The following is a 112,255-nucleotide window of genomic DNA, read 5'->3' as shown; positions in this document are numbered from 1 at the left end:
CTGGACTTGGAATGTTGCTTGCTCAAGCTCAACTGGGACAACTGCCTCCGTACCAAAGGCAAGTGAAAATGGGGTTTCTCCTGTTGATGTCCGATACGAAGTACAGTATGACCAAATAACTTGGGGTACAAATTCTGGCCAACAACCTTTAGCCTTGTCCAAGCTGGTTTTCAAAGTTCGCTTGATTATTTTGTTGATGGCTTCAACTTGTCCATTAGACTGAGGATGAGCTGGGGAAGCAAAACATAAGTTGATGTTGAACTTAGAGTAGAACATCATGAACTTATTGTTATCGAACTGTCGCCCGTTGTCAGTGATTATCGCATTGGGAATGACGAATATGCAAATGATGTTCTTCCATACGAAGTCTTCTATTTTTGCCTCAGTAATGGTTGCCAAGGGTTCTACTTCGGCCTACTTTGTGAAGTAGTCAACTGCAACGATTACATAGCGGACATTGTCATTCCCTGTAGGCATTGGGTCGATCAAATCAAGTCCCCATTGGGCAAAGGGCCAAGGGCTGATTATAGGAGTGAGCGGCTCGGGAGGGGAGTGATGAATAGTTGCGTAGCGTTGACACTTATCACATAAGCGGGATACTCTGATGGTATCTTGGTAGAGTGTTGGCCAATAATATCCTTAGCGAAAAGCCTTGTGTGCTAGGGATCGAGATCCAACATGATCTCCGCAGGCTCCTTCATGTATTTTCCGAAGGACAGTTTTTGCCTCTGCTGGCGTAAGGCATCTTAGGTATAGTAGGTTAAAACCCTGTTTATAGAGTTGGTCATTAATGATCAAGTAACGGGTAGCCTTGTATCGAATCTGTTTAGCTTGGACTTTGTCATTTGGAAGGGTGCCATGAGTAAGGAATCTATAAATCGGGGTAATCCAACTATCCCCCTGTTATAAGTTGCACACTTCTGCAGCCATGGTGCTTGGTGCTGCCAACAATTCGACCTGAATTTTTCTCCCAATCTTGTCTTCCACTTCTGAGGCGAGGCGAGCCAAAGCATCTACATGACTGTTTGCCGCTCGAGAAATTTGGGTGATCTGGTAGTGGAAGTGCTTGAGCAACAATTGTATTTGTGCCAGATAGGCTGCCATGGAGCTATCCTTAGCGTCAAAGTTATTGGTGACCTGGTTAACCCTAAGGTGTTTGTCCAAACGTAAGCCTGCTATGAGGGCTTCATATTCGACCTCATTGTTCGACGCTTTGAATTTGAAACGAAGAGCATACTCCATCGCCACTTTGTCAAGGGTCGTAAAAACTAGTCATGCTCCATAACCCTGTTGGTTAGACGAGCCATCAACATATAGACTCCAAGCTGGGGCTATTGGTTCTATTTTATGAGATTTCGAGGGTAATGAAACCATTTTTTTAGCCGTAAAAAAATGTCAACATGATATGTGAAGTCGGCGATGAAGTCTGCCACTGCTTGGCCCTTCTCAGCTGGCTTTGGTTGGTAAAAGATGTCAAACTCACCCAATGTTATCGCCCATTTGATTATTCACCTGGAAGTGTCAGGACTTTGGAGTATCTGTCGAAGATGATGATTGGTAAGCACGATGATGGAGTGTGCTTGGAAGTAAGGGCGAAGTTTTCGAGCAGACATGACCAATGCTAGAGCCAATTTCTCAATGTTGGAGTATCGTGTATCCACATCTTGTAAGGCCTTGCTAACGTAGTAGATAGGCCGTTCGACATTGTCATCCTTTCGAATGAGAACGGAACTTACTGCTGAAGCCGATACCGACATATAGATAATGAAAGTGTCACCAACCTCAGGTTTGGAGAACAGGGGGGCTTCACTCATGTAGTCTTTGAGGTTCTTGAATGCCTCAACACATTCATCAGTCCATGTAATGTACTTCTTACTTCCCTTAAATGCTTTGAAGAAAGGAGCACATCTGTCTGTAGCCTTAGAGATGAACCTAGTTAAGGCTGCCACCTTGCCAGTAAGGCTTTGGATGTCTTTTGAAGTTAACGGTTCCTTCATGTCGAGGATTGCTTTGATCTTCTCGGGATTAGCCTCAATGCCTCGTTGGCTTGTCATGAAGCCTAAGAATTTTCCAAAACCTACGCCGAAGGCACATTTGTTGGGGTTCAACCTCATTCGATATCTCTTCAGAATGGTGAAAGTTTCAGATAGGTTGGTGATGTGTTGGTCAGCATGTTTGCTCTTGACTAGCATATCATCAACGTAAACTTCTATGCTCTTCCCAATCTGTTCAGCGAACATTGAATTGACCAGTCTTTAATAAGTTGCTCCTGCATTCTTTAAGCCGAAGGGCATGACTTTATAGCAATATAGTCCCCTGTCGGTAGTGAAAGCTGTGTATTCTTGGTCCGGAGGGTTCATGAGGATTTGGTTGTATCCTGAGTAAGCATCCATGAAGCTCAAAAATTCACACCCTGCCGTAGAGTCTATAAGTCTGTCTATGAGAGGAAGATGAAAGCTATCATTTGGTCATCCTTTGTTTAGGTCGGTGTAATCGACACACATTATCCACAAGACCTTTTGGAGCAGGAAAATTTCCTTGGTTGGATTCTTCTTAACAAGGACAACATTTAGTACCCACGTTGGATAATTGACTTTGCGGACGAAGCCTATGCCTTTGAGTTTTTCAACTTCTGCCTTCATTGCCTCGTACCGTTTAGCGTCATAAGATCTTCGCTTCTGTCTCACTGGCTTGGTCTTAGGGCCAATACTTAAGCGATGACAGATGATATAGGGGAAAGATGCCTGGCATGTCCTCGTATGACCAGGCGAATACCTCAGTGTTCTTTTGCAAAAACGAAATCAATGCCAACCGAATGAGTGGTGACAAGGTGGTGCCAATCTTCACCATGCGATTCGGATAATCTTTTGAGATAAAGACCTTCTCCAACTCTTTAGCGGGTTGTGCTTGCTAGGTGAAAGAATCATCTCGAGGATCGTCAGGTTGAATGTTGCCACCGTGAAGATCCAAGTTGGCTTCGTCTGGACTGGTCTTTATGACTTGGTCATGTATAGAAAGGGTTTCCTTGGGCACAGACAGATGATGTTGCTTGACCGAAGTGTTGTAACATGATCGTGCACTAAGTTGATCTCTTCTGATGTAACCATTGCCATAGGGGGTTGGAAATTTCATCAACAACATATGTGTGGATACCATGGCCTTGAGATCATTGATGTATGTGCGTCCGAAGATGACATTGTATGCCGTTGGGCAATCAACCACCAGGAAGTTAGTGGTAATGGTAGCTGTGTAAGGGTCTGTACCAATGGTGAAAGGTAAGTGTATGCTCCCCAAAGGTTGCACGATATCACCAAAGAAGCTTATCATAGGGGAAATCGAGCAATCGAGCAAGTGTTCAGCTACATTAAGTGCCCTGAAAGCTTCAGCAAACATGATATTGACCGAAGCCCCTGTGTCTACCAGGATACGTCATACTTCAAAGTTGGCTATATGAGCTTCCACAATCAGTGGGTCGTTGTGAGGATAGATGATACCTTTTTCTTCCTCAGGGTAGAAACATATTGGATCCCAGTTAGGCTTTTGATACTTACCTCCCATGATGTCTTCCACATGAAACACTTGGTGGCCAGACCTTAAAACTCGTTCACTATTTTTCATGGCCCTGTTGGAAGATTTAGATATGGGTGTGCCACCACTTATGGAATATATCATATTCACCTGGCGTTGGTTACGGTTACCCTTTGGAAGGTGAAGAAGGAATTGATCAATTTTTCCTTCACGTGCCAAAGCTTCAATATGATCACGAAGGGTGATACACTTCTCGCCGTCATGCCCGTTATGCTCGTGGTAGCAGCAAAACGTGCCCATGTTTTTCGTAGGCTTGTAATCCAGGTGCCTCAGCTTTGGCTTCAGTATTAAGTGTGCTATGCTGGGATAAATGGCCACGCATGTGGTGTTCAAAGGTGTGTATGCCTCATACCTCGGGGTAGGAGCTGTCCTGACACGTGCTTGACCCACTGTGTTGACTGCCTGGGGTCTGAGATTATCATGGCGACACCCTTGGTTATCGCGGTAGTGTCCCTTACTCCTTTTACTAAAATGAGACTGGTAAGGATGAAAATCTTTCCTTTTGCCCTGAGATTGATATGTCTATTGACTTGGCAAAGTATTAAGTAAGGCAGGGGGAGACACCGCTGCCGTTTGGAAGGTCGAGGTCTTCTCATTTGGTTGGATCTGGCTTCCACTCCTTACTTGCTGATAAGGGGTGGTTGTGGGGGTTTCCCTTGATATGTCCTTACCTCGGCGGATGCATGGTTGTAAGCCTGTGCCATCACCTCAGAGTAAGTCTTCCAAGTATTGGCATTGATCATGTACTTGAAGAAACAATCACGTAGTTCTACCATGAAGGTCTTGAGGGCGGTCTTGTCATCTGCCTCAGCGCAGAGAGAATACTCATGGCTGAAACGATCGGCATACTCTCGTAGTGACTCGTCCAGCTTCTGGTGAATAGTGTACAAGTCATCTGCAGAATGCAAGCGATCGATCTGGAAGATGTGTTGAGAGACAAATAGTTTCATCAGTTCCTCAAATGAGTCTACTGTCTCAGATGGAAGACGGCAATACCAGTTTAGAGCTCCGCCAGAGAGGGTGGAAGGGAAGAAAAGACATCGCTCTTCGTCGGTGTGTATCTGATATGCCATGGTGGACTCAAAGAGGTTAAGATGTTCAATTGGGTCTTCTCTTCCAGTATAGAGTTGTAAACCAAGCTTTTGTTTTGTCTTTGCTTGAATGGGGTGTTGAGGATCCTCCTTGTGAGAGGGCCAGCCCTGGGTTGGTTCCAGTCAGGTATCTCGACCTGACGTTCGGCCTTTAACTTGTTTACTTCCTCAATGAGCTGTAGGACAAGGGGGTCCTGAATGGAGTCATGTACCACTGGGATTTTCTTCCGTAAGTCTCCATCACCTCTTGGAAGTAGGAAAGTTTGAGCAAAGGCGTGTGATTTTTCCTTGGACTCGCCGTACTGACTTCTAGGGTGAGTCTGTCAGAATACCTCAGAGTCTCATGTACCTTCATGTTCCTCTGGGCCCTGTCGTTCCTTCCCTAGATTGGCAGCTGGCCTAGGTCGTGGGAGGGGACCGAGTCTTTCAGAAACCCTTGGGTCATTGATCTTCGAGCATATGTGGAGGGGATTCTCTCGACATTACTTTAGGAAGTCTTGGCAGTCACAATAAACGGCTTTCGATCCTTCCAACCTTTCTGCAAAGAGGTGTCTTCCTCAACTTCTCCTGCTTCGAGTCGAAGCAGCTGGGTTGAGAGATGTCTCATGTTAATCAATGTTTTGATGATTAGCTCGCTCTTCATCAGGGATACCCATGTCGAAGGAAGGTGACCCTCCGTGTTAGAGGGTTTCCAGATGATGGTTGATGTCCACAGGGGCAACGAGCTCACGGGTTTAAGTATGCCTAGTTTCGTGAAACGTCTCAAATAGCTTCTCATATTGCTATTGGAGGACCTCCTTCTGCATTGCTGTCTTGTTGTTCTGAGCTTCTAGCTCATCGACTTTAACTTGAAGAGCAACCCTCTTTCCTTCCTTCTTTCATTGTTTTGCACTAAGTGCAAGAGGGGTGTCATTCTATGTGTTGTGGCTTCGTTCGCTCCCCATGTTGGAGAGGGATGCCTGGTCAAAAGAAAGTGTACGAATGGTGGAAACCAGCTTGACAAAGCTGAAGAGAGTGGGAATAAGTGTCGTTCCCACAGACGGCGCCCAATGTTGATGCATAAAATCAGTGAGGACTTTGGTACAACAGAAAGTGTCAAGTTTGTGACCTTCGCTAGATTGCTTCAATCACTAGTGTGGATAAGTATATAAATGGATAGAGACAGGGAAGCAAACACAAGATGTATGTGGTTCACCCATATTGGTTACGTCCACGGAGTGGACGAGTTCTCATTAATTGTGAAGGGTTTACATAAGTGCATAGGTTCAAGCTCTCCTTTAGTGAGTACAAGTGAATGATTTAGTACAAATGACATTAGGAAATATTGTGAGAGAATGATCTCTATTTATAGAAGAGAGTTTCTAGTTTCATTCTGACATTGACATGTGTCGTGTTGTGATTGGCTTCTGATGTTGACACCTGTCGCGCTATGATTGGCTTCTGATTTCGACACGTGTCGCACTGTGATTGACCTCCTGGTTAGAGGGAAACTCTTCTGGGTCCTTGACGGTATAACGTTGACCGGTGCTCAGTAGTTTCGGGATTGGTCAAGTATGGTACAAACACATTCCATTATACTGTCTATATTTAGTTATAATAATTTCATTTGCATACAATTGATTCCAACCCAAATAGAATATTAGTTTGACTTAGAAACGATTGTAATGATTCAACACACAAATACCTAATTATCCTACCTGTAATATTTTTTGGAAAACCAAGGTTGGCGATATTTCTTCTTCATTGTGAACAATCAGGTAAATTCCACACTCAAAACATTACAGTATTCACTTATGTATCAGAGGTCGATATGATGCTAATTACTTTCTTTCCAAAATCAGGTTTGAGTGGCACTTTGAATGCAACAAAACTAAAATAAGGATCTTCAGTTGTTCTTTTTGGACTTGGTTCCATTGGCATTGCTGTAAGTGTGGACAAACTTTGTTGATCCGAAATCATTTATTATGTATACTTATACATGGCTTTGCCTAGGCTGCTAAAGATGTAAGTAATTTAATGGGAAAAATTAGAAATAGATTTATGCTTACAACATTATTTCTCTAGATTTAACAGAAATTTGGAGTGAAAGTTGCCGTTTATATCAACGTAGATACTCAACTTTTATATACAACCTTATAATTTATTAATTTGATCTGTAAAATCAACATGTTATTGCTGAGATGACCAATGACGAAGTTGACAAGAGGATAGCAAATCCCAAAGTTGTGTACATGCAATCCTCTAAATCAGGTTCAAATGTGCCTCAAATATGCAATCTTCTAAGAGTTAATATCACTGATAAATTGTGTTGTATATTATTATATAATAATGCATGTTTTATTTAAGAGTTACCTATAAAATTCAGTTTGGAAATGAGAAATTGGAGTTGTTTTCTATGTCGGTTATGGGATTGACAATTTTTGACTTAGTTTTGGCTAAGAAAGAATTAGACTGTTACTTATTAAGTTGAGTTAGGAGGATTGCGGTGTTGAAAATTAAGAAGGGTTAGTGCTATTGTAATGGCATTTGCATTTGTTTTGAACCTAAAAAATATTTGGCCCTTTTCTGTACTGAGATCTGAAGACATGAGAGTATCGAAAAGGATCCATTTATTAAAGTAACAACGCAATGGTGGTGAGAATAAGCGTTCTCAGGTACCTATGGATGTGATATGAATTAGGTGGATGATGTTGAAGCATCAGTAAAAAAAAACAAATAGGATCTCATATATTTTACATTAATCCATAGATTAGTGCTTGAATGATTAGCTTCTGAAACAAGAACAACACAATTTTTTTGCTTTTTTGTTTAGCTGTTAAAACACGTGCCTAGCCCGCAAGACATATTTTGCCATCTTAACTTGAAGGGCAATATAAGTGTTAATTGCATGTTGCTTCTGTTTCTCAAGAAATAGAGCATTTTCTTGCAACTGTATCTTTTGTAATCAGCTCGGTTGAATGTATATAGAAGCCGAATTGCTCATCTTACCGACACATTTCACTCATCTATCCCTTTTGTTCGTTCATGATTATGTTGATTTTTTTTCTTCAGGTTAAATGTCTTATTCATGTGGTTAAGGCTGGTGCATTCAAGTCCCGCAGCAATGCACTGACAATTTTGCTAGTTACCTCTAAACTCAAATTCAAAACGTCTTTTTTTGGACTATGATTCCAGAAACCATTACTTGTGATTAACAAAGCATATAACGAAAGTTTTAATTAGGGAAACAATTAACAATTCCTGCCGACCCTAATCTCAACAAGTTTCTCTTTTTGTTCTTCTTGTATGATGTATCAAGCTATAAAACGACACAAAGTTTACTTCGAAGATCTCCCTATTTTTTGGGTCAAATGATAAAGATGATACGTAGCTATCGAACTTAAATATTAATTTCAATACCTTTTTTTGCCTTTTTAGCGTGGTATATATGTGTGTACATATTTATATAAGTTCAATGGAGAAAGATTGGGTGAGACTAATTTTTCGACAATCGTTGCGTGCGAGACAATTACCCTTTCTTGTAGTGGCGGATCATTACACCAAAATCTCTCTGTCTATCCCTCCTCCACCATTTTTTTTTAAGAAATATAAAATAAATTAAATGAAAAAAAAATAAAACCGAAGGAACTAAGCCAATACCAAATATCAACGAAACGATAATATAAACAAAATGATGTGTGTGTGTGTATGCATTTATAAATAGTAAATACTGAATACCAATAAGCAAAATGCTTTGTAACACATATGTGTATCATCTGATATAACAAAGAACATGTACACGTCAATGTATAAATTTATCTCACTAAATATTAATTGTATGTAACAGTTGCCGCATACAATAGTATACAATTGTCTTGTATGATGGTATACAATATGATACAAAAGTATAATCTCTCCAACATTGCTGCTTACGAACCCTGTTGCACATAGCACAATGGAAAAGGTTCGCAAGTGATTTTTTTGGTACTCGTGCACATGCTAATTAATTAATAAGCCTTTTCAACTCATTTTTCTTTGTGTTCACATTATTAGTAAATAATAATAATATACATGAAGTATAATCAAAAGTTGTGGAATAAATTGAAATCCTAACGGAAAAAGGAAAAACAAACAAAAGTTGGGTGAATATACATAAGATTACTTTAGCTTGTAAAAAATTAAAAAATGAATTATGAGACGGGATCGATGTAGATTGTAATCTTATGAAAAGTTTAAAGTTCAATATTCCCGCACCAATATTGACGTACAAGCATAACTAAAGTTACAAGCCGGATTCCACACGGCACTGTCTTGCCTTCAATTTATGGTATTGGTAAATCATATGATGGTAGTTAAGGAAATGTTGAAATGTTTCTTGGAATCTTCTTGACCTCTCAAAAGGTAGAATGCTATAGCGAAACTACCAGTCGATCTCTTTAAAGAAAAATCCTAAAATACTAGATGCCCTATGTGAATATACCATGAACTTCAGGGTTTTTCCAACAACCTTCCAAAATGATGTTCATTGTTCATTGTAAATATCGTGGAATTTGATAGTTCATTGCCTGTAAATTTGTTTGTTCATGAAGTTAACATCTAATATTCGACATAAATAAATGCCAATGGCGTCTCTATCACTTCTATTTTATCAATATAATTAATACATTAAACTTAAACTTCATATTTTCCCAATATCCAACATAAAAAATAAATACAACTTCAATTTTACACAAATACACTATTAGCACACAAAATATCCATAGGAAAACCGAACTCCAGGGTGGTACATTCATTTTTTCTTGTTTTGATAGAACGATATATTTACATTAAATTATTTCAAACTCGTCATCCACAAGATTTCAACTTAAGATCTCTCATTTACAAGTATAAAAAAATACAAAAAGACCGTATTATACTTGGTTACATCCATTTACTAGTAAAAAATTACCGCTTAGAAAAAAAAGGAAAAATATTTCGCACATAATAATCTCGCGTGTTATGTTAAAGGCGATCGACACCAATTTAAGTAAATTCATACGTAAATAACCATAAATGTCGTCGAAAACGATAATCGAATACCATACCATGAAAATAAGCCACATTCTCAAAATGTAATTCCGCACATTGTAAAAGAAATCATGTATACTAACTTCCTTAACGACAAAGTATCATCTCACTATCACTACACCACAAATCCATGGACAATGGCTGTGTTCATCTAGTCCCCATCAGTCTCTTTCTCCTTTCTCAGGCCACCAAATTTAATTTGTTTTAAATATTATTTAGTTTTATTATACATAAGAACAATTAAATTGTTAAATACAAAAATAAATATATGAAAAATTAGGGTAAAGTTCATAGCAGTTTCGTAGCGGGACCGGGCTTCCATGCACAATCCTCCCGCGATACCTTCATCGCAACGCTTTGTAAATTATCCATAATACCCCTACGATCACTCAAAATCACTTCTCCTACCCAAACGCGCTCGGTTCAGGCACCACTTATTACATACGAATAGTGGTACTTTCGTAATTATGTGGCATTAAATACCCCTGTTAATTTCTCGGACGCGGTATTACGTGGAATTTAAACGAGGGTTGGTAGACTCGGTAAATATATATATAAACTGTGTGTGTCTCTCTCTCCTCTCTCAGTAGTCTCTCACTTTTCTTCTTTACTCTGCTGAAAGAAAAGAAATCTAGAGAGAGAGAAAGATGGTCCACATCTGATATCAGAACACCAAAATCTCCATTTCGAATTCGATAATCTATCCGATTCCTCGGATTTTCTTTTGGGTTTCTGGAAAAAAGTTTTGGGTTCTTGGAAAAAGCTAGATTTTTTGGTTTTTCTTCAGTCTCTCTGTCTCTCAGTTTCTCTCTCTAGAGTTACGGTGAATGCTGGTGGCGGATATGGAGACGCTGTCAATGGATAGTCTGCCACTGGGGTTCAGATTTCGGCCGACGGACGAGGAGTTGATTGATTATTATTTGAGGTCGAAAATCAATGGCAATCATGGACAAGTGGCTGTTATTCGTGAGATTGATGTTTGCAAATGGGAGCCCTGGGATTTGCCTGGTATTAAATTTTATTTCTTCATCTCTTAGCTTTCACATTTTCCTGATAATCTCTTAGCTTTCCATTAGTGTGTTATTTAGTTGTTAAATTCACTATTTAGTTTCCATTTCGTTGTAATTAAGCTGGGATTTTGTTGGATTATTGAAACTTTGGGAAAGTTATGAACTTTTTGTAGCAGCAAGTTCTTGATATTCTCACCAATTATCTAACTTGAGGGTCTTCAATTTCTGGGTTTTGTTTCTGCTCAATGTTTACGCTTATTTATGCTGCAGATTTATCAGTGACTTTTTAACAATATGTACTTTTTCTGTTGGGGTTTTTTGATAGAAAGTGGTAAAAAATGCTTAAACTTTGCTTATGATTATCGGCTTATCATAAAAACAATCCATTAATGTCTTATTGAGTTGTAATTAGGCAGGGAATTTGATGAATTGTTGTAACTTAGGGAAAATTATCAACTTTTGGTGCAACAACTTGTTTTTCTCACCAATTACATATTTTTCGGGTTTTCAGTTTTGTATATTTTTGCTCAATGTTATGTTTATGCTGCGCTGCAGATTTATCAGTGATACAGACAACCGATCCACAGTGGTTCTTCTTCTGTCCACAGGACAGGAAGTACCCAAATGGGCACAGGTTGAACAGGGCTACAATTAAAGGGTATTGGAAGGCCACCGGAAAAGATCGTCAAATCAAGTCGGACAAAATCTTGATTGGAATGAAAAAGACATTGGTCTTCCATACCGGGCGTGCTCCCAAGGGTAAGAGGACGAATTGGGTTATGCACGAGTATCGTACGACACAGAAGGAGCTTGATGGCACAAATCCTGGTCAGGTTGGTTTTCTCTTCAACTTTTGTTTTGCTTCTTACTTCTTAGTTGTCTGATTACTTAGTTTATGATATTTAATTGATTCTATGAGCACATTTGGACACCAAAGTCTTGAAAATTCGTAGTTTGTGCAATCAGTTTAAGTGTGTGCTTTGTATAATTTAGTCAAAATCTATTACTTAGTGGGGTTTTAGTTTTGGTGAAATATTGTATAACCGGTTTGAGTAAAACGGATGGATTGGATGTCTTATCATAACTGATAGAAAAAAAGATGTTCATTTCTTGGTAATTAGGAAAGTAATTTTTTTTGTATGTATGACCTAGTTACTAAGTGTTATTGAGAAAGTGATAAATCTCAATCTTCAATAGAGTCTCTTTGCATGGAAATAAGTTATGTTTTTCAATTGAAGTTATTTAATTGGTCTGTGTGTGCGTTTGTATATTGCATTTTCGTAGGTCTCCAAAGCACATATGCTCAGATCACTGACTGGCAATGTAAAATGACTAAACTTTCAATTACTAATCAGATGTTATGTCCATGTTATTATGCAGAGTTCCTTTGTCCTTTGTCGCTTGTTTAAAAAACAAGATGAGACTATCGAAGATTTAAACTTTGATGAAGCGGAACCTACTGTTTCATCCTCCACCGCTGCCCTATCTTCTCCTCAAGACGTACAGTCTGATCATGCACCGCTTCCAACATCACCATCTCTTGAAAGGCAAGATGAAAGGCCTCTTACCAAAGTCGAATGCACCTCTGCTGATAATTGTAATGCGATGGGATCAGACACTCTACCGCCTCTACCACCTATTGAGTTCCCTAGCAACAACTGTAATGGTTATGATGCAGAAGATGAACTGAATATGCCGCTGGGGGGATTAGACATGTTTTATGATCCCCCACAAGAGCCACTTTTTTCCCCATTGCACTCGCAGATGCACGCAGAGCTCGGTTACTATGGCAGGAATGACTTTAGCGATGGTCATCAGGGGGTGAAGTTTCCATATGGAACCAATGAGCAAGAAACATATGTATCTGAGTTCTTGAGCTCAATTTTCAACAGTTCAGGGGAGCAGATTGATGTCGATGGAAGAGCAGCTGAATTACCGGTGAGTAGAAGATTTCATGTTACTTTATAACTTCAAGTAAAAATCGTCTTCTTAAGGCTTGCCTCCCAACTTGCAGTTGTACATATCTGCAGCATTCATGTTCTTTTAAATATTTGTCTCTAGAAAATTAAGGTTTCACTGATCTCATTTCATACAGTTCGAGACAGAGCTTCAAAATCCTGTTCAGCCTGAGGGGAATATTGACAGAAATGGTCCATTGATGTCAATTCCAGAAAATTATGGTAAGTCTTTTTTAGTATTAACATGGATGAGTGTAAGAGATATGTGGATGGTGTTCTAGATGAATGTTATTAACGGAATGCTTCTCCATTTGGTTTTTGCTGCAGGCCAATCCTCAAGGTCTGAGGTAACAAGCAATCATTTGAATGCAATTATCAGTTGCGATGCTGCTCATTTGAATGCAATTATCAGTCGCGATGCTGGACCTGGAATCAGGCTTAGGGCTCGCCAAACACAAAATCCGACTAGCGCAGAGAGCTTTGTGACACAAGGTGATGCGAATAGAAGATTAATACTTGAGACTACATTTCTGCAACTCCAATGCAGCAGTAGACCAGAAGACAATGAAATAAAACCAATAGCCATGGAGGTGAGAAGTTTGTGAAGCACAAATAATGTCAAAATTTGATGACATATGTTCAGGGGTTGGTAATGAGTTTAACGCTGTTTGCAGGAGATAAGCAATAACAAAAAGAAACCTATTGGTGCTGTTGCCACTGATGGTATTAGTGCTGACATTGATCTACCAGAAAAAGGAGCCGTGCCCACAAGACCAAACTTGACTACGGTGGGCAGAATTGTTACCGGCAAAAGGGTGCCTTCTCTGTTGTTGAAGGCCTCTCCTGCCGGTCAATCTATGTGGTCCTTTGCCTTTCTCTTTAGGGTAGTTGTGGTTGCATGCTGCTTCATAATCTTGCTAGCTTATAGGGATTTCATTAGTTTTGAAGCCGTCGGAAGACCTTTCGCGGCCTAGCATACTGCCTAAACACCACTTTTAGGGGGTTGTTTAATTTTTGTGAGGCTAAACACAGCATAGATTTTACAGGTTGAGAGCCCTCGTGTGATTATGTACAGCAGCTAACAATTTTGAGGGTTTTCCATAAATAAAACTATGAACTTTTAGTTGAGCTGCAATTCTTTATCAGAAATTGTTCTTTTTTCTGTTAACTTAATACCCTTCGTGCAATCGATATTATGCAATTCATCGAGAGAAACTAACTTATTAGAGATTTTTCAGTGTGATCGTCACACAAGATGGTACATCACGTGTTCTTATATAACAACACATGATGTACCATCAACGTTCTTATCACAAGTAAAAATTTCTCCTAACTTACGTTGAAATGTGACTCTGAAGGTATATCACATCTACCATACACAGTCAAACCCTTTTAACTCCACATCAATCACGATGTGTCGTACATTTTAACTTCCTTGGGTGCGTTTGGTACGCAGACGGGACGGAACGGGACGGGACGGGATGGAACGGAATGGGACGGGACGGAACGAAGGTGTAATTTTTGAAAAATACATGGGGTATATTTGTCTTAAAATGGTAAAACAGTGTGTTCCACATACGTGGAACAAACCCGTTCCAGGGGGGAGGTGAGACGCAAAAACACCCAAAATCTGTCCCGTGGAACAGCCCGTTCCACCCATTTTAGCGTACCAAACGCGGGACGGAACGCCTCGTCCCGTTCCGTCCCGTCCCGTCCCAAGTACCAAACGCACCCTATATGACTGTGTACATTTTTAACTTCCTCCTACGACCGTTTGTATTTGTTTGGATACCGCGCGCCACACTTTACAAGTTAGTATATAAATTGCTGGTTGTACCCGTCCTTCCCTTATCGTCAACCCCTTCTGGTACTGCAACTGTTGACTTGCATCTCCGCAATTCCGTCAAACAAACAGAGATGCGTTCTTGTTCGATTGCCAATTTTCTCTTCGTTTTAGTACTCTTACTCACTTCTCTTTCTCTTGGTATCCCCCATGGCGCTCCTGATCAAACCCACTACGCAAAAGAGCTTCTGAGCGCAGCCCAGCAGGATAAAAACTGGTTAATCTCCATAAGAAGGCAAATCCATGAAAACCCAGAACTCAAATTCCAAGAGCACAACACCAGCGCTCTTCTGCGCAGAGAACTGGATCGGCTCGGCATCCCTTACAACTACCCAATTGCCCAAACCGGAATTGTTGCAGAAATCGGGTCCGGTTCGAGCCCCGTTGTTGCTCTTCGAGCCGACATGGACGCCCTGCCGTTGCAAGTAATATCCGGGAACTTGTTGTTTTTTTGTTTTGATTCTCTGAGGAAGTTGTCTTTAATTTATTGTGAATTTTAAGGTTTAGCTTTTGGTGGATTTTGTGGTGGTGGTGATGTGCAGGAGCTTGTGGAGTGGGAGCACAAGAGTAAGGTTGATGGGAAAATGCACGGCTGTGGACATGATGCTCACACCACCATGCTTCTTGGCGCTGCTAAGTTGCTTAATCAACGAAAAGATAAACTTAAGGTCAGTTTTACGTTTTAGCAGATGCGAGTTAGGTCAGTTTAACGTTTTGACTCAAGGTCGAATCTTCCTTTCCGTACATTGTTTAGAATATAAAAAATGGTCAGTTACGTTTTATGTTTTGCAGCAAAGTGAATGTGCATTTTGAGGTTCTGAGTTAAAAGTTTCAATTTTTCTGTTGAGAGCATAACTTTTTGAACATGGGTTATGCCGATTGGCTAGGGCAGTGTTCTCGCCCCGTTGCACATAAGTTCGAATCCTCTTTCCTGTTAATTAGGGTAGTGTAGAATATATATCTTGTAAAAGCAATTCAGTGAGGTTTTATGTCGTGCAACAAGGTGAATTCGAATTTGAGATTCTGAGTTCAAAGTTTCAATCTTTCTGTTGAGACCATAATTTTCAGCAATAAAAAAATTGCAAATTGTGATACAATGAGAAAATTTTGCGCAAAACTTCCTTACATATGTTGGTGTTGAAGGGAACTGTGAGACTTATTTTTCAACCTGGTGAGGAGGGAGGTGCTGGTGCCTCCAAAATGATAAAAGGAGGTGCTCTTGGTGAAGCTGAAGCGATATTTGGGATGCACGTTGATTATACAATACCCACAGGAACTGTAGCATCGATTGCAGGACCGCTCTTAGCTGCTGTTTCCATGTTTGAAGCCAAAATAGTCGGGATAGGCGGGCATGCTGCAGAACCCCACAATACTGCTGATCCAGTACTTGCTGCCTCATTTGCAATTTTGGCGTTGCAACAGCTCATCTCAAGAGAAACTGATCCCCTCCATAGCCAAGTACGTGCCTTTAAAAGAAGATGAGAATTCTTTTTTTGGTGATATCGTAGCTTTAGTTTCATTGCAATTTCCATTGTTTGTCAAACTGATCCCTCATTGTTTTATCAATTTGGTAAACTTTAAACGTGTTTTGGATATGAAAGAACTAGGCATATAGAAGGAAAAATAACAATCCACTGCAGCATATTGCTAACAGTTGGTTTTCTGCGCTGAAGGTCCTATCTGTTACTTATGTTAGAGGTGGGACTGCATCGAATGTAATTCCATCGTATGTTGTATTTGGGGGCACTTTGAGGAGTCTTACAACTGAAGGCTTGTACTTACTCAGGAGGCGATTGAAAGAGGTAAACGACATACATTGTTCTTTAACCTCGTTCCATCAGACAGTTAGACTTAGTAGAAATAATGCCGGATGTTTCTTTCATCACTCATCAGTAAATAGGGAGACTAGCAACTAGCTTGTTTTGAAAGAACAAAGAAATAAACGAGTGAAGCATTCGGTTCATAAATTGGGATTTCTTGCAGGTTATTGAAGGACAGGCAGCCGTGCATAGATGTAACGCATATGTTGACACGAAAGATGAAGAATACCCACCATTGCCTGCTGTTGTCAACGATGAAAGCTTGCATATGCAGGCACAGAGGGTTGGAAAACTTTTGCTTGGTCCCGAGAATGTGAAGTTGTGCAAGAAAGTGATGGCAGGTGAAGACTTTGCCTTCTATCAGCAGTTTATTCCTGGAATCATGCTTAGCATTGGAATTGGAAATGAGGAAGTGGGTTCAGTTCACTCGCCGCACTCGCCTTACTTCTTTCTTGATGAGGATGTGCTTCCGATTGGGGCAGCATTACACGCTGCCTTGGCGGAGAGTTATTTGGACGAGCACCAACATTCTGTACACGGTGAAATTTAAGAGCGATTGGAGAGGCCTTGATGGTTGCATACTGTCATGGAGAAATTTATAAATAACATAAAAGAAATAACTTTTGTGAAATGTGAATTTGCAAATAGTTTGTAACTTGTTTAGTTAAGAATTTGACCTTGCATCCGAAGTCCTGGTTCAAATCTCCTTCCCAGGAATTTGCCCTTGCATTCGAAGTCCTGGGTTCGAATCTCCTTCCCATTCTTTGAGCCCATGTAGATGGATTTTGTATGGTGGACCAGGCTTAACAAACCATTCCTAAGTCCATGTAAACTCCCAAAGTATCCCCATAAACAGTTGCCATGGATCCATGATTATAAGTTTGATTTATTTTAAAGATGTTGTTTGGTTTAATCAAGTTTGCTGACTTTTAGGTCTTTTGTGGGTGGTTGTAGAAGGAAGACACTGCATTTGTACACTAATCTGCACTAGGGAAGGGGGAGGGTTTGACCCAAGATGTACTGGGTTGGATAGGAGGCCTTAATCATCGGGGCAATTCGTAATTGCATACTGAATCTTTTTAAAGCTTAAAATACATTATGAAATCTCTCAAAATCCAGTAACATTCATATCTTTTAAAAAAATTTAAAATCAAATTCTGATTTATTACACCTGCACTTTTATAGACATTTAAAATTCTAAATAAATTCTCCCAAATTTTTATTTTCTTTAAAATTCTAATTGAACATCGAATTTTAGCACTCTTTCAAAATCTCTATTAAATATACAACTAAAAATAATGATAATGCTCTAATATTTATATGTTTATGGGATCATTAGATTAGGTGAATTTTGTACTAGAAACAACTCAATCCAAAAATAATTGGATGGTTTTGACATTAAAAAAAAACATAATTGCGTGGTTGATTGTGATTACTTTACTAACTAAGCCAAGCAATCATCTAGATTCTTCTAACTGCCCATCGATCGTGCATTGGACCGCACTTAATTTTGTGCTTTGATTAAACAGAATCTCTTCCCTAATTGATGCATAAACTTTTTTAGAGGACAAATCATTCTCCCCTACGTAACCTAATATTTCCAATTTTTATTGATAATGGATAAAAGATAATCATAGAGGTCAACCTGAATTCGATTTGGTCTGCCTTCTTTTTGGCTGATTAAACTTTAATTAGGGAGCTGCATGAGGCCGTAGACTGGAAAGATTATGTTGTTGGTTGCGGTGAATTATGTCTTTGATTATTTTTAGTGGTTGTGAAATCAGTCACCAAACTTTTCCGCTGGGAAGGGACTTCTGTTGCTGTTACTGATGCTGTTGCTGTTGCTGACTCGCTCCCACGTGTCACCACCATGCATGCATGGTAAGTTGGGTCTCCTCTTTCTGAATGTTGGTACGAAAGAAAAGATTGATATCTTCTTTTTCTTCAAAGTTTCTGTATTTAAAACCTAACAAAGGAATGGAGAATCAGCAGTTTTCAGCTTTCCTTTCAAAAGCTTGGTTGGCATTTGATTTGATAGAAGTAGGTATATGAACCAAAATGGATAATTATATGCACCAAACTCATATATATATATATATACACACATACTTAATCTACCATAAGGCTATAATTATATCCATTTAGTTGCAGTTTGGTAAAGTTGTATGGTGAAATAGGTGTAATGTTTTAGATTGTTGTGATCTTGTCATGTGATATTATAAATTTACTCATGTAATTGTATATTATTCATCAATATTATACTCCAAGTTGATAACATATCAACTGTCTTATTTATCATCGTAATTTAATAAGTTGCTAGGTGAAATAGGAGTAATGTTGTTTTCAGGCTTCCAAATATTACATGTTCACTCATATGCGTCAACAATCTGTATTTCATATAATAATAGAGTGTCACACTCAAAAGTTTGTCGTGAAATAACCATGCCCGTCACTCTCTTGGTGCATGGAAGTGAGAACTTTTTGAATATTCAGCAAAGAGAAAGAGAGAAAGAAGCGTTTTCAATAACCTGAAGAAACATCGATCAAAAGAAAGAAAAATTGACAAAGATTAAAAGGAGGACTAAGCTTTGTGATATGGAGGAAGCAACCCATGTGAGATCAACTTTACTATAGCTGGCTCGTATGTATATATATTTTTTATTTGGAAATAACACGAAAACTTAGAATGCAAAATTTCGCATCCCCACGCTTCATACATCCCAACTCAGTTATGTATGATTCATGAAAATTGGAACTCTCTTTGCTTAATTAGGAGGTTTGTTTAAGAGTTTAAAACACTTTGATTAGTTTAAAATTAAATCATCGTTTCCTCTATCTGCACGTAGCTTAATTTATTCTTATTTCTTCCTACAGTTAATGGCTAAATTAATTAGGACCACCATGAAAGTTGGTCATCATATATGGTCTAAATACAGTAATGAAACATGCTGAACAGCTGATACCCAGAATAGTGTACATACATTTACTTGTTTAATTTGATCGTCCCAAGTAAGGCATGATCATCGAGTCTTATGTTAGGTCTGGAGGGTTGTCTCTAATCAGAAAGTTAAGCGATTTTTATGTCCAAGCATGTTTAAGTGTCGTAATATGTGAGGGGCATGTGTAGGTGTGGAGCAACGTCTCTCATTGAAAATTTAAGTGACTTTGCATATTCTTATAAGAACCACAACTTGCTTTAGATTATCAGCGAAGTGGCACATAAATAGATGATCAAACGGTGATAACGAATGGTTTATCATGCTCTACCAGATTACCTATAACTGAAATGTTCCAAGAAAATTACGTTATGTCATGTGTTAATTTTTTTCAAAATAGTACTACATAATTAGTTTGTAAAAACTTACGTTATATCATGTGTTAATTTTTTTTCAAAATAGTACTGCATAATTAGTTTGTAATAAAAAATTCTCCTTGTGAGAAATTTACTCAGTTCTTTGAATAATTTGCTTAAGGACCAAAGGTATCCAGGTTGTCCAAATAAGAATAAAATGGTTACACATGTGTGACACTTCACCACCTTTGTCATGAAAAATCCACCAATCGGTGGGTCATGGAATTATTATCCTTTTGTTTTTTTCAAGTGGTTATCTTTTCCTCTCATTCTTTTTCTTTCCATCTCCTCTCTATCTATTCACCTCTCCCTGCTGCTCTATAAATCTGCCAAATCTGCTCCACTGTTATCTCCTCTCTCTTTTTCTACCTTCTCTGCCATGGAGATTGGAACAAGAGTTCAAAAAGAAACATTATATTAAGAGCTCCCTTTTGTATAATTTAGTGGCTTTGCATGTGCTGTAGAGTAACACACTCACTTTATATTCTAATATCCCAACTGGAACCGTCCATCCATCATACTCTCTCGTCAGTCTCTCACTCCTCTCACCTGCATATAAATTAACACCCTCTTCTCTTCTAGGCTTCTCCCCTTCTTTCTCTCTATCTTCTGCTCTTACATTTTTCTGTCCAATTTCGGGGAACTCAAAGTTCATACTCATAATTCAGTAAGATAACAAATGGGTGAAGACGCTAAGCAGGTTAGTGGATTGCATTAATGTTTTCTAATTGGCTTGTATGGATCTGCATGAGTTTGTTGTAACAACACTGTTTGGCTTCGTTACGAAAGACGCCATTTCTCGTTTCTGCAAATAACAATTTGATATAAGTTAAGTCATCAAAAACACAAAACAAATATTTTGACACACACGTAAAACTGTGAAATGTAATGCTTATCAACTCTTTGTTGTTGGATAGGAACAAGCTAAGGCAGAGCCTAAGCCAGAGGAGAAGGCCGAGGCGAAAGTAGAGGAAAAGAAAGAAGAAGAGGCGAAAAAGGAAGAGCCAAAGCCTCCTTCTCCCTTCGTGTTGTTTGTAAACTTGCACTGTGTGGGATGTGCAAAGAAGATTGAGAGGTCCATCATGAGAATTAGAGGTAGTTCCTCTCATTCTCCCACCTCTTTTCTCTCTCACTGTTTTTTTTTTACAAGGGGAAATTATTTAAGACAGATATAGCACTCTGGCGGTTTCTTAAGCGTATTACACAGTCTCACCCCGTTGGAAAATTCTTTTTTTTGCTCTGTATGTTTATAGTTGGTGTGCATGGTTATTACAATTTGTTTTTTTAAATGCAGGAGTGGAGGGGGTTGTGATAGATATGGCTAAAAATGAAGTGACCATAAAGGGAATAGTGGAGCCTCAGGCAGTGTGCAACGAAATCTTGAAGAAAACCAAGAGAAAAGCAAAAGTCTTGTCCCCATTACCATCTGCTGAGGGTGAACCCATTCCAGAAGTTGTTGCCTCACAGGTCCAACCGAAACCTTATTAATCAAAATTAATCAAATCACATTGAAGAAAATTAAACTACATTTGTTAAAACAGTGAACTTATAAGGGTGGTTTCTTATTGCTTCAGGTTAGTGGACTTGTAACTGTAGAACTCGAAGTTAACATGCACTGTGAGGCCTGTGCAGAGCAACTCAAGAAAAAGATACTCAAACTCAGAGGTATATATCCTCTTTTTTTCTTCTCTTTATATTTGAGTTAAACCGAATTATAAACGGTACCCTTTGTATTAATTACAACTAATGTGGGTTAAATTCGTGGTACGACTATCACACCTTCACGCGACAGTGTTAATCACACTGAAAAATAACTCAAAAAATTACTACGGCGTAGAGTGTAGTTTACAATGTCATAGCACATGGTGCCATTTTCTGAAATGGCAAATAAAAATGGGAAGTGCCAAAATATTACTTCAAATAAGGGAGAGATTTTTCAATGTGATCGGTACACGAAATGGTACACCACACATCACTATACAAATGATGAGATATGTGTGCTAAAAAGTTAACAACTTAAAAAATAAAAATTTCCACCGTTCCAATTAAAACATGTGGTGTACCACTTGTGTTCCCGTCACAATTAAATTTTTTTCCAAATAAGGGTGCATTCTGACCTAAAACTACAAAATTTTGGGTCCTGTCTGACGTGGTCCAATAGGTTAGATGCGACTTAAACAAAAAATTGCACAAAACTCCTTTTCTATGTTTCCAATAATTGGGGCTATCTATCCAGCTCATTTTGTATGTAAAATCCACTAGCCCTCAACATATATATAGTTTTTGGTCGATAGCTTTCAATATATACATGATTGCTTGAGATAAAAGAAATTATCTTTGCACGGTGTCTTGTCTGTTAAACTAATTGATAAATTAACTGCAGGAGTGCAAAGTGCTGTGACTGATCATAGTAGCGGGAAGGTAATGGTGACAGGGACCATGGACGGGGACAAGCTAGTAGAGTATGTGTATAGACGAACCAAGAAGCAAGCCCGAATAGTCCCACAACCCGAGCCCGAACCCGAGAAGAAAGAAGATGAGAAGCCAGCTGCAGAAGAAGCAAAACCCGAAGAGGAGAAGAAAGAAGAAAATGCAGGGAAAAAAGAAGAGGATAAACCGGCAGAAGGGGAGGGAAAGAAAGAAGAGGGCGGAGCTGACGGGGGAGAAAGTAATAATAAGGAGGAGGAGAAAGGTGGCCAGGAGAACAAAGAAGAGGGGAAGAAGGTGGGAGAGATGATGAGTGGCAGTTACGTAAATAGTGGCATGGATGAGGAACAGATGAAAAGAATGATGCAGTACTATTATCAACCTCTTTTCGTGATTGAGAGAATCCCACCTCCTCAGCTGTTCAGTGATGAGAATCCCAATGCGTGTTGCATTTCATGAACAACTTGATCACGATCAATAATCCTTCAATATTCCATAATAACAGTGTATTAAAATGTTATTATGTTACTTAATTATGTAATATATAAAGTGCCACCACTCGTGACCAGAATTTTAGACAAGTTTTGAGTTAATTTGGTGGATATGGTATATGAAGTGGAATAAATATAATATACGTTTCCTACAAATTGATCAATAAGATAGTTAATCATTTTGTTATGAGTAAATTGTAGCAATGGTCTCTAAACTTTAATCAAATTGGAGCAATGGTCATTCAATAAAAAATCAATTACCATTGGTCCATCAACTTATCAAAATGTGTAGCTATAGTTATTTTCATCAATTTCTTCAAAATTTTGTCAAAATAAGTTATGTTGGAATAACCATTTATATAATTAGGGTCTCTCAACTCATCAAAGTGAGTAATTATGGTAATTATGGTCCTTTTCATTAACTACGTCAAAAATTTTGTCAAAACGAGTTATGTTGGAAGGACCATTGCTACAATTGTGTTAAAGTTAAGAGACAATTTCTCCAGTTGAATTAAAGTTGAGGGATCAAAGGTAATGAATTTTTAGTTGAGGGACCATAGCTGCATGTTTTGATGAGTTGAATGACCAATGGTAATGGATTTTTAGTTGAAGGACCATTGCTCCAATTGAGTTAAAGTTAAGGGACCATAGCTACAATTTACTCTTTTATTATCATATTACATAGCTACTTATTCACGTTTTATAAAATGTAAATGAATTATATAAATACATAATAAAATAGGTACACATGCATATTGTAGGAAGAATAAATTTCTGGTATTTGTAAACATGCAAGGCGGCACAGAGGGTTAGCTTTAGTTACGTAAAAGTTGGCTTTTTAAGCTATTTTAATTTTAAAAAAAGTTAAATATGACGTCACATGGTCTGTTTCATATACATCACAAATCACTCGCTCAAAAAATTGAACCAGGTCAAGCAAATGCTGGAACAACCAAAGCAAGTGAACAAGAATTACACAAGATTTGTGTGCTATTTTTTCATGCATGCAGCGCATGTTAATATCATACGGTTAGATCATGTCTCATGAGATGCCCACTTAAGTGAAAACTACACGAAATGGATTAGAGGAACATAAACACTAAGCAAACTCTCTCAAAGTGAGATTCTTCATTGATTTTCTGCAACCTTACAACTTAACGTTCATATATGTGCCAACATTATAAAATGTATATTAAAACATGAAATGACAGATAATCAGTCTTACTTTTAAGTCTCCTTACCATTTTTCTTAAAGGAAATAGTTTCTGACTCGTGAATATTCAGTTCATGATGACTAACAAATGTTTTTTGTTGCAATCATTTGTCTTTGGTTTACAAATTAATCAAGGACGTAATGCCAACATATTATCTAATCTTTTTATCCATTAATTAACGTAATTAAATCCAAAAATTAGGTTTTGTGTTTGTGCATGTCACATGTAATATGGATAAGTCGTTAACAGGAAACAAATCTGATTGGGGCCGTCGAGATTCCCTGAGATAAAAACAGAGGTGTGGTGTGGGTTTCACATGGTGGCCTCCAACTGTTAGTACTTGAAATCCGAGTCATCTGAATAAGCCAAAACAGTGCCACCAGGGCAAAACGTCAAAAGAGAGTCATGGGCGGGACCCACAATCAAATACTCTAGCGTGGCAGAGACGGTGATGCCATCGCACCTGTCTATTTGTCGCATTAACAAAACAAGCCTAACAAGGCAGGCCGACCGATGCATGTCATTTGCTTCTCAAAAGTGGAAGACATACAATGTGAGCTCGGTCGGGTAACCAAAAGGCCAAAGGAGGAGGAAATGTTGTGATTACAAAACTCAAAGCAATCGTCCCCTCTGTGTGAGAGGAGTAGGATTTTTCTCTACTTCAAATGCTCCCTTTTCTGATTTCTCTCACCCTTTTTTTCTTTTTTTTTGTTTATAAAAAATTCAATACAAGATGTTGGTTTAATCGTAACCGTTCAAATAAAAAGAAAAGAAAGAGGAGGTGAATTTGGAGTGAGAGAATCTTAATTCGAAATACTATGCTTGACTAACAATATGTCTTAGTTAATATCAAATGTTAGTTATGTAAGACATAGACGATTATATAGATACATTGTGTAATCTTACCAAACAAAATACTTCTCCTTTTATAATTCATGTAGGTATCGTTTGGTATACAGACTGGACGGGACGGAACGGGACGGGATGGGACAGGACGGGAAGGAACGGAGAGGGAGTAAAGATGCCTTCAGATGGAAACAATGAGGAAGAAGAAGGAGACGAATATGTTATAATTTTGTGTTCCACGGATGTGGAACGAGTCGTTCCAAGGGCGAAAATTCACCCAAAATTCGTCCCGTGAAACAGCGCATTCCACCCGTTTTAGAAGCAACAAACGTGGGACAGAACACCTCATCCCACTTCGTTCTGTCTCGTCCCATGTACCAAACAGTACCATAGTGGAAAATTAAGTCCCAATGCAAAATATAACAAATCCCCAAAGTAGCTACAAAACCACTTTTACTGTGGGACTAGCCTAGCTAGTATAGTTATATCCAGTGTTTTTCAATATTGGTACTTTCTAGACTTTTAGGCATTTGAGGGATGTTAGGGTTCATCTGTTATGGTACGATCAAGAAATTTAAAAAAAAAAAAAAACTTGCATGCATGTGCATGGCGGCATAACCAATAAGAGCGCAAAATGATGACATGGTGCCGTGAGTACGAATGCTTTATCTCGAGAGGAATTACATGATCGAGAGATATATTATTAAAGTTAATCAGGATTAAGATAATTAATAATTAAAAGTAGTATTGTTGAAAGTTCCAAAGTCTGAAAGCCAAACTTGGTTGATAAGGAAAACAAGCCACATGGGAGTCATAATCTGAAAACTATATAAAACTGAACGACCTGCAGATATGCATGCATGCATGAAAGGGAGAATACATATATATATACACACACAGTGCACTTTTTTTGTATATCCAAGCGCTGCTGACACATCCTTCCAATATTCAAACCAAGATTTTCTCTAATCAAAGTATCTTTAATCAACTTTAATCAGGAATATTATTGCTTAATAATCTTTAATCATACGAATTGGTCAGCAGCCGTGCATGGTAAAGCTTAAACATAACCATGATAAAAAAAAAAACCACACTCGATCAGCCTAGCTATACCCTTTCTTTTGTAAAGATGTCCAGGAATACTTAGCGGAGGACGTCGACCTCCTACAATGTCTAGTAACTTAATCCTATATAAAGCCTTGAAAATGTGATACATAGAGATAAACAATAAGGGAAACATCTCAAAAAACCATGCAAGAACAACAGCAACAACAATCTCTTGCATGCATGCATACATCTTGAAGATTTATATAATTAAATTAGAGTTTGGATTTGGATATGGCCGATATGCAAATTGTTCCTGCCTGCAAAAACGTAGAGGCGCAGTATGTGGAGATGATGGTTCCTCTCTATTCTCATGGATGTGAGAAGAAAATAAAGAAGACCCTCTCCCATCTCAAAGGTAAACTATACCTCTCTATAAGTACATATTATGATATATTGCTAAGCGCCACCATTGTCGATATTTTTCTCAGGTATTTCAGTTGGAAGTCATAGCACATATAAATCTAAAGTACTAATAGTTTCTAACATTTTCTTCAACCTAACAATGCAACATTGCAAGGTGGTCAATCCCCTCAAGTTTCATGTTTTAATTTGTTGTGTTGTGTGTGCCCGCCTAGGTCATGAGTGAGACATTATAGTAGCAGTCGTTTAGTTTGACTATGTCTGATATCCTAGGCCCTTCTCAAAATTGCAGCCTGAAATTAGATAATTTTTGTGGGCCTGTGGCTATACATTAGGGTTTTCACTCATTTTACAGTCTGGGTTGGTCCAGTTGGGGTATTAAGCAGCAGTAAACGTGTGAACTAAAACTTAACTAATGTTGTGTTGTAACAATGTTTATACGTACGTGCAGGGATATACTCAGTGAAGGTGAATTATAACGAACAAAAGGTGACGGTATGGGGAATATGCAACAAATACGATGTGCTTGCAACTGTAAGGAGCAAGAGAAAACACGCATCTTTTTGGAACCCTGAAGACAACATTGCCTTAGAAGATCAATCACCAGAACCACCGGCGGTGACAACACCACCACCTTCCTCTCCTCCTTCTCCTATTCATAAGACTTCAAGTGGTAAATACACAAAGCCTTCTTTGGCTCTGATTAGGGTTCGATCTTTGAGCTGGAAAGCATGGACTCCATGGAAGAAAGTCTTCAATAGGTCCTATTCATTACCCTCAAGGCTGAAGCTCAACGTTAATTGATTATATACAACGATCGATAAGAAAATGTAAAGGAAGATAATGCTTGCTGCCTTCCTCTTGTTGTAATTTGGATTAGATAACTACTATGTACTTTAGTTATGTGGAATTTAATCATCTGCCAAATGCCAATAGAAGCAGGTATTGTTTAATTACTGCTAAAACTTAGCTATCCCTCTACTTGAGAGAGAGTTAAAATAAGTATATACTCGTGATAACACACCCAAAATAAGAAGACCGAGTCAAATCGATATGTAAAAATCTCACCGTAGTGGTTTGTAAACCAGACTTCCTCCATTGATCAATATCCTCTCACTTTGGTAGTCAAAAGAAATTGGGTACTGGTCTTATCTATCCCCTCTTTCTCTTTATATTCAAAATTATTTGGCAGGATTTGACAAGTTTATTCCTTGTTAACTCTTTGGTAGGGTCAGCATGATGATCATGTGCCCATATAGTTACCAATTTACTGCAATTCAGAATTGTAATACTACCTAAATAAAATGACATATGCATGCATGTACAAATGCACGAAAATCACATATGTTAAGTTAGATAGATACTTGTGGGGAAGCAACATAAAGCAGAACCACATGGCATTTTCCTCATTTTCCCCTGTTGATTTGATGCGAATTCTCAAGCATAACAATATGGTTAGTACGCAAAACTTTTCTAACTTTTAAGCCACTTCACGCACATCCATCCAAAACCCTCCACTGGGTTCTTGCCACATCAGCCAACAAAAAGTGGTGAGGTGAGTACAAACACAAGTCTTATAACCAGGCAAACAAAACGTGATTAATACCACTTTAATCATTACAATTTACGCCTAAGCTGACCAGAAATGTGATTACCGTGTACGTAATCTGGGTGAAGAAGTCTCTCCATATGGTAATTTTCGTCCACAATCCTCATTACGCCTAACTCGATCGGAAAATAAATAGAAGATACTAGAAAGTTGAAAAAATCCAACCAGAGATAAAATATAATCTGTATGCATAATCTACATGGATTTATATGCACTTTTTGCCGTCACCTCACCTGATATCCATTACCTTTAAAATCAAATTTGGCTAAATAAACCCACACGTTACAACAACTAAAAGGTATATGTAAAGTCACCAACCATCTACGACTTTGAAACAAAGCTTTGAAGGCGCGGTAATTGCTAACTATATAGCTACCTACCAATCAACACCTCTCTCTACCTCTCCCTCAGTAGCCGCTCTCGCTCTCTTGAACGGAGGCTCTACAATTTGTGGGGGTGAGAAAATTAATCATAAAAGAAGGGATGATAAGGGTAGGCATTGTTGCAGAGCTGCTAGGGTTGTACACAGCAGCGCTTGCGAGGATGACAGAGCAGCTCGTACCGCCAAGGCGGCACAGTACCAGTTTTCGTGGTCTCGTGAATAATCTTCGTCAAGCTTCTCGGCCGGCCTCCACTCACGACGCTGCTTCTTCCTTTTATCTATATTTTTAAGCTAGTGTACATCACTGATGGATACACTCCTGAGATTGATTGGGCGGCTTTCTTTCTCTAATTGGTTGCTTAATTTGCACGTCTTTCATTGATATCTTCTTTATTTGGTTACTTTATCCGTATTCATTTTTGGATGCTGCAGTATGCTTCCATGAAAACGGTGTATGTATATGAAATTCTGTTTTCTGCAGTAATCTTCTATTAGTTTAATTTATCGCGTAATTAGTCATACATGCATATGTAATCTTGGATCATATATTATGCAAGTTTTATATTGCAGGCAGCAGGTTTTTGTTGATTAATTAGTCTCTTTTGTATCCGTAAAAGAGATCAAATGATGATTAACTAATTAATTGCCTGATTTAAGATTATTAATATTCTATTGATTGCAGATCAAGGCTCAAGCTGAGTCAATGGAATATAGCCCGTTATCAGTAAAAATGCTTTGAGACAAATATCGTTTAAATTATAATAAAATTGGTAAACAAATAAACTAATGCAAGAAAACAATTTGATAAAATTAGACATAAATCTAAGTTCTTTAGCAATTATTAGGTATAGTTGCTTCACTGCATCAATATCTTAACTGACAAATGACATATAACCTATAATATAAAACAAAAAACTTATCCCATTAAATGCGATCGGCCGTACAAATACTAGAACTCCACAGCGTTTGAATTTGCGTCATATCTTTCGTTAGCTCCAAATACTATATATTTTCTTAAAGTTTCTAACCAAGTGTTCCTAGGTCTTCTTTTATCTTTTTTGTCCTGGACCTCCGTCTCATAGTCACATTTTTTAATCGGGACATTTGTGAGTCTTCAGTTTAATTGTTCAAACTTATAATATAAAAAAATAAAATTAAAAATTAAAAAAAAACCCTGATGATGGGACGGAACAAAAGGTGACAAATTTTATGATTGATGATCCATGTTCAAGATGATATTCCTTGGTGTATGCTTTTCGCAAACGATATAGTGTTGATAGATGAAACTCAGGAGGGGTAAATGCGAAGCTTAGCCTTTGGAGAGAAGTGTTGGAATCTAAAGGTCTTTGCCTAAGCCGATTAAAGACAGAATATATGGAGTGCAAGTTCAGTGCAAATGGAGGCCAAAATGAGTTAGGGGTGAGGATCGGAGATCAGGAAATACCAAAGAGCGACCGTTTTCGCTACCTAGGATCTATATCTTGCAAAAGAGCGGAGAATTAGATGGAGATCTCAACCATAGAATACAAGTTGGATGGATGAAGTGGAAGAGTGCATCCGGCGTGTTGGGTGACCGTCGTAGGCCACTAAAGCTCAAGGGAAAATTTTATAGGACGGCAATAAGGCCGGCGATGCTGTATGGCACAGAATGTTGGGCGGTGAAGCACCAACACGTACACAAAAGGGGTTTGGACATGTGCAAAGAAGGCATACTGACGCTTCAGTTCGAAGATGTGACTACGGGATAGAGGTTCAGGGCCGAAGGGGTAGAGGAAGACCTAAGAAAACTTTGGAAGAGACCCTAAGAAAAGACTGAGTACTTGGATCTAACGGAGGACATGACACAAAACCGAGTGCAATGGCGTTCTAGGATTCATATAGCCGACCCCACTTAGTGGGAAAAGACTTTGTTGTTGTTGTTGTTGTATTATTGTATATATGTTATGTGAAGAACAAAACCACAAACACTCCATGCCTCCGACTGCTTGCTTGGTCGGTCTAACCATTCACAAGTTTGAATCATAAAAAATAATAGAGAAAGCTGTCGGTGTGGACATTTAATCTTGAAGATTTTCCAACGACTTGACTAAAACAGTAGTTAATTAAATAATTATAAATAGAGTTGAAATTTTGAGAAGACAAATTATATTTTGTGACATGTTCAAATTTGGTTTTGTAGCTAATTAGTTTGAGCTATCTTTAAACTTTTTCTCACTCGACAATTAGTTACAAACGATAGAAACAAGTCATGATAGATGGTTGAAGAAGATGCACTGCATTTTCTCTGAGAGTTGTCCCACCCAATAACTCACACTCTCAGACCCTCTTTTGGTTCATTTACAACTCCTTTGCTCGTGATAATAAAGTTTATCACTGAAAATGATTGCATGATTATGACAACTCACATATCGTACTAGAGAAATATAAAACTGGTGCAAAATTAAAATATAATGAGTCTCATGGTTTTAAAAGTATTTTGACCAACCATGCGGTTAAGTTTTTTCCTTATTTATAACTGTTTAAACTAGGGTCTCATGCATTAATATTCTTCGTAATGAAAATTTGTTATATGATATTATTAATTTACATGTTATGATATGAGTAAACCAAAAATTTATAAGGTGTATAAAAAAAATTAAAGAAAAATACATGCATTATAATATAAGTATGAATTGATTTGTCGACAAAACAATATTAGGATCTTCATTAAAGAATTACTTCAATTTTAAGACCTAGATTCATACATACAAGTCCATAATCTTTCTTTTATGATTCACAATTTGCAAACATAAAAGTTGAACATTGTACTTTGTTTATACAAACAATATTGAGAGTAGAATAATCAAACTTAAGATGTGAAACGCAGAAGGTTAATGTTAAATCTTTAGCCAGATTTAGAAAAAAAAAATGGAGGGAATACTTTTGCCCACCTCCTAAAGTAAGGGGTAAGCATCACCCCTACTGATTATCGTTAAATTATTTTAAATTTTAATATTCATATATTAGATCGATTAAAACAAATTAATTTAACGATAACAAACAAAGAGAGTGAGCATCACCTCACTTTTAGGATGTGAGAAAAAATACACTCAAGATGAATACAAGTTGAGGGGAAGAGAAATGAATTGTCAAAAGTAGGGGGAGGTAAATCATTTCTTCGAAATGAGAGGGGTTTCTTTGTAGATAAGCGTAAATCAAAGGCCAAAACCAAAGAGAGTGACTTTTGAACCCAAAATTCTCCTTTTCCTGGCTTCTCTTGGACGGTGAAGACCCGGAGGACACTCTGCCACCAATCTCTGCCTCTCTCTCTGTCTCTCTCTCCTCCCTCACTCGTCACTCCTCTGGTATGAATTTCTCCCCAATTGATTCAAAATCTCAGATTTCTTGAATAATTTCCAGATTGGTTTATGATTTTGCTGTTCTTGCCATATTCTGTAATCTGGGTTTTCTTATTGATGTAGCTGTAGGATATAGTTAAGCAAGAGAACTATATATATACATATTCAAGGGAATACTACTGTTTTGTAAATTTTACAGCTTTTGTGCTTTTATTTCCTCCTTGTTTTACCCAGTTAATTGGGCGATTGCTGAAAACGGATGCTCTGATCGTCATCATATTGTAAGCAGCATCACCAATTCTTTCATTTTTTTCGCACGATTCTCAAAGATCATAATAATTTCGTTGTTATTTGATAATCTTTATGGTGTTTGACAAATGGGTTCTTCATAAAGTTTTGATTTTTGTCGTGAGTGTTCATGTTTTAGGAAATTTTAGCTCTGGTTGACCTTTTTATTTCAGTATTTCTTAGTTGATGTTAATTTTAGCGGGTCTTGATCAATTTACTTTAATTTGTGTGTTAGAACCAAAGTCTAAGAATGGCGGGATTTGTTCCTTATGGAATTGGAGGATCTTATCCATATTCATCATCATCGCCTTCAAGTTTATCGGCTTTAGCGCCACCTTTTACTGTCGATCGGCCTGTGCCAAAACCCATGTCAAGCTCACTTGATGTGACTGAGCCACCTTATGTTGCCCCCATGAATTCTTCTTTGCACAATTGGCTTCCTTCTCACCCGACCACTACCCCTTCTAATTTCTTTGCCAATCCCACCCCAGATCTCAATTCAATTCCTCCATCGAATGCGTATGGATATGCAGGCCTGCAGACTGTTGAACCATCCAATACAAACTTGCCTCCTTTGAACACTATTACCACCACTTCACCCAGTACGTTTAAGTACGATCAATCCTTCGATGCTGCTGCAACTAGTTTTGTTGAGGCCAAACCTTATTATCCCTCTTATCTAACCTCAACAGTTCCGAGTGTTCCCCCCATGGTGGTTCCTCGTCAGCCTAGTTATGATTGGCTGTCTAGTACTCATTTTGCTCCCTTGGATAGCTCCTCTCACAAGGATTACACTCAAAACCCTTCTGATCCAAAGTATACTACCCAGTGGGGTGGCTTGTGGGAGTGGGAGCGGGAGCAGGGTAAACAGGGAGACTTTAATGGAAATTTCTGCTCAAAGAAGACTGATGTTTCCGGCTCATCACTTTACAAGAATTACATGAACCAAGGTATGTCTTCCCCAAGTTATGCGCCTATGGAATTTTTCCAGTGCAACTACTTTTGTTTTCATTTTTTTGGTTCACTTCCTGTTTGTTATGCAACCCTACTCTATTTTCCCCTAACTATCTGTATAATGTGCAGACCCCTCATGTGAAGAAGCATCACATGGCATCAATATTCAGGGTTGGGAAAAGCTTGGTGGATCTGTAAGTGCAGAGCACTTAGGTGATAAATCCTTTGTGGCGAAAAATTCCAAATTCATCCCTGCTGACTTTTCAAAATCTGTCACGGGATCCTTTTCAGCAGTTCCAGAAACCCATCCTAAGGCATCATCCTCACAATTTATCACGAACACCACAAACTGTAAAACACCGTACAGTGTGTTCTCTGAGCAACAACAGCATGATGCTAGTATGGATGATATTTCGTCCACTTCAAAGTCTTCTTCTGCCTTTGCCACTAGAATACCAGCTATTGGCACTAAATCTTCAGAACCAGAGATAGGTCTGTTCAAAAGGTTGAATTTCAGAAGTGATGCTGCTGAGACAGATCGTGATGATTATTATCCCTCTAGTGTACAAGAGTCTCGTCTGCCACAAGTTTCTGAAGGCAACTGTCGTTTCAGTTCAAGCCAATTTGACAGTCTTCTTGGAATAAATGATAGCTTCTTTGCAAAAAGAAATGAAGAGCTGTTAAATAATAGAAGTCTCAACAAGAGTCCATGGGATCATGTGTTTAAAGCGAAGTCTGGACTTGAAAATCCTCATGTTAGTCCTGGTGGTTTTAATGTGTCAGTTAATACAAATGAAACCGTCAATTGTTTTCCGAGTTCATCTGACAATGTAGATCCTAATAATCCAGCTGTGGACTCGCCTTGCTGGAAAGGAGTTCCTGGTAGTCGGTTTTCTCCATTTGAATCCTCTGAAGAAGGGGTTCCAGAACAGTTAAAGAAACTAGAGGACTACAATGGTTTGCATTTTCCAATGCCACTGATGTTTCCACTAAAGGCTGCGGAAGATGTTTCCTCCCAAAAGCCTATCAAGAACACCGTTGAATACCATGATCTTGGGTGGCTGGAAAAGGGTGTGACCCTTCCTTTGAAGAGATATTCAGTTGAAAACTCAGCTTTTGGAGAACATAAGTTAGATGATACCGCGAAGACCACTTATAACTCAGAAACAAGCCATGGTAGAGGACCTCAAAGTTACAGAAATGTCCTCCATAAATCAGGGAGTGGGGAAAATTCCTTTGGTCTCTTTGGCCATTCTCATACAATGGAACAAGGTTGTGGTGGAGAAGACGGATTAGCAACGGAAATAAAGAAAACAACATTGACTTGTGGTCCAGATTTTAAACTGAATGTCAGTGACACTATGGAATATGGTTCGGTGCATGTGCCTTCTCATGCTGTAGAAAATATATTGTGTTCGTCTGTGGAGGATGCACCTACTAAGCTTTCCAAATCTGATGGGGAAGATTCTATGCCAAAAGTGGGTGCACAGATGCTGGTTGATACAATGAATAACTTGTCAGAATTGCTGCTTAGTAATTGTTCATATGGCTTGGTTCAATTGAAGAAAAATGATATTGAGACCATAAAAGCTGTGATCAATAACCTGCATATCTGCATATCAAAGGATGGTGAGAAATTGTCACCGACACAGGAAATGCCATTGTTCCTGCAAAACACTTCTCAGTGTAACGGAGAGTTTACAGAGCATAACAAGGTATGCTGCTTAAGTTTTTGGAATCTTATTTTGGACTTCATTTTCAAATGAATAGCGGAGAGTTTACCACCTCATACTCTATAATAATGTTTTGCTTGGCTGAATAATTTCTTCAGGTTGTGAATGCAGACAGGGCTCCATTGGCATCTGCCTCTAAAATTCAGGATAAAGTTGTAGGTTCTGTTTCTGTGAAAAGTGACAAAAACATGGCGAAAGAAGATAAAATGACTCAGGTACCCCTATACCTAGCTTGATAAAGTAAAATGTCAAGTTATATTTCTTGCCGTTGAGGGATGAGGAAGTACAAAAAATTAGTTAGTTATTGCCATGGACCTTGGTTTTGTAGGCTATAAAGAAGATTCTTAGTGAGAATTTTCATGCTGAAGAAACAGACCCTCAAGCCCTCTTGTACAAGGACCTATGGCTCGAGGCTGAAGCTGTATTATGTTCCATTAATTACAAAGCTCGTTTTAATCGTACAAAGATAGAAATGGATAAGTGCAAGGCAGAGAAATCCAAAGGTTAATGCTCTTACATTACTGCCATAGTTTTATAACCTATAAACAAGAAACTTTGATCTTATCTTTATTTTATGATTGTGTTTCTGACGGCTTTGAATATAATGCAGATATGATGAAGCAATCAATGTCTGAGGTTTCCCCTGATTCAAACCCAGTTAACCCATTGACGCCTGATGCTCATGATTGTCCAATTTCAAGTCTCCAGGATTTACCTGTATTAAGCCAGGAAGATGATGTATTGGCCAGATTTCGTATCTTAAGGGACCGTATTGAGAACTCAAATTTGATTGGTGCTGCCAATGGGGGCGAATCCAGCTCCAAGGTTTCTGAACCAAACAAGGGTGATAATATTCCATCTGAAGTAAATGGTAGCTCATCATCACATGGTATTTCCATTCAGGATTCTCCTGCATCAGATACAGTTGGGATAACAGATGATTATGACGAGGCTTCTGTTATGGCCAGATTTCATATCATAAGAGACCGGGTTGAGAAATCGAAATTCATTAGTTCTGCCAATATGGAGGAATCATCCAGCTCCGATGTGTGTCTTGAACCCAAGATTGACGTAATTGCACCCAACGCAAGTGATTTCTTGGGACCTGAGTTCAACTTCCAGGATTCTTCCATGTCAATCACTACCAGCCAATCAAACGATTGCGAGGCTTCTGTTCTGTCCAGACTTCATATCCTCAAATCCCGGATTGAAAACTACGCTGACTTGCATACTGAAGGGCAACATCTTCCAGACCCCAAGATATCTGCAGTTGCACCTAGCACGAGTTATAGCTTAATGCCCGAGTTCAACATCCAGGATTCTACTCATTCTAGCACAACCGACGAGGGAAACGACTGTGAGGATTCTGTTATGTCGAGGCTTCAGATCCTTAAATCCCGGATTGACAACTCTTACATGCATTCAGAAGGGCAGCAACTGCCGGAAACTGGTGGGCTTGGGTATGCTGGTATGAGAAACCCCTGGCCGTTTATTAGCAAGACATCGGAGGGTGAAGGTTCAGAACTGAAGGAGCAACCTATTTTGCAGAGTCATGAAGCTGGCAGTAGTGAAGATAATATGGTGGCTGCTAAGGAATTCCATCTGTTCTTGGGCGGTCCACCGACAGATAATCAGAAGATCAACAGGCCTGGGAATCTGCTTCCGGCAGGTTGGTACGATAGCTCTTCCTCGGATTGGGAACATGTCATGAAGGAGGAGGTTTGGGGGCAGAAGTGAGGAACCTGATGCTGGAAAGAAAACATCCCTTCCTGGGTGGTGGATGATTCCTCTTTCCTCTTTTGCTTATTTCCAAACTAAATGACTCTGGATGCGATATTTTTGTACAAAGTTTGTGAACTTAATTTGAATATTTCGGAACGTATGTGTTCTACAATTATGTAATTACGATCAAGTCTTCGACAGTGTGTGGGCAGGTGCATGGATGCATGCATGCATTTCATTACACGTTCATTCGCACATGTTGTTAGGGTGAATTAATCTTGCACATGTCGCTCCTTTTAGGGCATCGATTCCACGTCCTCCACAAAATAGTGCTTTTAAAATGACTGATAACGCTTTTAGAGATGGTGATTTTTGATTTCAAAAGCACTTAAAGTGCTTTCTGTAAGAAGCATTTAAGTGCATTTTCAGAATTTACTTGTATTTTTACAAATGATTTGTTCTAAAAACATTTTCATCAGAAACGTTTTCAATCATTTAAAAAGCACATCTAAACGAGCACTAAGACTCACTGCCAAACAACCCCAGGGTTCGATCTATGTCATTGACAAAGCAAAGCGAGATCGAGCAAATTGCAGGAGACAACTCTAATGTGGAAGAATTAAAAGACGAAATAGAAACCTTAAAAACTCATGACATAGGAGCGAAGGCGCATCAGCAAACCAGCAGACCTCACTACCAATGTCTTTGAGTCCACAAAAGAAAAGAAAAGCACCATAAATCCACACATAGACGAGCGTCCGTTTGGACAACAATAGCTAACGACCGACAGACTAAAAAAAACTCATCATCAACTGACAACGAGCACGAGGATAACAAATTAAGTGGTGAGCTCCATGATGGCGCTGACAATGTCCCCGCTGTGAGTCTTGAGAGCCTTGACAGCTTTGCTCCTTGACACCCCGGCCTGTGTCATGACCAAATCAATGTCCTTAGGTTCCACCCCGGTTTCATCAACCTCTTCCTCTTCTTCATCTGCCTGAGGTCCGGCAGCTGCTCCAGAAATCTCTGGTTTCCCCATCACAGAACTCATGTCCGGCATCCTGAACTGCTGGGCAGCTTGTGTCTGCAGCTGAGAGCTCAAATCCTCAATCTTGGCCTCGCCAAATATCACATAGGTATCGGAGTTTGGACTCTTGAAGGCATCGGGTTTCGATATAACAAACAGCATCTGAAACACACAAAAAAAGAACAACCAATCAACATCGACCGTCCCATAACCATATCTCAACTTCACAAACCGGAAATCAGACAGCAACTTACGTTTTTGGTCTTCTTGATTGTAACCCTGCTAACACCAGTAACAGGCTTCATACCCAGCTTCAGCATTGCCTTCCGACTCTTCTTCTCGCTTCTGCTCTGTTTCGATGACTCATTTCCACCTGTTATAATACATACTCATTGGGATTGAGCAGCAAAAAATACTGTATAAATGAATGAAAAAGTTTGAATCTTTATAGTTTACAACAAACAGAACTACGATTCGGCTTTTGGGTTCTACCGAAAACACTTCAAAATTAACATCAAAATCACTCGAGCTACCTGTTATGCTCTCATTATTTCCATAGCTTTTGCAAAAGTCTAATATTTTCACCCTCTATATGCTCCTACCAATCAAACATGCCCTTAAAAAACGCAAAGACATCCATGAAAAATCCAAAACTCCAAGCAATCGAAAGGATAAGAACAGCAACAAAAAAAAAAGGACAAACCTTGACCGCCGTCTTCCTTGTCATCATCGTCGTCATCATCGTCGTCCTCATCGTCCTCGTCCTCGTCCTTGTCGTCGTCCTTGACGTCCTCGACCACGACTTCCTCTTCTTCCTTGGTCTGACAACAGTAGCAGCTCGGAAATCGAAACATATATAAACCAAACAAAAAATGGGTACTTTAAACAAAGGGAGGAGCTTTACCTGATTAGAGTTCTTGAGAAGCTGGTCGGCGGAGACAATCTCTTCGGCGGCGGCGGCCTCGGGCTGAACCAGTGGAGCCGGTGACATGTTTCGGGTTTGTCGGCGGAGACTAGAAGCTCTGAAACGGATAAAAATATGATGTCTTAGCAAATTCGTAACGCAGACGCAGCGGCGTATAGAGAGACGATGACTCGCGAGGGCAAAGGGTTTCGGTTTCTGAGTGGGCCCGCTAGTTTTTGGCGGCACCACCAAGCCCAATCATTAAATCTCTTGCAATATTTTTCCGATGGAAAATGCACTCATTTTTTATTCTGCAGTTCACCACTCGTTTTGGTTTATTCTTCTCGTAAAATAGGATCAGCTAGTGGCTTCATCACAACAGTTTATATTGTCGGTGGTTGGAAAGACTCACAGAGAATTTTATCCTCTCATGAACACCATCATATGATTCATCAGCAACAAAGATTGAACTTAGAACATTCCATTTGATATATGGTCCTGGAATTCGTCCAAACCATTGGACCACCATGGTGTGTTTACTTGTTTTTTGTTTATTGATTCTTGTTTTTGGTAAAAGTTTATTACGACATAAAACTTAAAACTCTTCATTTACAAGTAAAAATGAATATCACCTAAGAGTAATACTATAGGACAACATAAACCATGTTATCCTACAGACACTGTTTAATAAGATATGAGATTTGATCAACAAGTTTTAAGCTTGTTGTCAAACCTAATACCTCCTCCCACTTACAAACAAATAAGAATATTACTAGGAATCCGGATCCTTTTTATGAGGATCCTGAAAATCCGTGAATCATATTCGTTCATCGTACATTGTGCGGTTAGAAATCATTTTAAATATTTTTATTTAAAATTAAATACAAATAATACCTAACAAAAACTGATTGTACGATGTACGATGAACAAATACGATTTACGAATCTCCAGGATCCCCACCAAAAGAATCCGGAGAGGATCCTGTTGGTATCATTAGTACTAGGTAGTCAAATCTCGTCTCTAATTAAAAGATGAATTAGAAACTTTAAAAACTCATGACTCAGGAGTGAAGTTCATCAGAAAACCTGAAAGCCATCACTGCCAATGTTTTGAGTCTCCACAAGAATAGAGAAGCACAATCCAGATACACATAGACGGGCGTCCGATTGAGCTACAAAAACCAATGACCGACACGACACTGATTCAAAACACTCATCAAGTAAACAATGAGCTTGACAAAAACTGTTGACATTGGCCAATTATGTGGTGAGCTCCATGATAGCGCTGACAATGTCCCCGCTGTGAGTCTTGAGCGCCTTGACGGCCTTGCTTCTCGATACCCCAGCCTGTGTCATGACCAAATCAATGTCCCTAGGCTCCACCCCGGTTTCATCAACCTCTTCCTCCTCTTCATCCTGAGCTCCAGCAGCTGCTGCCGAAATCTCTGGTTTCCCCGTCACAGAACTCATGTCTGGCATCCTGAACTGCTGAGCAGCCTGTGTCTGAAGCTGGGAGCTCAAATCCTCGATCTTGGCCTCGCCAAATAGGACATAGGTGTCAGAGTTTGGACTCTTGAACACATCAGGTTTCGAGATGAAAAATAGTATCTGAAACACCAAGAAATAGCAAACAAACAATGAATATCGAGCATCATACAACAATATCCCAATTGCACCAACTGGAAACCAAACATCAACTTACGTTTTTGGTCCTTTTGATGGTAACCCTGCTAACGCCGGTAACAGGCTTCATCCCAAGCTTCAACATAGCCTTTCGACTCTTCTTCTCACTTCTACTCTGCTTCGAAGCCCCACTTCCACCTGTTCATCATCGTCTAATCAAGATCACTTTAAGGACAACATAAATAACACAAACTCATTGTAATCAAACACAAAAAAAATCAGGCTCACAAAGAAACCGTAGCATAAACGAACGAAAACAGTTTGAATCTTTATAGTTCAGAACAAACTGAACTACACTTCGTGTCAAAAACAACAACAACGGCAACAACCAAGCCTTATCCCACTAAGGGCTGGTTTGGTATTGCTGTGCTTTGAAAAAAAACTGCTGTGAGAATAAGCGGCTGTGCTGTGAGAATAAGCGGCTGTGAAATAAAGCCAGTAGAGTGTTTGGTAAACTTTTTTGTGAAAGTGCTTTTGGAAAAAAAAGCAGGATGATAGTGTGTCTTTTCATTAAAGGAGCACTGTAGCTCCATGTGCTTTGAAAAAACTGGCTTTTTTTCAAAGCAGCAAATAGCAGCTTCAGCTTTTCCTTTGATTTTCAGCTTATTCTCACAGCAGCTTCCAAAATAAGCCCTTTTTTTTCAGTTTACCAAACACAAAAATGACCCTCAGCTTTTTTTCACAGTGGCTTTTTTTTTAATCACCTCAATCCAAACGGGGCCTAAGTGGGCTATATGAATCCTAGAAACATTAGCACAAATGAACAAAAAATCATGCATCTACGTTTTGGGTCGAAAACATCTCAAAAACTAACATCAAAATCAGCCAAGAAAACTTTTAAACTCTCAATATTTCCATAGCCTTTATAAAAATCTGAACTTTTCATCCTCTGCGTGCTCCTAATATTCGTAACAAATCCAAAACTCCAGGCAACAGGGAACATTCAGGAAGCACAGAGAACAAATAAACAGCAGAAACCAAATGACGAATATGCCGTAAAATTGAAAAGACAAGAAGGAAAAAAGAGCAACCTTGAGCGCCGTCTTCCTTATCATCGTCGTCCTCGTCATCGTCCTCATCGTCCTCGTCCTCGTCATTGTCGTCCTTCACGTCCTCGACCACCACTTCGTCTTCCTCCTTGTTCTGCCAATAACACCAGTCCAACATTCAAAACTTAGTAAATAAACAAAAACGGAAAATGAAAACAAATTATATAATCCCCACAAAAAAGGGAAAAGGGAAGAGCTTTACCGGATTAGAGCTCTTGAGAAGCTGCTCGACGGAGGAGACCTCGTCGGCGGCGGCGGCGTCCTGCTGAACAAGTGGAGCCGGTGACATCTTTTGTGTTCCTCGGCGGAGCTCTGGAATTCTGAAACGGATAAAGGGGAACAGTCTTGGTCGTTCGGCAGGAGCAGCAGTGGGTATAGAGAAAGCGAGACGGAGATGGATGATATATGATTGATGATGATTCGCGAGGGCAAAGGGTTTCTTGTTACAATTGGGCCCGCCGTATTTGGTACAATTCGCCCACATTCATATCTTGGCACACATAAGCCCAATGACTAAATCACGTGTGCTGTATTAAGGAAATTCAAACTCGGGTGCAAGAAATTTAGCATGCTTACAACGACGACCGGCCAAAGTTACATGTTTATATGTTGCAATCATGTTAAGAGAGAGATAATTCTAAATACACTAACTTATCACGCCAAATTTTGGTTACCAACTGATGTGTCCGGTTAAGCAAAGCCCCTACTAGAACTTAACCAGACGCTAACCTTCGATCACCCATTTTTTTGAGTTTTTTTTCTTTCAAGCAACGGGACATGATTGGTTGTTGTGCGTCGCCACCTCCCACCTATGACTAGACCTGTAAATAGGTCGGGTTTATTGGGTTTAGATCGGGTTCAATCCGACTTGTTAAGTTAACGGATCATCTGAACCCAACTCGTTACGCTAACGGGTCATCCGAACCATACCAGTTAAGCTAACAGGTCACCCGTTTCACCCGTTAACAATTAAATCTTTTTTTTTCATAAAGTTTATTTTTTGTTGTTAAGACTTGATTGAAATTACTAAAACATTCTCAACTAACAGGTGCTAACGGGTCTAACGGGTTGATCCAAAGTAACCAGTTATTTAACGGGTTATTAACGGATTCACCCGCTAAACATTCACCCAAATACTAATATTAACGGGTCGGGTCCAAAATGCCAGGTCTACCTATGACTACACATCCGATTAAGGTCTCACAGGACTTTCCGCAATCAATCGGAGCATACAGATATCCCTTCAACACAACATAGATCATTGAAAGGATCTTGAGATACTAGCGGCTTGATGAACCATCACGTTCATGAAGATTTTAATTCTCCGAATAAGCAACAAAAGACATTTGCAACTTGATAGATGCTCTTCCATGTCATGAGGCATATGCAATTCCGGTTACCAGCAATAAAACCCACTTATACCTGCAAACCATAACAAGAAAACAACTCGAATTGAACTGATCAAATTTGATTCCATCTCTACCAACATCATAAGTTCATCAGTAACTACAATTTTTCGAGTCAGAACAAACGCCATTTCAAGTACCTTCCCTATGAACAAAATTACTTGAACTTGACTGCTTACGAGCAAAACAACAGTTCACTCTCCTGGTATTTCTCGCATCCCATAACTGCAAATCGGCCTAATAGCGGAACAACGGTTCAGTTTTTTGGTATTTCTCGCATCCCATTAACTGCAATTCGGCTAAACAACGAGAGTTTTGTTCACTTCTTCACCGCGGCTTGCTGCTTCCTCAACATCCTTTTGGACTTCCAATCACCAATGTGCGCAGCGGCATGGCAATGCGATGGTTTCCATAACCCACATGGAGCGGCAGAATCACAAACGTAGCAGTAGCACTGCATACAGTCAGTGAATTCACTTTTCAGATGCCAAGTTAAACAACAGAACTAGGGAATCAGGGATACAGTCACAAGACGCAAAGATTTGAAGTTGTAAAACTCCATTACCAGATCACAGTAGCTCTCATGGGGTGTCGTCCCGAAAGGAAATTTCAGGCAGAGGTGCCTTGAATGTGGATAGTCTCTACAAGCAACCTACACAGCATCAATTCAAACCAACACAAGGCATCAGATATTCACAAAATTAGCTCATAAATTCACAAAAATTGGAATATGAACAGATAAGCCAAAAAGTTGGAAACTTCTTATAAATTTCAAATCTTTTGAGGTTAAACATCTGAAGGTTCAAAGGCAAAATGCCACAATGGGGTTCTAATTTAAAATCCATTTCTTCACCTGCATATTCCCAGCAACCAAACACAAGAACAAAGAAACAAAATGGAGTTAATGATTTCAAATTCAGTTCTTTACCTGCATTTTCCCGGAAACCAAACAAAAGAAAGAAAATTAACACAAAGAAATAAATGGGTCATGGGTAAAGATCAAAACCTGTCCTTTCTCAGCAACAACAGCGATATCGGGAGAACCATCGTGACCACCACCACCATTAACCGACACTGACAACTTGGACAACTGCACCGGCTCCGAGGGGTCGAAATCCAAAATGAAGCAGTCCTCGACGTCCTCGAAGTGTTTAACATCGACCTTGTTTTTGACACAGAGAATTTGCCTGATTGGACTCCCGTCGTCGTCCTCCGCGGAAGAAGAGGGCGGAGCCTTCTGGGGCGATTTCTGGGCTGTCACTCTCTTCTTCTTCTTCAAGCGCGATGGCGTCGACGACGGCTGATTAATCACTTTGACGTCGATTCCGGTTTCGCCCTCCATTTTCTCTCTGGCTCGCTTTTGGTTACCCAGGATTTTGAATTTTTGTTAGGAACTTTAACGAAAACTTTAAAGAAAAAGACGGTATCGTTCATTTTAACAAAAAATCACATTTTTACATTAAAAATCAATCATGGTATTATACACTTTTCATTAGTTTTTTTTTTTTTTTAATCTCTCTTCGTCTGATGATTCGGAATCCGAATTTCGGATGAACAGTCGCGTTTTTGGCTCTTGACATGTCGCCACTTTGTTATAGACGAGGGAACCAGATCCCTTCCAGAGATCTGCATCGTTAAAATTTAATTCAAATGTTACACTTATTATAACTCTTAAAGTGCATCCTTTTTGTAGCCGTTTGATCAAATTTCAACTGCTTAAATCATTTGCTTAGGAGGCTCAATTTATTTGGGTACAGAGGGGATCCGATTCTTTAAACAGAACTGGATCTCCTCCGGACCCAAATAAACTGAGTCTAAGGATCAAAAGATCTGGACCGTTTAAATTTGATATAACGGCTACAAGAATTATAACTTTTAGAGAACCTCCTGTTTGTAGCAGTTAGATAGCTTGGGCCAGCCCAAAATTGTGAATTATTATGTTCAAACTGGTCGAGGCCCAAATTCCAAATTATTTGGGCCTGATACTGGTTGTATGGATTCCATATACTATGGAATGAAGTCATATGCTTGCTATTAATCGGGCCTTGAAAAGGAAAGAAAACAAGAAGAAAAAAAATTTATGTTGCGGAGCATTAAATGTATGAGTATTGAATGGTCTAAATTGGTTTGGTCTATTATTTTTATTGTGATCTGGTATGTTCAGACTGTTTGAGACTCATAGGATTTAACACTGTGTAGGACCGAAGTGGAACCCGAAAGATCGATATGATTCAAGAGTTACAAATTGTATGATTATTTCATTGAAAATCAATTGTTTAACACAATGTTTAAGTGTTTACAAGATAGGGATTAGTGAGCGGATTTGTTTGTTTGTTTCATCGTTTATTACTTATTAGAATTAGTAGCAGTTGTGATTGAACGATACCTAATTGTTCTGGTACAAAATTCTATTCCTGATTCTTTATGTAAGTAAACACAATCCAAATCACGAAAGAGAACAATACTATAACCTTGCATATCCATTTCCGATAAACATGTTAAGGGCATGGACATCCTTGTAATTTTGTTTTGTTAGTAGCTTTGTGTTGGAACCCTATTGGACTCTAAACTTATCTCATTAGGGTTTTGAGTTTAGTTGAAACTGGAATCCGTTAGAGTTAATATTTGAATAAGTCTTCTTTCCTTTAAAGTAGGACAATAAGGTTAAACATGTTGGTGAAAGGATATCCCATGTCGGAGTGTAAAGGGAAATTTGGAAAAGTAACCATATTTTAGACCTCATATAGAATTATAGCCACCGTTTTAATTTTATGATAATTCTAACCAAAACTTGATGTAAAAGTACTAATATACCCTTAATATTAGGGTTTCTCACAACAAAAACAAAACCTAATCAACATCAGTCAACTAAGAATGAAAAACAGGAAGAGATTTTGACAAAAAAAAAAAAGAACAGCGAGAGAACAATTTGGGGTTTGCTTGGCGTTGAATTTTGACAAAAAAAAAAAAAGAAACAGCGAAAGAAAAACAGGAAGAAAATCACAAGAAGAGAGGTGTCCATGGAAGCATCGGTAAAGCTTTGGTAAAGCATTGGAAAATCAGGACCTTATGCTTGGCGTTGAATTTTAAGGTTTAGGGGTTTGCTGCAAGGAGGTGTCCATTTTTCACCACTGAAACCCTAAACCCAAAACCCAGGTTAGTTATATGTGCTAATTAATTTTTTCTATAACTTTTTCCTAATTTTAATATATTTGCAGGTTAGTTAGATGCGCTAATTAATTTTTTTTCCTTCAGAAAATGACTCAATTTGTTACCGTGGTCCATTACGGATGGAGGAGGGTTGATAGCCAATACACAGATGGTCAAGCGAAAGCAATGGTAGTGTCAACCGAAGTTACTCATCTAGATCTTATACAAGGTATATATAAACGTCTTCATGTTAGTCCAAGTGAATTTAGAATCTCAGTACATTATCAATGCATTAGCAACTTAGGGATACAAACTATGATGGAGATTGTAGACAACGACGATGTGACTAGTTGGTTATGTGAAAGTCTTTCTGCAAAACCGAACAAGATTCCGTTATATGTTACAACATATCCTCTAAATGAACCTGAAGATGAACACCCAATTGCATGCAGTTCCCCATCACCAACAGTGGGAATTCAAGAGAATGATGACATTTTGAGTGATGAATAACCAAGTCAAGTTCTTCAAGACAATGCCCAGATTAGTGAGGCTTCAATAGATGTGAGTTTTGAGTTTACTGATGACTATCATGACAGTACCCATTTCGATAATGTGCAGTCGAACGATGTCAATTTCAATCTATCGTCGTCTCGTCGTAACAAGCGTAAGAGCATACAAGACTATGATAATATTGCAGATTTGAATATAGATGGAGATATTATGGTCGGACAATTGTACTCGAGTAAGAAAGAGTTGCAAAAACAATTAGCTATGATTGCAATGAGGAAGAATTATGAATTTAAAGTGGAAAGATCAACTAAGGATCGTTTGGAAATTAGATGTGTGGATGATAATTGCAAGTGGCGACTTCGTGCAACCAAGTTACAAGTGTCAGAATTTTTTGAAGTAAGAAAATTTGAAACTAATCATTCTTGTTCATTAGATGTTGTTCATCGTGATCATCGGCAAGCAAGTAGTTCTGTTGTTGGCCAATTTATAAAGTCAAAGTATGAGGGGGCATCACGTGTATATAGACCTAAAGACATCATTGAGGATATGCGAGCACAAGTTGGGGTTAATATGAGCTACGAGAAAGCTTGGAGAGCAAGAGAGCACGCATTTGACATGATCCGAGGGTCGCCAGAGGAATCTTTTGCCGCACTTCCTGCCTATTGTGCCATGTTAGAAAGTAAAAACCCTGGGACAATAACACATATAGAAACGGATGACAATAATCACTTTTTATACTTTTTCATGGCAATGGGAGCCTCTATAAGGGGATTTCGTGGTTCTATGAGGCCTGTGGTAGCAGTTGATGGGACTTTTCTAAAGGGTAAATATCTTGGCACCTTATTTGTTGCTGTATGCCATGATGGACAAAATCAAATATATCCTTTAGCATTTGGTGTGGGTGACTCAGAAAATGACGCTTCATGGACATGGTTTCTTACAAAATTGAGAAGTGCCATTGGAGAGGTAGCAGACTTGGTGTTTGTATCTGATCGACATGGAAGTATTGGTAAAGCTGTACAAACTGTGTTTCCAGAGGCATATCATGGAGCTTGTATGTATCATGTAGCTGGCAACATGAGGAATAAATTTGGTGATGATGAAACGATGTTTAAGTTATATTACACTGCGGCAAAAGCATACCTTGTGTCAGAGTTTAATAGTGTTATGACTGATATTTGGGCAATCAAAGATGGAAAAGTAGGAAAATATCTTCAAGAAATTGGGTATCATAGATGGGCTCGGGCACATTTCAGTGGAAAACGATACAACATGATGACAACCAACATTGCCGAATCCATGAATGCAAAACTGAAGGATGCTCGAAAGTTGCCTATCATTGCTCTAGCGGATCACCTTAGAGGTATACTACAAGAGTGGTTCAACGAACGTCGGAACACAGCAAGTTCATGGAATTCGACCTTGACAAAGTGGGCAGAGGAAAAAGTGCACAAGAATCAAAATAGAGGCTTGCGTATGTCGGTATGTATGATTTGTTTACATTTTTATGCACTCTCACATTCCTAATGCACACTGGACACCTAAATTTACATAGAATCCATACCAAGAACAGATGAAGGGAAAAAAAAAAAGGAACCAACAAAAAGCTATTTTCACTCTTCTTAACTTTTTATTTAATCAGTTGTGGCCTTGAAGCATGTAATATTTCATGGTCAAGTGAGTTGGATGACGGCCAAATCTATGTGGTTAGTGCACATATTTTGTTAACAAAAAACATAGTTAAAATGTTTCAAACAAATAAACAGGTTGATAAAAGAATATGATAATTATGATTAATTGGTCTCTTGTTGTTGGTTGTTACTTGTCAACTATGCAGGTATCTTCCATTAATCATTATGCATTGCAAGTACATGAGGCAGACTTATATCATATAGTTGATCTAAATGCCAAGTCATGCACGTGTAGAAGGTTTGATCTCGACCAGCTTCCATGTGTCCATGCAACTGCTGCATGTCGAATTCGCAACACATCAGTGTACACTATGTGCTCCAAATTCTACACAGCCAATGCAATTGTGCTAGCGTATGCGGAGCCCATTTGGCCGGTTGGAAACAAGAGTGAATGGAGTGTGCCAGAAGAGGTGCATAATAGAGTTGTGTTACCTCCAATCAGACAAGTTGTATCTGGAAGACGCAAGACAAACAGAATCCCATCTCAGGGAGAGGAAAGGATAGTGAAGAAGTGCAGTCGCTGTGGTGGGACAGGCCACAATCGCCAAACTTGCAAGAATCCAATTAGACTCCATTCCAACACATGATGTGAATGTTTTTCTTTGGGATTTATTACATTATTGGGCTTTATATTATTCGGGATTTATCACATTATTGGCTTTTATATTATTTGGGATTTATCACATTATCGGCTTTTATATTTTCAATCACCAGTTTAGCAGAAAAACCTCACACAGATTTTAGCTTAAAAGGCTTTTTGCTCCTCTATTTTTAGATTCAAATTTTGCTTCGGAGATTCAATTCCTAATTAATTTTTATGTTTACTAGGTTATCTTCAAATCTCACTTTCTCTGATTACATTTGAATATCCATATATATATAAAAGAGTGTAGGAAATGGAGGGTTCGAGAATAGGGGTATTGGGTAGTATTGAGGAGGCTATCTCTTTTATGTTTCAAGATCTCAACATCAAGTTTTGGTTAGAATTATCATAAAACTAAAATGATGGCTATAATTCTATATGTGGTCTAAAATATGGTTACTTTTCCAAATTTTCATTAAGGGTATATTAGTACTTTTACATTAAGTTTTGGTTAGAATTATCATAAAATTAAAATGGTGGCTATAATTCTATATGAGGTTTAAAATATGGTTACTTTTCCAAATTTCCCGAGTGTAAATGGGCGTGCAGTTTTGCCAAGCAGTTTATGTGATAGGTGGAAACGGTTGTGGTTATACGTCTAAAAAATGGTTTAGTCCCTGCTCAAGAGGAACACGTTCTTTTAGTAACTAGCCCTATTCTAGTGAGAACATAAGGTCCCCATTTAGTAGAAGACTCTTCCTCGATCATTCATTAATGGCTTCATCAGATTTGTGTGCTCTTTCATCCTTGGTATTAGGTTGTAATCTGTGCATGTAGCTAACCATAAATTCCAACACTTTGGCCACCAATTTACAAACAATAATAGTGGACGAAGGATTCCAGCGCATAATATCGTATGCAAGAACAAATGCTATTAACTACTTAAATTTTAAACCCTTTGACACAATCTCCATTGTTCATTTCAAGAGAACAAAATTTATATATATGGGTGTGCACAGTTTGGTTCGGTGCGGTTTTGGGTGAAACTAAAATCAATTTTTTTTGCGATTCAGTTTGGTTTTGAAGTTTGTAAGAAATGGAACCAAACCATTTGAACTCGATTTGGTTTCAAATGGTTTCGGTTTCAAAGCACTAGGGAGAAGAATTACATTACATTCACTTGCACTTATATAAATTAAGATTTAAAGAAACATGAGAGCATAATAATACAAAAAACGTATAAACAAATAACAAAATAAAAAGCTAAAAGTAACCATGCAAGAGATAACAACAAATCAATCAAGTCATGAGAAAATGTTTTATTATATCAACTTTTGGGAGCTTGAAGCTCGCAACCATACGTCGGATCACCATGATTCCGATTTATACTTTTGTAGATATATTTTGTGCTTAAAGTTAAACAAATTTATCCCATCATTTGTTGCTCTCCACCTACAATTAACTTTCATCAATTGTAGAGCTATATGCATCAAAGATTTGACCCTTTGAAATAATTCACCACAAAAGAGATTAGATAAAGTAGCAGCAAAGAAAGGAAACGTACAAACGTATGATTGTTAGGAATCAGTCATTTTTCATTTGTGATGTGGTTGGGTTGCAAATCAAAATCGTATCAAAATTGCAAAAACTTAACTGTTCAATGCGGTCCAGCTTAATTCGTATTTTGGCTTCGGTTTTCGATTTCTAGTGTTGACTCCTACTTATATATCTTATACCAATTATAATGTATTTGGTGGAACATTACAATTAATATATATAATACCCTTATATCTTAACGTATCCTCCTTTATTCCATTTGATTGTTGACCAAATATTATAATCAAACACGTTAAGCTAATAATCTTTTTTTATATAATTCTTAATGCTTTTGCAGGGTTGGGAATTTGGATTCTTTTCAGATTCTTTTTGTGAGAATTTTGGAGATCTATAAATTATATTCGTTTATCGTATATCGTGAGATCATTAATTGTTTTAAGTTTTTTTATTTAAAATTGAACACAAACAGTATTTAACAAAAATTGATTGTACGATATACGATAAATATACATGATTTACAAATCCTGAAATGAGGATTTTGTTGGCAGGGTTGGTGAGGATGTTTTGTTAAAGAGGTGACACCTTAGGAGTTTGGACCTCTTCTGGTTCTGAATTTTGTCGAACTTTTTCTTTTTACATCTCAGGGTCTGGGTCTCTGGAAATGTTAAGTTTGTTCCAGAAAAAGATGGGGTCCAATTAAGATGTGGAAGTAGCACTTTGATTTTTTCACCAATAGCTGCGTCTGATCCGACATCTACATGTTCAAAGATTAGGTGAGATGTGATCCCCTTTGATTTGTCCAACCGCGACCAATTATATAATACCATTTGTAAACCTAATTAATACCAAATGGAGTTTTCATTTGTTTCAATTTTCAACACAGGAGTTTGTTAATTAATTAATTTGAGCAACTATTAACATTAATATGAAGTAAGATTCGATGTCTATGTTTAAACTGTTTTCTTTTTCTGAATTTTCATAGATTATTTAATTTAACGTCGTATAATATAGATTTAAACTAATTCAGACTGTTCATGCATGTAAAACTCACAAAACAAGAATGACGATAATCAACTTACTCACACAATTCATATGTGCGAATGATGTCCCAATGAAGCATGAGAACTAAACGTTTTACACCTTTCAGCTTAAGTGGAGTTGGAGAAATCAATAATACAAGGGGTGTGATATCCACACACCCCATTTTACTTCTCACACACCCTTTTAATTTTCAGCAGTCGGATCAGATGAATTGAAGAAGATCAACGGACAGAAATTAACAAGAGGTGTGTGGGAAGTAATTTGGAGTGTGTGGATAGCACACCCCTAATACAATACCTGAATCAGTATGGAGAAGGCATAATTGTTGTCTTCTAAGTAACACCACCATATTTATATAAATTAGGTCAAGTATTATAACGTTTGGAAATGAATATTGATAGGTTCCACTCACCAACTGATTTGATCTTGCACCGCAGCTTAGGTAATAGCATATTATAAGATACCGGGCCAACTCCTTATTAAATTGTCACACTCTTGTTTTTTATTTTTGTTCTTATTTGTAAATTTCCAATAGAAATACCTATCCCTTTCATACATCATGGATGAGTCACGATGACACAAACCATGACAATGATACCATCTAAATCATGGCTTTTAGGCAATTAGCATAATCCTCAATTTGATCCTTAATAATGAAAATCAATAGAAATGGTTTTTGAGTTTGTTCATTGTAAATTATTTTATTCCGTGAAAAATTTGCCACTATCCTCGTTAAATTGTCATGTGGACGACCACACAACAATCTTTTTAATGATGATATTTGTCAAACTAACCCCTCCATTTAACGATGATATTGACATATTTTTTCACAGAATGACAAAAAATGATTTACAGGGGACAAACTCAAAGACCAATTATATCAATTTTCAATGTCAGGAACTAGAGTGAGGAGTTATACCAATCTTATGGATCATTTAGGCTAAAAGTCTCTCAATCAGTATATGTTACCTTTCGAGCTTGAAGAAAATATGATGCTTGATCAAGAATACTATGAGGAGACTCATATGAAATATATTAATGCTTGATCGCTCAACATTCAATGCTATAAAACATTATTGTCCTTATTATCATCTTATAAAATTTGCCGAATCAACTAAAGAGAAAATTGAAGATTAAAATCATTTCACACACTATTAAAAATAAATAAATAAATAATAACGACCTTATTGTAAATTTATGCTCTATCACCAGCTAGAAGGACTTCGGAGGGACAATTCACTATTCTTTTCTCCAATTATCCCTTGTCATGTCATGCTGTATTTCTGTAGAAAAACTTGCTTAGTTTTTTCCCCGTTGGATTGAAGGGTTTACCTTTTTTGTCATCTTTATTTTGGCATGCTTATGCTCGAACTGGTGATGTATACTATATAGTGGAATGATGTGACAGGCTTTCCCTTTAATCAAAACCCATTGACCTTGAGTATAACATTCGAAGAAAAATTGCACTTTTTAATAGGAAAGTTTGGATTTGTAAATTATTCATATTTCTTTTTAAACAACAAAATTAAGGGGAGAAAAATCAAACACAAATTAAATATATACTCTTAATTAAACAACTAATCTAACAAAGCTTGTACAAATCCTTCATATTGAGTGTGAATTCCGACTACACACCCTCCTAAAAAAGAAATAAAACAAAAGCAGATAAAGAATTGAAATTATTTTAATTAGCTTTCTAAAAGGTAAAGACGTGTGGGACGCATGTGGGGTCCTGCATGGGTGGTGGACACCTTGCTTTTACAGCAATGGCGGTGGGTGAGCAAGGAAATACATATATATTACCACTTAGCACACACCATCTCTTCCACCCTCAGTCCTCCTCATCCTCCTCCTCCTCCTCCTCTCTCTCTCTCTCTCTCTCTCTCTCTCTCTCTCTCTCCCCACCAACACCAACACCATCAACAACACCAAATCCAAAAAATGGGTTCGACCCCAGAGACTCAGATGACTCCAACCCAAGTCTCCGATGAAGAAGCCAACCTCTTCGCCATGCAGCTAGCCAGCGCCTCCGTCCTCCCCATGGTGCTCAAGGCAGCCATCGAGCTCGACCTCCTCGAGATCATGGCAAAAGCCGGGCCTGGCGCTTTTGTTTCTCCGGCTGACTTATCTTCGCAGCTGCCGACCAAGAACCCTGACGCCTCCGTCATGCTGGACCGCATGCTGCGCGTCCTGGCCAGCTACTCTATCCTCACTTACTCCCTCCGCACACTTCCCGACGGCAAAGTCGAGCGGCTGTACGGCCTCGGCCCCGTCTGCAAGTTCTTGACAAAGAGCGAGGATGGTGCTTCCATTGGTTCTCTCTGCCTCATGAATCAGGACAAGGTCCTTATGGAGAGCTGGTAATTACCATTCTTCTTCTTTATTTATCATCTTAATTTGATCGTTAACAAACATTAATTAATGGGGTTCAAATAGGTTGATAATAATACAATATTCATAAAATGTTACGTACGAACTGTGAGTTATGGCTTTAATATGTGATTGTTCTCTATTTTTTCCTAAGAAAAACTAATAAAAATTGGTTTGAAAATTTTAAGATAAAATAAAAAATAAAATGAATAGTATTATAAATGATTTTTTAATGTAAAATTATAATTTTTTTATTAAAATAAAAAATATCAAAACTTTTTCGTTAAAATTTATTTTTCCTAATGTTTTCTTCGTTGTTCATATTACTTTTGGCCCATTAGGCGGTTGGGGACGGACAAGACTCCAAATTGACTTCTTGTCAGACTTTTAAAGAAACCAAATTTTAAATAAAAATTTTAAACTAAATTATATGTCATTAATAAAAAAAAATCATGTTTATTAATGTCTCATCTTTTAAGTAATAATTCAACAATTAATTTTCATATCAATTAATTTGTAAATTTTATTTTTAAATTTTATTTTTCTAGCATTACGCTATATGATGACTGGTCACCTGTTTTATGATTTCCACTTAAATCAAATTAGGAGTGGAAAGTTGGTAAAACCACTTCAACAACCACACCAAAGTGTTTCGATGTTACACGTTTATTTCTTATCAATCTTTTTCCTTAGGACAACTGTATGTTTTAACTATTTTATTCTTCTATATGGAGTGTAAGTTCCGTCAATTAGCTAGAGGTGAAATTTAAATTAACTTCCTCCCTCATTTTTATCAAAACTATAAAAATGATAATTTGTACTCAAATATAAAAGGATACTATTTTACTAACTGATTGACGCAATCCATGTCAATAAAAGACCAACAAATTCTCTCTGAATCTTCTTTGTGAGAATCCTGAAGATCTGTGAATCGTGCATCGTACGGTCAGATTTCATCAAGTGTTGTTTGTGTTTAATTTTAAATAAAAAAATGCAAATAGTTTTATGATCGTACGATGTACAATGAATTGATACGATTTACGAATCTTTAAGATTCTTAATATTCCTACAAAGAGGATCCGAATTCAATAAAAGAAGGGAGAGTTGTTTTAACAAACCCATAAATTATCTGATTATTGTGAGTTATGCGGGCCTTGAAACACGTGGAATGTCGGTTGGCCTAGTTTACAAGATTGCTTGTACTTTGGTATTGTAGATTGGAAAATGATTCTCTCCGGATCCCTTCCATCAAGTCTATCAAGTCCACTTATTCAGACTATTGATATTTGATTCAACGATTAAAGTTATTATAATTTTTAAAGGGGCCTTCTTATTTGTAGTTGTTGAATCAAATTTCAAGGGTCCGGCCCTTTCCTTGTAGATTAAGCTTTAAACACAAATGAGTCATGCATGCTTGTTTCGGGTTTGTGCAGGTACAACTTGAAAGATGCAGTCCTTGAAGGAGGTATCCCATTCAACAAGGCCTACGGAATGACTGCTTTTGAGTACCATGGCACTGACCCCAGATTCAACAAGGTCTTCAACAAGGGAATGGCTGACCACTCTACCATTACCATGAAGAAACTTCTTGAGAACTACAATGGCTTTGAGGGCCTCACATCCATCGTTGATGTTGGTGGTGGCACCGGCGCTGTCCTTCACATGATCGTCTCTAAATACCCTTCGATTAAGGGCATTAACTTCGACTTGCCTCATGTCATCGAAGATGCTCCCCAATATCCTGGTATGTTCTTCATTTCTAATAATGTTCGTAGTTCAATTACTTAAAAGCACTCACCTTTACATTCGATCTCTCAAGTTCAATTTCTCTTCCCCTAATATTATTGCATATAAGAATAATATTTGTACTATTTATCATTTTTCCTAATGAATATGAGGTCAATGGATGTTGAATATAGGTGTGGAGCATGTTGGAGGAGACATGTTTGTAAGTGTTCCAAAGGGAGATGCAATTTTCATGAAGGTGAGTTATTATTTATCAAAAAAGAACCGATGATTATTTTGTAGTGCTAATATTAATTTCTCATAGGAGCTTAGTTGCTCAATATATTTGGAACTAATATCAAATCCTTTATGCAATCTTACAGTGGATATGCCACGACTGGAGTGACGAGCATTGCTTGAAATTTTTGAAGAACTGCTATGCTGCGCTCCCAGACAATGGGAAGGTAATTGTTGCTGAGTGCATTCTTCCGGTAGCTCCGGACAGTAGCCTTGCCACCAAGGGAGTTGTCCATATCGACGCGATCATGTTAGCTCACAACCCCGGCGGAAAAGAGAGGACGGAGAAGGAGTTCGAGGCCTTGGCTAAGGGATCTGGATTCCAAGGCTTTCGAGTCGTGTGCTCTGCTTTCAACACCTATGCCATTGAATTTCTTAAGAAGAATTGAGTATAATTTACCTTTGGTATGTTGCCATCTGCATTTATATTGCTTTGGTTTTTTATATGGTGATCGTGTATCCATACGTGGATGTTACACGATAAGTAGGTTTTCATATGTTACAAAAAAATAATAAGAAAGTGATTTTGTTGCTTTGATAACATGTAGAATTATGACTCTTTGTATTGTTGTGTGAAAAATATTACAATAAATATACAAGGTTACATTAGTCCCTATTGAAATAGGATCCTACACTAATTACAATTAAATATTACATTCCTATAATACATGTGACAACTATGAATAAAATTCTGGATTAATTAATTCTATTCTAACATGCTTGTATGTTATAAATTTGGAATCATACCCATGCAATAGGGTCTAAAAAATGAAAGAATCTAGTGTACAACGGACAAATTACATGTCTGTATTGCCACAAACACAAAATCGGACCTCATGGATTTTCTTATCACTCGAACTTACCCGTCAATAGATTTCGACATATCGCTTATACACAACACAAGAACTCTCCTAAATCAGAGAAATGGCAAAAAGGAAATGATAAAATGACATTCATATTATTTTCATGACGTAGCTGTCAAATTATTATCCATGATGTTCATTCAAATTGGTATTATGATCAAGAAATTAAATCAACCAAATTACAGAAGCATTCCTACCTGCCATGAGAAGCCATAATCAGATAGGCAATAAATAAATAACAAGTAATACTATATAGACTCCCAAAATTAATCGCATTGTTATAGATTCTTTAGCACATGTATGTTTTGCGTGTATTTGTAGAGTCCACCGCTATTTTCGAGTGTCTCAGAAATGCGATTAGTTTTGTACCTTTAAATAGCATTATTGATTAAACAAACGCATATATATGAGCATATGATGATCGGTCCTGTCCAATATAAACTAAACTATGAGTATATATATGAGTATAGAAAGTGATATAGAAGAAAATGAAGAAACAGAATATGAAAAAAAAATAGGGTGCTTTAGATTTTGGCCCTTACAACTTATTATTTCTAGATAAAAACTCATCTATCTTTAAAGATCCAGTTTAAGCCAAAATTTAAAATTTGCAAATATATGGGAACACTATTGACCTATAAATACAATTTATTTACACTCATGCCACTCATACTTTATGGTCCGTTTTCCAAATTCCTAAATTTATGCCAAAATAAAAGTAGTAGAAAAAGTGAAATAAAATGTAAAAAGTGTTTGCATTAACCGTATCCATGTCAAACTAGAAAAGTAGTTTTTTTTTTCGTGATATATTTTGTAGCAATTTTACCCATATTAATTGGTAGGTAAATTAGTGTGTTCCAATTATTTAAAAAAAAAATACTACACCTATATTATATATTTTGAATCAAATAACATTCCTCTAACTTGTAGGTAAATTTATTGTTGATTTTATACATCAAACTGCATTTCTTTTGTTATAGGTAAATTATTTTCCATGTACAAGTACTTATGTTAGGCACGTTTTGTTGTTGGTATACATACAATATTTTGTATCATTGTAAAGAAAGATATTACATTACACCCATGGTATAATTGTTGTGGGTAAATTATTGGAAATTATTTTGTAGTTAGGTAATGAACATTTTGCATCATTAGAAATGAACATTTCAAATAGTAGGTAGGTAAATTAATTTGTTCTAATTATAGAAAAAAATTTCACTACACCTAGTTATATTTAATTTTTCCAATTATTAAAACAATTTATATACACCCGACCAAATAACATTTATCTAACTTGTAGATAAATTATTTTCCATGTATTGTTAGATATGTTAGGCACGTTTTATTGTTGTATAAACATGGGTGTAACATAGTATTTTTAATACTACGCATCGAACTACATTTCTTCTTAATATAGGTAAATTATTTTCCATGTATTAGTACATATGTTAGGCACGTTTTGTTGTTGGTATAAACATTATTTTGCATCATTGTAAAAAAGAGATATTATATTACACTCATGGTATAATTGTTGTAGGTAAATTAATGTGCATGTAGATAATGAAATACAATGTTCTAATATATTAATAAAAAAAGGATAAATTCAAAAGTGTTCAAGAGTAGCGTGAAAAAAACTAATCAAATAGTTTTATGAAAATTCAAAGCCTTTCTAAAAAAATTAATATGCAATAAATTTTTAACATTAATGTCTTGTTTTTCTTGTTGCAAAATCATTTACTCTCTCCTTACAATTAATTGTCTACATCAAATATGTAATAGGGGTATTTTAGGCATGTGAAAAATGTAAAATGTGTGAAGTAATATTGAAATTAATGAATTTGCTTATGTGGATCCTAGTCATTGGGTTTTCTTTGAGTAAAAAAGTTATGTAGGGTTTTATATGAAGAAAATTGAGTTGGAAGGGCTAAAATCATATTTTAAGTAAAATATAAACTCAAATGTTGACTCTTTTGTATATATTGGTGGAAATGCAGAGATCGGTGCTCTTTGCTGTTGTCCTTGCGGTGAGGAATTCAAAGAATATGCGCTTTCGAGCAATCCATTATAGGCATTGCTTATTCCTGAGATACTTCTTCCAGCAGCTATTCATTGGGGTAGGTATAAAAGCCATCATCAACTCAATACTTTGTCAGTTCTTCCGTTCAAGAACTCTCTTAGGAAATTTACGTAGTTTTCTATTATCGAATGCATTTGGTTATATCAATGTTTTCGATTTATTGTCTAAAAAAGAAAGAGCAGTGGATCATAAATTGGCATGTCAATTGGAAACTAAGGAGCCTGATGCAACTAAATATATTCGTCTACATTACTTCTAAAAAATTGTAATGTTAATGATGGTTACAAACTAAACTGTTCGAAAGCATCTATCACTTTCAATTTTGGGCCAACATACTTGAATAGAAAGACATTTTCAAAGTTATTTTTAATTGAAAATGTTTTTTCCAAAATGCTTAGCTTTTATGAAGGTAATCCCAATAAGATCCATGGGTTTGATTCACTTTAGTTTTTATAATTCTTATTTGTTCGCATTTCCTCATGTTCATGCAATATAGTGCACCTTTCCAAAGGCTAGATAGATGACTACCTTCATTACCTCTTCAAGGGGCCACTTTGGCATCATCCGGAGTAGGCACAACGCTACAGAATAATCCCTTGAATGATACTCAGCTCTTAGTTTCCAAGGCAACCCCCTTCGATGCTAATCAGAGATACTCGCGTTTGCATTGTGATGGCTTGGTTTCTAGGCGTGCGAAGTCAATGACACATTAGCAAGAAGATATGCAACAACTGAGAAGATGCAGTTCTGGCACCGAATCCCTGGGTTTTGGGAAGAAATGGAATGGAGTATGGGTGGTTTTTATACTAGTGACGGTGAATTTTTATAGGTGCCATGAAATTTTTATACTAGTTTTTTTATTTTTTTTTTATTTTTTTTTTATGGGAATTAAGTATGGGTGGATTTTTTGTTTTTGAAATTTGAAAGAGGAACATAAATTACAAGAAGAAGAGGAAGACTGTGAACCGATAATGGCCTTCTCTTCCCGCCTCATCCAAATCCAGACATGGTAATTACTCGTTTCTCATTTCTCATTCATCTCCTTTTGTTTTTGTTTTTGTTTTTTGTTTTGGTTTGGCTTCTCAGAAAGTGTTTGAGAAAATTCAGACATTTCAGATTATGGTTTTCATTTTAAATTTTCTTAAAATTTATCGATTATCAGATGACATAGTTTGTTATATATTGTAATATGATTTGAGTGATTATTATTAATTTTAATTTTTCATGATCAGAGAGATGATGAATATGCAAAAAGCTTTGGGGTTTCTAGCTTTGATTTGTAAACAAACCATATACTTTATCTTTGTCTTGGAATACAATATCATGTTTAACGATTGAATTTGTAAAACGGTGTAGCAGTTTTTTCAAAAGCTAACTATAATGGAAAAAATTTGTGTGAACTACATGTTGCTTCTGTTTCTTATGGAAACATAACTTTTTTGCCGACCATGTCTTTGTGATCAAGAACATTCAGTTTCTTTCTACTAATTGTGCAATGTCTTTACATACTAATTCTACATGTTAGCTTAGTTGAATGTATATAAAAGTCAAGCTGTTTATCTTATCGACCTCACTCATGTGAAACTTCTTGAGAACTACTTGAGAACTACATTCGATCTCTCTCTCATGAAGAAACTTCTTGAAGAAACTACAATGGCTTTGAGGGCCTCACATGCATCGTTGATGTTGGTGGTGGCACTGGCGCTATCCTTAACATGATCGTCTCTAAATACCCTTCGATTAAGGGCATTAATTTCGACTTGCCTCATGTCATCGAAGATGCTCCTCAATATCCTGGTATGTTCTTCATTTCTGATAATGTTTGTAGTTCAATTACTTAAAAGCGTTCACCTTTACATTCGATCTCTCAAGTTCAATTTCTCTTCCCCTAATGTTATTGTATATAAAAATAATATTTGTACTATTTATCATTTTTCCTAATGAATATGAGGTCAGTGGATGTTGAATATAGGTGTGGAGCATGTTGGAGGAGACATGTTTGTAAGTGTTCCAAAGGGAGATGCAATTTTCATGAAGGTGAGTTATTATTTATCAAAAAAGAGCCGATGATTATTTTGTAGTGCTAATATTAATTTCTCATAGGAGCTTAGTTGCTCAATATAATTGGAACTAATATCAAATCCTGTATGCAATCTTACAGTGGATATGCCACGACTGGAGTGACGAGCATTGCTTGAAATTTTTGAAGAACTGCTATGCTGCGCTCCCTGACAATGGGAAGGTAATTGTTGCTGAGTGCATTCTTCCAGTAGCTCCGGACAGCAGCCTTGCCACCAAGGGAGTTGTCCATATCGACGAGATCATGTTAGCTCACAACCCCGGCGGAAAAGAGAGGACGGAGAAGGAGTTCGAGGCCTTGGCTAAGGGATCTGGATTCCAAGGCTTTCGAGTCGTGTGCTCTGCCTTCAACACCTATGCCATTGAATTTCTTAAGAAGAATTGAGTATAATTTGCCCTTGGTATGCTGCCATCTGCATTTATATTGCTTTGGTTTTTTATATGGTGATCGTGTATCCGTACGTGGACATTACACATAAGTAGGTTTTCATAAGTTAGAAAAATAATAATAAGAAAGTGATTTTGTTGCTTTGATAACATGTAGAATCATGACTCTTTGTACTGTTATGTGAAAAATATTACAAAATATATACAAGGTTACACCCTATTGAAATAGGAATCTTACACTAATTACAATTAAATATTATATTCCTATAATACAAGTGACAACTACGACGGACAAATTACATGTCTATATTGCCACAAACACAAAATCAAAACCTCATGGATCTTCTTATCAACCGAACTTACCCGTCAATTGATTTCGACATACAACCGCTCATACACAAGAACTCTCCTAAAACGGAAAAAATGGCAAGAAGGGAATAATAAAACGACATTCATATTATTTTCATGACGTACCTATCAAATTATTATCCATGATGTTCATTCAAACTGGTATTATGTTATAGGCTTTCCCGTTATTCATGTTGTCATTATATTTGTTCAGCTTCTAGAACACAATAAGAAACAAAATTAAAAGCCAGTAAAATCATAAAAAAATAACCCATTGACTTTGAGTATAACACTAGCAAAAACACCCGCGTTCCGCTGCGGCGAACGACACAAATATAATCTTATATGATCTAATTGTTTTTGTTATTCCTAATTCTTTTTGGCATTGTGTGCAAAAAAAACGTAAACTCCAAGCAACAAATTGATAGCTGAGAAGAAACGAATGACCAGAAACATTTTCGTTAAACATTTCTATTCCATTTGCAATGTCAGAAGTATGATCTTCTTGTATCCCTTGATTTCTTTTGCTATTTCTAGTTCTTTTCCTCTCTGACTACGGTCCAAGAGACCCAGAAAACCGCAGCGATGCAATTTGCTACCGGAATCATGAAAAATTAAAATTAATTAGACTCGTTCAAATCATATTACAATGCATGCCAAACCACAACATCTGATAATCCATAAATTAAACGAAATTGAAAATGAAGTTCAGCAGCTGGGACAAAAATAAAAACACAAAATACTAACACAAGCGCCTGCACATATAAACACCACATAAAAATCACACAACAAAACGAAAACAACAGCTGAGACACACTTATGTAAAAATCCAACATGAATAGTTCTTTTAATTCCAACACGGAAACAACAAAAATTTCTGAAAAAATACCCATACGAATTCAACTTAAATCCCAAAATCCAATCCCCAAAAAAAACCATAATTTCAAATACCACAAACATGCAAAGGCCAAATCAAAGCTGCAAATCGTTTTAGATTTTACCGAATAATAGGAACAATTTAATTCCCTAATTATGAGGGAATAATCCGAAAATATGGAAAAATAAAGAGGTCTAAAACCCTCGGCCGAGATCGACCTGGAAGAACACACAAGTCAGATTGGGTCTCCACAACATATAAAAACAGACAAAGAATTTTCGTTTCTTGAATTTCTGAGAGAAAATTTATGATTTTTGATAGGATTTTTACCACCTACACAAGTAGGGATAAAAACACTTAAAAATAATTGCAAGAGTACAAGATTGTCGTAGAATAGCGGCTCAAGCAATATCGTTTTCCACATGAATTGAATGAATAATTTGTATTTAAACTAATTCTTAGCTAATTATTTAGAACAAAGTTTTGAAAAGGTTGATTTTGGAATTTAAAATAATAAAAACGAATTTAAATAAAAATAATTAAATATTTGACAAAGTAAAGAAAGCAAAAGAAAAACGTTTTGAAAATCAAATTGTAAAAGTCTAGGATTCCGCCGTCCCCTTAACAATCCTATGCAATTTTACCAATTACTTATGAATTTCTACATACATGCTTTGAATGTTAGGTTTTCCTAATGCATATTTTCCTCGTGATGTTCAAGCGAAAACGTATATCTAACTTGCAATCCGTCTATGATGTATATCAAATATAAACATGCAAGACTCATTAAGCTTTGTGAAAACCCTTTGAAAAACCATGCAACCCTTAAGAACGTGATGTTCGCCTTAAGTGAACTTACAATTAGTAATCACAAGAAGCCCTCCTCAATTTCAAGGTGATATTTCAACAAAAATTGCATCAAATTATTTGTCTAAAAACCCTAATGGTCGCGAATCACTAAGACAATTAGATAGTTTAATCATGGTATATTAATAATTCAAAGCAAACATGCATTCATTCATAAGCTAATTAATAAAATCACATATATTCATGCTAAAGCTTGTGGCTTCGTCTTAGCAAAAGAAACTACCTGCGAACAATCATAAAACAAAATATTATTAAGAATAAGGATAGAAAACACCTAGAAAATATACTTAAAAAACTCTCTAAAGTATGCATGCGTTTCCTCCTCTCCTTCCCTTCTAACTCTAATGGCTAAAAAGTCTTATTTATACTACTACAAAATAAAACCCTAAAAAGTCTTAGAATAAAATTGAAATAAAAAGTTTCTATTTAAACTTAAATTCAGACTTATCAGAAAATCAGACTTTTGACCGACCAAATCAACTTCGATTTGGTCCCAAAATGTCTCTTTTGAGTCTCTTTTGAAAGCTAGAGAGGTCCCCTACAAATCCTCATAAGGAATTTTCCTCAAAATATGTCATACTAATTAAGTTTACATAATCTGATTTTCAACCAATTCTTTTTCAATAGCCTATGATATTATTTTTTGATATTTTTATTGAATTTTACTTGTAAAATTTATTTTTATATATATTTTTTAAAATCTGGGGCCCCTGCAAAGTGAAAGCCTTAGGCAGGCACCTACTTCGGCTACCCTCAAGGCCGGCCTTACATGTCGGGGCCTGCATGGGTGGTGAACGCCTTGGTACTACCACATCAATGGTGGTGAGTGAGCAAAGAAATCAATATATATTGCCACTTAGCACAGCCTTCTCCTCCCCCCTCGCTACTCTCTGTCTCTCTCAACCGACCAACCCAATACCAAAATCAATAAAATGGATTCAACCAGAGAGACTCAGATGACTCCAACCCAAGTCTCCGACGAAGAAGCCAGCCTCTTCGCCATGCAGCTAGCCAGCGCCTCCGTTCTCCCCATGGTGCTCAAGGCAACCATCGAGCTCGACCTCCTTGAGATTATGGCGAAAGCCGGGCCTGGTGCTTTCGTCTCTCCGGCGGACTTAGCTTCGCAGCTGCCGACCAAGAACCCTGACGCGCCCGTCATGCTGGACCGCATGCTGCGCCTCCTGGCCAGCTACTCCATCCTCACTTACTCCCTCCGCACGCTTCAGGATGGCAAAGTCGAGCGGCTGTACGGCCTAGGCCCTGTCTGTAAGTTCCTGACAACGAATGAGGATGGTGTTTCTATTGCTTCTCTCTGCCTCATGAACCTGGACAAGGTCCCTGTTGAGAGCTGGTACTTACCATTCTTCTTAATTTATCATCTTAATTGGATCTTATCAAACATTAATTAATAGGATTTAAATAGCTAGGTTGATCATAATACAATCATAAAATGCTACTGTTACCTTTGGCCGGTTTGGTGTTTGGGGGTTCGAAGTTTTAGAGTCCCGTTAGGTGAAGCCGTTTCATTTTTTTTGTTTGTGTTGTTTAGAGTTAAAGTCTTTGCGCCACTTAATTAGTATTACGGTTTAGTGGTATTTATCTTTACTTGTAAGTGAGAGGTCTTAGGTTCGATTCTTGCCAAAGAAGAATATGAACCACATTATTGCTACATCATTGTAAGGCTTAGACTGCTCACTCCCCCTTAGTGTAAATAATATCGATTGTTAAAAAAAAAAATCCTTGCAACAATTGTTTTGGAGACAAAATCTCATTACATTTTCTTTTTCTTAACAAACGATATTATCTACAAGGTAGAAAAGTGGGTTGAGTCTTCTAATGAGCTAACAATAATGTGGTTCAAATTCACTTTTAAGTGGCAAAATCCCATTATGTTTTTTTTTTAACAAATTAAACGATATTATCTATACTAAAATGAGAGGGTGGACTTAACCTTATAATGGGTTAGCAATAATGTGATTCGAATTCGCCTTTAGCGATAATCGAACATAAGATATCTCACTTACAAATGAAAAAGAATACCACTAAACCGTAGTGGCAAATCTCATTATGTTTTAAACCTTCAAATAAAATCTAAATTTCAAATTAACAAAGAAGTGACCAATTATTACCACGTGACATTTTACAGTTGTTCGATTTGATTAGTTGAGTCTCAACATTAATTTATAAGTACATCAAACTAAAGTTAGAATATAGTCGAATTTACTATACTTTTGGACTTGTGTGGCATAAAAAAGGCAGAAGGCGTTGGAGAGGACCGATAAATGGAAGAATAAATTGACAACATATGCCTCATACACGAAAGGATATGAACGGTATATGATGAGTGATGTCTGGTGACCTATTTTATGATGTGTGGTGCTTTAAATACACTTATTTTTATCTTTTATATATTTTTCTCAAATTTTGACTTTTGAATAGAATGAGTTGAAAAAAATTAATAGATAAAAATTAATAAAGATGTGTGAAAAGGTAAAAGAGTGCGAAGAGCAATATCCCCGAATACCACTCTTGTTCTTTTCATCGTAAAAATGTAATTACAATATGAATTAGATCAATTAACTAATGACGTGTGTTTTTTCATTAACGCATAAATTTGAATTTCCTTCTCATGAATTATAGTATAATAAAATGTCAGAAGTTAAAATTTAACTCGGATACAACGGTTTACTGCTTTACCAATTGCCCAGTCCAATATACCTTGTGCCTTTGCTATTGTAGTATAAACCAATATGGGCCAACCCATATGACCGTTACTGACCCATTGGCATATCGTTTTATTTTACACATAATATGTGCTTTTGGTTGTGAGTCTGACATGTATGTTTGGGTTTCTGCAGGTACCACCTGAAAGATGCAGTTCTTGAAGGAGGGATTCCCTTCAACAAGGCCTATGGAATGACTGCTTTTGAGTACCATAGCACTGACCCAAGATTCAACAAGGTCTTCAACAGGGCAATGGCTGACATCTCCACCATTACCATGAAGAAAATTCTTGAGACCTACAAGGGCTTTGAGGGCCTCACATCCGTCGTTGATGTTGGTGGTGGCACTGGTGCTGTCATTAACATGATCGTTTCTAAGTACCCTTCGATTAAGGGCATTAACTTCGACTTGCCTCATGTCATCAAAGATGCCCCCCAATATCCTGGTAGATTCTTCATTTACAATTATGCTTGTAGCTCCATTAGTTAAGAAAAAACCTTGTGTTTGATTCCTCTCCTCCAGTATTTGCTTGTATTAAAAAAAAATGCTTGTACTATTTATCATTTTTCCTAATGAGTTTGAGATCTATGGATTTGGATACAGGTGTGGAGCACATTGGAGGAGACATGTTTGGAACTGTTCCAAAAGGAGATGCAATTTTCATGAAGGTGAGTTATATATGATTTATCAAAAATAAAGTCAATGACTACTTGTATTGCTAATAACAATTTCGGATGAGATCATGCTTGGATGGTTAATATATATGGAGCTAATATTAAAATTGTGTTTGCAATCTTACAGTGTGTATGTCACGACTGGAGTGACGAGCATTGTCTGAAGATTTTGAAGAACTGCTATGCTGCTCTTCCTGATAACGGCAAGGTGATTCTTGCCGAGTGCATTCTTCAGGTAGCCCCGACCAGCAACCTTGCCACCAAGGTAGTTGCCCATCACGACCTGATCATGTTAACTAACAGCCCTAGCGGAAGAGAGAGAACGGAGGAGGAGTTCGAGGTCTTGGCTAAAGGATCTGGATTCCAAGGCTTCCGAGTCATGTGCCCTGCATTCAATACCTATGTCATTGAACTTCTTAAGAAGAATTGAATATAACTTTGGCTTTAGGTATGATAACTTCTGTATTCATATTGCTTTGGTTTTTTATATGGTGATCGCATGTGGATTTTTCACCATAGGTAGGCTTTCATAAGTTATAAAAAAAAATAGAGGAGTTTACGTAAATACTATATGCACTTTTGTCGATGTGCGCATCTACCATATGAATTTTTCATTTGTATTATTTACCATTTGAACTTTGTATTATGTTGCAATGTACCACTTACCTTTAGAAATTTTGTTAATTAACAAGTAAAACAATGGGCTCAAAATTTTCTACTGATGTGAATGCCACACGATGAATAAATATTTATTAATTAAAAATGGGAAATTGTTATTAGCACTCCAACAATCATATTCCACACTCCAAACTTTCATATTAGGAAAGAAAAATACACTTGTGAGGAGTGTAGAATGAGATTTTTGGAGTGCCAATAACACTTCCCTTAAAAATGTTATAAATTAATACAACAAAAAAAACCATGATATCTTTCCTACTCTTTATGAAACCAACAATTCATAATGAAAACTAGACATTTTAAAATCACTTCCAAATGAGTCGTACAAATGAGAAAACTTGTCGTACAACAGACAGATGTATGTACTGCCACAAATACAAAATCAGGACTCCATGTATTTTCTCATCACCCAAACCTACCGTTAATAAGGTTCGGCATACAGCCACTCATACACGAACTCTCCTAAAACAGAGAAAATGGCAAGAAGGGAATAATAAAATGACGGACATTATTATTCATGACGAAGCTGGGAAATTATTTTTCACGATGTTCATTCAAACTGATACTATGATCAAGAAATTAAATCAACAAAATTACAGAAGCATTCCAACCTGCCATGAGAAGCCATAATTTGATAAGCAACAAATATATTACGAGTTTTGTGCGTCTTTGAATAAACAAACGCATATATGTTTGATGAGAGAAATTTTTAGTTGTGACGGGAATACGGATGGTACACCATGTGTTTTTATGCAAATGATATAAATTTTATTTTTTAAGTTATTAACCTTTTAACACACATAATTCACCATTTATATAGAGACACATGGTGTACCACCTCGTGTGATAGTCACATTGAAAAATCTCTCATTTGATGAGGCTAGGGCAGCTGCTGAGTCCTGAAAAGGTCCAAACAATGGTCTTTCTCCAAGTCCCGAGTCCAAAACTTCTTATAATACTCAGTGTAGGTGTATCCCCTATATATGGCTGCAGATCCATCCTCTGTGAGAGCTTTTGCTGGGCTTATTAGAGCATCGTCTTGTGGGCAGAAGAATGAAGCTACTGAGAGCCTTGGTCTTTCAGTATTGGTAATGGCCCGATGCCACACACTCTTGTAAATCCCATTACTTAGAGCCTGCACCAGTCAATAATTTCAGAATACAAGAACTTTACGTTTTGAGAAAATATCATTTGCGATCAATTTTATTTAACTTAATTTTATCTCATTTATGGGAATGGTTGATATACATGTAAATGATCACATTTTACGGTTTCAATTTTAAGGTATAGTATGCTAATTATTATGTGGATATGCTTAAAGAATCGTCTCGATGAGAAAACCTCATTTCTTTAGTTCTCTTTAACTTTGATTGAACTTACTATGGTTGCTTGTTTTAGGGTGTAAATTAACGATTGGATAAAATTCGAGTTTGAATAAACAATCTGATACCTATAACAAAAAATCGAAACTTCAAAGCGTAATTTTTACCTATGTAATCAACACTCTCGACGAATAGGATTAAAGTTAATAAAATGGATCGCGAGTGATATTCTTCAATACTTCAACCTTTAAGAAGACTAGACGTCATACAGAGAAATCTTTTGGATTATATGTTACCTGTAATTGGTCACCAATGTTAATGACAAAGGCATTAGGTTGGGGATTGACAGCAACCCATTTGCCATCTTTGAGAACTTGAAGGCCAGCAACTCCAAGGTCTTGGAGCAGAATTGTTAGGGCATTTGGGTCGGTGTGGGCCGGCAGCCCGTAAGTCAGCTCGGGCTGCGGACATGGCGGGTAAAAGTTGACCGCCATGTGCTGTCCTTGCTCGCCCAATGTGCTCCTTATGTAATCTTTCTCCAGCCCTAAACTTTCTGATACTAATTCCTCTAATCTGTATCCGAGTTCTCGAACCTCTCTACAGTAATTACCCACAGTGTCCCTGCAGCTCACAAGAATTAATGTAAGAGGTTGAAAGAGCAAACCAAACCTAATTTCGGCTTGAACCGGCCCAAAAAAGATTAATTAAAAGAAGATTTTTGTTAATGACAATTAATTTTTGAAAACTTTAACGAAAAGCTTTCGATACTGTTCACTTTAACGAAAAACCACATTTTTACTCTAAAAATTCAATCATGATATTATTCACTTACAACACATTTTTGTTAAAACTCAAAGTTGTCAAACTTTTTTTATTAGTTTTCTTTTAATTTTTTAATAACCCGTGGACCATGCCCTTGAATTTTAATACCATTTAGCTACAGGGACCAGTAAAATCCCACGTATTGGACACGACAAGTTTCGATGGCCCAATGCTGACTCAGTATCAACTTGAAGAAAGGCTACGGACAACAAAACGAGACACGAGGAAATAATTTTCAATGTTTTATAATGCGGAATAGTTTATTATAAAGTGAAAAAGATATTTTTTTAAGTATTTCTTCACTTTGTATGGTTACATATAACGACTGTATTCATGTTCCGAGCATATAAAAAGGGGTGTGATATCTACACACCTCATTTTACTTCTCACACACATTTTTAATTTTCAACCGTCGGATCGGATGAATTGAAGAAGATCAATGGACATAAATTATTAAAGGGTGTGTGAAAAGTAAAATGGGGTGTGTAGATAGCACACCCCTATAAAAAACATGAGAAGATATCTTAAATAATATTTTTATGTAAGAAAAAAAAATTAAAAGAAAATTAAAGCACGTAACAAAACATGATAAGATTTTCACCTTTATTTAAACGTTTTTGTTTCCTAAGTCTTTTTCCGAATCGAGTCGAGATTACGTCAACATCTCGATTCGACTCTCGCACTACTTTCATGCAAAGTTCAATGCATCACTCTATAAAATTGAATCATATTAGATTTTTTTTTTTTTTGAAACATCACATTATATTATGAAGAAAATTAAATTAAGTTAAATTAAATTGGTTGCTTGCCGCTTTTACACGTAGCCAATCACGCACCAAACACATGATCCATACTGCCTACATCAACGCGGAATAACCCCTTACGTCACTACCCCACTGTATTATAAAACCAAAATGCATCAACGGCTGGGATCTCCCCTTCCTACCCTCAAAATGCCGCAATCACCGTCAATCAGCCACGACTCTCGTACGGGTAGATTTTCAAATGCGTAACATGTAGGTCGGCCCGTCTCAAATTAAAATATCATCCGACAATTACCCACCGCCGTTGATCGAGCCCGATTCGACTCTGACAAAGTCAACGTGCATCCATTTTCCTCCTACAATAATCAGAAATGGTTGCAACTGCTGCCGACTAAACTACTCTTTAAGTGTTTTCATTTATTCTTAAGAAACTACTAGGGGCATATGCTAACTAGAAACTACTAATTAGCAAAGCAACATACAAATTATATATAAATTTATGTATAAAGAAAACTAATTTTGATAATTAAACATTGTTTAGAAAACCCTAGAAACCTAGCTAAACTCTAAAAACTAAAAATTATACAAATTACATCGGACTGAATCTATCTGGTTCCTATTATAATATTTCGCTTTTCAATGTACAAAAAGAGATTTTAAGGTTTCAGAATGTCTCCGTGTGAGTATTTTAAAATATGAAAAGAACTGATCAAAACTTTTCTGATTATAAAATTTCTTGTAACAGACGTAATCGAGGAGCGTTCTTAGGAGTTCAAATATTAGATAAGCATGTCCCGTGTTATGAAAAAGATGATGTAAATTTTTTGCACATTAATTATTTTCTAATGGAAAACTTATTTTATTAAAGACCTATAAGATATATCATATATGTAGTCATTGTTCTAACAATCTCCGCTTAGGCGCTAGGCGACTGGCCATCGTCCCGATTAATGCCTAGGAGTTTAAAAATTAAGAAATAACGTCTAGACCTACTGAGGCATCCGCCTAGCCAGCTCAAACAGCCTAGGCACTGCCTCGGTTGCAACTCACTTAGATAGAAAATAGATAACTTTCCTTTTGCATTTTATTGTTTTCAATAAATTGTAAGAGATTTATTGAACACTTAAATAAACATAGATTATATGTTTGTTTCTCATGTTTTCATTATGTTCCAATACTTCATAATATACATAACATTTTATTTTCTAGTTTATGATGAAATTATAAATATTTTAAATATAAACAGACACTTATTTACACAAAATACAATAGATTTATTTAAATCCGTCGAGGTTTCGCCTAGCCGCTTAGGCGCTAGATCCCAACCCGCTACCCGATTAGTGCTTTTAGAACCTTGTACGTAGTACACTATGAATTACATATGATAGAAAGCAACGTGGTTGACAGTCAGCATAGCATTTGCCTAAAGAATAATATACCAATGGTGTCTGATGCATATATCAGAGAGAGACAAATAATTGAGAGAGAGAGAAACGTACCTGAAGGACGAAGGATTGGAGGGCCACTCAGGAACGTACTTGTCCAAAGGATAGCAATGGAGGCGAAGATAATCTCTCCAGTTATGAACCTTCTCCTTCTTTACATTAAAACTTGTTGAAAGTCTCATGGTTTTTGAGGGGTCATCTGAGTACAGCTTCAATTTTTCCTCCACAGGAAGGTTAAAAAACTCATTGGCCACCCCTACCATTTTTTCCACTCCTTCCGTTGACACCCCATGGTTAATAACCTAGCACCGAAATCACTCGAATATCAAGAAATATGTACACACACATATGTACATGCACTGGGTTTGTGAAAAATGCGGTTGTTGAGTTTCGCAATATCTTGTATCTTAACTAAAGTGAGATAGGGATGGATCCATATAAATAAGATCCTAATTAATGATATAGGGAGGAGGGTACCTGAAAAAAACCATAATATTTGCAGGCATCGCCAACTTGCTGCACGGTTTGGGCTCTGTTGGGAGAAGCCAGGTCAATAACGGGAATGTTTTCGCATTCAGAGACTTCGGACAAGCGAGGCCGGTCGGATTCTGGTCTGACATAGCTTTCCGGCAAGTTGGTGTATATGACTCCGGAGGAGAGTACTTTTGTATCCATGTTTCGGTATTAAGTTTGAAGGGGGAGACAAAGACAGCAATAAAAAATCTGCATCCTCTCCAGCTGCTAAGCTTAATTTGGAGCAAGTTCTAGGAAGTTGCACAGCTTAGTAAGTGATATTGCACATGGTTATTTATAAGGGAGTTGATGCAGATGCCCTCAAATTTCATCATCAGCATTGACTTGCACAGGCTTCGGTCTTGCAGCCAATCTTTATGTGACACTTGGTGCGGGATTAATGGACGGTAAAGTTGCTGATATGTAAAAACTACAGACAATCAAATTATAAATATGTCTTATCTTCTATCTTTTATTTAGTGAGCAAGAGCAACCCAGCGAAGTCTTATTACAAAATACAAATCGAAGAGGTGGGGCCTTACTTCGTATAGAAAGAAGAGTAAAGCGAACGTACTGGAATTGCATATGAACAAGCTACAGGGCGGCTCTCTTCCTTGATCAGATTCTTTAGTTTTCAGACATGCGAAAAAAAACCAACCCGAAGCACTACTTTCATCGTATGCATGGATTGCTAAGTGTTGGTTGTATACTAGAAGAGAACCTTTGTCCGAACAAACTAAAAGGTTCACTAAATTTGTTCGAGACCGTTTTAGGTCACCATTTCGAAGTAGTACTGGTGAGCATGGGCTCGGGTCCTCGCCGGAACCTTCACAGAGCCTCCAGACCAATCATGTCGTGGCCGTTAGATGATATCCTACGGCTAGTAATCAATTTTCTTTTAATAGTTTTAACATTAAAAAGTCTCTCTCTTTCCTCTCCCCCCTCTCTCCCTATTTTTCCATCAAAAAGCTTGGAACCCAATTTCGCATCAAAACGTCCGCCTCTCTCCCTTGTCTTTCAACACTGCAGTGACGAACACGCCGTATCCACGGCTTCCCTTTTAGGGGCTGCTCCTCGAGCCTTCGAGTTCCGATCTTCGTGAGACGGCTCAATCGAAGATCGATCCAAACTATTTTTCTCCTCATCCTCCCTCCCTTGGTTTCATGGTTTCACATCAAACACGAAATCTGACAAAAAATTTCTTCCTCCCTGCAATCAATTACGTGGCTGTTCGGAAATTTTAATTCATGGGTTATAAGGGTGTTTGGAAAATACAAAAAAAATCGTATATTAAAAAAAATTCTGGGTTTATGGGCGTTTTTTGTTGGGTGAAGAAATAGGGGTTAGGGATGGAGGGCGAGGGTAAAGATCGGGTTTTGGGGTGTTTAATGAGTTGGCTTGATTGATTTTCTGCTTGAGACCAACAAATATACTTGTTTTGAAATCTGAGATGCAGGAGGCGAGGGGAAGGTGACACTGAGAAGCAAAATAGGACGGAGAGAGAAAGATGTCACGCCGATTTAGACCATCTCCAACTTCTAAAATCTAAACATTTTAGCCTAAAAAATTTAAGTTTGAGCTTAGAAATAACTTTTCTGTTTCAACCTTTCTAGCTTCTGGCTTAAATTTTTTAGCTTGAGATTATTAAAGATAAATTTAGGCTAATTTTTTCTTTTAAAGTAATTTAAAAAACATTATGTACACTATCATAATTTAATTTTATGAATATTTTAACCTAAAAATATTTAAATTCCTATAAATATTGAAAAATCTCTACATTTGGGTGAATTTTGAGAAATAATTTTTTTAATTATTTTAGCCGTTGGATTTAAATTTGAGCCGTTATATCTTTTTTTTTTACCGTTAGATTTGATTATATTCGATCTCAGTCGTTATATTTAATAAATCCTGAGAAGCCCATGTGGGTGGGGTGCCGTTGGTGGTGCCCACACCATTTTCTGGGCTAAATCCTGGGGGGCTTGGAGGGGAAATAAAACCTAAAAAATAGCATTTAGCCCATGATTGGGTTTGGTCTTATTGGAAACGGTGAAGAGAAGAAGGTGAGGATTGAGAGAGGTTGAAGAAGACGATGAAAAAGAAAGAGGGAGTAATGTAAAGAGGAAAAAAACAAATCAAATGAATCCTGACCATTGCTCTTTTATTGAACGTTGGTGATTAAAGGATCTCCGGGGATTCCTAGAGAAGGGATCCGGAGAGGATCCGATTCCGGTGAGCATTACCAATACATTAATTATCATTAATATTTAAATTTAAATTTAAAATTTGTGTAGCACATTCTTTATCTCTAATTTAGACTTAGACAAACACATATAGGTACTCATTCAACTACATTGTAATGCTCACAACCACTTAACTTTTTTTGTATACTTGTATAATAATATATGATTTACTGTCGCATATTCCGAACATATTGAAAAAATTTCTCTCTTTCAAGATTTATCAATGTATAAACTATAAAGTCAACAAAAAGTAAATTAAAATTGGAAGCAATGCAATTAGGGAATATTTTTTTCAATACTTACTCATGGCCTACTTCCTATCTAGATTTTATTATTTCTGCATAACTTACACATGGCTCACTAACTAGATTCCCAAAAATCTACCTTTACTGCCCCCATCAACGTCTAGCAATTGCAAGTGCAGCTACGTCAGCCGTGGAGTGTAGAAAACGCAGTTTTTGTGTGGTTTAGAATGGCTAATATACATCATAGCTAAAACCCTAAAAGATGACGATTATAGCTTATACGAATGGGATTATATTTAATGAGTTGAATATTTTTTGCGTATAGAAAACTTCAACCATGTAATAGTACTAATAATTCCTTTTGGTATTAGTCATCAAGAGTTAGCTTGTCTATCTTATGTCATGTTAAAACGTTCTAATCTTATGTCGTGTTAAAACGTTCGAATCTTATCTTTCCGACCAAAACAATCAATCGATTGATTATGTTCCATTCATACATGCAGGATGATAGTAAAATACAATAGAACCTCTAAAGCTAAGCTGTGGAAAATGAATCAATGGTGTAGAAATAGGATGATAGTTTTATGGACAAGAAGATCTCCTTCCCCACCTCATGATGCATGCTTGCCCTAAAAAGGAAAAGGGTCGGTTTGACTGTCTGTTAGTATTTGTTGAGAATAAAATTCCCCTTGATGGAAGGAGGGAAAATATTAAATATAAGTTAGATTACTTTTCATATTGTTAATTGGTTTTATCGTGAAATTTAAATTTTCTTCATGATATCAGAACATATTATCACACGTGTTAAGCCCAATGGTTACACACGCTTTACATCACTCCGTTTGTATTGTCTACTTATTAGACTTGAAAATTTATCACACATACAAGATAATGCATGAAGAATGAATTTTCACATCGATGGAGGAAGGACCTTGGCCGGCAGGGCAGCCACTGGCCCATAGATAGATGTATATACATGCATGCATGTGAGCTTGCCACTGACCAATCACCAATATTAATACTGGTGCGATGCATGGCGGTAGAAAAACTGGTGCGATGCATTATTCAAATATTGAAAGACTTGCTTAGGTAGGTTAGGTGCCATCCAATCCCACCCCATTCAATGTACCCTAGTTCATCCCGTGGGGTCCGATCAGTACAGGATTAAGATGTCCTAGCCTCTCACGCTCCCCCATCATAATCATAAGGAAATTATCCTAACCCTAAAATTCTAGAGGGATTAATGGCTTTTCTCCTTAGTCCACCGTTGTTAGCGACTGTGTTTTTCGGCCACCTTTATGATCCTCTCATGCCTAATCGGTTTGTTTAGTGGTTTATTCGATTATTAAACTTTCTATTACGATCGACGATCACATTAGACAAGATATAATTAGAATTTCTTCTTGACTAAAAAAAGATAATTAGGGTTGGTCGACATACAATAGCCTACAATATTGAGGCAAATGCCACATCATCAGAGTATTCTTTCAGAAGCTTCAATTGTATTTTCAACAATGTTATTACAAGAAAGAGTATATATAGCCTTTAGCTTTATTCAATAATACCCTCAACTAATGCACTTCTTTATGGTGATTTGAAAGAAGTTGTGTATATGGAGCAACCTACAAGTTTTATTGATCCTTCAATGCCACATCATGTTTGTAAGATGAGGAAATCTTTATAAGGCCTTAAACAGGCACTAAGAGATTGGTTTGACAAGCTATTCCAAGCTCTTCTCACGTTTGGGTTTGTTCAATCTTCCTCAAATGCATCCTTATTTGTTTCCAAAGGACCAACCTTGGTAATTGTCATAGTGTATGTAGATGACATATTTGTTACAGGCCTTAATGCTTCTATATGTCAGTTATTCATTCAAAAACTGAATGCCATTTTTCTAGTCAAGGATCTGGGACCTCTGCATTATTCCTTGGGATTGGAAGTTCAAAAACATCTGAGGGTATCTTTCTTTATCAAACAAAGTATCTACTTGACCTTCTTGAGAAAACCAATATGGAAGGTTCTAAGCCATGTTGTACTCCTCTCAGCTCCACCAAGCTTGATCACAGTGGCCTTCGTCTCCCTAATCCTACTTAATACATGTCCATTGTTGGTGGCCTGCAATATTTGACTTGGACAAGGCCTGATCTCTCCTTTGTAGTGAACCAAATCTGTCAATTCATGCATGCTCCCAGGGAACAACATATGAAAGCTGCAAAAAGGGTTCTCAAGTTTTTAAAAGGCTCCATTCCTTAGGGCATCTGGTTTAAAAAGGGTAGTAATAATCTCACTGCATACTCTGATGCAGATTGGACAGGGTGTACATTTGACAAAAGATCCACGAGTGGATACAATGTTTTTCTATGTCCAAATTAAATTAGCTAGAGTGCCAAGAAACAAGCTATTGTAGCTTGATCATCAACAGAAGCAAAGTATGGATCTTTGGCACACATAGTTGCATAACGCACTTGGATCTACAAAATATTTCATGATATTGGCTTTCCTCTCAAAACTATTCCTACTTTGTGGTGTGATAAAATTTCAGCAATTTCACTTGCCTCAAATCTTGTATTTCATGCAAGAACCAAACATGTAGAAATCGATTATCATTACATCCGAGAGTTGGTTCTTGCAAATCTCATCAAAGTTCAATTTGTCTATAGTGAAGATCAATTAGCAGATTCTTACACTAAGTCCCTTTTCCAAAATCAGGTTCTGTTACTTGAAGTCCACGCTTCCAATTGGCATCATTACAAATTCCAATTTTAGCTTGAGAGGGTGTATTGAGGCAAATGCCACATCATCAAAAGTTGTCACTGGTTTGTTTTAACAGTGAATTGTTAGTTGAGATTAGTTGAGGGTATTACTGTACAAAGCCAAAGACTATATATACTCTTTCTTGTAATAACATTATTGTGTAATGAAAATACAATTGAAGCTTCTGAAAGAAAACTCTGAGTTTCTATAAACAAATATGTGGTATTGTTGCAAAATTAGTTCACACGTCAATTTCAAACTTGAAATTAATCAGTTCAAAACCTCAGCCACGTCAATTTCAAACTTGAAATTAATCAGTTCAAAACCTCAGCTATCTACAGTACATATGGCACGTCGGTAATTGAATCATGGAACCGCACAGACGCTTCTGTGTTATATACACTCATCAATACTCAAAAGTTCGGATAAGGATTGTCTGCCCTCCCACTTTCAGTGTCATTCCATACTCTTATGTTTTGTGTGGTCACGGTTAAGCCAGATCAACATTTTATATATATTTTTTTATAGAGATTACAAGACAAAAATGAATAGTAATATAAAATGTTGACGTGACTTAATCGTGATCACACAAATAGGAGGGCACGGGAGGGCAGACAATCTTTCTGCATGTTTTGTCCAAATCCGTTGTACTTTATATAAGCAATTATTAGATCGCAACAGATACTCACGTGTCATGCTCTTGTGTTATTACAGATATACATCCATCATATTCATAGTTCTGTAGGTCTTGTCCAAATTCGTTGTACCTTAAACATTAAGAATATAATTTTTAGCAAAAAAGCTTTTATGTGTCGTGCTTATGTGTAACCAGAGATATAAATCTTTCGTAGGTTGTGGGAATATGAACTTAGCTATAGACAGGAAGAGTCAGCTTTACTGATACAACGTCCGCATCCTACAACTTTCGCGAATAAAGTTTGGCTTCCAAGAGAGCAATGGCTCCATCCATGGAGGCTGGACCACAAGCAGCATATAGATCTAAACCTTTTTCTTGATCCAATTACATTAAATATATTTAGTTTCTGTTCGTTTTCGAGAGTTGAGACCGTGAATTATTACATATATAATAGTAAATAGCATTTGTTAATTAGTCATGGCACGATTAACTGAGCCCCCCATGCCCTCGAGAAACTAAAAATAATGGTCAATCTGTGTAACTCAAAGCTAGGGTTTTGATACAAGGTTTTGACATCATATTTGCAGCTTCGTTGTGCGTCATCCCATGACGAGGTGATGACGTTAGGTAAGAAGAAAAGTTAGGCCACCGCCAGCCTGTATGTCGGTGGCATCAATATAAGGATAAGAATTATCTGCCCTCCACTTTCGATGCCTTTTCCGTACCCTTTTGTTTTGTGTGGTCACAATTAAACCACGTCTACATTTTATATTGTTTTTTTATAGATATAATAAGATAAAAATAAATAATAATATAAAATATTAACGTGATTTAACCGTGACCACACAAACAGAAATGTACGAAGAGAGCACCGAAAGTAGATGACAGACAATCCTTGTCCTCAATATAAACTGATAAGCATGTTGACTTGGTGTGGTGATCTAGTCAATGACTCCCATGTCCTATCAATGCCTCCCATGTCCTATCGACCTCCCAAGTTGCACCAAATTGCCATCCACTCTTGGCCATAGATGAGGAAAGGAACTTGGCTACAGATGTCATGCGGTCGAATATATAAGATAAGTTACTAATATGTTGTTATGTTGATAAAAAAAAAATAACATTGAACTAATTTACTTTAATTGTATTACCCTGTTTCAATTGGATAATGATATGTGTAATTAAGTTTCAACATATGATATTATATTATTAAATAAAAATACCACGTAACGGTCAATTCGTTCTATATAAATTACTCTACACATCAACACGAGTTGAACCACAAATTAGTCAAAAAAAGAAAATTTGAGTGCGTTTGTGGGATGAAAGAATAAGGAAAATAATATATGATTCCGAAATATAGTGCAATTTATAATCACTAACATCGTCACATGTGTTTGACACTTAAAAAACCCCACTCTAACAAGCATTGACCTAAGTGTTCATTTACGCAACTTATGATGGAGATGGAGTAACATCATCTGCATAATTGTTTGTATATATATAGTTTTTTTCACCTTTAAATTAAGTTATCAATTTAATACTGATGCTAAAAATGATGTGTTGTTGCAAGAAACATGTGTGTGTGTGAGGTAATACGTAAACATCACATGACATTTTTGTGCATTATTGAATGAGACGAAATGTCCATCGCCATGGATGTCGATCTAGTTTTTCTTAAATACAATACATTCTAATTGTTAAACTCTTTTTTTGTTAATATTTTGTTTATTATTATTATTATTTATTTTTTTTATTAATATTATTTGAGAAAGAGAGAAACCCAAAAAAAAAAACAAAAAGATACTACATTAAACAACTGTGCATATTATTTTGGTGAACTGATAACACCGTGACAACTTTGCCAAACGATAGGAAGAACATTGTCCCGTAAAGATTTGATCACCCTCATTTTAGGAGGGGCCTTCCATTGTATCTTAGACCCTAGTTACCTTACTCTCTCAATGGAAACTACATCAACGTGAACGTAGGCCAACTTCGGATTAACTACAAAATAACTATTGTTCTAGTGTGTTTGTGTGATTTTTTGATTGAATCTAAGTTAATCTAACTTTGTGCATCAAGATCCATGGTTTTTCCATCTCATGTAATAATTAGTTGGACTTTTTAGCCAAAATAGTCTCTGAGATTGACATGACTCCTTACTTTTGTCTTTGACAATGCAAATCAATAGAAGTGGACCGGAGTTTGTCCTCTATAAATCATTTTAGTTATTCTGTAAAAAATCTGTTAACATCTTTGTTAAATTATCACGTGAACAATCACATGACCAACCTTTTAAAAATATTTTTGCCAAACCAAACCCTCCACTTAACGAGTATTGCCTTAGAAGCACCACTGCCCAAACATCACTACCGCAGAGAAAAAAAACCCCATCTCTTCCCCTGCCAAAAACTTCCACGACATTGAAATCCACTCCTCCACCAAACTCTCTTTCACTGTAAATTATCAGCACAGTCTCGCAATCCATCCTCTCCCAGGTCTGCAACCCTTGGCTTTCTTTTTCTCTACAACAACAACAACAAAGCCTTATCTGCTAGAGTCGAGGAGAAAGGAAGGTGCATGGATGCAAAGGTTTTGTTGACCCGGTTGTAACTTAAATTAAACTCTTCATCTCGCACGTCCATTTCAATCTAACAGCTCTAGTTCACATGTGTACAAAAGATGTACAAATAGTATTGTACGTTACATAAAACTTTGCCCTCCTAAATTACACGAAAACATGAACTCTTGGATCCATTGGATTTTCAAAGTCCAACTACTTTCAGGCCCAAAATTAATCCAAACCTTTTCATATACTGGATCACATGTACATGTGGGCCTAAATAACATTAAAGCCCATGGAGAAGTCCAGTCAAAATGCGTGTGCTAGCGACTTTGACTGTTTGACGACTTGTTTACCAACCAACTTTTCCGTTACACGCTCGCAAACTACACGTCGTTTCTTCACTTTGCACCGCCTGCTTCAGAAATCTCTTCGCGCATTTCCTTCCAAAATCCTAACCCGAACACTCCCACGCTTCAGAAATCCGACCCGAAGCCTTCCCCTGACTGCCTCTTCTCCCTCTCGACAAATTTTCCGTCACTTTCCCGAGAAAATTTGAGGAAGAAGAAAATGGAGAACTCTACGCAAGAATCCCATCTCAGAGCGGAGAACTCGGTGACGTACGAGTCGCCGTACCCGCTGTACGCCATGGCCTTTGCCTCGCCCCAAACCCGAACCCGCCACCAGCACCACCGAATCGCCGTCGGCAGCTTTATCGAGGAGTACTCGAACCGGGTCGATATCCTTTCCTTCGACCCGGATACCCTTTCAATAAAGCCGAACCCGACCCTCTCCTTCGACCACCCTTATCCGCCCACCAAGCTCATGTTCCACCCGAACCCCAACGCCCTCCACAAAACCAACGACGTCTTAGCTTCCTCTGGCGACTACCTCCGCCTTTGGGAGGTCGGCGACTCCACCGTCGAGCCTATCCAGGTGTTAAACAACAGCAAGACCAGCGAGTTTTGCGCTCCGCTGACGTCATTCGATTGGAACGACATTGAGCCCCGGCGAATTGGGACTTCCAGCATCGACACCACCTGCACAATTTGGGACATCGAAAAGGGTGTCGTCGAGACGCAGCTGATTGCTCACGATAAAGAGGTGTACGACATCGCGTGGGGGGAAGCTAGGGTTTTTGCTTCGGTTTCGGCTGATGGGTCGGTGAGAATTTTCGATTTGAGGGACAAGGAGCACTCCACGATCATCTATGAGAGCCCTCAGCCGGATACCCCTTTGCTTCGATTGGCTTGGAACAAGCAGGATTTGAGGTACATGGCCACAATTTTGATGGACAGCAATAAAGTTGTGATCTTGGATATCCGATCGCCGACGATGCCAGTGGCGGAGCTGGAGAGGCACAGAGGTAGTGTGAATGCTATTGCTTGGGCCCCCCAGAGTTGTAGGCACATTTGCTCTGCTGGGGATGACACTCAGGCGCTTATTTGGGACCTGCCCACGGTCGCTGGGCCGAATGGAATCGACCCCATGTCGATGTACTCCGCAGGTGCGGAGATTAATCAGCTGCAGTGGTCTGCTGCACAGCCTGATTGGATTTCCATTGCATTTTCTAACAAGATGCAGCTTTTGAAGGTTTGAGGGCGGAAGCTGGGAAGCTTGTTTTGTGATATGGATTGTAAGTGTTCATTCAATTGTTTTCTGCTTTGCTTACATTAATTGATTTTGCGATTGCTCTACTGATGTAATTTAGGCTAAATTGATTAATTTCATTAAAACTATTGAATTCATCACACTGCTTGCTTTAAGTTAGTTTAAGACTGATCTGTTTTCGCTTGTAAGTTTTGCATGTCTGAATTGCTGGTAAATGTCGCGGATATGTTAATCTGGGATAGATGTTCGTGTGCATCTGTTGCAGAATTATTGAAAAACATTTACATTTGTGGGAGCACTCCATCTTCCTGCCAATTTGTTTACGTTTTCTTCTAGGAAGATATTTTTAGCATAGTATAGCTCTAAGTTTAATTTGGTTATCTTCTTGGTTCTTTTTCTTTTCATGTTTCCTTGTTTGAAGATACCAAACTCATTCTATTGCGTTTATGGACATTGCATTTTGGCTCATGCTTTTACACCTGGTTTTGGAACATCAAAGTCGTCTTCCCCTTGAATTTGTAGTTTGCTTTCCTCTTTCTTCTTTTCGCCCTCCAATTACAGCATGATTATCTAGTGTCATTGTTCACGTTCTGTTCTGTTTGCGAATGGTTTCTTTGAATTTCCAACCTTACCAATCTGTTCATGAGCTTCTTCTCTGTATACAATTATGGCACACTGTGTGTACAATTGAAACCTAGACAGTGAAGTTTTCATTCGCATGGCAACTGTCCGCAAGTATTTGTAATTATGCTACAGGTTTCATTTTCCGGGAAAATTGTTCAATATACACATGTATACTATTTGTTTGTTTATCTAATCCTGGTGCTTTCTAGTCTAGTTGTTTCTTCATTATTAATGAGTTAGGCATTATTGTTAACTGCTACTATGCATCTGTACATTATTAATGGGGCGGTGCTATCCACACGCATCTTTTTACCTCTCACATACCCGCTGTTAATTTATGTCCCTTTATCCTATTCAATTCATTCAATTCGACGGCCTGAAATTAAGAGGTGTGTCGAAGGTAAAAGGGTTGTGTCCAATCACAATGCTGTGTGAATTATTATTTTTTCATTCACTTTGGTTCAGTCATTTTCTCCTTATTAACGGGATAAATTGCATGTTTAACTGCTTTCGATGCAGGCATCCTATCTTGATGGAAGCGGTGATGATCACTAGGGGAAGTTAGCTGGAAGTAGTTCTTCGATTACCTATGAGGCTTATTTATAAAGGAATATGGTTAGCTTTGAACTCTTTAGAGATATGTTTATTGTTGATTATCAACTAGTCTTGCTATCTTGGTCTAGACCCGCAATGTGAGTAGCGTGTCTTCTCTTCCCCTCACACGCTTCGTCTAATCCAACGTTAATTGTACCTGTTAGTGTTGGCCTCTCCTGTATTGCATATGTTATGCCCTCGTGTTTGACAGTACTCTACTCTATTGAGAAAAGAAGTAAAAAAGGAAGTCGTCGGAGAATTTTGATTGTTGCTATATATAAGTGAGTTTGGGTTGTTTCGATATCGATTCCCAGATCGAACGCGATTGCGTTGTTGTTTTTCTGTAGTCTTTTGCAATGTGTGAGATTGGGGAAACAATAAATCAGGTGCTGCTGAGCTGAGATGCGGTTTTTCCTGGTTGTCCCAACCAAACCCTAAATACTAACCAAATGGCCGATGACTAATAAGCAATAAGAGTTAGTTTTGGTTTGCTTCATACCTGGGTTTGGTTAAGCAATAAGAAATTTTTCAGTGTGACCGGCACATGAGGTGGTACATCACATGTCACTATACAAATGGTGAGATATGCATGTTAAAAAATTAATAACTTAAAAAAAAAAAAATTCCTACCATTTACATAAAAACACGTGGTGTACTACCCGTGATCTCGTTTCAATGTTTTAAAGTCCGTACTCTTCTAAAAAATGTTCTAAAGTCCGTACAGGCTATGAAACATAATTGATAAGTTATTAGTGCTTCTTGTTCATTTAGGGTTTCTTTTTCTATAATGTAGTGGCGGATTCAAGATTATAACGTCGTGTGGTACCAATATAAAAGTTTCAAAATAATTTAGACAAAACAATATTACAAACTACAAAGACTTAATTTGTCTATGATGAAGTTTCATAATTGAATACGTTTATGATATTCATTATCAATAGACTAAATTTTCTCTGGATTTATTCTATTCATTACTTATGGGCATGAGCAAAACCACCATATGAACCGAGAAGGAAAACTCTATGTAGTTTTTTTTATAAATCATATTGCGAATCCAACATTTTCATCCAGTATACATTAATTTCATTGCTTAACATTCTATACATAGGAACTTGGATCAAAACTTACTCAATTTGAAAATCGGGGATTATGTGGTGGCGTAGAGTGATGGATCATGTGCTGGTTGGAAACGAGATAAGTTGACCCGGTGATGGTGGCCCTGTGGATAAATTGGGGTTAGCGTAATTGAATGGTTGGAATTTTGGGGAGTGGAGGTTTGTAAAGAAAAATGGGCGTTATTGGGTCTCGACAAGGGACTAGGATCCTCTCCTGAGCTAAGGATGAGGATCCTCCTCATCAATGAGTGTGGGCCGTTGGATGAAAATCCAACGACTACAAACAGGGGGTCTCTTTAAAGTTATAATAATTGTAGCCGTGAATTTTCATTCAACGACCCACACTTATTGATGAGGAGGATCCTCATCCTTAGCTCAGGAGAGGATCCTGGTCCCTCAACAAGAAGGAAAGAGAGTTCATTTTTAATTTTTTAATGACCTCGCTCACCATGATGTCATTTGGTCAGGGTTTTTTATTTTTTATTTTTTTATTTTTTATTTTTATTTTTTTTTATGAACAATACTTGACTAGTCAAATATGAGTAAGAACTCTTATTCAAAATTTCTCAAAATTGTTCGTTGTCAATTTATAAAATTTCTTATTTATAATCAGAACCGTTCAAATTATAAATTATCCTATAAAGATCGCATTTACAAAAAATCAATTAAAATTAAGGTCGTTTAGTCATCAAATTGTTTGAAAACAAGTGAATGGTATTGATAAAAGTATTACGAACCATCTATGTATTTGCTACAATATATTGACTAAACTACCTTAGTTTTATTTTTTAATTTTTTGCATAGATGATCTTTACAGTGTGATTTATAGTATGAACTGTTATGATCATAAACACAAAGCTTTGTGATTAAAACACTAAGAGTTTTGTGTAGGAGCTCCAACTTATTTTTGAGCTGTCAAGTATTGTTCTTTTTTTTATTATAAACTATAGTCTTGTTTTCTCATCTGCTACATGTCGCTGCTGCACATGCACATCGAGGTTTCCTCAATTTCAGCACCTACCCATCTGTTGGGTGGTCCTTGAAGGTCCTTACCTCATAGGTAATTCTCCATGTATTCGGTGGTCCCGTGAGGTCATCTTTAATTGACCAAGCCAAAGGGCCATCGGTTAAAAATAGCTCAAAATGACACAAAAACAGTCTCCAACCGAGAGTTAGGTCAAAGGGTTTGTGGGCCCCACTGAGCCAAAAACTGAAATTAGGCAAGCAGGCTAGCCTCATCCAGCCAGCCTTCTCCCAGCCCAACAATTCAAATGCAACGATAACCTGGCGTCATCATGACGTTCCTACACCATTTCTCACATAATTTTCACCATTTCATACTATCTTACCTCATTTTATTTAAATTCTTCACATTCTATTCTCCTACCTCTTCCAATAATCTTTCCTTCAATTTTTTCAATAATTTTCAAATGGTCACATCTACAATGAAAGGAAGGGTTTGAACCCGAAAAGAAGATGAAGTTCTTTGCAGGGTTTATAGATGGGTCATGAAAGATTGTGTCAAGAAGAATTCTCAAACAAGTGAAGGTGTTTGGACTCGTACGTCCAAAAAGTACTATGAGTTCTACGAAGGCACCACTCCACCGAATCCCCGAAACCACGAGAGTTGTTCTTCAAGATGGAAAAAAACATCTTCAACCAAGTTTGAATAAATGGCATCAAGCAGTGTTAAACGCCCAAAGCAGACATGAAAGCGGAGCCAATTACTATGACGAAGTAAGTGTTTTCACAAGTTATTTTAAATATTTAATTATATTACATTTAATTTCATAAATTAATTTCCTTGAATTTTTGTAATTATATTTTCTAGGTACGCCAAGCGGAGGAATTGTATATAGAGGACATGAAAAAGCCCTTTAGTCATCATGGTTGTTGGAAAATTTGTACAGTGTGGGTGTTATTTCAAGATCCACCTCAAAAAAGATTTGGTCCTACGTCGGTGTTCAGAAATGTTTCCTCAAATGCAGTTGGGGATGACCAAGGATCTCTTATCATTCAAGAAACAAGGGTAGATAATCCGTCTCTAGGTGAATCTTCCATACCTAGGGTTATGGGACGAAACAAGGCCTGAAGATGGATGATATGAACATGCAAAGGAACACTTTGGAGTACACTCTAATGAGTAGGACATATTTTGATAGGAAAAAGAGGGAAATTATGGCTCAACGAGAGTTGTTTACATCCGACTATACTCCTACAATGGCGGATGAAGATGATGATTATATTCTTTAAATTGAAGTTGTTGTAGTTTTTAAATTTAAGTTGTTGTACTCTTTAAATTAAACAACATTAAACATCATGAAACTTAAACAACATTAAACAACACAATCTCTACCCTAGTACTACTTGGGGGAGTTATTCAAACTTAAACAACATTAAACAAAACATTTAACAACATAAATCTTAAACGCACTCCATGGTTCTTTTCACCGAAAGATGTGCAACACGATCCTGTTGTAGGTACTAGTCTGTGGCACGTGAACGTATCATCTTATAGCGTCTCATGTACTCATTTAAAGAGATATTACCAGTTCTTGGATCCAAAGGCAAATTAGGTCCATCATATATTTTCGTACTAGCCCTCCTTGACCTATTTAGGTTGTCATCAGACTCTCCATCAATATAGCCATCTCGCTCATCCTCCACAATCATGTTGTATAATATGATGCACGACATCACGATGAAGTTCAATTTATCTTGACTCCACTCTCTTGCCGGTTTCTTAATGATCTTCCACCGTGCTTGTAGAATACCGAAAACTCTATCAACATCTTTCTTGTATGCCTTTTGGTGTAAGGTAAACCACATTTGGGTATCATCCACAGGGTTTGCAATTGCTTGGACAAATGTCACCCACTTTAGGTAGATGCCATCTGCCAAATAATACCTTATATTGTACTGACGCCCATTGATGTAGTATTCAAGTTGAGGTGATTTACCTTCCGTTAGGTTATTAAAGAGGGTTTAACGCCCAAATACTGTAATGTCATTTTGGGATCTTGGGACTCCAAAGAAAGTATGTCAAATCTATGTGTCAAACGAGGCAACCACCTCTAACACAACAGTTGGCTTTCTAGATATTCCGCTAAATCCTCCTTACCATCCGGTGGGACAGTTCTTCCACTGCCAATGCAAGCAATCTAATAACCCTATCATGCCCAGAAAGCCACGGTCTTCAGCTTTGCGAAGTAGCTGAGCCATATCTGCTTGATTTGGTTCACGGGGGTACTCTTCTTTGTAAATCTGAACAACTATGTGACAGAATTAAGCAAGATTATCAAGGCATGTAAACTCAGACATACAATATGTATCATCTATCGCATTAGCTGGGGAGGCATAGGCCAACATTCGGAGTGCAATAGTAACCTTTTGATGAGGTGATAAACCAGGGCGGCTTGCTCTGTCCATCTTCTGTCGAAAGTATGGATTAACATGTTGGACATCATAAAGTAAATGCTCGAAGACATGATGCCTCATCCGGAAGTGACGTTTGAAATCTTCTTCTGTGTACACCGAGTTGAAGTTGAAGTAGTTGTTCATCAAAGTCTTATGCACCATCTCTCTATTTCGTGGTTTGTAAGAGCGACCAACAACAGAGCCACCTTATTGAGGTTGTTCTTCAGTTTCTTCACACGCCATGACCCCAACCATTGTTGCCATATATGTTGTGTTGCGCCATACTTCATCTTCTTCATCGAACTCCTCATCTTCTCGTCTCATTTGCGCCCATTTATCTTCCAAATTGAAATTGGATGAGGACCCCCAATTGGAATGCGAAGATGATCCAAAGTTGGAATTCATTGCAAACTTGAATTGAAAGAGATATTGGAGATGGCAAAGATGAAGGTGTGTGAATTCTACCCCAATTTCCAGCCAATTTATTAACATTGGAAGCTGAAGATAAGAAATACCACGTAGATAAGAATCCCATATAAAATTTGGAGAGTTATTCATATTACATAAAGATAAGAAATCTGGAGAGTTACTCACTTTAGTGACACGTGGCACTCAAAATCGTATTCGAAAAATTATTGAGATTACATAAAGATAAGAAATCTGGAGAGTTACTCACGTTAGCGACACGTGTCACTAGAAGTCATACCTAAAAAATTATTGAGATTATATAAAAATAAGAAATTCGGAGGCTTATTCATTTGGCAACAAGCGACACTCAAAATATGTCTGAAAACCTTATTTTAATATGATAGTTTAATTTAAGTAACCATATTAATTCAATTAAAATAATAAATTATGTTTGGCCTATGGCCCTTTGGCCCCTTTGGTTGGAGATGATTTTTTGTCAAAAGGCTATATTTGGCCCATGATCCTTTGGCCCCCTCGGTTGAAGATTGTATAAAATATGGTCTGACACTGTTCATTAAAATATAATTTTTTGCAAGGCTATATGGCTAAAGGGAGCCATTTGGTGCTCATTCGGTTAGAGATGGCTTGACCACCTAGGTCCATAAATAAATTTGTCGTAAATTGGATAAATATTTTCTTATCAGACTGTCTAGTTAGTTTGTAAATTTTAATAATTTACAGTATTTAATACATGGTAGTATAAATTTACGATTAAACATTAGATACCCAAAAACAGTAAAATAACATCAACTTCAACATCTGTGGACTTAATTGTGAGATGTCAATTATCCCAACGTCCAACCACACACACACACACACATATAATGAGAATTGTCATTAGTACTAAAAAAATATCATTCTACACTCTTCACAAGTGTATTTTTCTTTCTAATTATAGAAAGTTTGGAGTGCCAAATGAGATTTTTGGAGTGATAATAACAATTCCCATATATATATATATATATATACACACACACACCAGCTGCTAATTAAGCTGTCACCATCCCAACTTAACTTCATGAATCATGTACATAAGGGAGGCCAAGACACAAGCACACAGGCATACATATATCCCTCACCGAAATTGCAGGCCGCCGAAGCTTCGCTTACCCTACTGTCTTTAATGCTGGCTTCTTCTGTTAAAGAAATTAGGTGATCCTTTCACTATCTTCATTCAGTGTTGAAGGTTCCAATCCTTTCAGGCTTTCACCACTTAAAGGCTCTGCCACTACTCTTTTTTTGCTATATATACTTCCAGAATTTCATTCATCTGATAAAGAAATGGAGCAATCAAGAAACATGCTCATCAAAATGTTACTCTCCCTTCTCAATCTCCTCAGAATCATCAAGACACACTACTACTCGTTCATGTTTATGTTACGTGATGATCAGTATCACAAGCTTCCGAGAATAAATTATTCTGACTGTGTTGCGCTACAAGATCACAATAATTTATTCCCGGAAGTAGCCCCTTCGCCTTGGTTGGTGCCGTTACCGGTCCACTGCATAGCTGAATCCGTGAAGAACCAACTCCCGGTGGTGAAATATAGAGGAGGCAACCAGCGGCATTCGGATCACGACTCGCACACCGATACGTGTATTGTGTGCATGGATAGAGTGGAAGGAGGGCAAAGGGTGAGAGAGCTTTCCAATTGCTCACATGTATTTCACAAAGAGTGCCTAGATGCTTGGATTGATGAGGGTCAGTTTACCTGTCCACTGTGTCGATCCAGTCTATTGCCAAAGAATTGGACTACTCCAGAATCAAAAGGTCAACGGGAAAATGAGAGAGAATTTGGATGTCTGGATCCATGGAGGGCAGAGAGGATGGTTTACTTGTTTGGTGATGATTACCAGTTCATGGGGTAGCTGGCTTTGTTAGCGTGCAGTAGATATGTATTTGAAAATAATATATTCATTAGTGTGGAAAGGAGTTGAGCCTTGCATGACGGCTTGGATTCTCTGTCGGTGACTAATCTAACATCTAATCAACAAAATATATTGTTTGACAAAAAAAATGTTATTATTAATTACTTTTTTATTTGATCGGTAATGCTAGGAAAACTAAATTTATGAACAAAATTTGCAAATTAAATGATGTGTCACCAATAAGAAATGAACATTATCAATGCTTAAGTAATAATTTAATCGTCAACTTCCATATCATTTAGTTTATAAAATTTTATCTATAAATTTAATCTTTCTATGTAACCCTTTATTCGATATGTCAAAATGAACATGAATAAATAAGGAAGCGTGTACGTATGAATATAAGGAAAATCATGAAAAATGCTTGAAAATTTTGAGTTTTAATCAAAATGACAAAAATGTGTTGTAAGTGAATAGTACCAAAAATGAAATTTTAGAGTAAAAATAAAATTTTCGTTAAAAATAAACAATATTGAAAATATTTCGTTAAAACTCCATAAATATATGATCCATTAATAATCATTTCAATTTTGTATTTTCTTGAAAGTTGAAAATTTGTTTGCGTTCGAGAACAAGCTCACTTTGAGGATATAATAAAATAATACAGTTTATGTGTGGAAGCTTGATTGTTAATATCACACTTTGTGATAAATCGGTACATGGTAAAAAGTGGTTAAGTTAGAAATTATAGGGATGATGTTGGTGATAGATCACGCTGAACTTAAAATGTAATATTAATTGTTTTTATTTAAGTTTTAATTATTTTTTAAAAACCTGAAAACAATCGTCAAATGAGTTTTAGTTTTAAAATAAATAAATAAAAACAAAATAATTATTAAATGGTAGCAACCTTTACAAGTGAGAGTAAAACGGTATGATAATCAAACGGGTCACGAACCAGCTAGCATTGTGGCCCTAGCACCTCTCAGTGGTCCTCATGCATGATAGAAATGTTACTCGATCTTCTCAATCTACTAAACATGATCAGGTTGCACTACTGCTCACGCATTAAACTACGCCATCAGTTTAACAAGCTACATATGTACTGCACAGTCCGCTAGAACGATTCATTCCCACCGCAAGCAGCCACTCCTTCATGGCGGCCTTCTCCTTAGGTTGGCACCGTTACCCGTTCACTGCATAGTTAAATCCGTCAAGAACCTGTTGTGCGGAAGCGTCAAATATGAAACCAATAAGCTACAACGGCAAAATATGATAAGACAAATAATTCAAATAACACAAGGATTTATACTGGTTCGGCGTAAGCCTACGTCTAGTTCCGAGACGGCGAGGAAATTTCACTAATATCAAAATGGAGATTAGAAATAGAGTTTTAACTCTCAAACCCAAATCCCACATACACCCAATAGCTCTCACTCTCACAAAGAACAACCGGAGAAGAAGAAAATACATACCAAATCCTCCTCTCCCAAAAGCTACACAACATGTAGCAGCCACATCTTTGATTGAGGGATTACTAACAAAAGGGGATTACAGACAAATGGGAAGGAGCAGCATTGTTTCAAATGGGAGAGCCGAACGCTCTCCCTGGTATGTCTCTCATCTGATGCCGCTCCCCCACCTCTCCCACATTCGGCTGCAACCTTTATCCATACAAAAGCATTCAATAAAAAATCCAAAGTAAATGAATAATCATTCATTTACAAACATCATCATGACCTTCCTTTTTTCTTTTCAACAAACATCATCATTGTCTATTTACTCATGATGATGTCCACCAAACTTTTTTTTGTTTAGTTTACTAGCCGAAAGTGAATACCAAGTTGACCACTAATTTGGCCACTATCCAACAATCTCCATCTTGGCCAAATTCCGAAAACATCATAGAGAATCGAATCAACAATCACCATAAGCACCTAAAGTAGAAACTAAAGACAACGGGAACTAAATCAAATTCCCCAAACTCTCGGTACTCATAATGATCTCCACCTCGACTCAAATTATACCAAAGCCAACAAAAGTAGACCATTTCCCTACCGTCTTCTCCAAATTTGCAAACCGTAAGTGCCTTGATCAAAACAAAGGTGATTCAAACGAAGAACTGAAATTCTTCAATATCACCGACAAAAGATCAAGCACACCATACCAAAGTTGGACACACAACGAACTTCACCTGCTCACAAACACCATGGTCTTAAACTGCACCAATAGACTCATTCACATAGCATGGCACATTCTCCAAGTCAAAACGGATTACAAATTTGGCAACAAGGTCTAACATACCACATACAAAAAATATGCCCTCCATTCAAGTTTACCATCATCACATGAGCACCAACAGGACAACCAAAAATTTCAAATTCAAATAATGGAGATCCAAAACCATACCTCAACTGGAGTCTTCAAGAAAACTAATTGCAGATGATGGAGACCAACAGACCAAATAGCAGTGGCAAACAAATCCAACCAAATGTCCATAGACCAAAGTTAGAAAGCATATAACTTGCCTTCTACGAGAGGGTTCCACACAAATGTTCTGCAGTGCATGTGGTGTATCCAAAATAGTGTGGTGCCTCATTATCCAAACTTGCAGAACTCAACAAATTGGCCCTCACAAACTCCTTCGATGTTTCCATCAACTTGCTCCAAAGGCAACTAGTGGGAGTGAAGAAAAACTTCTCTACCGTTGAAAAAATGCCAAAGAGAAGAAAACTTAACCCTTTTTTTTTTTTTTTCAGCCAACAACATCATTTGTCATCATGATGTCCTTTTGCCAAAACAAATGCCGAAAGAAAAGGAACCAACATTTTCTTTTCAATTCTCAACAGCTTCTACTTTTTCTCCTTCCCACTCAACTCGTCGACAACAGCCCACAAATACCACCGGTGTAGCGATGACCAACGGAGAATCTACCAAAACAGTACACTACACCTGCAGCCTTCAAACACCAACACTTCAACAACATTGCAGCATATATGCTGTTTTCGGAACCATTCTCCAATCTGCGAGCTCAGGGACTGCAGCATGGTCCCTTACCATCCTTCTTCAACGCCACGCATTTCGCAGCAATGCAAGCAAAACTTGTATCTCCAATTGACCAAATGCCAAAGTCATTCCTCCCGTCGAATTTTTCAATATCATATTTCACCAACATATTCGAAGGTTTCATATACATACTAGTACAAAACTCCCAAGTCGAAATCGAGCTCTGATACAACTTGTTGTGCGGAAGCGTCAAATATGAAACCAATAAGCTACAATGTCAAAATATGATAAAACAAATAATCCAAATAACACAAGGATTTATATTGGTTCGGCGTAAGCCTACGTCCAGTTCCGAGATGGCGAGGAAATTCCACTAATATCAAAATAGAGATTACAAATAGAGTTTTAACTCTCAAACCCAAATCCCACATACACCCAATAGCTCTCACTCTCACAAATAACAACCGGCAAAGAAGAAAATACATACCAAATCCTCATTTCCCAAAAGCTATACAACATGTAGCAGCAACATCTTTGATTGAGGGATTATTAACAAAAGGGGATTACAGACAAATGGGAAGGAGCAGCACTGTTTCAAATGGGAGAGCCGAACGCTCTCCCTGGTATGTCTCTCATCTGATGCCGCTCCCCCACCTCTCCCACATTCGGCTGCAACCTTTATCCATACAAAAGCATTCAATAAAAAATCCAAAGTAAAGGAATAATCATTCCTTTACAAACATCATCATGACCTTCCTTTTTTCTTTTCAACAAACATCGTGTATTTACTCATGATGATGTCCACCAAACTTTTCTTTGTTTAGTTTACTAGCCGAAAGTGAATGTCAAGTTGGCCACTAATTTGGTCACTATCTAACGGAACCAACTGCTGGTGCTGCAGCTGTAATACCAAGACCCTCTCTAGAAAACAAGACGCCAAGCAGAAGCAGAAGAGGAGGACTCCCCTGTGATAATGTGCATTGTGTGCATGGATAGCATATGGAGGAAGGCCAAGCGGTGAGAGCGCCATGCAATTGTTCGCATGCTTTGTTTGTCGATTATTTCAGTAATAGAGCTTACTTAATATGTGGCCCTTCATTTGGCCCTTAAGTTTATACCTTAAAATGGATAAATTATAAGGAAAACTAATGAAAATGGAGTGAATAGTACCAGATTTGATTTTTTAATGTAAAAATATAATTTTTCGTTAAAGTGAACAGTACCGCAGATTTTCGTTAAATTTTATTTTTTATGTTCACCCGATTCCATGTGTCCTACCCCTCTCACGATACTCATAGCTCAACACCAACGGTGACCTCATACAAGAACCTCTTGTTAAAATGATAACGTATTATTCTTCTTTTTCATGACACATCAGGTCTTTATTGACGCACACAAGCAATAAAAATCAATTAATACTAAATTAATAAGATATAAAATTCCCAGAGAATTGTTTATTTCATGGCTGAACAACTGGTATCATTCTTATTCATTACTCCATCCTTTCATAAATGAATTACAATGCCCAATGACCAATGCTCTCAAGAAACTTTGAGCCGTCTAAATCTTTTTCCCTTGTTAAATTTGTAAAATGGTTTCTTGAAGGAAAAAAAGGACAAATAAAAAATTAGAATGAGATTATAAGAAAAGATATAAAATATTTGAAGCTAACGGAAAATTTGACGCAAAGTTGAAAGTAATAATATTCTAGGATTCATTAAACCGATCACACTTAGTGAAATAAGACTTGAGTGTTAGTTATTGTTTGTTTTCTTGGAGACCTATTGTTCCATCTTAGTTGATAAGCTCAAATTCCCACCTCTTATTTTTTTCCCCAACAAACACCAACACAACCCTTTCCCTCATTTCCTCGACTCTTCTCCATCTTCGGTGTTGACTCAGTTCGAAGAGAAGAATGGAGCTGATCACCAAAATTTCATCGCCCCTTCGCCCAACAAATACCTCCAATCGCCATTTGTTATCATCATCTTCGCAATTGTTGACATGTCGCCGCAAGAAGTAGTCAGCAACAACCTCCAAACGCTACCCGATCTCCTCCTGTCGGGGCTCTCCATCTGCTTCCTCTTCTCCTTCTCCGCCGGAGCTACCCTCTTCTCCAAAACCCCATTTCTCCATTTTCCTTCCAACCCTCGGCGCCTATTCAAAATCCCCAACATGTCCCTCCACCACCACCACCAGCAGCACCGCTTCCCCACCCCACAGTCCCTCTCCGAGTGGCTCAAGCCTCGATTGCTCTCCGACTCTCTGGCCTCTTGGGGGGTCAAGCCCGGGACCAAGAACGTCCACAACCTCTGGCTCGAGCTCTCCGAAGGCGAAAGCTCTTTAGCCGATTCATCCCCTCCGGTTCGAACGGTTCAGGTTGTGACGGTACGGATCATCGACAATAAATCCCGGGTTTTGGTCGAATCCCACCAAGAATTATCGGATGGCAGCGTCAGGAGCCGAGGCCGGCCATTGTCAGAGAAAATGAAGCCGGGAGAGGACCACGAATCTGCGGCGAACCGGGCGGTTATGGAAGAGCTCGGTTCAATATTGAATTCGGAAAGCAGCGGAATTGTGAAGATTGTTCCAGGTTCTTATGAGAAGAGGGTGGAGGAGCGGCATTCGATGTCGTACCCGGGGTTGCCGGCGTGTTATGTGCTGCACTCGGTGGATGCTTGGGTGGAGGGCTTGCCGGATGGTGAGTTTTGCACCGGGGAGGAGCACGAGTATTCGGATGGCGGAGCGATGAGCATTGCTCACGAGGCTGTGTACGTCAAGAAGCATTTTTGGAAATGGGTTAGTCTTGAGTGATCAACTGATGAACTTTTTTGTTTTTTTGATATAAGGAAATTGTCTCTTTACAAATTAACAACGTAGTTCTTGTTAATACTGTAAAATACTTGAAATTTACACAATACTGTACTGTAAGACGTTGTTTTGAGGCTTTCAGCTGCTATATAGTATATACTGCATAATTGATGTCTTTGTTCGGTTCATTGCGAACTGATTGATGCAGTTTTCGGGTGCATGAATGTCTGATAACTTTTCCTTTTGGTTATCAGTGAAGAGAGTTACGAAATTCGTCAATGTTTGAGACTGTGATAGTGATAACTTTTCCTTTAGTTATATATTTGCATGATTTCTTTGCAGTTTTTCAGTTTTGCACGATTTCTGATTTCAATAATTCGATGTTAAACTCCTATATTCACTTGGTAGTTGATCGTTCACTCACACTAGTCACATATGAACGAAATGAACCGAGCTAGTAACCAACTTAAGGACGAAAAGAGGGCGGAGTCTGTTCGGGCATATGCAGAGTAGGGCTTCTGCTCAAACTAATAGATAGATTTATCAAACGTAACCACCCCCCCTCCCCCAAGCTATAACCCTTTTGAGGTCAATCAGAGCTGAGAGAGCCCTCACCGTAGTAGCCTTGGGTTGGAAAGTGCTCAGCATGGGAGAGCAGGGAGTGACCAATAATGGTTGTTTGGGAAGCAGTTAACATTGCCGCAATATACTGTACCAATGATTTTGATCACTTGACGATGTACAAATGAATGCTTGACCTAGGCAGGTGTTACTTGCGAGCGCCTGTAAGGGAGAGGGCTTCTCGCCCAATCCGAATAATTATATATATAGTGTACTACCTTTCTTAACCTTAACTCTAAGCACAATAAAGTAGCCTCAATGCAGCACTATAACTAACACTAATACTTGTTGACCTCCCTTGAACTACCGGAACACAAGTAGGCTTCTCCACCCGGGTATGTATATGCGTAGATTTGGTTCAAATAGTGTTGCTCCGTTAACTTGGCCATTGTTTACAAATGCTAATATATGCCTGTAGAGTGGTGAAATTGATATAGCCAGAGACAGAGGTGCAAGTGAAGGTTAATAGTATACAGTGAGAAGTAGTTCAGTAGTTCCTGCTTATGTCTTCGTTTGGTTGGTTAAGGCTTGATTGTTGTTGTAGTTCCTGTTTATGTCTTCGCTTGGTTGGTTAAGGCTTGATTGTTGTTGTTGTACAGAATTTACCCGATTGATGTTGAAATGCAATTATAATGCGTCTTTGTCGTCGAGTTTGTGTGGTTTTTTTATCAGGTTGGAGACGCAAGCTTTCCTTTCGTTTCGTTAAAAAAGTACTTTTTACTTTTGATATTTCTTTTGAGGACGCACTGAAAGTCGAAGCGTTTGTTTGTTTGCAAGATACGCCAAGAGACGGTCGTGCTCAAGTGCTAAACACTCTAATTGCTATAATCTAATAATGGCTTTTCGCAACTGCACACCGGAGAAATCTTGCGTGGTAGTTGCCGGATCTCGGGGGTTGTGTTATTCACACTCCTTTTAACCTTCTACACAATTCATGTTAATTTCTGTTTTTTGTTCTTCTTTAAATCATTCAATCCGAAGATCAAAAATTAGTAAAACATAACAAAATGTGTGCGGTTTGCACCACCCTTTCGCCAATTGACGGAACTAAAAAGTTTGACATAAAGTTAATGAAACTGATGATGGTAAAAGGTGAAAAGCATCTTTACCACAAAGGCTGTAAAGGCAAACCATATTTGGTCATATTTTCTTCCATAATAGGTTGTAGTTTCAAAGAGGTCAATTAGTCGACTAACTGCAGTTTAAAAGCATTTTGATATCTTAAATGGTAAAGTTTAATTTGTATAGAACTCTGCAGAAAGTATTCGAAGTACGACTTCTTAATTTTTCGATACAAGCGTGAGAGGTATTTTATTCAGACAACTCCATCAGATATTTTTCGTTTGTTCATTTTCACCGGAATTAGGACATTGTGATGTATGTTCAATTGACAAATTCATTTCCATTGTTGGGTTGGTAGAATTATGCCCAACGATTCTGCTGCGACGTTGCTTCCATGCATTACAAGTCCACATGATTATTAGAGGTGAAGGGTTGAAGTGTAAATTTGGAAATTCCTTAACGTAGAAAACAATGAATTTTCCCCCCTTTTTGTTTCTCCTTTTCTTTCTTGTTGGCATGTTAGCTATCAATATCACTACTCTTTTATGTCCTTTTACCCCTCAATCTCTTCCCTTTTCTCCTCCCCACAAAACTACCACCAAAACCCACAATTGAAAAAGAATCTATGAGAACATGATCTTCATTTTCGATGTTTTCCACCCCATCACTTTTCGAGCATATTCATCGTGACAGTCGAGGTTCTGTTTTTGAGTTCAATCTCACTCAGTATTGCTTGTATTGTAAAGAAAATAAAAAGAAGATAAGATCAATGGTACAATTAAGCAAGCTTATCATTCTCACTCATATATGATCATTACTTCCAGTCCTATATATCAATCATATGATTGTTACAAATTTACAAGCACTTAAGCGCAGAACAAAAGATCAACAAACATGACCAAGCAAATATTCAAGAACCAAACAACACATATACGTTAGTAGTACGAAGTAGTCTTTGTAGTCCCGGGAAGAACTTCTCTATGCCACTGCGGCGTTATCCCAAGCATGATGTAGCTAAGTTTCTCTCGCAATTCAGACGTTGGTAGAACACTGAGTCCCTTGCCTTGTAGTGAGAGGACCAGTTGGAGCAGCAGGACCAAAAGCCATGACAGCAAGACAATCCACGTTGACCCTATACTTCCCGGAAACCCAAACTCCGACCTTCCATCGAAGTCGTCCAATCACTTTGAGATTCAAAACCAGTCTACCAGCCGTTTGATCACGTCCCATTTCATAACCGAAAGAGGGACCCACTGGCAGACCGATTCCCACCAAAGAAGCTGTCAAGATATTACTGTCTTCATGTCCTTGGTAAAACGGAGGAAGAGAGGTGTAGACAGTGATTTGCTGGCCCTTGTATGCAGCATAGACTTGAAGCTCGTCGTAGTAAATCCCGACTTTCTGATTAGGGTTTTTTGAAAGTAGGGTGAGTTGGACGGAGGAGTTGAGGAGGTAGCTGCTGAAGAGGTTGAGCTGGTAGATATCGGCTTCCTTGAGGGAGAACTCAGGTTTCGTGGGGCGGAGGATAAGCCAAACGACTAGTATTATGGAGAGAATTGTGGTGCCAAATGTAGAGAATAGTAAGAAAAGATTCTTGTAGAGCTTGCAAATGTTAAGTCCGTGTTTGTTGCCACAGTGTTTAGGAGATTTTGTGAGGGCTTGAGACATTTGGAGCTACAAATATTTAGAGAGAGAGAGAGTTAAAGGGAGAGAGAGAGCGAAAGAGAGAAAGAGAGAGTTAGAGAGAGAGAGAGGAGGTTTCCAGGGTTAAGCAAGAGGGGAGGGAGGTGACGGGGTTAATAAAGGGAGCAAAAAGTAGCAATAATTTTGCTCTCTCTTGGACTTTTGACTGGCAGCTTCCTCATATTGTGGTGGGAAGGGGCTGTAAGTTATATATTTGCTTGTAAACTTCTACGCTTCTAATTTAAAAAGGTGATTGAAAATCTTATACTATACGACCGTGAATCTGTACTATTGTCAGGTAGTAGCATGTATTCGAATATATATATATATATATGTGTGTGTGTGTGTGTGTGTGACATTAGATCAATTGATAGTCAACAACATAACATACTTAATTATCCAAAAACAAAGAGAAAATATTACATGTTTATGTAAAATCATGCACATATATCCACTGTGATTGAAATCTTATACTTTACGACCATAAATCTTGTTAGCTAGTAGCATGTATTTTGGATATATATATATATATATATATATATATATATATATATATATGACATTAGATCAATTGACAGCTAGCAACATAACATATTTAATTATCCAGAAACGAACTGAAAATATTACATGTTTACGTAAAATCATGCACATATATCAACAGTTGGATCATTGTACACATGTTGATCGATGTTGAATGGTTGATCATGCTTCGTGTGGTTGATGTGCCTTCCTGTGGATCAACGTAGCACATCAGATAGGGTACTTTTGGGATGATTCACGAATGGGCGGTGAGGTGAAGAGCTTAGCCTTTTTCCTAAAAGCAAATTGCATTTCTATATATATTTGTCTATTTACTAAATTGCAAATGCAAAAGTTTGCATGAAGGAAATAGTAGTGCTGCTTGAAAACGACATGAAAACATAGGAAGTTGTGCTGGTTCAAGTAAACCCCTTTGCGGCTTAAGAGTCCAAAACAACTTACGACTTAGGGATAGGGTGGAAAAGTTCTTGTTAATTTGGAAATTAGAGTAATCAAACCAATAGACCATCCATCATCTGTCTTGATTAATTCATGAATATTCTAGGTTGTTCATATTATTGTCAATATCCATGCATGTAACATTGATTTGTAAACGAGGATTTAGTCAATTGACTTACACGGATGTCGCCTTCTTGTTAAAAAAGAAGAAGAAAGAAATACATATATGTGGGAATATACATGATTGAGTAGGTCTCAAGATATGCATGATGATTCATGATTGAACATGTTGTGTGCCATGCAACAAAGTTTCAAAAGTTGAAATTATGGACGCTTCTTATACCTTTTTATGCTTTAGCAAGAAATATAATGTAAAATAAATATAGGGTACCATGATGATCAAAATTCAAAAGCAGACAGATGATACTGGGGATATCTCTGTCGATCAATCTTAGCCAGAATCAGATATTGGGAAGCACTTTTGGAATAATTGAGTGGACAGTGAAGGCTTTTAAAAGAGCAGTAAGATATAGCCTGTCTTATTGATTGAATGGGAGTGAGAAGAAAATGGTGCAATATAGCCTAGTGGCAGCCCCCCCTCCCCTTCTTCTTCTTCTCTTAGCTTTGTCCTCCCTTGTTCTAGTAAATGGAAGATTAATCATTAAAACTTTGAGATTAGGGATTAAGATATGATTAATTGACGGCGAAAATCTTGCTTAACTAGGGTCTAAAGTCTAAACACAATCAGAGAGGGAGTTTTCAAATTTATTCATTAGAAAGAGTTCGTAAGGAGAGAAGACATGGAGAATCTGTAAACAGGCTTTTTGGAAGCCACTGGGAGACATCACCCCAATCATTCATTTTCTTGGGTTTATTGTGTCTCTTTATGCAGGTTTTGTTTTTTAGTTAAGAAAATGCTACAAGACTGTTAGTTGATGAGCATCAGCATATATATATATATATATATATATATATATTTGAGAGATATTCTAATCATATCTAAATTATTGAGGGATGATTCAAACTTTTTTTTTTTTTTTTTTTTTTTTTTTGGAGAACAAGGAATAGCATTCCACGGGCACAGAGGCCAAAGAAAACAGGAAAGCCTAAGAAAGGCAAACAGCAAAGCTTGAAACGCAAGGAAGGCAGAGCAAGGAAGATCAGAGAAAACGAGACGCTACAACCAAGTTGAAGCGTCACCTCCAAGCACTGCCCCCCACGCCTAATGAGGACAAGGAAGCCCATCATTGTTCAAAACAAAAACTAACGAAGATGGGGGCCTATCAACCCAAACAATATCACACATCTCCGTACAAACCTGCGACGAAAGCACATCCGCCGCCATATTGGCTGTTCTTGGCACCCAAGACCAGCGACAGAACTGAAAACTTTAGCGTTAAGAAGGTGACACACTATTCTGGTCAACTTGACTATACATATGTCTACGATATCGAAGTGAAACTCAACCTAAACTAAAGCTTACTTTGTTCTGTATTATGATTTGGTTCATTATTAGGAGGGACCCTCTTGTTAAGAATCTTGAAGAGAATATTATACAGTTGCTGCTCAATTGTTTGAAAGCTGGGAGGTACTTTGTTTTTTGCTTTTTTGTAACTTCTCACTTGAGTGATTTCTCATCTACTCATCTGACTAGTCATTTTTCCTCTTAAGTTTTGCTTATTTCTTCCATCTGGGTCCGCAAAAAAGAAAGTTCCCTTATGACTTTGATTATAATAGGGACAAAGGAAAAAAAAAAGATTTAGCTTTTTTTTCATTTCACTGATTGTTTAGAGATAAACATGTTCTTCTGGGGGCATATGATGGTAGCCCTCTGGTTCCACCACCACCATATTCAGCCAATCCGGGCTAATAGAGTGTGTTGAGTCATCGATGAACTGGAGGACGAAGAGAAACTTCGGTAGGTGCGTCACATGGTTAGACATGCAGGACAAGTCACTAATTAAGAAGTTGCCACGTCGATACAAGCACAGTGTGGGAGGAGGGGGGTGGTTGTTGTGAGAGAAAATGAAAGACCCTACTTTTCCTAAAGTTTACTTATACCTGAGATGTCACTGTATACATAGAAAAATTAAACACATGATAATATGAATTGACTTGAGATACTGTCGCAATGACATACCCTTTTTTTCGCTGGTTTAGTTGGGCCTATAATGATTGCATTGGGAAGATAACCATATGATATAACTGCAAATTGGTGGTGGCGAAGATCATGTGTTGTTCATATGCATCTATATCTTTCTATCCCAACATCTGCAAATATATTCCATGCATTATTTCAACTAAGGTCATTTTAACCGAATGAGGGTCAAAGGGTTCCTATTAGCCTTATAGTTGTACAAGAAATTATATTTTAATGAACAATGTTAAACCATATTTTATATCATCTCCAACCGAGGGGGCCAAAAGGTCATAGGCCAAACATAGCCATTTGACAAAAAATCGCCTCCAACCGAGGGGGTCAAAGAGCCATGGGCCAAACATGATTTATTATTTTAATTAAATTAATATGTTTAATTAAATTAAACTACCATATTAAAATAAGATTCTTGAACGTATTTTGAATGTTAATTGTCGCCAAATGAATAAGCCTCTAGATTTCTTATCTTTATATAATCTCAATAATTTTTTGGGTAAGATTTCGAGTGACACATGTTGCTAAAGTAACTCTTCAGATTTCTTATCTTTATGTAATCTTAATAATTTTTCGGATATGATTTCAAGTGCCACGTGTCCAGATGTAATTGGTTGTGCAAATTTTAGATAGGATTCTTATCTATGTGACACTTCTTATCTTCAGAATTTTTTTTTTAAATTCGTCCAAAAAAAAAAAATCAAATTCCAACGGTAACTTAACAACAACATGACGTTAGCTAACCGTTGTTAGCTGCCGTCATGCTGACGCCAGGTAGCCATTGGCATTCAAATGGGCTGAGCTAAAGGGCTGGTAAAATGTCAAGCTTGACATTGTGGAGCTAGAGGGTTGGCAAAATGTCAAGTTTGACATTCTAGCGCTGGAGGCCTAGGCTGGAAGGCTAGCTGGCTGGAAATGGCCAGCCAGCTCGCCTGATTTGGGGGTTTGGGCCGGTGGGGCCCACAAGCCATTTGACCTAGCCCTCGGTTAGAGATGGTTTTCATATCATTCCAAGCTATTTTTAGCTCTATGACCCTTTGACCGAATCGGTTGGAGATGACCTAATGCACATCACAACTTAAGCACGGCATGCATTACTTAGTGATGGTATGAATTATTGACAAAGCCATATTTTCGTACTAGAAAAAGATGTTACGTGCCTTTGAGTTGAGTTGCCTATAAACTAAGACTTGTTTACAAGTTGGGAAATTACCTACCACAATTAGTGGGGAAAGAGAGAAGGCAATCATCAATTTGTGGACGCTGTCGACTTTGACAAGCCTTTTTGTTTTTGGACAGCATGCACGAAATCGTCGGCTGTATCCAAGACGACGACGTATCTATCTATGTCCATAGGCTGTTTTGTGGTGGTAGAAAATGATGTTTATGAATTCAAGCTGCAGAGTGGACTGGAGCACTCAGTTTTTGCTCACCACAATCAGAATTTAAATGTACAAAAACAACTAATGCTTATTTGTTTACGGAATGAGCAGGTATAGAAAGTAGCCAACATGACGTAATTCACGAGTGTGGCAATATTTCAAGCCTAACACATGGGTGAACATGTTTGATGTTGTGAAATAAGTTAAAAGTTCAACCAAAAAACTAATCAGTAATAGGTAAATAACTCAACTCTTATAACAGCTTGAAAGCTGATACATACATAAACCTGCTTTGATCTTATGAAAATGTTGAAGTTTGACTAAAAAACTAATCAATAATAGGTGAGTAGCTCAACTCCTTATAACAACTTGCAAAGCTTTTAAACTTTCCGACGTGGATTCTCCGCATCCTCATGGTGGGGCACTTGATGTTAACAAAGGGGTAGTAAAACGTCGTTAATATACAACTTAAACCTAATACCTAATGGGGTTCATTCAAAATATTTTGTTGGTAATAATAACACAAGCAGTGATCAAATGAAGTTTGTATACCCACTGAGATTTGAAATCTTGAATGAACAAACCTATGTGATAACAAACAAAAATACAATGACTAAAACATCCCTAGGAAGAAAAATATACAACCCCATTTTACAGAGGATACATTGGTAAAACGAGTTGATACATATATACTTGAAAGATGAATGCAGAAGTGATGTCAGAAGCTTCTTCAGGCCTGTACTATTCTCCTCACCTGTGTTTCTTGGCATCAAAAACTGAAAAACGGTATAACAAAGCTATATACTCTTACCCATCCGCCATCTTAACTTGAAGTACAAGAAACTCTATAAGTAGTTAACCCTCATATGTATTGCCATCAGTTTCTGCAGGTGAAGGATCATTACTTGCTTGACGAACAAACTGCCCTTTTATTCTGGGACGCTGCTCTGCGAGTTTCTTTCTGCTCTCGTAGCGAACCTGAAAAATGAAACATCTCATGTTAAAATGCGAGTTTCTTTGGGGACTAGGGTAGGAGAGGCAGAAATAGTAGTAAAAATGAGAACAATGATAGAAAGGTTGACAAAGATAGTGATGTACCTTCTTGTCGTAGCATCTATCTTTGCGCTTCAAGCGGAACTTGTTTAGAGCTGCTTCTCTTTGGATGGATCGATGAGAATTTCCGTTTTGATTAAAGAAACTGTCTTCATTCTTGTGCTCTGGAGCAGCCCTGAACATAGCCACCTGATCAACATTGTTGCTTCCACAAGCACTTCCATACCCCATGCTACTGAGATGACCTGTATTGCCATTACAGAAACTGCTACTTGCACTTTGATCGGTTGCTGAGGACATATGCCCTCGATCCTCATTGAATCTCTGATCCTGATTCTGAGCTTGGTCCATTGTAACTTTGGCATTTTGATAAAGTGTGCCGTATACTTTCTCAGATTTATCTGTTTGAAGATTTGCGGGGTAAAATGTATTCATCAGGAATGAGGGTTCCTGCTGGGCAGCTGAACTAGCAATTGGTGATGGACTTGATTGTGCACAAAACATTGGAGGCAGTACCGTACCATACCCATTGCTTAGATTGTTAACCCTTATGCCTTTCACGGGAACTGGAAGAGGAAATAGTCTCTGCTCAGGGCATGCCATTCCAACTTCGGATTGGTTAGATTGACCAGTAGCTAGAGTAATAATACTCCTGGGAGTACTAAAAGTTGTAGCAGGAGTATCACAATCAGCATTGGTATTAGATGTTTGCTTCTCGCACGTAGTTTCGTATGCCTTTTGCTGATCACACAGTGAAGTTTTCTGGGGCTGCATTGGCTTGTTGATGTATCTGCAAGACAGATCGTTAATTGATATAGAAAATAAGTCCCGTCGAAGAGCAAAACTGATGTGCACAAGTCACAAAATTCCAAGTGTAGAAAATGGAAACTCACCTTGAAAAGGCGGAAGCATCAGAGTGGCCAAGGGTGTGCCTTTTCTCAGTAACTCGATTCTCAAAGCCACTGGAGTCGGGTCTTCTCAAGGACAGATCCAATTGTGGAGCAGAATCAAACATGCTAGGTGCATTACTTGAAGAAGAATTTCTCTGGTTGCTACTTGGATATTTACTGAATGCTCCAATGAAGTCAGTAATATCTCTACAAGAGTTGACAAGTAGATCGTTATTGTCACAAGCTTCACTAGTCATATTATCATCCCTCCTCTGACTTTCTGCCTTGGCACCCTTGCCTGGTGAAACTGCTGTGTCAGTGATTTCATCGGCAGTCTTAGTTGTTCCTAATTGGATACAATCATAAAATATTAGCAGGGCTTCCTACATAACTGAACAGACGAAGCTATTAAATCGGAAAGGCATAGATGTTATACCTCTAGCTGCATTTCCATGCGTAAGAAATTTCTCGCCAAAAGTGGCGTGTGCTTCATCTTTCTTCGTTTTTCCCCGAATTTGCATATCTACAGGGGCATTCTCAGTTTCGAAGTCTGGCTTTGTACAAGAGCTCTGCAAGAGAATAAATCGTACAGTCAGTCTACTGAAAAATTCATGTAACCAACCTAAATTGAAAGGAAGTTCCTATCATCAAGCATTTGAAGCATTATGATAGGGTAGTCATAAACAATCTACACTGTTAGAATTCAAATAAGAGTGTTTTTCTGTGCCATTTAGAAATTATAAAACAAGAACCTGAGAATCAGTCCCTTTTCCCATGTTTTCGTTAACACGTGCCATATAGCCACTTGAATGATTGCTTGCACCATCGTTTTCACAAGTGGCTTTGATCTTTTGTTGTCCAACACTCTCATTGAGGGGGCCATTCCGGGCTAACTGACAGATAATAAAATTTAGGTTTAATCAGAAACCATACGACAAAATTTACAAGCTAAACCAAAGAACAGAACAGAAAGTTGTGCAGGCATACAGATTGTCTTCTCCAAACATGCTGCCATAGATTTGTCAGCTCATTCTTCCTAATAGGCTTGACTAGATAGTCAGAAACGCCTCTCGTCATGCATTTGTAAACGGTGCTAATTGAATCCTGAGAGGACATCACTGCACGATCACAAAAGAAGAGCAAATTTGTTAAGCACCACCATTATGAAAAATCAAATCAGTTATTAATCAAAATCCACGTTTATTTGTTCTTCGTATCGTACTTATAACAGGAATATTTTTGCAGATCTCGTGCTCCATGATTAGCGTAAGCAAAGCAAATCCAGATATCGATGGCAGATCGACCTCTGTCAGTATCAGGTCTATGTTATGAGGCCTTGCCTTCAGTATCTCCCAAGCGTTTAAGCCATCAGCTACAGCAGCAACTGCTCAAACAAAAAACAGGAGCCTTCATAAGAACAGTCTCAAAACATTCATGCTTAAGCAGAATATATAATCCTTTTCGTCAATAACGAATGAAGGCCAAAGCGAGTGACTTTAACCATTAATTCCTTTGTTCATTGAACTCAGAACAAGTGACAGTAAAAAGAGAAATCGTTCTGTTTATGTAACTAGAGCTAAACGCCTTCATCGATATCGTTAAATTATAAAATTTACAGTCTATTAATTGCTTAACAATTTGGTATGAATGCAAACTTATAAGATCTAAAGAACACACAATATATAGTTGACCTTACAGACTCTACATCCATTTCTGTAACTGGCCTATGTTTCTTTCCATTAACATAAGCCCAACATAAAAGCTTCAACCTCATGATAATTCAACAATAATCTTCAATTCCTCATCCAAAATCTTTCCTTTTTTTTTTTCTTATCCAACAAGGTAATATATTAAAACGAGAAAAGCAGCAAAGAATCCAACTAACGGGATCATAAAAATTCAAACACCTAAAAATCCACACCCAAAAATCGCCAAATAAACAAAAACCCAGTTCATCATTCATCAAGATCCGCCACAAAATCCATCAAAACCGACACTTTAATCAAATTAAGCAAAATCCCAGATCATCATTCAGCAGAATCCGCTATATATTCCATCAAAACGAAAACTTTAAGCAAATTAAAGCAAACCCCACTAACCTCTGTAGCTACATTTCCTGAGAAGCGCAGCTATAATATGCCTGGTGGAGTCATCAGCTTCCACCAGCAACACCCGCATGTTCATCGTCGGCAGCAACTTCTCCCACCGCATCGTCCCGACGGAAGAGTCGCACTCGCCGCCGTCCTTCTTCTCCGCCTCTACTCTCAGCTTCGCTTCCACGTCCTCCCTATTGATACCCACCTCGCCCATTTCTCTCTAAATTTCTATTTGCACCCACCGGAGGAACAGAGCTACGCAATGTTTCAGTGATGCTGGAGAGTTTGGGAAATTCCCTCAATGTCTTCTCATGCTTTTTTGCTCAAGGTTCAGACCTTTTTGTCCGTAAAAATATCTGAAACTTCCAGTCCCAAATCAATCGGACGGCGAAGATGCCGATTCCCAATCAATCTAACGGTGAAAAATATCTCAGCCTACCAGTGGGGAGGAAAATATCTACAACCCTGTTGCGGTGGGGCCGGTCTGCCACATCATCGAACCAATCTACGACAAGTGGCCATATATCGATCGAAAGGCGTGGCGTCATTGGCTTCGGCATCTGGTGGTCCAAATTAAAAGAAATCTCTTTTTTTCCCGGGAGATTTTTTGGGTGAGGACAGCTGGCGGGGTGGGCCCGGCGTGGTAGATATTTTTGAGTGCCTTGGGGCGGCGATGGATCTCATGGATAGGATCGAGCCACGTGGAGTGCTAGTGGAGGGAGTCTGATTTGTGGCCTTGCGAGTGGGGCTTGGACCAATGGGGGCATCTTACTTTTCAATTGCGTTTTTCTGTGTACTCTCAATGGGTGTACTCGCTTTCCGATTGGGGATAGGCAAACGTGTGGTTGTTGGCTTCTGATTGGGTTGGCTTCACTCGTTGAACAGTCTTCTGCCAATGTCAAAAAGTTGCTAGCCGCTAGTCGAGGCAGATAAAAACTTGCCTTCTAGAGGATTAAGATGAGGCTTAGGGGATATTTTTTGAATTTTAATTAAATATATTATATAATATATACGTAAAAAAAAACTATATAATTGTATCAGGAATCATAAATTACAAAATATAATGATATATAAATTATAAAGTATTAGAATATTTTAAACACATAGGAAACAAACATATAATGAGTATTCATTTTGATATTCAACAAGTTTTTTACAATTTATTGAAAACATAAAGTGCCAAAAGTAAGTTATCAATGATGCCTCTCTAGGCGAGCTAGATGGACGCTTTGGTGGGTCTAAGCGAGAGCATAGGCGGATCTAGATGCCCTTTTATATTTTTTAAACGAGGCGCATCCCTGGGCAAGGCCTTTTTGAACAATGTAAATAACTTCGGTTATCTTAATCCAACATATATTGATCCCTCCATTAGGAGACTTTAGAGAAATTTTTGCTGGTTAAGTGGTGAAACTAAACTTTTATAGACTTAAAGTCATGGTTAAGATTCTACAGATAGAATTTGTCTCTGAAACTAGAATTGGAAAGAAGGGTGTCAAAAAGTTCTTAAGCCAACACATTATGATACTTTTTGTCCATATGGTACAACTGTGTCCTAAGAAGATAAAACAAGTTCACTTAATATAACATCACTAGGTTAGCAATATCACATGGAGGTTTAGTCATTACACTTAAAAAAAATTTGTTTACACATACGATATTTTACACTAATCTACACTAAAAAAAAAATTAATCTTGGAATATTGGGAATTAGAAAGAAAAAAAAAACCCTAATTCTTCAGTTACTACATTCAAAATTTCAAGATAACAAGACAGCACACAAAGGTATCTAGACATGCAGCTAATGATCCGCATTAGTGGCTCTTAATTCTTCATTATAGCGACTAATATTGTTTGTTTAATGGATAAGGATTAAAGAAAGTTGACTCTTTTTATAGGGCCATGCTAGATGGCGGATTTGGATCCTCTCCTGAGCTAAAGGAGAGGATCCTTTTGACCAGTTATCGTGGATCGTTGGATTTTTATTCAATGGCTACAAATAGGGAGGTCCCTTTAAAGTTATAATAGTTATAATTGTTGAATAAAAATTCAACGGCCCACAATAGCTGGTCAGGAGGATCCTCTCCATTAGCTCAGGAGAGGATCCAAATCCCTAGATGGCATCCACTGATTGAGTCCTCACATTCTCAAAAACATTTGTGTGATTATCGTTTTCACTTTTGATGTAAACCTAGTTTTTTATTTTGGTGGAACGAGTCGTCATTTGCACAAAATATTATCAAACTCTGGTTGGATTTGAGTGCGGTATTTGTAAATGATGGACTAATTAGAATCATAAAATAATCGCATATGCTCTGATGTCGCAATCTTAAATTATTGGAGTGGATTGTGTCTAACCAATCACTTATGCCTTCACTATACCTCATGATTTTCTAGCAAACCCATTATTTATATATGACCCTCTTACGTGGGGGCGAGCTTTGGTGCAACGAAATGTTACTCTTTTGTAATTGAAAAGTCATAGGTTCTAAGTGTGAAAACAGTCTATTTGCAAAGGAAGAGTAAGACTAGATACAATAGGCGCTCTTCCCTAATTTTTGCAAAACGAAAAACCTTATTGGCTTAGGGTCAGCCCCCTTTTATAGCTTCCTTATCATGTTATCATAGACATAATTCCATCAAGTCCGTGGTTACGTGCTAGCAATATAAGTTGGATATCATGGGGAGATATTATTCCTACAAACTAACTTATAAGGTGAAGGTGCTACTGAACATTCCATTAGGCTTCTGTATTCAACGTCCTCATTGGTCTACTCAAGCTATCAGCACTAACACAACAAAAACTCTTTCATTTGTATTAAACATATACAACAACAACAACAACAACAAAGCCTTTTCCCACTAAGTGGGGTCGGCTATATGAATCCTAGAACGCCATTGCGCTCGGTTTTGTGTCATGCCCTCCGTTAGATCCAAGTACTCTAAGTCTTTTCTTAGAGTCTCTTCCAAAGTTTTCCTAGGTCTTCCTCTACCCCTTCGGCCCTGAACCTCTGTCCCGTAGTCACATCTTCGAACCGGAGCGTCAGTCGGCCTTCTTTGCACATGTCCAAATCACCAGAGCCGATTTTCTCTCATCTTTCCTACAATTTCGGCTACTCCTACTTTACCTCGGATATCCTCATTCCCAATCTTATCCTTTCTCGTGTGCCCACACATCCCACGAAGCATCCTCATCTCCGCTACACCCATTTTGTGTACGTGTTGATGCTTCACCACCCAACATTCTCTGCCATACAACATCGCTGGCCTTATTGCCGTCCTATAAAATTTTTCCTTGAGCTTCAGTGGCCTACGACGGTCACACAACACGCCGGATGCACTCTTTCCATCCAGCTCGTATTCTATGGTTGAGATCTCCATCTAATTCTCCGTTCTCTTGCAAGATAGATCCTAGGTAACGAAAACGGTCGCTTTTTGTGATCTTCGCTAGATTGCTCCGGTCATTAGTGTGGATAAGTATATAAATGGATAGAGATAGGAAAGCAAACACAAGATGTACGTGGTTCACCCAGATTGGCTACGTCCACGGAATAGAAGAGTTCTCATTAATTGTGAAGGGTTTACACAAGTACATAGGTTCAAGCTCTCCTTTAGTGAGTACGAGTGAATGATTTAGTACAAATGACATTAGGAAATATTGTGGGAGAATGATCTCGTAATCACGAAACTTCTAAGTATCGGAGTGTGGTGTCGTCTTGACTTGCCTTATCTGTCTCATAGGTAGATGTGGCATCTTCTCTGGAAGTACTCTTCCTCCATCCAGGGGTGGTATCTTTAACTGGTGGAGATGCACAAGGTAATGTATCAATTTCACTTGAACCTTACTTGTAGTTTCAGGCTTGGTCAAGCGCGATACAAACCATGTAGTAGGAGTCCCCCAAGTCGCCGAGCTAGGGGGTCTGCTGAAAGAGGTGACAGACAAGGTAAGCAATCAGAGCTCCGACTGATTGTTCACCTTCTCCCCATCTTGCAGCAGCATGAAGGATAAAGAGAAGAAAAATGAGAAGAGATGATATGAGATACTTTTGCTTTTGAAGAAGTAACTTTCCACAGGCTTATTCTTGAACTGAGCTGGAGGGTTTTCTGGTTTCCTCCAGAGTATAAGGCCGACTGAAGAATTTGAGGGTCAAAACAAGTCCATCAAATCTAGAGTACGTTCCACCCTGCTGATATGGGATACTTTTGCTTTTGACAGAGTAATGGATGTATCGGCACGTGTGCTGTTACGCTTGTCTCCACATGCTTCCTTGTATCCTTCGCACTTGCCCTATCTGTTCCTCAAGCAGATGCGGAATCTTCCCTGGAAACATAAGATGATGAAGATGAGTACTCGAGAGCAATGCCAGGTAAGTAATCAGGTAAGGGGTTCCAGGCAGTCAGTTCCTGGCTGGAAGCTTGATTCCAAGTGCTGACATATTGCTCTCTTTCTCCTTGTCTTGCAGGTAAAAACAAGGCCAAAAGAAAAAACAGGGAAAAAGCATGATATGGGATACTCTTGCTTTTAACCCTGATGATATGAGATATTCTTGCTCTAGTATAGCTTGTTTGCAGAGGTATTATCGGGGGGAAAGAAAGCTGAATATTTCGAAAGGCTTTGTTGGGAGTGCCCTCTCAGATATGATGAAGGGTTGAGCATTTTTGCAGGTCTGCCTGTCCGTTGGGATGGAGGTCGACATATATAGGAGTCTCCCTAACAACAAGTAGTAATGCTATTCCTTTACCCTGCTTGGTCATAGCACGGTAGTGGGAGCT

At 37.8% G+C, this 112,255-nt stretch overlaps 18 protein-coding genes across 23 annotated transcripts; 11 read left to right on the top strand and 7 right to left on the bottom strand.

The window, feature by feature from the left end:
• The first annotated feature begins 10,298 nt into the window (after positions 1-10,298).
• LOC126621823 (NAC domain-containing protein 91-like) lies at positions 10,299-13,821 on the top strand. The gene is made up of 6 exons (XM_050290415.1): positions 10,299-10,733; positions 11,291-11,568; positions 12,116-12,673; positions 12,831-12,915; positions 13,021-13,283; positions 13,368-13,821. The coding sequence occupies exons 1-6, from the start codon at positions 10,553-10,555 to the stop codon at positions 13,665-13,667; spliced, it is 1,665 nt and encodes a 554-aa protein (XP_050146372.1). The 5' UTR covers positions 10,299-10,552; the 3' UTR covers positions 13,668-13,821.
• Positions 13,822-14,573: 752 nt separating this feature from the next.
• Positions 14,574-17,269, top strand: LOC126621833 (IAA-amino acid hydrolase ILR1-like 5). The gene is made up of 5 exons (XM_050290425.1): positions 14,574-14,961; positions 15,079-15,204; positions 15,680-15,994; positions 16,210-16,338; positions 16,520-17,269. Exons 1-5 carry the CDS (start codon positions 14,611-14,613, stop codon positions 16,904-16,906), a joined length of 1,308 nt encoding a protein of 435 aa, XP_050146382.1. The 5' UTR covers positions 14,574-14,610; the 3' UTR covers positions 16,907-17,269.
• Positions 17,270-20,002: 2,733 nt separating this feature from the next.
• On the top strand, positions 20,003-22,782 carry LOC126625472 (heavy metal-associated isoprenylated plant protein 9-like). Of its 2 annotated transcripts, none has more exons than XM_050294562.1 (5): positions 20,003-20,408; positions 20,626-20,803; positions 21,003-21,175; positions 21,283-21,373; positions 22,092-22,782. In XM_050294562.1, exons 1-5 carry the CDS (start codon positions 20,388-20,390, stop codon positions 22,592-22,594), a joined length of 966 nt encoding a protein of 321 aa, XP_050150519.1. In that variant the 5' UTR covers positions 20,003-20,387; the 3' UTR covers positions 22,595-22,782. The 2 variants fall into 2 exon arrangements, with proteins under 2 accessions (XP_050150519.1, XP_050150523.1); XM_050294566.1 differs by lacking the exon at positions 20,003-20,408 and adding an exon at positions 20,432-20,536.
• A 3,124-nt stretch (positions 22,783-25,906) lies between these two features.
• Positions 25,907-27,106, top strand: LOC126625486 (heavy metal-associated isoprenylated plant protein 6-like). The gene is made up of 2 exons (XM_050294572.1): positions 25,907-26,148; positions 26,605-27,106. The coding sequence occupies exons 1-2, from the start codon at positions 26,025-26,027 to the stop codon at positions 26,955-26,957; spliced, it is 477 nt and encodes a 158-aa protein (XP_050150529.1). The 5' UTR covers positions 25,907-26,024; the 3' UTR covers positions 26,958-27,106.
• Positions 27,107-31,327: 4,221 nt separating this feature from the next.
• LOC126594350 (uncharacterized) lies at positions 31,328-36,379 on the top strand. Of its 4 annotated transcripts, none has more exons than XM_050260805.1 (7): positions 31,328-31,488; positions 31,717-31,763; positions 32,014-32,720; positions 32,854-34,439; positions 34,556-34,672; positions 34,786-34,960; positions 35,068-36,379. In XM_050260805.1, exons 3-7 carry the CDS (start codon positions 32,021-32,023, stop codon positions 36,192-36,194), a joined length of 3,705 nt encoding a protein of 1,234 aa, XP_050116762.1. In that variant the 5' UTR covers positions 31,328-31,488; positions 31,717-31,763; positions 32,014-32,020; the 3' UTR covers positions 36,195-36,379. The 4 variants fall into 4 exon arrangements, with proteins under 4 accessions (XP_050116762.1, XP_050116616.1, XP_050116686.1 ...); XM_050260659.1 differs by having other exon boundaries at positions 32,006-32,720; XM_050260729.1 differs by lacking the exon at positions 31,717-31,763 and having other exon boundaries at positions 31,334-31,488; positions 32,006-32,720.
• A 326-nt stretch (positions 36,380-36,705) lies between these two features.
• On the bottom strand, positions 36,706-38,354 carry LOC126594691 (nascent polypeptide-associated complex subunit alpha-like protein 2). The gene is made up of 4 exons (XM_050260999.1): positions 38,111-38,354; positions 37,910-38,027; positions 37,461-37,579; positions 36,706-37,368 (listed from the first exon to the last, which is right to left on the bottom strand). The coding sequence occupies exons 1-4, from the start codon at positions 38,195-38,197 to the stop codon at positions 37,018-37,020; spliced, it is 675 nt and encodes a 224-aa protein (XP_050116956.1). The 5' UTR covers positions 38,198-38,354; the 3' UTR covers positions 36,706-37,017.
• A 760-nt stretch (positions 38,355-39,114) lies between these two features.
• LOC126594575 (nascent polypeptide-associated complex subunit alpha-like protein 2) lies at positions 39,115-41,256 on the bottom strand. Its single transcript, XM_050260975.1, has 4 exons — positions 41,044-41,256; positions 40,824-40,935; positions 39,812-39,930; positions 39,115-39,717 (listed from the first exon to the last, which is right to left on the bottom strand). The coding sequence occupies exons 1-4, from the start codon at positions 41,128-41,130 to the stop codon at positions 39,370-39,372; spliced, it is 666 nt and encodes a 221-aa protein (XP_050116932.1). The 5' UTR covers positions 41,131-41,256; the 3' UTR covers positions 39,115-39,369.
• A 1,032-nt stretch (positions 41,257-42,288) lies between these two features.
• LOC126625511 (RPM1 interacting protein 13-like) lies at positions 42,289-43,631 on the bottom strand. The gene is made up of 3 exons (XM_050294588.1): positions 43,254-43,631; positions 42,813-42,899; positions 42,289-42,701 (listed from the first exon to the last, which is right to left on the bottom strand). Exons 1-3 carry the CDS (start codon positions 43,587-43,589, stop codon positions 42,567-42,569), a joined length of 558 nt encoding a protein of 185 aa, XP_050150545.1. The 5' UTR covers positions 43,590-43,631; the 3' UTR covers positions 42,289-42,566.
• A 1,874-nt stretch (positions 43,632-45,505) lies between these two features.
• On the top strand, positions 45,506-48,185 carry LOC126615499 (uncharacterized). The gene is made up of 3 exons (XM_050283316.1): positions 45,506-45,586; positions 46,016-47,389; positions 47,745-48,185. Exons 1-3 carry the CDS (start codon positions 45,506-45,508, stop codon positions 48,183-48,185), a joined length of 1,896 nt encoding a protein of 631 aa, XP_050139273.1.
• A 4,404-nt stretch (positions 48,186-52,589) lies between these two features.
• On the top strand, positions 52,590-60,792 carry LOC126625250 (caffeic acid 3-O-methyltransferase-like). 2 transcript variants are annotated; one of them, XM_050294348.1, is made up of 4 exons: positions 52,590-53,139; positions 54,583-54,893; positions 60,084-60,148; positions 60,273-60,792. In XM_050294348.1, the coding sequence occupies exons 1-4, from the start codon at positions 52,721-52,723 to the stop codon at positions 60,573-60,575; spliced, it is 1,098 nt and encodes a 365-aa protein (XP_050150305.1). In that variant the 5' UTR covers positions 52,590-52,720; the 3' UTR covers positions 60,576-60,792. The 2 variants fall into 2 exon arrangements, with proteins under 2 accessions (XP_050150305.1, XP_050150299.1); XM_050294342.1 differs by lacking the exons at positions 60,084-60,148; positions 60,273-60,792 and adding exons at positions 55,069-55,133; positions 55,258-55,787 and having other exon boundaries at positions 52,593-53,139.
• A 2,734-nt stretch (positions 60,793-63,526) lies between these two features.
• Positions 63,527-66,713, top strand: LOC126625233 (caffeic acid 3-O-methyltransferase-like). Its single transcript, XM_050294321.1, has 4 exons — positions 63,527-64,020; positions 65,528-65,838; positions 65,997-66,061; positions 66,195-66,713. The coding sequence occupies exons 1-4, from the start codon at positions 63,602-63,604 to the stop codon at positions 66,495-66,497; spliced, it is 1,098 nt and encodes a 365-aa protein (XP_050150278.1). The 5' UTR covers positions 63,527-63,601; the 3' UTR covers positions 66,498-66,713.
• A 523-nt stretch (positions 66,714-67,236) lies between these two features.
• On the bottom strand, positions 67,237-71,899 carry LOC126625240 (protein DOWNY MILDEW RESISTANCE 6-like). The gene is made up of 4 exons (XM_050294334.1): positions 71,576-71,899; positions 71,153-71,400; positions 68,364-68,688; positions 67,237-67,880 (listed from the first exon to the last, which is right to left on the bottom strand). The coding sequence occupies exons 1-4, from the start codon at positions 71,771-71,773 to the stop codon at positions 67,626-67,628; spliced, it is 1,026 nt and encodes a 341-aa protein (XP_050150291.1). The 5' UTR covers positions 71,774-71,899; the 3' UTR covers positions 67,237-67,625.
• Positions 71,900-80,446: 8,547 nt separating this feature from the next.
• On the top strand, positions 80,447-83,141 carry LOC126625222 (protein TRANSPARENT TESTA GLABRA 1-like). Its single transcript, XM_050294312.1, has 2 exons — positions 80,447-81,689; positions 82,808-83,141. The coding sequence occupies exon 1, from the start codon at positions 80,624-80,626 to the stop codon at positions 81,650-81,652; it is 1,029 nt and encodes a 342-aa protein (XP_050150269.1). The 5' UTR covers positions 80,447-80,623; the 3' UTR covers positions 81,653-81,689; positions 82,808-83,141.
• A 3,973-nt stretch (positions 83,142-87,114) lies between these two features.
• LOC126615489 (uncharacterized) lies at positions 87,115-87,576 on the bottom strand. The gene is made up of 2 exons (XM_050283306.1): positions 87,321-87,576; positions 87,115-87,269 (listed from the first exon to the last, which is right to left on the bottom strand). The coding sequence occupies exons 1-2, from the start codon at positions 87,574-87,576 to the stop codon at positions 87,115-87,117; spliced, it is 411 nt and encodes a 136-aa protein (XP_050139263.1).
• Positions 87,577-89,073: 1,497 nt separating this feature from the next.
• Positions 89,074-89,831, top strand: LOC126625211 (E3 ubiquitin-protein ligase RHA2A-like). The gene has a single exon (XM_050294302.1). The coding sequence runs from the start codon at positions 89,164-89,166 to the stop codon at positions 89,749-89,751; it is 588 nt and encodes a 195-aa protein (XP_050150259.1). The 5' UTR covers positions 89,074-89,163; the 3' UTR covers positions 89,752-89,831.
• A 4,740-nt stretch (positions 89,832-94,571) lies between these two features.
• LOC126625200 (uncharacterized) lies at positions 94,572-95,847 on the top strand. Its single transcript, XM_050294293.1, has one exon. The coding sequence runs from the start codon at positions 94,762-94,764 to the stop codon at positions 95,569-95,571; it is 810 nt and encodes a 269-aa protein (XP_050150250.1). The 5' UTR covers positions 94,572-94,761; the 3' UTR covers positions 95,572-95,847.
• A 2,174-nt stretch (positions 95,848-98,021) lies between these two features.
• Positions 98,022-99,052, bottom strand: LOC126625194 (NDR1/HIN1-like protein 26). Its single transcript, XM_050294281.1, has one exon. It carries the CDS (start codon positions 98,917-98,919, stop codon positions 98,284-98,286), a length of 636 nt encoding a protein of 211 aa, XP_050150238.1. The 5' UTR covers positions 98,920-99,052; the 3' UTR covers positions 98,022-98,283.
• A 4,924-nt stretch (positions 99,053-103,976) lies between these two features.
• On the bottom strand, positions 103,977-107,845 carry LOC126625189 (two-component response regulator-like APRR5). Its single transcript, XM_050294267.1, has 8 exons — positions 107,489-107,845; positions 106,612-106,773; positions 106,377-106,507; positions 106,142-106,282; positions 105,826-105,958; positions 105,393-105,735; positions 104,545-105,289; positions 103,977-104,424 (listed from the first exon to the last, which is right to left on the bottom strand). Exons 1-8 carry the CDS (start codon positions 107,697-107,699, stop codon positions 104,302-104,304), a joined length of 1,989 nt encoding a protein of 662 aa, XP_050150224.1. The 5' UTR covers positions 107,700-107,845; the 3' UTR covers positions 103,977-104,301.
• Between the last annotated feature and the right edge of the window lie 4,410 nt (positions 107,846-112,255).

The sequence above is a fragment of the Malus sylvestris genome, chromosome 1 (genome assembly GCF_916048215.2).
Source record: "Malus sylvestris chromosome 1, drMalSylv7.2, whole genome shotgun sequence".
Taxonomy (NCBI): Eukaryota; Viridiplantae; Streptophyta; class Magnoliopsida; order Rosales; family Rosaceae; genus Malus; species Malus sylvestris.
The sequence above is the reverse complement of the archived record's forward strand: the minus strand, read 5'-3'. Positions and strand labels throughout refer to the sequence as shown.

Excerpts from the sequence above, each read along its gene's own strand:
- LOC126594575 (XM_050260975.1), bottom strand. The coding sequence starts at position 41,130 with ATGTCACCGGCTCCACTTGTTCAGCAGGACGCCGCCGCCGCCGACGAG. Across the intron at positions 40,936-41,043 it reads TTCTCAAGAGCTCTAATCCG|AACAAGGAGGAAGACGAAGT; the intron begins GTAAAGCTCTTC and ends TGTTATTGGCAG. Across the intron at positions 39,931-40,823 it reads TAAGGAAGACGGCGCTCAAG|GTGGAAGTGGGGCTTCGAAG; the intron begins GTTGCTCTTTTT and ends GATGATGAACAG.
- LOC126625511 (XM_050294588.1), bottom strand. The coding sequence starts at position 43,589 with ATGGAGGGCGAAACCGGAATCGACGTCAAAGTGATTAATCAGCCGTCG. Across the intron at positions 42,900-43,253 it reads TTGTTGCTGAGAAAGGACAG|GTTGCTTGTAGAGACTATCC; the intron begins GTTTTGATCTTT and ends GATGCTGTGTAG. Across the intron at positions 42,702-42,812 it reads ATGAGAGCTACTGTGATCTG|TGCTACTGCTACGTTTGTGA; the intron begins GTAATGGAGTTT and ends GACTGTATGCAG.
- LOC126615489 (XM_050283306.1), bottom strand. The coding sequence starts at position 87,576 with ATGGTGCATAAGACTTTGATGAACAACTACTTCAACTTCAACTCGGTG. Across the intron at positions 87,270-87,320 it reads TGCGATAGATGATACATATT|TTGTTCAGATTTACAAAGAA; the intron begins GTATGTCTGAGT and ends TCTGTCACATAG.
- LOC126625233 (XM_050294321.1), top strand. The coding sequence starts at position 63,602 with ATGGATTCAACCAGAGAGACTCAGATGACTCCAACCCAAGTCTCCGAC. Across the intron at positions 64,021-65,527 it reads AAGGTCCCTGTTGAGAGCTG|GTACCACCTGAAAGATGCAG; the intron begins GTACTTACCATT and ends GGGTTTCTGCAG. Across the intron at positions 66,062-66,194 it reads GAGATGCAATTTTCATGAAG|TGTGTATGTCACGACTGGAG; the intron begins GTGAGTTATATA and ends GCAATCTTACAG.
- LOC126625486 (XM_050294572.1), top strand. The coding sequence starts at position 26,025 with ATGGCCGATATGCAAATTGTTCCTGCCTGCAAAAACGTAGAGGCGCAG. Across the intron at positions 26,149-26,604 it reads GACCCTCTCCCATCTCAAAG|GGATATACTCAGTGAAGGTG; the intron begins GTAAACTATACC and ends ACGTACGTGCAG.
- LOC126594691 (XM_050260999.1), bottom strand. The coding sequence starts at position 38,197 with ATGTCACCGGCTCCACTGGTTCAGCCCGAGGCCGCCGCCGCCGAAGAG. Across the intron at positions 38,028-38,110 it reads TTCTCAAGAACTCTAATCAG|ACCAAGGAAGAAGAGGAAGT; the intron begins GTAAAGCTCCTC and ends TACTGTTGTCAG. Across the intron at positions 37,580-37,909 it reads CAAGGAAGACGGCGGTCAAG|GTGGAAATGAGTCATCGAAA; the intron begins GTTTGTCCTTTT and ends GTATTATAACAG.
- LOC126615499 (XM_050283316.1), top strand. The coding sequence starts at position 45,506 with ATGACTCAATTTGTTACCGTGGTCCATTACGGATGGAGGAGGGTTGAT. Across the intron at positions 45,587-46,015 it reads ATGGTCAAGCGAAAGCAATG|TCGAACGATGTCAATTTCAA; the intron begins GTAGTGTCAACC and ends GATAATGTGCAG. Across the intron at positions 47,390-47,744 it reads ATAGAGGCTTGCGTATGTCG|GTATCTTCCATTAATCATTA; the intron begins GTATGTATGATT and ends TCAACTATGCAG.
- LOC126625250 (XM_050294348.1), top strand. The coding sequence starts at position 52,721 with ATGGGTTCGACCCCAGAGACTCAGATGACTCCAACCCAAGTCTCCGAT. Across the intron at positions 53,140-54,582 it reads AAGGTCCTTATGGAGAGCTG|GTACAACTTGAAAGATGCAG; the intron begins GTAATTACCATT and ends GGGTTTGTGCAG. Across the intron at positions 60,149-60,272 it reads GAGATGCAATTTTCATGAAG|TGGATATGCCACGACTGGAG; the intron begins GTGAGTTATTAT and ends GCAATCTTACAG.
- LOC126625240 (XM_050294334.1), bottom strand. The coding sequence starts at position 71,773 with ATGGATACAAAAGTACTCTCCTCCGGAGTCATATACACCAACTTGCCG. Across the intron at positions 68,689-71,152 it reads TCCAATCCTTCGTCCTTCAG|GGACACTGTGGGTAATTACT; the intron begins GTACGTTTCTCT and ends TGTGAGCTGCAG. Across the intron at positions 67,881-68,363 it reads ACATTGGTGACCAATTACAG|GCTCTAAGTAATGGGATTTA; the intron begins GTAACATATAAT and ends TGACTGGTGCAG.
- LOC126625472 (XM_050294562.1), top strand. The coding sequence starts at position 20,388 with ATGGGTGAAGACGCTAAGCAG. Across the intron at positions 20,409-20,625 it reads TGGGTGAAGACGCTAAGCAG|GAACAAGCTAAGGCAGAGCC; the intron begins GTTAGTGGATTG and ends GTTGTTGGATAG. Across the intron at positions 21,176-21,282 it reads CAGAAGTTGTTGCCTCACAG|GTTAGTGGACTTGTAACTGT; the intron begins GTCCAACCGAAA and ends TTATTGCTTCAG.
- LOC126625211 (XM_050294302.1), top strand. The coding sequence starts at position 89,164 with ATGGAGCAATCAAGAAACATGCTCATCAAAATGTTACTCTCCCTTCTC.
- LOC126625189 (XM_050294267.1), bottom strand. The coding sequence starts at position 107,699 with ATGGGCGAGGTGGGTATCAATAGGGAGGACGTGGAAGCGAAGCTGAGA. Across the intron at positions 105,736-105,825 it reads GCATGGAAATGCAGCTAGAG|GAACAACTAAGACTGCCGAT; the intron begins GTATAACATCTA and ends GTATCCAATTAG. Across the intron at positions 104,425-104,544 it reads ATAGATGCTACGACAAGAAG|GTTCGCTACGAGAGCAGAAA; the intron begins GTACATCACTAT and ends TTCATTTTTCAG.
- LOC126621833 (XM_050290425.1), top strand. The coding sequence starts at position 14,611 with ATGCGTTCTTGTTCGATTGCCAATTTTCTCTTCGTTTTAGTACTCTTA. Across the intron at positions 15,205-15,679 it reads AACGAAAAGATAAACTTAAG|GGAACTGTGAGACTTATTTT; the intron begins GTCAGTTTTACG and ends TTGGTGTTGAAG. Across the intron at positions 16,339-16,519 it reads TCAGGAGGCGATTGAAAGAG|GTTATTGAAGGACAGGCAGC; the intron begins GTAAACGACATA and ends GATTTCTTGCAG.
- LOC126625194 (XM_050294281.1), bottom strand. The coding sequence starts at position 98,919 with ATGTCTCAAGCCCTCACAAAATCTCCTAAACACTGTGGCAACAAACAC.
- LOC126621823 (XM_050290415.1), top strand. The coding sequence starts at position 10,553 with ATGCTGGTGGCGGATATGGAGACGCTGTCAATGGATAGTCTGCCACTG. Across the intron at positions 12,674-12,830 it reads GAAGAGCAGCTGAATTACCG|TTCGAGACAGAGCTTCAAAA; the intron begins GTGAGTAGAAGA and ends CATTTCATACAG. Across the intron at positions 13,284-13,367 it reads TAAAACCAATAGCCATGGAG|GAGATAAGCAATAACAAAAA; the intron begins GTGAGAAGTTTG and ends CGCTGTTTGCAG.
- LOC126625200 (XM_050294293.1), top strand. The coding sequence starts at position 94,762 with ATGTCGCCGCAAGAAGTAGTCAGCAACAACCTCCAAACGCTACCCGAT.
- LOC126594350 (XM_050260805.1), top strand. The coding sequence starts at position 32,021 with ATGGCGGGATTTGTTCCTTATGGAATTGGAGGATCTTATCCATATTCA. Across the intron at positions 32,721-32,853 it reads CAAGAATTACATGAACCAAG|ACCCCTCATGTGAAGAAGCA; the intron begins GTATGTCTTCCC and ends TATAATGTGCAG. Across the intron at positions 34,673-34,785 it reads AAGAAGATAAAATGACTCAG|GCTATAAAGAAGATTCTTAG; the intron begins GTACCCCTATAC and ends TTGGTTTTGTAG.
- LOC126625222 (XM_050294312.1), top strand. The coding sequence starts at position 80,624 with ATGGAGAACTCTACGCAAGAATCCCATCTCAGAGCGGAGAACTCGGTG.